At 40.9% G+C, this 144,179-nt stretch overlaps 1 protein-coding gene and 1 long non-coding RNA gene across 8 annotated transcripts; one reads left to right on the top strand and one right to left on the bottom strand.

Annotated features, from left to right (window-relative positions):
• Window positions 1-46,711: 46,711 nt before the first annotated feature.
• On the bottom strand, window positions 46,712-84,120 carry LOC124233483 (uncharacterized). 2 transcript variants are annotated; one of them, XR_006887072.1, is made up of 3 exons: window positions 83,994-84,120; window positions 82,374-82,467; window positions 46,712-46,858 (listed from the first exon to the last, which is right to left on the bottom strand). It is a non-coding gene; the product is annotated as an uncharacterized LOC124233483 (long non-coding RNA). The 2 variants fall into 2 exon arrangements; XR_006887071.1 differs by lacking the exon at window positions 46,712-46,858 and adding an exon at window positions 78,417-79,025.
• Window positions 84,121-84,428: 308 nt separating this feature from the next.
• On the top strand, window positions 84,429-101,816 carry LOC124233482 (SOSS complex subunit B2). 6 transcript variants are annotated; one of them, XR_006887070.1, is made up of 10 exons: window positions 84,429-84,974; window positions 85,262-85,400; window positions 88,098-88,169; window positions 89,899-89,974; window positions 90,425-90,491; window positions 91,574-94,100; window positions 95,662-96,706; window positions 97,700-97,733; window positions 98,664-98,718; window positions 101,653-101,816. XR_006887070.1 is itself a non-coding variant. In XM_046650602.1 (6 exons), the coding sequence occupies exons 1-6, from the start codon at window positions 84,884-84,886 to the stop codon at window positions 91,741-91,743; spliced, it is 615 nt and encodes a 204-aa protein (XP_046506558.1). In that variant the 5' UTR covers window positions 84,429-84,883; the 3' UTR covers window positions 91,744-96,957. The 6 variants fall into 6 exon arrangements, 1 of the variants encoding a protein (XP_046506558.1); XR_006887069.1 differs by having other exon boundaries at window positions 94,772-96,706; XR_006887067.1 differs by having other exon boundaries at window positions 91,574-95,830; window positions 96,566-96,706.
• Window positions 101,817-144,179: the final 42,363 nt, after the last annotated feature.

Raw genomic sequence — 144,179 nt, 5'->3', positions numbered from 1 at the left:
AAGTAAATCTTATCATTCACCTTCGTTTAATGTGTCCTGTGGGCTGATTTTAACTAATAAGTAGTACCATAAGTAAAACCTGGTCTGTGTTCTGGAGGAGATTCAACTCTGCGATACAGCATACAGGGTCAGAGGATCTTTTGACGAAATGAGCTAAAATAGTCAGATGTGGCTCTCTTTCTGGCGTTAGCCCTTACAATCATCTAAGGAAAGCTGAAAAGAATGTTTAGAGGCTAGATTCCCACCAGGAAGTAAAAGCAGAAACAATTTGTAAATTTCTTTTATATAAGAAAGTAAATATTGAAGGAATTTTTACATCAAATAGCCAGGTAGAAATAAATGACTTTAATCGCTCTTTCTTACAGTCTGTTACGAACACATTTGCTCAAGGGATTTAAGATATTTGTTGACAGACGCGAAAATCCAAAGTAAAGTATCTTTCTGTACATATATCAATCAAATCTGGGATAAAAATGAGTAAATATATCAGATCACATGTCAGAGTTTTCTGGATAGATTAGAGCTGCAACTGGGGGCATATGACGGAAAAAAATCATCCCCTTAGAGGGCAACTATTATCAGAACTCCTCTGACAATAAGCAACAGAAGATAAGCTTATGTATTAGAAAGTAGTAGTGCCTTGCAGTTTATTTCAAAAAGAAGCAAAAGGGCCAGCCTGGTGGCGCAGCGGTTAAGTGTACACATTCTGCTTCAGTGGCCTCCGGTTCACGGTTCAAATCCCGGGTGCGGACATGGCACCGCTTGGCAAAAAGCCATGCTGTGGCAGGCGTCCCATATATAAAGTAGAGGAAGATGGGCATGGATGTCAGCTCAGGGCCAGTCTTCCTCAGCAAAAACAGGAGGATTGGCAGCAGATGTTAGCTCAGGGCTAATCTTCCTCAAAAAAAAAAAAAAAATGGAAGCAAAAATAATATAGTGGTAGGTATTCAAAGTTTCAGGTCATGTAGGTATCGACAGAAAACTATGAATTTAAAACAATAAAACCTGAATTGAGAGGTGACTGAGAAATGTGTGATTAGACATCATTTGGAATCAATAAATATTCATAACAATAAAAATACCATGTGTATGTGAGGAAGAGAGAAATACTTGGATATGAAGCACAGGACATTAACTGCATGAAAAATAGAAAATTCTGGGGCTATTTGAGAAATAAAGCACTGAACTTTTATTTAACATAAGAAACTATCATTTCTTTGAGTCTTTCTGTAAATGAGAAGATTAAGGACTTGTCTTGCAACTTCATACAAAACTACGATAAATTTTTAAACAGACAGACAGTATTTAGAACTGTATTATCCTTTTCAACAGGTTCCCATTTTCCCCTAGCTCCAATATGGAAAAGAAATGTCCTGTCTTTTGACTGGGTGATATGTGGTGGCATCTTATTCTTATTCCTTTAGATGAGACACAGGAGAAGCGTTTGCTGGAGAGGGGATCCTCGGGCCCAGGGGTAGCCAGAGGGCCGGGCATCTCACGGTCAGTGTTACTGCCCCTTTGCCCTAGCTGGCTAATTTACTGGCTCCCTTTCTCCACTGTTATTTTGGCCTCCTGGGCACGGGTTTGCAGCTTTGGCTGCACACTGGAATCACTTGTGGAGTTTGAAAAATCGAGATGCCTGGCCTGGCCTGGCCATCTGGAAGTCAGATTTAATTGGCCCGGGGTGTGGCTTGGCCATCAGAATTTGAACGAGTCCCCAGGTGATGCTAAAGTGCAGGCAATACTGAGAGCCATCGCTCTAGTGAGCAATTTTCAGAGGGTCATCCCCCGACAGGCAGCAGAGCAGCGCCAGGGAACGTGTTAGAAATGCAAACTCTTAGGCTCCACCCTAGACCTGCTGAGTCAGAAACCCTGGGAGCAGGGCCCAACCATTTGTGTTTTGCCAAGCCCTCCAGGTGATCAGATGCATGCTGCAGTTTGAGAACCACTGCTTAAAGAAGTGAGCCTCCCACTGGCAAGAGTGAAGCAAGTAAAGAGTGAGTGACAGGCTGATAATTGAAGAGGATTTTGAAGGCTTTTTCCCAGTGTTGAGTTCCTTCACAGGTTTTACTATGTAACTGCTGACATCATGTGAAGTACGCCCATTATGAATGCTTTTCCCGATTCTTCCTCTGAATTGAGGATTTTCAGACTTATTGGCCACCTGGGAGTAGACTCCAGCGAAAATGATGTCACTAGCTGTGCACAGGGGATGGCCTTCTGTATCTTCTGATAAGACTGAGTCTGAAAAGGAAATCATACTGCTGTCAAGCAACTGAGGTTTTTTTTAAGGTTCTGGCATCATTTGCTATGATCACTGTAGTTATAGGTCTAATTAAAGCCTCCAGTCAGAGAAGTTGTTTAATAAGTATAAATTCCAAGAGAACACTAAATATGCCATCTCCTATGTGGTAAAATCTCCAAAGGAGGTAAGTTTCTTTGGTAATAGCACTGTTTGTCTCTAAATTATTTTCCTTTCTGTATCCTTTCCATATTCTATGAGCTTCCTATTGCTGTTATAACAAATGACCACAAATCTGGGTTAGAGACTCGAGATGGGTTTAAGCTGGGCTGAAATCGAAGTGTCGGTTGGTGGGGCTGCATTCCTTCACTAGCCTCTGGAGGAGAATCTGTCTCCTTGCCTTTTTTTAGCTTCTAGAGACTGCCTGCATGCTTTGGCTCGTGGTCCCTTCCTTCATCTTCAAAGCCAGTAGTGTAGTATCTTTTAAAGCTCTCTCTGACTGATCCTGTCTTTCCATTGTCACATCTTTTTTTCTGATCCATGAGCCTCCCTCTTCTAAGGATCTTTATGATTATACTGAGCTCACCCAGATAACCCAGGATAATCACTCATCTCAAGATCCTTGACTTAGGGGCTGGCCCTGAGGCTGAGTGGTTAAGTTTGCACACTCTGCTTTGGTGGCCCGGGGTTCACTGGTTGGGGTCCTGGTCAGGCACCTATACACCACTTACCGAGCCATGCTGTGGTGGCATCCCACAGAGAAGAGCTAGAATGACTTACAACTAGGATATACAACTATGTACTGGGGCTTTGGGGAAATAAAAAATAAAAAAAGAGGCAGATTGGCAACAGATGTTAGCTCAGGGCCGATCTTCCTCACCAAAAAAAAAAAAGAAAAGAAAAGAAAAAAAAGAAAAAAGGATCCTTAACTTAATCGTATTTGTAAAGTCCTTTTTGCCAGGTAAGATTTGCAGATTCTGGGGATTAGGATGTGAACATCTTTGGGGGGCTGTTACTTATCCAACCACACATATCAAGACAGGAAAGGAGACAGGGAACATTTTCTACGGGAGACCCTTGGAGACTAGACTATAGTAGAAAGCTGAAAAGTAGCTGCTTGAGGAAATCGATAAGGCAGTACATTTCAAATCATTGTGAGCTTAAATATTACCCAGGGTTTTGTAAAAAATGCATATTGCTGAGCTCTGTCCCCAAAGATTCTGATTCAGTGGGACTGTAGTTCAGCCTGGGATCTGCATTTTACACGCCAGCACACATTCTCCCCTGCCTGGCAGTGTTCCTGGAGATGATTCAGTGCAGGTCACCCACGGACCACACCTGGAGAAGCTGGCGAGGGGGAGGTGGTGAACAGCACAGAACCTGAGAGCACCGTGCAGCAGCATCATTGTTAACTGCAGGTAAACAGCGGAATTACTGGAGGAACTTTTAAAAATACAGTTTTCCTGAGCCCCACTCGAGGAGATTGGGATTCCAGAGGTCTGTGGAGGGCCAAGGCCTGTGGTTTTGAAAATCCTTCCAGGTGATTCTGACAGAGGACCATTGCTTCAACCTCCATGGAACTTCTCAGTGTCCTGGCGGTCCTACCTGACCTCGCTGTGGCCAGGGGAGTCTCCTATTTCCTGTCTTTAAAAAACGATTCTACCAACTAATATTTTTTTCTTCGTGATTAAGCTATGGATCATGATAATTTTTTATTTTTGTGTCCCCATTGCCTTTCTCAGAGCCTGGCACACAGCAAGCACCCAATAAATGTTTCTGGAATAAATCAGTGGTTCTCAGACTTTACTCTGCGACAGAATACCTGGAGGACTTGTTCAAACAGATGACCGGGCCCCGCCCCCAGAGTTTCCAGCTCAGCAGGCCTGGCGGGGCCCAAGGATGTGCATTTCGAACACGTTCCCAGGTGCTGCTGGTGCTGCTGATCTGGGGACCAGATTTTGAGATCACCAGAACAAACACAGTTTGAATTGTTAAAGCTCTAATTCTTTTATTACGAAATGAAAATTTTTATATGTGGTTGAAGGATTTAAACTTTTCCCAGTTTTTGAATTGTCCTTACTTTTTCATCATTTTTATTTTTTCCCTTTAAAAATCTTATCCTCTAGAAATTGAAAAAGAAAATCGTATTTCTCCAGTGATAGCTGTCCTAAAATGTTTTATTCTTTATTTCTTCTCTATTGGTGAATTCTGTAGAGACAAAACAATGGAAAATATTTGGGGAGCTCCTGTCGATAACGGATGCTTTCAAGTGCATATCTTCAACATTGTGGATGCATAATCTCACAGGAAATTATCTTTTAATCTGAAGATTTGATTTGCATTTTTGCTTGTTTGCTTAGTTGGGGTTTTTTGGTCATACTCCTCAAAGTGGGTGGAAATGTAAAGGAAGAGAGTCACACACATATCACGAGGCCAGTTACCGCTAGAAACAGAGCACAATTAAGAAAGATAAGTACTAAGGAGGGATTTGTCCCGTTTGCCTGGGATGCGGTAGTATATCCTTTTCATTATAGAAATAAATATAAAAATCATCCTGTATATATTTTCAGGAAACTATTTCTTTGAAAAAAATAGTTGACTTTTTTCCCTGTATTTATCCAGCTAGAGCTCATACAGAGGGGACTGAGACCCCTGATTTGTGCTTTTTCAACCTGCAAAGTCCTTCTTAGGATTTAAGGATAGCCTTCCTTCTTCACACCAAATTATAACAGTGCACTTTCCTCATAAAATACTCCCTGAAGGAGGGATCAGCTTGCAGACAGCCTTACATCTTTGAATTTGGCTATATTAACAGTTTCTGGTGGTGAAGTAATAAAAGGTATTGATTTTATTTATTGTACTCCCATGAAAAGGCTGAATAACTGGATTGATGGGATGGAGGATTGCTAAAAATATTTTTATAGGGTTTGGAAATTTTAATCTCCTACACAGTGCTGAATTTGACTATGTTGCTGGGCTGCCAGGAGGCATCTTATAAACAGACTGTTGCAATGAACTACTCTTGCGTGACCGTCAGTCGTGAATACATTTTTATTGAGTGCGCACCATGTTTGCAATACTTTGTTAGATCACTTTCTATCTCAACAGGTTTTGTTTTGCCTTTTGCATGCTTTTAAAGGATACAAATTGATAAAAAAAATTGGTAAAAATAATTTTATCATTACCCAAAATGGGTATAGTCAAGTTAAAACATTTAAGATAGTTTGTATACAATGAAAAGCACAGATCGTAAACGTACAGTTGGATAGATTTTGACAAAGGCATATACTCCTGTAATGCACACCCTTGTCAATCAAGACACAGACATTTGTATCACCAGAGTTGCCTCAAATCCCCTCCCAGTCAATCCCCCTCGCTCCCACAAATAACCGCTGATCCCGTTTCTATCGTCTGCACTCTTATGTGTGACTTCTTTCACTCGGTCGAGTTCTTCTGAGATTCATCCCTGTTCTGGGTATCAGCAGTCAGTCCCTTTTTATTGCTGAGTAGTATTCCATCCATTGTACAAGGCATGGGCAAACTTCCTACATTCCACTGAGGCTTCCCCAACAGAGCAAGAGAGCAGGCAGGATTGAGGGCTATCCTTTATCACCTCCACCCCTCATACATGTAAGCCATTTTTCCCTGAAGTGCAACCCCTGGACTTCCTTCATCAGTATCACTAGCACTCTACTATTCGATCTGATCTTATTAGATCAGAATCTAAAGACAGAGAAGAGGGCCTGGTATTTCTAGCAAGCTCACTGTGGAATACTTAGGAACATTAATGATTGACACTATTGCTTTAAGCAAATATTTTGCGAATAGAAAGTGTTAAGGAAAGGGCTGGAAAAATAAGAAACAAAGTGGCCAAATTGCTCCCAGAAATTCACGTCAATGGACTGAACTAAGCGGGTTTCCAGGATCACAACAGGCAGCTGACTGTGTGACGTGACAGGAGCAGGAGTCCTGGGGGCCGCCTAAGTAGAGGAGAGAGAGAGAGACTGGGATGAGCAAGTCACCGCACCTGTCTGCGCTGGAAAAGAGGGGTCTGGGCAAAACAGCGGAGGAACAGGTGAGAAGGGAAGAAAGTCAGACTGTGAGTGTGTGGTGTCTCACAGGGAGAGAAACAGATTTCGGTTTACCTAAAGAACCAAAGCCGTTCCTTGTTTTGTTTTCCCCCTTCCCTCTCCGGCCCCTGCTGCCTCCCTGGGGGCTGCCAACCTCACCTGTTTTTCTTTGTCGTTGCCTCCCAGCAGAAATGTGAGTACAGCTCGAAATTAAAAGAGCAAAGCCTATCAGTGCTGCTGAATCACTGGTTGAAAAAAGCAGCTCAAAGAAACGGGATCTTTTCTCACATATATGGTGATAAGGTGCTTAAATGCCAACATGATAAGAACAAGATAAATAAGAGCCAAAAGCCCTGTGATGCACCCAAAAATGTCAGGCTGGTGCCACATGCTGTCCAATGCAATGTTTGGGATGATCTAGGGGCTGGAAGAAGAGTATGTGCTTTTCATTTACACAATTTATTCTTTTAAAGCATCAAACTGCTATGAAACACTTCCCCCAATGCAGCGGTGAAGTGTCTGGCCACGCCATCCCTGCAGTGGTGCACGGACCCCGTGCACAGATACACACATGGCTCGTATTTCATCTCTTTGTTTGGGGCTGCTGGAGGCATAGCTCCTCGAGGGGCTGTCACCTTCGCCCAACAGCCCTGGAGGCGTGGCTCGGAGCAGCTCAGGCCACTCTGTATCACCAGGCTGATGCATCTCCACCCTCCAGGCACCTGGGGCCCTGCCCTCCTCTCTTCTAAGGGCTCAGTGGGGACAAGGGAATTGAAGCCATTCTGACCATTATCCCAGCCAGCCCTTTCCCCTTTTCAAGGGAAAAGCTTTTACCCATACTTAGGTCCATTGGGTACTTTAGAACACAGGATGTATCACACATCGTTAGTGGAATATAGTCTAACAAAACTACGAAGAAATCTTCACCTGCAGTGGTCTCATCGTTAGAAGTAATATTCATATATTCCATTATTCTATGTTATTTTGAAATTATTACATACATTATACTTTAAATAAGTAATTATGTTACTCTTATGTTAGTGATAACGTTGTTAAGAACCATAATTTTCATTGGAAGATAGAGGAGATTAAGCGTAAAGTTAAAAATAAACTTAGATCACTTTTGATTAAACTTGAATTTGAACTATTTGGATATTTGAAATTTGAACTTGGTATCTCAAAGATTCAAATATATTTGAATTTGAGATGTGAATATAAATTCATGTTTTTAAACGTTTAAAAATTTTAAACGTTTAAAAAATTCAAAATGTTAAAATACCCTAGCTCTGTCCACTGAAAAGACCCCGTAGCAATGACAACCCAGTAACAATGAGCATGTTAGCTCCCAAACTGTGGTCTCTAAACATGATTCCCTGCTAAAAGGAACTGGCGATTCTCGGAGAGGTCACTGGTTCCAGATGCGGAGTGGCAAATGACACACTGAGACTAGATCATCTTGTTATGCTAGAAAGCAAGGAGGCTGTCCACAGGCCGAAGGTGGACAACTTTACCATCAAAAAGAAAAATGGGGGCTGGCCCCCTGGCCGAGTGGTTAAGTTCGCGCGCTCCTTTTTGGTGGCCTGTGGTTTCTCCAGTTCGGATCCGGGGCGTGGACATGGCACGTCCAGAAGGACCTACAACTAGAATATACAACTACGTACCGGAGGGCTTTGGGAGAAGAAGGAAGAACAAAAAAAAGAAGACTGGCAACGGATGTTGCCAATCTTTAAAAAAAAGAAAAATGACAATTGATTGAAACACACTAATTAAATAAATATCCCTGAATTTATAATGATACTCAAAAGAGAAAGCCAAAGCAACTAACACAACTCATGTGCCGCTACTGGAGGTAGTCTAGCGACTCTGTACTCTGAAAATTAGCAACTACAGGTAAAGAATTAAGTCTTGATCTGCCTTTCCTGCCAAAACTCTATTTGCAAGTCACAGAATAGCTCTAGCTGATGAAGGAAGACTCTTCTTACAGAAGTATTCTAGATAGTAAATGTAGAAAGAATAATGGAATTAGAAAAATCACCTTTTTACAACACCTAATAAAATAATTCATTCAAGCAATAAACATCTACGAATGCTAAAACTAAGAAACAAAATATTATTGAGGAAACTGGATATTCCGAGGGAGCCAAAAGGTCACACTACAACTCCACAACTAGGAATCAACCAGTCATGGCCTAGATCTACTCATCAATCAGCGTTGTTAAAAGCAGGGCAAATTGATATTTTGCATTTCCTGGTGTGAGGTAATATGAGGTACATAGGGCCACCTGGGAAGCGTCTGTGCCAAAAGTGTTAGTCCTGAATCTAATCAACACTTTATATCTAATTCTGGGTTACAGAGACATAGGAGATGGAAACAGGTCAAAAAAATCAGCAAAATCTAGAATGTCGTGGGACAACTGATGCAGGCTCTTTGAGAAGTTACTGTCTGAGAAACAGGTGACTGGGGAGATGAACATGCCAGACAAAAAAGAGACTTGAGACATCTCAACCTCAAAACGGCAGCAACAGAATCGTGTTCGTTAAATCTGTATCTTGAATTTGCATATGTATTTTAGCAAAGGATTGTGGTTGGCTTGTTGACTAATGTAGTTGCTTCTACCAACCTCTTGTGAAGGAAGGAGCTGGCTGTCGATTCCTGCACCCCTTCCCAAGTTCTCTGCCCTCCCCTTCCCGCCTCCACTGAGGTCCAGAGGGGACAAACTGATGAAACTGATAACAAGCAGAGGGGCATAAACTGAGAAACAGTTCTTACTCAAAATGGAGCTTGTGTGAGGCAGTCACAGATTCTGGTGGGTCACAGAGTCAAGTGCTGTAATAAAAACCAGATAATTTTGCGACCAATAATAACAGTTATAGTCACATTTCCTGAGATGAAAGTAATCAAATCTCCTGCTCTGTCTGTGATGGCGATCATTGCGCACTGTGCAGGACTGTGCTGCAGGGGTCTAAAAAGAAATTTCCCCCGAACTGTGTGTAGACTATTAATAGTCGATTAGCGCTCTCTCTCGAAGTATCAGATAGAGGTGGCTCTAATGGGAACAGTGGTCCAAAACACAAACCCCATTTAGTCAAGCCTCTTGTTTAAAATTCAGAACATTTTTATATACATGTACATATGTGTGTGTATATGTGTGTATCCAGTTTCATTTGACTTATACTCACACTGTCAGAATTATTCTGATTTCTTTTTAAAAATTTTAACTGGATGAGTTTCTTATTGAATCATAGTTAGAAGCTGAAAAATTCCAAGTTAGTAGCAGAGATTAAGTATCCCTAAAAGGACTATCAGAGTATAAAATAAATTTAATTATGTAATAGGCCATAATCTACCTAGATCAATGATCATTTCTACTTTTTTTTTTTGGTCACAGATTCCTTTGAGGATCTTATGAATATTCAGGTTTCTCTTCAGAGAAAGATGTAAATATGTGAAAAATTAGTCACAGTTTCAGAGGGTACCTGCCAACTCCCCACTGTGGCAGATTGCATCCTCCAAAGACAGCCACAATAATAGCTTCCGTCCCACAGATTCTTCTGCAGTGTGACTTGCTGCTTTCCCATCAAGAGGTGGAGTCTAATTCTCCCCTTGCTTCTGGGAAATGATTTGCTGAAACAAAAGAAAATGCAGTAGAAGAAATATTCTGGGACTTCCAAGCTTAGATCACAAGAAGCATTGGGACTTTTGGAAGACTCACTCTTGGGACACGAGCTCTCATGACACTCTATCTCTGAGCATCGTCACATGTGGCCTCTCAGGTTGGCACGTTCAGCTGAGCTCATAGCCAACAACTAGCACCAATTGCTGGCCCTGTGAGGGAGCCATTAGATGATTCACCCCAGCCAAGAGCTGACTGAGGCAAGTGCACACCTGAGCCCAGCTGGCCCACAGAGCCATGAGTGATAACAACAAACTGTGGTTTTCAGCCCCTGAGTTTTGGGGTGATTTGTTACACAGCAGTAGATAACCATAACACCCACTTACCCCTGTTGAGAACCACTGCTCTTAATGATTTATGGAGTAAAGGAAATAGAGTTATTGGATTGCAGTTAAAATTCTTAGCTCCAACAATTTACTAGTTGCATATTTGTATATCTTATAAAAATTACTACCTAAGTTTTTACAACATTTAGATATGTTCTGATTTGAGTATTTTGGCTTTTTATTTCATTTGCGAATCAATGAGTACACCTGGCTATTTAGAAATCAAGACCACCTTGATTTCAATACCAGAAAACAGAAGAAAAACCTTTCGAAAAAAATTGTTTCTTAAGCTTTGACCCAGAACTTCCACTTTTAGATATTTTTCCCTTAAAAATTAATGGTTAATTTAGATAAAGATTTAGTTACAAACACATTTATCACAGCATTACATTTAATAGGGGGAAACTGGAAACAACCTAAATGCAGATCAAAAAGAGATTTAATCAATGATGGTATTCCCATGCTATAGAATACTATGCAACTGTTAAAAAGAGATAAAACTATTCTTATTGGCATGGAAAGATGTTCAAGGTATACAACTAAGTGGAAAAAAAGCAAGCTGCTAAACACTAGGTATAATGAAACACTTTAAGAAACAACAGTAAAACACATAAGTGTATGTATAGAAAAGAACTCTAGACTTAGATACCATGCTGTCAACAGGGGACATCTCTGGGTGGTGGGACCATAGCCTAACTTTCAATTTCTGTTTTCAACATTTTTGTATTATATGAATTACAGAATTTTAAGAATAGTAAGTTTTATTTAAATGTTATATGAAAGGAAAAATTGACAAAATAAAATAGACTGTAGACTGGAAGCCCTTACTAAAAGTTTTCTTTTTCTCTCTGTATGAAGAAAGGATGGACAGTGAATCCATGTTCTCATCTATAAAACTTACCTTTTCAAGGAATTCTGTCCTACTTACTATACCTGAATAACTTCTCCTTGGCACCATGCCTCCTATCATTCGTGGTTTTGGTCTTGTGCTATGTATATATATTACGTATATTATTTTTCAGAGCTTCCTGAATAGTTTTTACATGTATGTGTTCTACATCTTGAGCTATCTTCTGAACTCCCTGGTTACTGCCTCTTCTTTGTGCTGTATAGTCTTCTAAGATCAATGAATGAATAATACAGAGGTCATCAAACTATAGCCTGGGGGTCAAATTTGACCTACTCCCTGTTTTTGTGCAGCCCTTGAGCTAAGAATGGATACTAAATTTTTAAATGATTGAAAAGAATCAAAAGAAGAATAAGATTTTGTGACACGTGAAAATTATGTGAAATTAGAATTTCAGTGTCCATAGACAAAGTTTTATTGGAATACAGATACCCTCATTTGTTTACCTACTGTCTGTAGCTGCTTTCATGCGACATCAGAGTTGTCACAAAGACTGTATGGCCCACAAAACCCAAAACATTTACTAGCTTGTTCTTTACAGAAGAAGCTTGCCAGTTTGCCCTGAGTTAATATAATGTGTGTAAGTAGCATCAGAAAGTTTCTTCCAAAACATCTGCTATTGTAGATTGCAGTTAGTAGTATGGTAGATTGCATTATTGTTCTCAATTCTTCTCTGCTGCTTGTGTAATATGATTATACACCCAATAACCTTATAATAATGTGGGTGTGACATTGCAGTGTTTCCCAGGAAAGCAGACACAGTATGCACCCCTGCCCCAGTGTCTTCAGGCTCGGTCATATGTTTTGGCCAATGGAATATTAGCAGGTGTGACATGAGTGAGGCTTTAAATGTTCTTGCAGAGTTTGACCCGGGTTCTTGAGTGTCTGTGATGTGCCATGAGGTAGCAGCCATCTGTCTGAGTAACCACCGGATGCAGAGTGAGAGACATGCAGACCGGACCTGAACTTGAAGCGGAGTCAGCTCAGCCAGGGCACAGATCCATGAGTGAGAAATGAATGTTTGCAGCTGAGAGTCACGGAGGCATGCAAATTACTCGTTACGTGAAAAATCCAACTAACGCCATGGGATTCTTCACTCATTAGTCATGGTCATGTTTGTGTAGCTCTCCTATGCTAAAAATATAGAAACCGGAATTTAGATTTAAGAAGAAGTGCTATGGATGATCCCAGGTAACCAGTAAATGTAATATATTCATACTGCTCTGAGTATAGTCATAAGTTTGAGAAAGTCTTTTCACCAAGCTGTCCTAATGCCTTGAAATCACATTTTCAGCAGACGATTGGTCCAATATCATGAAAGCCACTTGGCTGATTTAAAATGAATGAGCTGAAGAACTTCCATGCATCTCCATCCCTCCACTAGTCCTGTCTGATGTATGGAGTGACGTGATTGTATGCATTTCTGTATGTGATTTCCAAGTCTTTAAATGCAAATATATTTTTACCTGTAAAATGGGAATCTTTGATAATTTTCCTCTAGTGAGTATTCTAAACCTATCCAAATTTGGTGCTATTTCTCATAAGGATTTAGAATCTGGTTATGTTAGTTAAGGTGTATAACTCCCTTAAAGCAAGGTTTTCTTTTTTTTTTTTTTTTTGAGGAAGGTCAGCCCTGAGCTCATCTGCTGCCAATCCTCCCCTTTTTGCTGAGGAAGACTGGCCCTGAGCTAACACCCGTGCCCATCTTCCTCTCCTTTATATGTGGGATGCCTACCACAGCATGGCTTGCCAAGTGGTGCCATGTCCGCACCCGGGATCTGAATGGCGAACCCCAGGCCACCAAAGCAGAACGTGTGCACTTAACCGCTGCGCCACCGGATCACCCTCCAAAAAAGCAAGGTTTCCTAACAGTGGCACTATTGACATTTTGGGCTAGAAAATTACCTGTTGTGGGTGGCTTTGCCGTGCATATTACCGTTTTAGCAGCATCCCTGGCCTCTATACACACTAGATGCCAGTAGCACGTCTCCAGACCCCCCATCCCCCGCAGTCATTGACAATCAAAAATGTCTTCAGACATTTCTATATGTTTTCTTGGGGCAAAATCACCCAAGTGAGAATTGCTGCCTTATCAAGTGAGTTTTATTGCAGTGGTTTTCATCCTGGGTTACAAATTATAGTAATCTAGTAAGCTTTTATTTTTAACATCTTACTTTGAAATAATTTCATGTACATTTGATAATACTTGCCAGATGTACTTTTTCCATCTTTTTCTCCATATATGCATAGATACTTTTTCTGGATCATTTGGGAATATGTTGCAGACAGGATATTCCCTCACCCCCTAATATTCAGTGTGCATTTCCTAGGAACACGGATATTCTCTTACATATTCACAGTATGAGTAACAAAAACAGGGACTTTCAGAGGAATACAATATTACTATTCAATCCAGGGTCCCTATTCAAGTTTTGCCAATTATCCCCAGAAATGACAGTTTTTTCACAGTCCAGCCTCCAGTGAAGGACACACACTGTATTTTGTCCCATATTCCTTTCGTCTATAGAGCAGTTCCTCAGCCTTTCATTGGGTTTTATAACCTCAATATTTTTCAAGAGTACAGCCTCCTTTTTCGGTAGAATGGCTCTCAGTTTGGATGTGTGCGATATCTCCTCATGATTAGATTCAGCGTGTGCAATTTGGGCAGGAACATTGAGTAAAAACGCTGTGAGCTTCTCCTCAGGAACCACAGGACATAATCCCTTTATTGGTGATATCGACACTTATCATTTGGTTAAGGTGGTTATTAGTTGCCTAGGGCTGCCATAACAAATTACCACAAACTGGGCGGCTTGAAACAACAGAAAAGCCTTCTCTCACAGTGTGGAGGCCAGAGTCCAAAATCAAGGCGCTGTCAGGGCCGTACACCCTCTGGAGGGTCTGGGCTATGATCCTTCCTTGCATCTTCCTGCTTCTGGGGGCTGTCGGCGTTTCTCGTGGCTGCCTCACACCAGTCTCTGCTTCTATCTTCGCATGCATGGCCTTCTCTTCCTGCTTTTTGTCCATGCCTTCTCCTCTTCTGTCTCTTATAAGGACACTTGTCATTGGATTTAGGGCCTCAGTAATCCAGGATGATTTCATCTTGAGATCTTTAAACTAATTATATCTTCAAAGACTCTTGTTCCAAATAAGGTCACATTCACAGATCCTGGGGTTAGGACGTGGATGTATCTTTTGGGGGCTACCATTCAAGCTAGTACAGTGGGGCCTGCCAGCCTTTTTCACTGTAAAGTTACTATTTTCCCTTTGTCATTAAGAAGTAATTTATGGGGAGATACTTGAGACGATGTAAATATTGTATTCCTCACAAACTCTCACCCATTGGTTTTAACATCTATTCATGATTCTTGCTCAACTGGTGATTTTTAAATTCCATTATTCCTTCTACATTTATTAGTTGGCATTCTATTGTAAGAGCTTTTCTCTCCTTCCTTCCTCCCTCTCTCCCTCCCTTCCTTCCTCCTTTCTTTATATCAATATAGACTTATTTTATTCAATGGGTTATAATTTACTATTGTTATTTTATTTTCACATTCAAGTTTTCCCAGATGTGGCCAGCAAGAGCCCCATCAATCAGGCTTCTGTGTTCTTTGACATGATTCAGATCATTCTTTGAGCAATTTTCTACTTTCTGGCACCAGAAAATGTTCTAAGTTCATCTTACAAGTTTTCCCCATCCCAACTCTAGAATGAGCCATTCGGCAAGGATCCTTTCTTTCTTTTAGTGGAGAATGATATTTAGAAACCAAGATCTGGGTGTCTAAGAAGCTTTTTAAATAAAAAATTTTAAGCCTCACTTTCAGAAATTGTAATTCACAAGTCCTGGGGTGGGGCCCAGAAGTGTGTGTGTGTGTAACATTTCAGGTAGTTCTGTTGCACAGCAGTGTGTGGGAACTACTGCTCCATTGCATTTAAACCAGGATTTAGTTTACATTTTTCAGAGCACATTTTTTATCTAAAAGGACAAATAATTGCCTCATATCTTAATTACTAGATACCAGAAAACTAAGCAAGATAAAACCTACAATATCTGAAAAAACGTACTAGATATCAGATGTCAGTGATGAATATCTAAGGTAGAAGATGTCTTCCAGAATGTAAAATAATTATTGATTACAAAATCAACTTAGATTCAAGTCTAGATACAATTATAATCTCAATCGAAAAAGAAAGTAGAAATTTTACTTCTAAATTGCATTCCTCTGACTATAATCTCTCTCTCTCTCATACGCACACACAAAAGAATACATCACTTTTTAGGAAGGGGTGCAGGGAACACAAGAGTTTCCACAACGGAATAGAAAAGTCATCTATTTCAATATCCGTTGCTTGACTATCTTCAATAATAGATAACTCAGAGGAGGAACAAAATTACTTCAGTGAAGCCAACTGTGCTGTTGAATAGCTATATTACATTTTGGTATTGAATGTGAAAAAGCATTTTTTCCCCATATGAAATTTGGGTTAATCTTTTTTTATTTCTTAAAAAAATAAGAGCATTCCAGGGAACTAACAGTTATATCTTGAGGACGAATTTCTCGTTCTGTCTACAGATGATCAGGATGTATACCGAAACTTTGGGTCTGTAACTTCCCCTTAGTAAAAAGGAATACAGTATAGCTCCTCTTTCAGATAGCAGCACTTTTTCCCCCCTGATAATCACTGAGATAAATTAGAAGAAAATGCCCCATGGGAGTAAGAATTGTAATTCTTATTATTAACAAATAATAGTTGTCATTTTTAAGTACGTACCAGGAATTTTACGTATCATCTCTGTTTTACAAATAAAGAAAATAAGTGCAGAGCAATGAAATAATTTGTCCAAGGTCACATAGCTAGGAAGAGGCCAAGCCAGGACTCAAGCCTAGTCAGGATGGGCGAGCATATGCTCGGTAACAAACAACCGTCAAATCTCAGCAGTTTATAATAACAAAGGCACAGCTCGTGCTAGAGGTGCACGGTTGGTTGGCTGTGGCTCTACTCAGTTTCATCTTCAACCTTGAACCCAGGCTGACAGTGACGCCTGTTTGGAACCTTGCTTGCAGTTGTATGGGAAAAGAGAGCATGGCGAACCACATACTGGCTTTGAACACTTCTACCTGACAGGAGGAACAAAATGGCTTCAGTGCAGCTAACCATAGTGTTAAACAACTATGTCCCATTTTGGTACTGAACATTGTTTGGTATTTTGCATTTCAAAAGCCAAAGCAAGTTATGGCCAAACCTGAAGTCAGTGAGGTGGGGAAGAAAAATCCTCGCCCGAGGAGGGGCAACAAACACTTATGAACAGTAACCAGCCTACCACAGACTGGTGTTCGCACGGCGTGATTTAACCCTTAGCCAGGGCAGCAATCTGCTGGGCTCAGTGATTGGTCCATGTTGGTCCAATCAGAGTGAAGCAAAGACGGTTGTTTGATGGTTGGGGGAGGAGTTGACCTTGCTCTTTCTCTCCTAGGGAGCTGCTGAAGCCATTTTTCTGCCACAAGGTAAGAAGTGTGACCAGAAGGTTGATACGTGCAGCAAGGCAAAGTCGAGAGAAATGGAGCCCCAGCACTCAGGACCCCATGAATCTCTGGAATAGCTCGCCCTGAAGGTGGTCCAGCCTCTGAACTTTCCAATGATAGATCTCAATCAATTCGCTTAGGTTAAACTAGTTTAAGTAAGAGCTTTTATTACTTCTAATTCGAACTGATAATCTTAAAATTCAAGGCCCAGCAAAGTCCTAAACTGCCTTAGAAGAGGCACGTATGTATGTATGTATAATATGCTTAATTTTCTGTAAAAATAATGTAGCAACATTATGAAAATTTTGAAAAATAAGGAAATGATCCATAATCATACTATCCTGAAATAGCAACTATTAATCAGGTCTGCATATGTCCTTCTAGTCCCCCTGCCGTGTGCATTTATTTTTACATAGGTTGTATCAAAGCACACAAATAATTTTGTGTCCTGACCTTTTCACTTACATGTACATTTGAATTCTTTCCCCACATTGCTACATAATATTCTAAGGATCACTGGCATACCAGCAAAATATTCTAGCAATCAGCTATAATACAGTGTAGGTGAAAATTTTCCCTAATTTTGGACAATTAGTTTGCTTCCAGTTTTTACTTTATAGGTAACAGTGCCATCTATGTATAAATAGATGTGCATGGAGAAAACTGGAAGGGCATACACAAAACGTGATACCAGTGGATGCTTTTGTTCAGGCCTCTCTGCCCTGTGGACCATAAGGTGATGAAATTCACAGAATTAGGCAGGGGTTGGGCTCTACCTACTGTAAGTCATTGTTCGAGATACCCATGTATGCAAATCTGGCAGTATTTATTGTGCTAGGTTAAAAAAATGGCACAAACCCCTTGAAATTTTTGTTGGAATAAAGAATTCTGATGTGGAATGATATTTGGAATAATTGGTTAAAATTCCGAAGACAATAACTTCTAGGTGGAAGCTAGTAGGCTAGGGAGACTTGCCAACACATTGGGAATAACAAGTCAGAAGGAAATGCTGCTGAGATGTATCAATAAAGATTATAGGGAAAAATCATCTTTTCGTACTGAGGTCCTCCACTGGCATGAACTGCTCATGCAACTCTGTTTGGCCACTGTCCTCTGAGGAGGTTATGCCGAAGGGAGGCAGCTCTTTACTGTCCCCTGAGAGTCTGTTTACTGCCCTGCATGAGTCAGATGGCTCTGCTGGCCTGACCTGCTCACTGGCCTCTGATGGCTGTCTATCGCTGGTCCAGCATCTCCCAGGAGCTCCACAGCTTGAGCACTTTCCAGTGAACTTGAGATAATATTTCCCTTGCTAGCTTGAGATTCATTTAGATTTATATCTTTTTGTTATAAATAATTAAAAGGGCTGCTGTGGTTACTCAAGAGTAGTGTCCAGGCAGTTCTCCAAATCTATTTATCTTTCTCAGACTCATTTAGAACCTGGAAGACCTGCAGACCCTCGACTGGATGTTGAACTTTTTCGCCCTGCTAATCTTGGTCTGGAGGTACAGGGCTACAGCTATAGATCTTGACACCTGTTTCTCAGTCCAGGTCCCCAACACAATTTCTTGACAACTATATTAGCAAAAGCATTTAACCTGTGCCCATAGGAGCACTAAAAGCAGAGCCAGGTAATTTGTTGAGTGGATCTGATTTCCTAAATTAGGAAATCCTTCTTTGGCAGAGTGTGGGCTGGCTTGGGACAAAGCGGTTTTATGTAGTGGAGCCAAAGAAGTGCATATTATAACTTCTGAACAGAGAGCAAAAAATGGGCCTAGATCTTCAAAGGAAACCTAGTAAGAAAGTATCTGCTAATAGCAAAGTTGGTCAAGCAGGGGCTCACACGGAGAGGCTGCGGCATCTTCTCAGAGATGATGTGAATGTGGTTGACCCAGAAGTGAGAGGATCTGTAGCTCCCAGGAACTGGGGGAAAGGATGAGGACTACCAACAACAATCAGGCTGGGAGACTGTCAGACAAATGCCATCCCTACTTGCAACCTGTACATAATCACTGCACAAATGAGCAACTGGTGCAATTTCTTTGACTGAAATGACTAATAACATATATCTTTGGCTAAACTCCATTCAAAGAATACAGAGAAATAGCAACTATCTTTTATTATGAATTTTAAAATGTTTTAATTTTCAACTAGTGGTTTTTAGTATTACACAATGCCTTAGAGTCTCCTTTTATAGTACTTTTTCCGCCCAAAAACTCCAGTATAATGCCAAGATCATTTATCTCCCATAATTCAAATTCGGGTTATGCCAAAGCCTAATATGGGATTTTGTTTTGATACTTGATCCTGAATAACGAATGTAGACCAACATATCCTTATTCTTTTCCAGCAAATGCTAAACCTTCGAAGCAGCACCACACAGTTCCTGGGTTATAAAGGCTTTGTTCCTCAGATGCTCAGGTCCCCAGAAGGTCAGCTCTCTGGGGCAGGCCAAGCCTGTAGCATTCACTGGCTTCTCCACAAGCTTAGTAAGTATCCTGCTGGCTCAATGGATAATAAGGGCTAATGGATTTCCTGTATCCTTAGAGCAATATTTACTGAAAAAAAAGAGAGAAAAAGGTTAAGTGGAAGCAGAATAATAAATAAACATTATAGGATGAAAGACCTCGAATGAAGTTCCCATTTAGTGAAATAGGTGCTTAGCACAGAAACAAGGTGGGTAGCTGTTTAAAAAGAGAGAGAAGAAGTAGAAAAGTCTGCAGCAAGTTTTCTCTTTTCAGAATTCCCCAACTACAGTATAATTATTTCAGATTTTCTTAAGGGTTTTTCTCTGGACTCTCCAATTCCCCTTTGAGGACCATCACTAAAGGGTGGATCTGGCACTTCTGCTTTCTGAAGCAGCCCTGGTACCTCACCTCATGGAGATGAAATTCTCTGGCTTTAAGTTCCCATTTGGTCATAGCCCCACGCACATCAAGTCTGACAGGCCATTTATTGCTTTTGGCAGCAGAGTGAGGTCTGTGCACAAGAATGGCTGATGAGGGAAACTCTGCAGAAGGATTCAGGAGTGAGAGCAGCCTGGACTGGTTGGGAAAGGGCAGCTCAGGGAGCTGGTGCCCTGGATGCCTGCTAACAGGGATAGCAACTCAGAGAGCTACTGCTAACCCACGAGGGGCCCCAATGGCACGTCCTCCTCCCCCACTTTCTGAGGGAGCCATTACTCTCCTCATGCATTCTTTAGGTCCTTAACCCCACCCATTGCTTACCCAAGAAATACTCTGTAAAGACGAAGGGCAGACCTTGAGAATCATCAAGAATAACTTGGTACACAGAGAAAAGCAGTCACATTACACTGCAATTACTCAGGGAGCACAGAGTCTGAGGTCTTTGGTTTCATTTCTGGATGAAAAATTTACTTTAAGGTAGAAATATACTTGACATCTTTAATCGATCCCGTGTAAAATGGGCATACTTGCATTCATTTATGCCACACAGATGTTATAAGGATTAGTTAATGCTTTTAAAGTGTGGCCTTCAAATCAAAATTATTCCAACTTGAACCGAATGGAGGCTTTTTAAAATAACAGGCACATATTCCTGTATATGTTAAATACTAAGGAATTTCCTGTTTTTCTCTGCTAAAAGTTAAAAACACTAAGCAGTAGGTTTTCAACCCTACTGTGTAACTGTAGTTATTTATTGCTGAAACAGCATATCATGTAAATACTGTAAGACTTAGTAATTCCTTGCAGAATCTGATTCATTAGGGAAAAGTACTCTTGGGCTATTTTAAGCACCTAGGTACGTGTTCTCTGCGCCAGTCGACTGTCATAGCAACTGATCTACCACAGAGAAGCAGGGAAGTGCCTTAAGTCAGAAGTGCTTTTCCTTCCCTTTCGTTTGGGAATCTTTCCTCGGCTCTTAGAATGGAATTTCATGACTCAGAGACCGATCATGGAAAATTTCACTTAATGAACGATAATTCTGTGGCAGCTTTAAATTTCTGAAGTGCTAGATTTAATGGATGCTCACATGCTACGGTTTAGCTCCTTAGTTTGGGAGAACGTGCAGAACACTAGAAAACCATGACAGATGAATGGGAACAATGAACCCTGTGAGTTTGTGTAAATGTACCCAGAAAATTCAGATTGAAAGAACCCAGTTCAATCAGAAATTTAAGGCTCATCTAGATCACCTTAATTTTCATCATTATAGTTAATCTGTTCCACATGGGATTATAACAGCTTTACATATTCCAAAACAGTCCAGCAGACAACCAACCAGTGGCCTGAGAGCAGTGTCCCACGTTTAGACACCATCGGAGGGGGAAACAAAAGTTAATTCTTTGGGGGAAAGTTAATTCTTTCAGTGGCTTACCATCAATGAACAATGAAATAATCTGCCAGGTGGAGACTGTGTAATGACTTTTGATTAAGAAAAGTTTAAAAAGAGCTCCACTTCAACACTTGAATTTTCTAAAGTCACAAAGTATTTGTATAACTTGGCCATAGATGTTCACCAAATCAAAGCACTAGACTTGGGAAAATATTCAACACTTCACTTTAACTCCTTTAAAAAACGTGGGGAGGGGGTAAAAGAAAGAAAATAACACATCTGATATCACTTATCTGAAACCCTTGAGGTCCAGATGTGATCTGTAAGTTGGGACTTTTTCCATCTTGGATGGATAACAAGGTAAATACACCATATCATACACAAAACTCTGAGTGAGGTCTGGGCAGCACCCCGTAATCAAACAAACTGATTTTTCAGCAGTGCAATGTGTGAACGTTCACACTGATTCTGACCAATGAAGATTAAAAATAGCCTCAAGTCAGTTCAGGGCAGGTGTTGTTGCCAGATGACTTCAGGTCTGGTCAGGCTTTGATGCCAAATGAGTTATGAAAAGTCTTTCATTTATCAGACCTCTTTGGATTTCAAAATTAGTGGATAAGGGATTGTGAGCCTATACTGCTTGATGCAATGACTAACATACTTCTCTCCCTCTATAGTGAATAAAGCGGAAACTGTGAACTGTTCAAAAAAGAAAATAGGTGATTTGAGAAGTAGGGGAGCTACAACAAGTTAGTAAAGGAAAACAGTAATATTCGGGAACATCTGCCTTCCAGCAGAATATTCTTTGTGTTTCTAATAAAACCAGGAAGCCAAGTGGATGGAAGAATTGATTTGAGATGTGTGATGCTGATCCTTGTGTTATGTTGGCACAAATATGGGCAATTAGGACACACCTTCACACAACAGTGGGGCAAGAAAGTGAAATAAGGAATAGAGGGATATCTAGCGATAATAGGGTTGATTATGTGACAGCCACATTTATGGAGAAGCAAAGAGGAAGGGATTTGGCATCAATTAACAGACTTCCTGAGTTCAAACCTGACTCCCTTACTTGCTTAACTTATCTAAGCGTCAGTTTCCCCATCTGTGAAATGAAGAGAGTAATATCATAGGGTCTTTTTGGAGGCACCAATAAAATAAAACCTGTAAGACAGCACAGTCCTTGGTGCATGGTTAGGAGTTAAAGTAAAATTAAAAATAAAAAAGTTAACAGTTGTAACTGATGGCAGAGATACAAATATCCCATTCATCTAGCGTGTTTAGTTTGCGTCAGTGGTGTCATGGGATTGTGTATAAATGCCCAATTTCCTCTACCTGCCATACATCTCTGACAGGGCTACTCTTATGAGGAAAAACACCTTTGAGAGATGTCTCTTGAATAGGAATTTGCTTTAGTTATATCTTAACATAAGCAAGAGGCTTTTTTGTTAAAATAACTTACTTCACTGCTCTGGCCCACTGCCCCGAACCTTCCACTTTGTTTTGTGTGACAGTGGGTTTTAAATCAGCCAGTGTACAAGGCCCCAGAATTCTGTTACATCTGGGTTCAGAAAACTATTTACTTTCTTCTATAGTTTTCTGAACTAATCTTATTTCTTGGTTGTCATATCTCATAACTCACAACTGCTATGTATTGAATTTTGGCCTTTCTCTTTCCCCTTCACCATAAAGCTACATCCTTGAAAGACAGGCAGCCCTTTCTTTCTTTTTTTTTTCCCCTTAATTTTTCACTGCAAAACTAATTCGCATACTTTGTTGATTTTTTTTTCATCCAAAGGCAAATAACACAGGTGTGTGTGTGTATATGTGTGTGTATATAGTTCCCCAACTAAAAAGGGGAAATCCGCCATTAACTTCCATAATTTCCTCACCTCCATGCCACTTTACAGAGATAATTGATGTTAACCATAGGCCTGTGTTCTTCCAAACAGCTTTCCATGTATCTACAAGCATTCCTATCCTATATGTTAGGGAGAAATTTGTTGTTGATTTGACAAAAATAAAATCATTGTATACACACTGTTCTGCAGCTTGCTTTTTTTCCTGTTTAACCACGTACCATGGACATCTTCTCATAGTGTTATTGTTCCCATTCTTTTGTAATGAGTTGTGTTCTGTAAGCATAACTGTGTATAGTTATTAACTTATCCCTTCATTCACTGAGTTAATATTTATTGATCATCAAAATGAGGAAAATATGCTAGTTGCTGTGGAAAATGCAAGGATGTAAGAGAGAGAGTTTTTGCCCTCTGGATTCTTATTATAATCTGGAAAGAGAAATAATACAGGGACGCATATAAGTCCCATATTAAGTAGTACAGAATATGTCAACTTAGATTTTAGTACCACTGTAGGTCAGAGAAAAGTAAACTGACTTTTGGAAGGGCTGACCAGGAAGGTTTTTTTTAGGGGATTTTGGATATAAATTGGGTCTGGAAAGATTGGCTGTATTTCAACTGATGTAAAAAAGGAAGAAAAAATACTTTTAGCCAAATCTCTGAAAGAAGAAATAATGAGGCATGTTTAAAGGAGCGCCACAATCCAAATGCTTTGATGGTAAAACACTTCTTGATTTCAGAAATATTAAAAGCTGGGGGGAAATGTACAAATTAAATCAAGAAAATACAGTATTTGGTCAATTTGACTGGAATGGCAGATTTCCAGAACGTAGAACTGATAGAGAAATCTGGAAAAGTAAGTAGAAACCAAATCATGGAGAATCTCGAATGGCAGGGGAAATCTGAAATTTGTCTGTTTTGATTCTTGCATATAATTCTCTTCCAGATCTTTCTTTTCTTCTTATCACAAGCTGTTAGAATTTAGGAAGAGACCTGATAAGCTAGTCTTGAAATATAAAAGTTTATATTCTGGAGTCCTTATTAAAGTGATGTCTTTAAAGCTATTGGTCCATTTTGTCAGGCCCTCCCATTACAGACTGTTTTTTTCCATAAAGAGATAAACATTTCATATTAATTTACTCAGGTGCCCAGCACTGTGCCAGACACCAAGATGTCAGTGGTGAACAAGACAGTCTCAGCCTCCCATGCTCATGGCCTGATTGATAGAATTTCTAGTGCCTTCGCCCCACTTCCCAGACACCATCAGTGTCAAATTCTGCTGGCCTGTCACCCATTAAAAATACACATCACCTTGACGTCACCTTCTGCTGCTTTGCCCTTGTTTTTCATCTGTGGTTATGATTTCCTGCTTGCCCTGCTGAATTCTGATTTCTTGAAAACCCCGTGCCCTTTCTTAACACCTAGGTGACTTTTCCCCACTGTGCTTTTATGTAAAGCAGAACTATTTACAAGGGAAATTTTAGTTGTTACAGCATCTCCGTAATTATTTGCTAAAATAAAAAAAAATTGGTTTTTGGATTTCCTTTATGTTGATGAGGACAACTACAATGAAGATGATGATGAAGCATGGGTGGACTTAGAAATATGCTAAATATCTCCTACAGAAAAGGTCCTATTATAAACACAATGGAGAAAACTTCTATTTGGGTCTTAGCCTTAGGCATGAAGCTCAGTATACACATTTAGGATTTTTCGTTTTCTTGAGGAGTTAACCCCTTTACTGTTATGAAATGTCCTTCTTCATCCCTGATAATATTCCTTCTGGAAGCTACCTTGTCTGACATTAATATAGCTATTCTAGTAGCCTCCAAGATGGTCCCCAATGATCCCCATCTGGTGTACACTCTTGTGTAGTCCTCTCTCACATTGTACCAAAATTGGTCTGTGTAACCAATGAAATACGGCAAAAGTGAAGTTATTTCACATCTCAGATTAGGTTATAAAAGACTGTGGCTTCTGTCATAGGCCTTCTTTCTCTTTCTCTCTTTCTCCGATCACTTCCTCTGGGGGAAACCATGTCATGAGCAGCCTATAAAGAATTCATATGGTGAGCCATCCCTGATGGCCTAGTAGTTAAAGTTTGGTGTACTCACTTCGGCAGCCCAGGTTCAGGTCCTGGGTGCAGAACCACACCACTCGTCTGTCAGTAGCCATGCTGTGGCGGCAGCTCACAGAGAAGAACAAGAAGAATTTACAACTAGAATATACAACTACGTACTGGGGCTTTGGGGAGGGGAAAAACAAAGAGGAAGATTGGCAGCACATATTAGCTCAGGGCAAATCCTAAAAACAAAATCCACATGTTGAGGATCTTCTGAAGCCCCTTGCCACCCACCACATAAGTGGGCCTGGATGCAGACCCTTCAGACCTATCCAAGCCGCTTACTTAGACTGTGAGAGACTCTGAACAAGAACTCCCAGCTAAGCCACCCCAGATTCCTGGCTCACAGAAACTATGAACGATAAATGTTTGCTGTTTTTAACTGCTAAATTCAGAGTAATTTGTTATACAACAGTGAATAATTTATACATCTAGCTTTCTTTTGATTAGTATTTTCATGGTGTTTTGAGGGTCCCAAAACCACTCCAAGCTCAGTGATTGGCCAGAAGGACTCACAAGAGTCAAGAGAAGATTATATTCACAGCTAAAGTTTATTATCATGAAAGATACAGAGTAAAGCAACAGGAAAGATATTTTCATTGGGCAGAGTCCAGAGAGGTCCAGTACAGGCTTCAGAGTCCTCCTTCATCAGAGGCCACACGGGATGTGCTTTTTCTCTGATAGCAAACTACAGGAATGTGTCTGAAATGTCTCTACCCAGGGAAACCTGTTGGAGTCTCATGTTCAAGGCTTTTTTGGTGTGCTGGTCACATAAGCATATCTTGCTATGCAACCAGCCATGGCAATTAAAACTCAGGACTCCAACAATGGAACCAGGTGCACATCATTAATCTTGATTTTTGTGCAAATCAACCTGATAAGCTGGTATAGCACAGCCCACTGCTCCACATCTCCACGTCAAAATCATCAGTCCCTGACATCGGAGGGCATATTCTCAGTGGTTAGCCAAAGGCCAGTCACGGTTCCAGGTTCTCTTAGAGATATTCAAGGAATAAGCAACCAGACCTGCTCTGTTAACTCTTTCCTCATAAAAGGTGGCCAACAGTTAGCATCAGTTGCCAAATATGTGGACAAGCCGTCAGAAAATTCCAGCCTCCAAACTTCAAGTCTTCCAGCTTGGGCCCCAAACATTATGAGGCAGAAATAAGCATTTCCCTGTCATTACTCTGTAAATAAGCATTACTCTGTCAGAACTCCTGACTCACAGAAACCATAAGAAATAAGAAATGATTATTTTTTTAAGTCACCAAGTTTTTGGCGTAGTTTGTTATACAGCAATAGAAGAATAATATAGGGTAATATTTTCTTGTTTCTTTGCAAGTCTGGCAGTTTTTTATTGGATGCCTGACACGAGTTTTATGTTTAGGGGCACTAGATTTTGTTGTATTTCATTAAATAGTGTTAGATTTTGTTCACTGCGAGCTAAATCACCAGGAATTAGGATCCTTTGTAGGATTCTTTTCAGGATTGCTTTTAAGTTTGTTAGGGTAAGTCCAGAGCAACCTTTAGCTTAGGGCTAATTTATCTCCACTATTAAGCTGATAACTATCTCAACGCTATTTCAGGGATTGGCAAACATTTTTGGTAAGAGTCCGTATAGTAAATAGTTTAGGCTTTGCAGGCCACATATAGTCTCTGTTGCATATTTTTCTTTATTTTTACAATTCTTTAAAAATATAAAAATGATTCTCAGTTTGCAAACCCAAATTCAAACCCAAATCTGTGGGCTGAATTTGGCCTGTGGGCTGTAGTTGGCCAACCCCTGCCCTATCCGGTATCTTTTGCATGAAGAGGTGTTTCCACTCTGGCTGACATGAACATGAACTATTCCCACCCCTGCATGAATTCCAAACACTTTTCTGCCTATTCATTCTCATGCTTCTGTCCCAGCCCTGGCTGGTTTCCTCTTAGGCGTGTCATATTAGCACTCAATCAAAGACGTGAAATTCTCTTTAAATTTCCAGGACCCCATCTCTCTCTGTGCAGCTCCCTCCTCTCTGGCACTCGGTTCTACAAATCCTGGCCACTGTACCCTCTCTGAACTCTGATCTCTCTCTTTTCCACTCAGCAAGACTGTAGGTTCTGTGTGGTTTCCCCATTCCTGTGTTGCAGCCTGGAAATGGCCTCTAGGAAATAAACTGGTTCAAGCCCATGAGTCATCTCCTCTCAGGGGTCACAGTCCTATGCTGCTTGTTTTTCAATTTTTGGAAAACCATTGTTTCATACGCTTTGTTTTGTTTTCTACTTGTTTCAGGCAGGAGGTTAAATTCAGTCCCTTTTACTCCATCTTGGAAAGAATCTCTGTTCATTCTTTTCTTTTTTTTTCCCCTGCTTTATCTTCCCAAATCCCCCCCAGTACATAGTTGTATATCTTAGTTGCAGGTCCTTCTAGTTGTGGCATGTGGGACGCCACCTCAATGTGGCCTGACGAGCGGCGCCATGTCCGTGCCCAGGGTCCGAACCCAGTGAAACCCTGGGCTGCCAGAGCGGAGCACGTGATCTTAACAACTCGCCCACGGGGCCGGCCCCTCTATTCATTCCTGAATTTAGTTATTATCAGTGGTCATGCTTTTATTTGCTTATATATACTTACTCCTATGTGTTGGTTTCTATTTATATTGAACATACATTTCTAATAGAAACTATTTAGTTCTATTTAATGTTTTCCTTGTGAAACATCGCACCATTTCCACACTCATGCAGATCATCATAAATACCACTAATAAAAGCTGTATGTCAGTGACCATAGACTTATAAGATTTCTAGTTGAGATAAACCTTACATGATCTAGTTGATCTCAGTCCAACTCTACCTTTACAGAATTCCCTTTATGGAATTTTCCTCTTCAACGTCTTTAGTAGTAAACATGTAATTTTGAGGAACATACTCTACTTTTTAAGATAGCTTGTTTCATTGTTGGACAGCAAATAATTGTCAGAAAATATACATTATAATGAGCTAAAATGTAATGCCTTATAACGTTGACTTTTTAGTTCTTATTGAATTTATGTTTAACCTAAATCCAGAGAACCTTTCTTACCCAAACCTTTTAACCTGGTCGTGCATTATTGATTCAGTCTACAAATACATATCGTGCTAGGCTCTGTGCTGAGCTTGGGGTTTTGGACATGATAAAAAGAAGGCAGTGTCCAGGCCTCATGCGTCTTCCAGTTGGGTGGGGGAGTTAGAGAGTAATCAAAGAAATTAACATGCAAATGTGAGTAAAATTATGTGTGACATGTGCCATGAAGAAGCATGGTATGATGCCACTATATAAGGCAGGATTTGACCTGATCAAGGAAATTAGGGAGGACATTCTTGGGGACGTATGAGTTGAGATCCGCAAAGCAGGAGATAATCAGACAAGAAAGACAAGAGCTTCCAGAAAGAGGGAACAGCCCAGGTAAAGTTACTGGGGCAAGAAAAGAGCAATTGATTTTAAATTGAAATGTAGGACTTTCAGAAAACCCTCTCTCTCTCTCTTTTTTTTTTTTGGTGAGGAAGATTGGCCCTGAGCTAACATCTGTTGCCAGTCTGCCTCTTTTTTTTTTTTGCTCTCCAAAGCCCCAGTACATAGTTGTATATCCTAGTTGTAGGTCATTCTAAGAGTCTTCTATGTGGGATGCTGCCACAGCATGGCTTGATGAGCAGTGTGTAGGTCTGTGCCCAGAATCTGAACAGGCGAACCCTGGGCTGTTGAAGCAGAACGCATGAACTTAACCACTCAGCCATGGGACCAACCCCTAGAAAATCCTCTCGTATACTCTACTCACTCATTAAATACACCAATCTCAGAAATATCACTATATTACCAAAAATACATTTCTGACATTTTGGGCATACTTGTAGGGAGGCAGATTTTATTTCAGTGTAGGGTAGTACTGTGGATGGCCCTTGGAGTATTATTGTCCCCATGTGTGTCTTTTTGGGGCCTGAAGCTTATATATTTTGGAGGCCCTCTTTAAGACAAGAAATACAAATGATGGATACAAAGTTAAGCAGAGGGCTTGGGAGAGGCCCTTGCAAGTGAGAGGCCCTCACTCTGATGCTTTGTTAGTTTCAGGGTCAATCTCAGTCCTCCTTTGGGGTATTCAGACAAAGAGTGCATGACCATTTATTGGTAATGTTATCACAGGAGTTCAGATGTGGTGTAGAAATCTGGACTTGATAGACATCGAAGTTTCCTCCAAATGCAAAGATGTTCTGTTTACCAGGCTTAAGTTTGAGAATTGAATAGGTCAAAGTTTGACTCTTTAATCTTCACTCCCAAGCTGGTATATAGAATGAGTTGTCTGATGGTTTAACAATGGTGTGGTGTTTGGGACTCAGTGGGCGGGGGTGGGTGTGGGTGTGTATCTTTTTCTTTTTTTTTTTGAGGAAGATTAGCCCTGAGCTAACATCTGTGCACATCTTCCTCCCTTTATATGTGGGACGCCTGCCACAGTATGGCTTGACGAGCAGTGAGTAGGTCTGTACCTGGGATCTGAACTGAGAGACCCTAGGCTGCCAAAGCGGAACGTGTGAACCCAACCTGCTGCATGCGCCACCAGGCCAGCTCTGGGTGTGTATCTTTCAGGTTCTGAATTGAATGATTCTGAAAGTTAAATGTCTAGCTTCAACCCCTAGCCAGTTGTTTTGTTCTAGCCCTCCAATCTCAAGCCATAGAATCTGAGCTAAAAAGTCTTCTGAATCAAAGCCTGGGTTTGATTCATGTGCTAACCAATGCTTGTCCATGGACAATATGTCAGGAACGGCTCCGAGCCAGATCTCCACCCTCCACCCCCACTGTTCACCTCATACCCGATTCTGCCGGCCAGAGGAGTCTTGAGGAGAGGGGAGGGATGCTTCAGTGCATGTCCGTCATCCCTGCTGCACGCACTTCCTGCACCATTGTCAGAAGGGAAGGAGGGCACATTACAAACAAAGACTGCCACCCACTCTCGTACAAACAGAGGCAAGAACAGAACCCTCAGAGTCAATTATGCTCTGAATCATTATTGTAGAACAGGAATAAAACTAACAACAACAAAATAATAACAGCAGCGCTGTGACTGAGTGCTTTTGCATCCCCAGGTAGTTGTCTGGGCAGATCATAAAGCTCCTAGCAAACTTTAATTAGAGCTCAGAGGCGGGTGAGTTACATGGCTAAAGTTCCTGCCATTCTGGTCGCCAGAGAAATAAAATCATGTGGGGTTAAGTGGTCAATTTATGGACACCTGGTCATGCTCATCTACAATTGCTCATCCAGTCTGTCAGGTTTTCTGGAATCTGACTTGCTAGCAGCTCTGCCAGGCCCTGTGTCCTTGCTTGCACGTGCTCAGGTTTGGAGCTAATATGTTAATAATGTCAGCTTGTTGCCCCAGGGCTTGGCCAGCAAAGTCTGGACCTGTTGCTTTTTTTGGAGTAAGTCTGCAAAGGACATCTCTGAGCCCAGGAATAAGAGTCCTGGAGCCAGGTAGAATCTGTCTGAGCACCTGCCAGGCATGAAGTGGAAACAAGGACAGTGTTTTTCAATAGAAGATAATTGACTGGGAATGGATATATGTTGGTTTAAGTTTTTCTACTTTAATGACTAGGAACAGTTATAAAACATATTTTTGTTGTTTATGTATTCTTAGAAACTGCCACCACTTCTAAGAAGACAGGAACATTTTAGGGTTAGTAGGGAAATAAAAAATACAGTCCCCTTGAAGATATTCCAAGACTTGGAAGTTTCTGTTCTGTATGTCCGATACCCCACAAGACTTCTGGGGTGTCTTTGTTTTGTGCCCTATGAGGATAGAGCAGTTCTATCTCAGCAGGGGCTCTGGGACCAATGGTGGGGGAGTGGGTTTGCTCACCCTGGATTCAGTCTCGGCTGATAAGGAATTTCTCAAACATCCACAGTTTCCATTAATATTATCCAATCACCCCACGTTGATACAAATCTGCTTCAAATCTGTGTCCTTTTTCCTTGTGTATGTACCAACAACTGGGAGAAGGGAGAATATCGTCTTTTATTTATTAGGCTAAGAGTGATTGCCTTTTATTTATCCTAAAACCATACTTTTCAAACTTTAGCACCTTTCATTAGGTCTGGCTCTCTGGGGTTTGAAGAGGCAGCCCTTGTGCACCCAGACTTCATGGTCATAATTTCAAAATCCCGGATTCTATTCCTTCTTGCTCCCTTTTTCCTGGTCCCATCTGTCCTTATTTTTAAGACCCTGCTTTCCCTTTGAATTGTCAATGTCTTTCTCTGGGCCTTTTCTGTTTCTTTGATGTCTTCCTTAAGTCACTGAAATCAGAATCTCACACACTCATCATCTTTCACTGTGGTTTTTGTCCAAGGATACCCTAATGATTTACTTTTATGTTTTTTTCTTAATGTTTTGTGTATAAAAATTGCCAGCTTATGACTTTTTTTGGTCTCAGTACTAATTGGACTAATGTATTTATTTAGGAAAGAGTTGACAATGACTCCTGGCAATTTTCTTAGATTTTAACTGATAGCTCAGAATCCATCTTCCTGCAGGTGAAACATTTTTCTCCCTTAAATTCTTCATTATTCTTGCACACATGGAAGGTCATTTCTCTTTCTGCCTGCAGGGTCCCGTCATCTCTTCCATTCTCCTCAATGAGTTGACACTGCACTACCTGGAAAATCTTAATATTAGCAATAATTTACCAACAGCTTAAATAAAAGAGTCAGCCTGAGACGTGGGCTGTGTGAGGGAAGCCTTCAGGAGAGCGTGTGCTGTTCTCTGTTGCAGGTGTCATATTAGGACATGGCACCACAGGGGCAAAAGCTGCTGGGTTAGTGTCTTAGTCTGCTAAGGCTGCCAAACAAAGGACCACTGACTGGGTGGCTTACACAACAGAAATTTGTTTTCCAACAATTCTGGAGGCTAGAAGTCTGAGATCAAGGTGTCAGCAGGGCTGGTTTCCTTTGAGGCCTCTTTCCTTAGCTTGTAGATGGCCCATCTCTCCCTGTCTCTTCACAGTCTCCTCTCTGTGTGTCTGTGTCCTAATTTCTTTTTGTAAAGATATCAGTCACTGCATTAGGGCCCCCTCTAATGACTCATTTTAAATTAACTATCTCTTTAACGACCCTATCTCCAAATACAATCACGTTCTGAGGTACTTGGGATTAGGATTTCAATATGTAAATTGGGGAGAGGGGAACACAATTCGGCCCATAATAGTAAATCAACAACTCCTCATAGGATGCCAGATTGCCAGCAACCACAGTTAGCTTCAGGACACAGCCCAAACCCTTGAAGTCTGTGCAAAAGCCGGATGACGGAGCCCCATTAGGGTCAGATGTCGCAGACCCCCTCTCACTGTACAACAAACGTAAACAAGCTGCTTATCCTATTGCCCAACTGCAGCAGCCCATGTGTGGAGTAAGTGCCAACCAGAAAACAGCCACACTGCCAGGACAGCTGTGCAGACCACAGCAGGAAGGGAGTCCAGCGCCGAGACGGCAGCAGCAGAACCTTAAAAGGGCAAAGCCGTTTTGTCACTTGCCATGTGGTGTCACCAGAGCAGACAATAACAATACTCCTGACTCAAGAGTAGGGGATGTTACTTTCAACAACCCATAGTAGAAGCTGTGGACATTTTCCCATTAAATATAGTGAAAGTTGCTTGGGCATTTGAAGGAGATAAACTTCAGTTATTAGAGTAATTCACCTCTGCAAAATTAAAATTTCCCAGTTCTGCTGGATAAATGCTTCATTCTGTAGATGACAGACAAGGTCCTGCTTGGAATTCATGAAGATTTGCCATAATCTTGAACATGAGCATATGAAAAAGGGCTCTGGGAGCCAGGCTTTTCTGTCCCCACAGTCCTCAGGTTTAGACTTAACGTCCCAGTGAGGCTTACCAAGCAGTCACTGAGATTTGACAACAGTTCGCAAAGATGTTTATCAGACAACTTTTAATTTAAGCCATACCCCCTGTAGTGTGCAGTGAATTACTATTTTAATAACTTCTATAATGCTTTTGTTAATAGTGCACTTGTATGGCCTTGTATTTTGTGTGTTCATGTGTTAAGCATAGTAATATGTTTAGTGGAAACATTTAAAATAGACCATAATTTTTATAACCTTGTTCTGGCGTTTCTTCATGTTTTAGTACACCAGGAACTTCAAAAAGGGAGCGACCCAGGCATTTCTCACTCGGAGATGCCCTGCACTGGAATGTGCTGTGTGCTCAGCCTCACCCTCCTCTGAATCATCGCCTCCAGTTGGCACTTTACACCTCTGGCCACCTTCTGTCTCCTAGCATCGTTCTTTATGCAGCTGTCTTATCTGTCTCACAGGACTGTGAGCTTAATTCCCAATGGTCATCCCCGCCATCGCCATCGTAAAGTACCTAGTCTGTTTTCTACGTGTGAAACCATTTGAGTCTTTTGTACTATTTGTTGCAGATGCCTTCCAAGGTAACCCTCAGAACCCTTCCTTATGCTCAAAGGAAGATCACCCTGAATGCTTTGCTACAGAGTTTGTATAGCTCGCTGCAGTAGGGTGCTGGTAAATGTTTAACGACCAGTCCTGGGGTGGGTGGTGAGAGGCAAGGCCTGATTCATCATGTTTGCTGGTTCTAGAGCTCACTGAATGTGGAGCTGGGATACACACAATGGCTCTTGCTGGCCAATCAGACTTAAGAAGTTTCCGGTAGATCTTGGCTCAGGGCTCCAGGAAGATCAGAAGTGCTATTCTGTAAGGAATGGGGAAGCCCATTGAATCCCTTCTCCACCTGCGCAGGCAAGACTGTAGGACATATTCATAGGACTGTCTCACTTTCCTGGTGTGCTCCTCTCAGCCCTCCCCAACTAACTGCACAAGATCTTGACAAACCCTGAAATAGCTTTAAAGTCATGAGCAATGAGTCATAAGATGGATCAGAAGTTTCTTACGGGTCACTAATATGAAGGCAATTCGAAACTCTCAGAATTAGTAATGTATACATACAGGCTGACTTTGGGGCTATAGTTCTTAACACTCCAAATTATTTTTTTTCAAGCATTTGCTCAACTCCCTACCCCTATGCATACACACATACTCACTTTCTTAGACACATGCTAAGGTGTCTGTGACTCTGCAATTTTTATCAGTGAGGGGCAATGGGACCACCCCCTCCCCACCCTACCTCCTCTCCCCCACCTCCATATATCAGAGTGAGCAGATTTTAAAATTCTTTCATCAGGGACTTTGGTTTACTCTTCTGTCTCCCAATGTGATGTGTTTTTCTCCACAGATAGTCAAAAATATTTAAGTTAAATTAACTCTCATTTCATGTAACATATGAGAATTACTTTTTTTTTCTCTCACTACAGGTGCTCGTAAATGTTCACTAATTCTTGCATGAATAAGTTGAGATCATTTTCAATCTAAAGGAAACTTTTTGTCCTTAGAAGAACTAGTTTCCCTGCTTTAGACAATAAAGGTTGGACAACGGAGGTGTCTGGCTTGCTCTCCTCCTTCTTTGTTGTAATAACAAGCATGTAGTTGTCTGTCTCCCATAAAAAAACTCTTCCCTGAATTGCCACAGTCTCAAAAGTCTTAGCGAGTTATGACCCAGCTTATGCTTACCCCATGCTGGTTTCTGGGACTTGAGGGGTGAGAAAAATCTGAGTCTTAAAAACATATAAACCCACTAAGAAGACTATAGTCAAAAAGACAGTAACAATTATTACTGAGGAAGCTGGATGCCTGATAAATTGCTGCTGGGGATGTGAAATGGTACAGCCATTTTGGAAAACAGTTTGGCAGTTTCTAAAAAGTTAAACATACACATGCTATGTGACTCAGCAATCCTACTCCTAGATATCTACCCAAGAGAAATGGAAACTATATCCATACGAAGACATGTATGGGAATGATCATAGCACGTTTATTCATAATAGCCCCAACAGAAAAAAATCCAAAGGTCTATCAACTGATGAATGAAAAAACAAAATGTGGCACATCTGTATAACAAAATATTCTGCAGCAATAAAGAGTAAAGAAGTACTAATACATGCTGCAACATGAAGAAGCTCAATAACACTATGCTAAGTGAAGAAAGCCAGACATAACAAACTACACGTTGCCTGATTCCATTTAAGTGAAATTTCCAGGAAAGGCCAATCCGTAAGAGAGAGAAAGCAGAATAGTGGTTGGTTGGGGACAGGGAATAAGAACAAGGACTGACTACAAATGGACACAAGAGGTCTTTTTGGGGTGATAGAAAGTTTGCACATTTTGCACTACTGTAAATTTACTAAAAATCATTAAATTCTATGCTTAACAATGGGTGAATTTTGTGGTATGTAAGTTACACCTCATTAAAGATTTTTAAAAACAACACAACAAATTAAGGCCTTTGTTAATTCTATTTAGCTGTTGGTTTTCCTTGTCTGTTTACAAATCCAATGTGGCTACGTGTCACCCAGACCATCTTTTCTTTTATTAGTAGATGAGGAGAGTGGCTAAATATGTTGCTGGAGGAGGCAGGGGCTAGATCAGGCCCAGCAAATCCGTAGTTGCATTGACAGATTTTTCTTCAGCTCTGGGCATACTAGTCACATAGTGTGCGAAGGACATGGCCTATTCATTGGGTTAGCACCCTTCCTTTCACGTGGTTGGCCCTGGGAGGGAATAATCTTCCTATGGAGGAGTGTGTGCTCTGTGGTCACCTGCATGCTGCGGGAACTGTATTGGATACAAGGTATTGCACCATCTTGATCCCAGGGAACAAAGACTCTCCTTGTTAAACTGGAGCTAGTCTTAACTTAGCCAGCCCTGGTGGTCTAGTGGTTAAGATTTTACGCTCTCCCTGCTGGGCCTGGGTTCATTTCTGCTCAGGGAACCACACCGCCTGTGTGTGCAGGTTGTCACACTGTGGTGGCTGCGTGTTGCCGTGATGCTGAAAGTTACGCCACTCGTATTTCAAATACCAGCAGAGTCACCCATGGTGGACAGGGTTCAGTGGAGCTTCCAGATTAGACAGACTAAGGAGGAGGACGTGGCCACCCACTTTCAAAAAAACTGGCCATGGAAACCCTAAGAAGAGCAGCGGAGCACTGTCTGAGACAGCGTCGGAAGGTGAGAGGATGGTGCAAAAAGACGGGGCAGGGTTCCACTCTGCTGAACGCAGTGTCAGTAGGACATAGAATCAACTCCAAGGCACTAACAAGAAGTCATACCTTAATGCATGAGATCATCTCTTTCTTACCAAATGTCCTCTCTTCGGGCCACAGCAGAATAGGAAGCCCATAGGGAATCTTCTAGTATTAACTTGGTCTTTTGACGTTGCCTTCTTTTTGCTGTTGTTTCTCCACAACAGCCAAATATAAGATGGCACTTCCCATAAACGGACCAGCCAGGAGTTGGGAGAGCAGGAACTTTGCTAAGGAGTCTGTGATATTGTTCCAGCCCCAGGGGGAAAACAATACGCTATTTTTTGCCTATCAAACTGGCAAACCGGAAAATTAAAAAGTACATACTGTTCTAATTTGGAGTACTTAGAAAATAGTGGGCCTAAGAGTATAGCCTGGGTGGCTTAATCTGCTTGCAGAAATATCTCTAAGGAATGCTTCACCCTGCTGGTCTGGTTCCTCTGCCCTGTGGTCTCATCTACCTTTTGGTTTTTGTGTCCTCTGATTCTCTAGCGTGCACCTGATTTTTTAAAGGTGTATTCACCTTTAAAAAAAATTTTTTTTTTTATTATGGTAAGAACACTTAACATGAGATTAACCCTCTTGACAAGTTTTTAAGTACACAATACAGTATTGTGAACTATAGGCATGATGTTGTAGGGCAGATCTCTAGAACTTTTTCATCTTGCATAACTGAAATTCTACACCTGTTGAACAGCAACTTCCCATTTCCCCCCTCCCCCAAGACCCTGGCAACCACCATTCTAGTCTCTGTTTCTACGAATTTGATTATTTTAGAGACCTCATACAAATGCAATCATGCAGTCTCTGTCCGTCTGTGTCTGGCTTATTTCACTTAGCATAATGTCCTCCAAGTTCATCCATGTTGTCACATGTAGCAGGATTTCCTTCTTTTTTAAGGCAGAATAATATTCCAGGGTATGTATATACCACATTTTCTTTATCCATTCATCTGTCATGGACACTTAATTTGTTTCCATTGTGAAACAATTAGCTTCCATTGTGAAGCCAATTCCACTTTGGTTATTGTGAATAATGCTGCAATGAACATGGGAGGATGGATATCTCTTTGAGATCCTGATTTGTATTAGTTTGGACAAATACCCAGAAGTGGGATTGCTGGATCATGTGGTAATTCTATTTTTAATTTTTTGAGAAACCTCCCTATTGTTTTCTATAGTAGCTGCATCATTTTATGTTACCACCAAAAGCGCACAAGGGTTCCCTTTTCTCCACATCCTCACCAACAGTTGTTATCTTTTGTTTTCTTGACCATCCTAACAGGTGTGAGGTGATCTCTCACTGTGGTTTTGATTTGCATTTCCCTATAATTTGCATTTACCCTTCTATTACTAGCGCCTGGCAATGCCTGGAACACAGCAGATGTTCAATAAATATTTGTCGAATGAGTGAATTAAGTTATAAGCAATGCCATCCTCAGTGCAAGCACAAATGAAGACTCAATATGAGCTATGGGAATGGGGAGGAGGGAGGAAGTAGCATCTATAACACAAAAGCAAAAGGTCCCCAGGCTGGTAGGACGCCTCTGGTCTCACACAAGAAGGCTGCCCAAAATGGCTGGGATCGGGGGACCTGGATAAGTTCACCACAGTGGAAAGAGGTAAGTGTTTTTAGAAGGAGCAAATTAAAATATTTCACACAATCTTTTAAAAATCATCTTAAATATTTGCATTTTCTGCATGTTTGTGCTCTGGAGCAAAGCCCAGGGATGTTTTTTTTCAATCCCTCCCATCCTTCAAGGCACGTCTCAAGCATCTACCTCCACAGCTGCTTCTCCTGAATCTCTCATTTATTCCAGTACAAAGTTCTTTTCAACAAATATTTGTGTTCCCTCCTTCCTTTGAATCCCCATAGCTCTTTGCACCCTTCTTGCTCACTCACCCCACCTGAAGTTCACCTCATATGACAGCTGTCTGTCCTTATCTAATCCTCCCCTCTGATGGCAAGCTCTGTGACAGCAGCATCTCTTTGTGTCCCATACCGAAAACCATCACTTAGGTACTAAATATCTGTTTAATTGGACTGAATACTCCAATCATTTGATTAGCATCAGATTACTTTCTTAGGCAAGGGAGGCAATGCTGAATAAACGGTTTATAGACCCTCGTGGCCATTTTAAAATAGCTCCTCTTCCAGAAACCGTCGTCTCTACATAGAAGTTGTGATTCAATTCTAAAATAGAAAAACAATATTTGTTTCCTAAAAAACTTTTACCAACTCGACAGATACAGAGAGATTATTTTTAGTTGACCAAGTTTATCAAAACCATTCCTAATTTCAGGAAGGAAGGCAGAACTAATTTTGAAATTCCATCTCTTTGATTATTGCTATGAAAATATATGTAATCGATATTTCACACTAGTGAATATTTATAAAAGATATTTTGCCCTGTGTGGATATGCCCCAAATTAATATTATTTTATATGGACAACGCAAGCTTTTTTTAAAAAAATCAATTTAGACTTTTCTTTGTTAGTTTCATAGTACCTGTTTCAATAGTTTCAGTGTAAAGCTTTCCAGTATTTTTCTCAATCTCCTATTAGTATGGGTATTTCAGGAAAGATCATGGTTTTCCTTCTGTTTCTACGTGGCATGGCAGAAGCAGCCATGTCAATTGTATGGTATCTGTGTGAGCTGGATTCTAATTTTGACTTTGGCAATAAATAAATGAGTGATCTGGAACAAGTCACATTCGGTCTCAACTTCCTTATCTGAATCTGCATTATGGGGGAATTAGGCATCAGGATTTGCCATCAGCAGTTCAGGATTTCCTGTCCCCTCCTCACTTGCCAAGGCCCATGGCTGAGGCTCCTTGGTTCACTTCCTTTCTCCCCCTGTGCAGCTGCACCCAACCACTCTAAAAGAACCAGGCCCAGGTGTCTGGAGGCTGAGTGATGATCCATCCAGGACAGGAAGCCTGTGTTGCCATGCTTGGGGTGAGCATGTGGGGAGAGGGTGTGAGGTGAAGAGACTTAAGCATGGGCAGAGGCAAAGCCTGGAGAAGAAGTTGCAGGAAGAATGGATCCTGCCTGCCCAGCATCCTGGGGCAGAGGGGAAGAGAAGACAAGGGAGTAAGGACAGAAGGAACTCCCTGGCCTAGGAGACCAGTGCTCAGGTTGGCAGGGTTCCAAGTCCTGGGGTTGTCACTAGGAAGTTTGGGTCTGTAGACAATGCTCCCTCCCTCGCAATCCCCACAAACTCCAGGATAGACTTCTAGCAGCCTCATTAAGGGCCTCCTTCACACTATAGGGTTAGTCAATTTCATGAGAGGATTAGATCTCCGGCGATGAAAAAGCATGACACCTTGTGAGTCTAAAGTGGGAACAGGCCCCCTCTCCACCCTTTGCCCACCAGGGGAAGGTCCTGTGAATAAAGGAAACCCTTGGGATCTTCCTTCTCTTTCCCAGTTGGAATTCATGTAAGCCCACCTGTATTCCATTGGATTCTGTCCCTTGAGGGTTTACCTCTGCTTCTGGGCTCCACGCTTCCCAGTACCCTCTCTCTTCTTCAAGATTGCATCCTAAGAATCCTTCCTCTAATCAAGACTGGACCTCAGGAATGCAGAGCTAAATGCTTCCACTCCTTTCTTTCAGCCTTGTTGCAACATTCTTTTAAGTTGAAGGAGGAGAGAGTTATAGGGAGGAAGCCAATAGTAGATACAGCTTATGCTTCTTTCTGATTTTGCTTGGGACAGGCTGTGCCTCCCAACAGACAGACTTTTTTTAACAGACTGAAATAAAGAAGCCAACAAATAAACAGTGCAGGTGGCACTTGGCAGCATGGAATTTGTCACGTATTTTAAGGGAACACTGTGCTGCTCCATTTCTTCTTAAAACTCAGCTGCCTCAAGTCTTGCTTTTCAGCTTTGGCCAATAGCTATGTGATCTGGACCTGTATATCACGTCTGCTTGTCTTGTCTAGTATTTATTTTTAAACCTTCCTGACAAGGCAGCTTTGCTAATATTTCCTGAAATATTCTTACCCCACTGCTGCCCATAATTAGGCTTTTTTTTCTTTTAAAGAGAAAATTGTTTAAAGTATATTTCTAGTATCTCAAATGACTATTAAAGAAATCTAACTGCTTTGCCCTCTCTGCCTATCAATGCAGATCCTACTCCTGCTTCTACAGGACATTATTTTATTTAGAGCTGGGGTGTTGTTGAGGATGTTAACCCCTATATCACTTTATCCTCACTTTGCAAAAACCTGCAGAAAAATGTCTCAGACCTAAGTGCAGGAAATCTTTTGCTTCTCCTCTTTAAGCAGTGCGTTTTCACAGATAAGAATGTGATTCTTGTAATGACAATGTTTGGCCCAGCTCAACTACAGATATTGTGTAAACCCCCCACAGCATGCCTCCTGGGTACCAATTTTCATACTGGTCTCATCTGATCACTCTGTGTGTGTGTGCGTGTGTACGGGGGTGGGAGGTCGATTTCTCCTAATTTTCAGGAAAGATTTTTCTCCAATTTGTTTATATTTCAGGCTATTTTTTTAACTCTTTATTTTGAATGAATTTTAGGTTTGCAGAAAAGTTGCCAACATAGAACAGAGAGTTTCTGTGCACCCTTCATCCAATCTCCCTTAACTTTTACTTCTATTCTCTTGAATATATTTGTGAAGGTCACCCGAAATTCTTGTTGGCACAAGGCCCACAGGTGTGTCACTAATTTGGCCACCCAGAGGTTGTGTGCCACAGAGCAGATGGGTTGGAAATGACTGATGCAGACATCTCTGGCAGCTTTGACATGGAAGGATGCCGAGCTTAAAAATGAACTGCACCTCCTAATAACTTGCTCAAAACTGATCTGGCCACAAGCAACTAGGAACTGAAAAAGATGATCCAAAGAAAACTGGCCGATAGAACAATCTGGTGAAAATTCTGAATTTGTAGAAACTGCTGTTAAAATATTAATAATTAGTATTAATCACAGGGTAGTTTCATAACCCTTTATGTGGCTTTAAGCATTTGTGTCCACATATCACTTTTTTCCCACTATCTGGATGTAAAATAATTCTTAATTTGTTTTTGGCCAATAGAATACTAGTTAAAACAGCGTCGAGGTCCAACAGTTTGTGGCCTTCTTATACAGAGGTTACATCAGAGGTTATAAAACATTGTTATAGCACGATCCTATTTTCAGGGGTTAGATGTGTGTGTGTGTATCCTGGAAGGAAATAACTCAAGGTTTCAAGGTGTCAACTGGATAGGTAAATTTATGAGTGTTCATAATATCCCATTTTTGCATGGCTATATTTTCTAATTTTTTTCTATTGAGTAACATTGCTTTTACACTAAGAGAAAATTAACAAAAGAAGTTAAATAATAAAATAAAGCATAAAAGAAAATATATGAAAATTCTGTTTTAATGAATCCCTTTATTAATGGATATTTATGCTGTTTTAACCAATCTACTTTTCTTGGTCTTTTAGGTTGTTCCATTTGAAGCAAAGAGTATAAGTAATCAGAAAAAAAAAAAAAAAGGAACCAATTTTAACAAGCAGACAAAAATGCTTAAGATACATAGCTACAAAGCCACCTCATGGTATATATACCAAAATTACCAACACTAAAAGAAGCAGTGATTGTGGTTACTCATTTTCATGTAGGTATTATTTTACCAATTTTCCTATTGACCAAATTACTTTTAAACTAAATACCTATAAACACTTCATATTTGGTCAAATTATATTTGGCAAAATTTCATTTTGCCAAATTGTTTTCAGTCAAATTACCTGCTGTAGTTCGTGAAATTTGAAAGATCTTGCATTTCTAGTTAGGGCTTGATGTGCTGATAATTCACAAGAGTCCCGAAATGTGAAGCAAAAAGGATGCTTTCACCAGTTCTGGAGCCAGTTCAGTCCACCTTCTGGAATGGGTTCACCATTCAATATAACGGGTCACTCAAGTTTTTCAGGGATGAGCAAGAGTTACATTCCATAGTGAGGAATAAACGCTCGCAGATAGGTGACTCTGGTAGGATTTTGGTCAAATGGCAACTGGAACGAGAATAAGCTGTTCCCCCTTTCATTACTTTAGGTGACCAGTTAGGCCATAATGAGCCTGGGGACTGTGCTGGCTGTAAGTGAGTGAGACTTTCTGCCTGGTTCTAGTGCAAGAAAAGAGTGTTCTATGATCTCACTAAAGTGACACTGAAACTTTGCAGTAAAAAAATTTCATCCTAAGGGGCCGAGTGGTTAAGTTTGTACGCTCCTCTTCGGTGGCCCAGGGTTTCGCCGGTTCGGATCCTGGGCGCAGACATGGCACTGCTCATCAGGCCACGTTGAGGTGATGTCCCACATGCCACAACTAGAAGGACCCACAACTAAAATATACAACTATATACTGAGGGGATTCGGGGAGAAAAAAGCAGGAAACAAAAAAGATTGGCAACAGTTGTTAGCTCAGGTGCCAATCTTTAAAAAAAAACAAACAAAAACCAACTTCACCCCTCAAGATGTTGAGTTTCCAGGGAAGTTGTCACAAAGCCAAAATGAATGATAGAGGCTTCTAGTGGATATTATCCTCATGTTCACAGCATCTTGTCTTTTATACACAGTGGGGTGGGCGGAGTGGGGGGAAAGGCTTAGGGCTCAGTCTCCTAAATGGTTGGTAACCAAAGGTGCCTTGAAGAAGAGAATTGGGAGTCTTTTTGTTTCTCATAAGAAGTCTTTTTGAGCCACACTGCCATTCCTAAAACCCCGCACATCCTGATGCCAGGATTTCAGGATCCTTTCACTTCTGGTGTCATCACATTCTACTTGCCCTAGCATAGTCTTAAGAGAATTTACTTAAAAACAAAATCCCCAACAAAAACTCACCTGCATAGACGTAGCAGATTTGTGAATTGGAAAACAGCCCTGGAAACTAGGTTTCTACCCTGACTGAGCAGCCCTCTTCCGGAGTGGGCTGGAACAAATCACTGATTGCTTTGCTCCTTAGTTTCTCCATCGATCTATTCATCCATCCTTCTGACAGATAATCATTAAGCACTAGGACCCTGTGGACACAAAAATAAGTAGAACCTGGTTTCTTTGTCAAGATACTTGGAATTTAGGGGAAAAGACAAACAAAAATCAAAGACTATAATCCAGTGTGGTAAATATTATGTTGGAAGTATGCAGAGATGCTAAGGGAGCAAAGAGAAGGAACATGAAATCACAATTTGAGATGGGGAGGAGAGTCAGGGACCACTTCAAAGAAGAGCTGATGTCTTCTTGGAAGCTTGAACTCTACGAAATAAGAGGGGTGCATTAATTGATCTAAAAGAACAGTCCTATATCTATATTCTTGTGTTAATTGAAGAAATGCTCACTTGAGCTCCCCATATAGGGAGATTTCCAGAGCTGCAAGAAAGAAGCAAAAGATATGGGCAAATCTGCCCAATTTATCCATGATTGCTTATACCCTAAAGAGTAGTCTAGGTCTTAAGACCTCCTACCTAATGTGCTCCAAGAACTGAATCTTGGTTGCTGGGATCTTCCTGTCACTTAATGCATTTACCGCTAGTCATTTGAAGGGTATCTGGCCTTCATGAAAAGGCTCACCCCTCTACAGCTCTTCCCTCTCAACAGCTCCTTCCTCTGAACATTTCCTTGTAATAAACTGTGTAGTCTTTTTACTTTAGGTTGAATCATTCAAGTGTTATAATATTCACAGAGAAGCAACCACCAAACTTTGTCTCCATTTATGGTACATGTAACCCAAAGTTAGTTTTTCATTAAATATCTCTAGTTACCATTTGATTGTATTTTAAAACAATATCTCATTTTTCTAAAAGCGACTTGCTCCAAATCTGAAATAACTATAGACACAGTTGCAAATCTATAAAAATTGTTTAAAAAATCATAAGCAGACAATTTCAATTTCTAGCATATATTGTTGGTTCCCTTCCAAATGTCTACTTTTTACTCTTCTTATTCTTAAGAGGATTCCAGTTTGGTCCAGGATGCTAATTAGTCCAAGTCAATCATGAGAATTCTATCCCCAGTCAGTGGTTGGTTTAGGAAATGGCAATTCTGGGCCCTGAGGACAAGTCAGCTGGGGAACCCCTGGGAAAGGTTTCTTTCTCCTTATCTGATAAGGGGTTAACATCCAAAATATGTAAAGAACTCATACATCTCAACAACAACAAAACTAACAACCCAACTAAAAAATGGGCAAAAGATCTGAAAAGACTTTCTCCAAAGAAGATATACAGATGGCTAACAGGCACATGAAAAGATGTTCAACATCACTAATTATTAGGGAAATGCAATCAAACTACAATGAGATATCACCTCACTCCCGTCAGAATGGCTATAATTAACAAGACAGGAAACAATAAATGTTGGAGCAGATGTGGAGAAAAGGGAACCCTCATACACTGCTGGTGGGAGTGCAAACTGGTACAGCGCTATGGAAAACAGTATGGAGATTCTTCAAAAAATTAAGAATAGATCTACCATATGATCCAGCTATTCCACCGCTGGGTATTTATCCAAAGAACATGAAAACACAAATGCATAAAGATATATGCACCCCTATGTTCACTGCATTATTCACAATAGCCAAGACTTGGAAGCTACCTACGTGCCCATCAAGGGACAAATGGATAAAGAAGATGTGGTATATATACACAATGGAATACTACTCAGCTATAAAAAAGGATGAAATTTGGCCATTTGTGACAACATGGATGGACCTTGAGGGCATTATGCTAAGTGAAATAAGCCAAAGGGAGAAAGTCAAATACCAAATCATCTCACTCATAAATAGAAGATAAAAACAGCAACAAACACACACACGGAGACAGAAATTGGATTGGTGGTTACCAGAGGGAAAGGGAGAAGGGAGGACAGTAAAAGGGGTGATTAGGCACTTGTGTATGGTGATGGGTTGTAATTAGTCTTTGGGTGGTGAATGTGCTGTAATTTACACAGAAATCGGAATATAACAATGTACACCTGAAATTTGTATAATGTTACTACAATAAAAAAATAAAATAAAATAAAAGGTTTCTGTCTCCTAAAAGAGACACAGAAGGAGATGTTCTCCCTCCTTCCTTGGAACATTGCTGTGTCAGCATGTGCTTCTGGAACCACTGCAGCCATATTGTCACCAGTTGGAGGATGAAGCCAAGCATGAAAGGCAGAGGTGGTAGAATTACCAGGAGTAAAATGGGGCCTGAAGTATGGTACCTGGACTCCATCCTCCTTGGAGCCTCTTTGTTCCATGAGACAATAAATTGCCTTGTTGTTTAAGCCATGATGAGTCAGGATTTTCAATTATTTGCAGCCAAAAGCATCCTAACTAACAGCCAAGTACACACTGAAGTTTATGCACTCCATTCATAGAACATGACGTCAGGAATTTAGTTCTAGGAAACAGGGTTATCTGATTTCCCCAGTTCTAGGAACAAGCTCAGCTGATTTCCCAGTTCATGGCAGATTAGAAACAGCACATTAGAAGTGGAGAAAGGGACTGTTAGAGATAGACAGCCAGACAGGGAAGGAAGAGACCTCAAGGCAGAAACAAGAATTCGGACATATCAGTGTGGGATTATTTAACGTTGAGACAAACAAGTCCTCCCACTTCCGTCGCCCTTGTGGGTATCAGAGTACATCTCAATGACTAATCCACAGTGACGGCCACGTGGCATCAAGGGAAGTTTGCTTTCTGTTTAGTGTATTCTGTTTTAGAAGGGGAATGAGTCCGACTGATATTTAAAAATATTTCTTGGTAAATAAGGAAAAGGTTAAATGATTAAAGGGATAAGCTATTTCAAAAGGCACATAGAGAACAAACTCACTCCCTTGCAATGCTCAATAAATGAGAGCTGTACATATATGCAAATAGAATCTGGTAGAAGGTTGCTTCATCCAGAGAAAAGGAAGCCGGAAACAATGAGGCAGTATTTTGATTGCTACGTAGAGCAGCTTATTTCAGTTTTGGTTCCCCGAGAAGCCCCAGCAGAGGAGAAGCAGAGCTGGCGGATAAGGACCGGGTGCAAGTTACTTTAGTTTGGTTCAACGGCTCAGCAAGCCTGGCTAAGCTGTCTCCTCAGAAGCCGGCCTGTAGGAAGTAAATAAGCTGCTTGCCTCGCTTCCTAAAGGGGGTTGAGCACTTGTAATTAAAATGTAAATAATTCTCAGGGCCAACAGCTTGTAGACAAAAATGACTGGAAAGATCGCAGACACTAAAATTGCACCACGGAAAACAGGTTCTAAGTCTTTGTCCACACAAATGCTAAACCCACCAGTTGATTTAGTCACCTGGGTGAGAAATCACTCAAACGAAGTTATTTGCAACCATGCACAGGAAATCAGCTGGTTACAATACTCTGCTGACGACAGGGACTAACACTGAGGGTGGTTTGTTTACCAGGTTCCCGGGGCTTGGACAACTCAGAACACAGGTGTTGAGATGAAGACAGGTGTTGAGATGAACTCAGGGTTTTTCTGCAGTCAGCTGGTGAAATCTGTGGTCTCACAGACCTCCCACTCTTGGATTGGGAGAGCTGCTCCAGGCTGCACAGCTGCAGGCTCAGCTCAGTACTCCAGAAGCCCAGCTAAGTCCTGCTGAGGCTCAGAAGTGAAGATGAGCTGTCTGTACAGGCATCCATCCATCAGGCTGTTACTTTGGTTTTAAAATAACTCTTCATTTGAAGAGTACCCTGAAAAATAAATAAATAAATAGCTAAATAAAATGAGAGAAAACCAAATACCTTTACTGTCTAATTACCATCAAATGTGAATGTGCCTTATACATAGTAGGTACTTGTAATATTTTAAATAATAATAAGTAATTTATTAACCTGAATACTATATGAAGGAAATATATAAAGAATAAAAGAATTTTATTAAGAATGAAACTTAAGACTATTTAGATTACTGGTTTTCAACGGCACTTTTTCCCCTTCACACTAGTGTATTGTCATCCATACAGAGATTGTTACTGGTTAAGTTTATAATTATTATTAATAGCCAACATTTTGGCATTGTGCTAAATATTCTACATTCATTATTTCATTTTATTATCACAACAGCCTGTGTAGAATTATTAAGCCCATTTTACAGATGGAGAAAATGAAACTTTGAGATGTAAAGTACTTTGCCTGAGAACGTAGATTGGGGAAATGGTCAGATTACCAGCCAAACGTGGGTTCATGCCAACGCCAAAGCCCTCACCACCTCATCGTTACTGACAAGAGTTGTCCTGAAGTTTTCCAAGGTTTCCTCTAGTTCTTTAAATAAAGGGGACTCAAGAATCTCTCACTTGCATTCTAACATGTTTCTAGGGAGAGAGGATCAGCTAACATGTGGGAAATGGTGAGCATTATGTACGCAAGAAGTCTCTCGTGTGTGTTACAGTAGAGAAGAGATTGAGACCTGATTTTAGACTTACTTCTTCAGCTGACTCTATTTATTGAAACTGAGTTTAGCCCAACACTGCAGTATTCTCCAATTCAAAGTTCTAAATAATCTTTACTCTAGTTTTTTCATTCTCCTGAAATGCTTACTTGATTTTTAAGGTTCATTAAAAAAAAAAAACAAAACTGATTTAAAGTTTTCTCATACTCTACATTCATTCATATTTTAGACTCATGCATTCGGCTAGTTACCATTCATTGCCCTCATAATGTCTAAACAATAGCAAGTCTACAGCAGAAGGCGGTGGCACCAGTAGCTTGTTAGCACAGTCTGTCTTGGAAGGCCCCACTTTCCTTCTTGATTACTCGGTTTGGATTAATTTAGCTGATCTCAGGGTGGGTCCTATCTTTGTGGGTACTGCCTTTCGGATATATCAGCTAGTTCAGGCACCTATATTTTAGAGTACTATCTTTCAATATTAATTTAAATATGTATTATAATTTAAATATATATGGCTTTTGTAAAATATGCATGTTACAAAATACATGCTCACTATTTCAGCTATACAAGCTCACTGGAAAAAAAGTATTAAATGACAAGAAATATATGAAAATTTTAAGAAATTTTACTGCCTAAGATAATTATTTTTTAAAATTTAGTGTGTTACCTTTCACATTTTGGAGTTGACTCTCTTTTGTGAAAGTTCCCGACTCTGTTCCACTCCCTGACTTTGGAGGGGTCCCCTCTTTCCTTCACTTTTTATTGGCCCTGTTGTGCTCAATTTGATTCCACTTCTAGGAGTTTCTCCTCTGGGTGGGGCCTTGTCTTGGAAGGCAGCTGCTGTCCCCTGTTCTGTGGATCTCCTGGTCTCGCACCCTTAAGACACCCAGCTGCCTCTCCTCTGCATCCATTAACAGAAACTGTGGTTTGCCATCACCTGCTGTCACTTCACGGTCTGTGGGCATATCCTGTACCCAGTTTGGCTGCATACGTTGTTCACGGGTTTTGGTTTTTCTATTTAGTTTTTCTGTCTGTTTTTACATAGAAATATAGAAAGATTCAAAAGCCATGTGACTATTACTTCTGTCTTCCCAGAATCTCCCTCTAGGCTCAGGCTTCCTATTTTGAATGAGTTAAAGCTAGCTAGAGAACAAGATCAATGTCAACCTTAATTGGCCCCAGATAAGAAATAATGTTTTTGGGGGGCTGGCCCAGTGGCACAGCGGTTAAGTTCGCACATTCCACTTTGGCAGCCCTGGGGGTTTGGTGGCCCTGGGGGTTAGCTGGTCCAGATCCCTGGTGCGGACATGGCACCGCTTGGCAAGCCCTGCTGTGGTAGGCGTCCCACATATAAAGTAGAGGAAGATGGGCACAGCTGTTAGCTCAGGGCCAGTCTTCCTCAGCAAAAAGAAGAGGAGGCTTGGCGGCAGATGTTAGCTCAGGGCTAATCTTCCTCAAAAAAAAAAGAAAAGAAAAGAAATAATGTTCTACATACACTGTTTTTCAATCCTGGCTTCACATCAGCAGCACCTCAGGAGCTGTAAAAATGCTGATGCCAGGGTCCCATCCCCAGGAGACTCTGAGTTAATTAGTCTGGGCTGGTGTGCTCCCTAGGTGGTTCCAATGTATAGCCAAGGTGACAACCAGTAACAAGAAGAAAAAAAGTGATAAAGCATTCTGAAGTCCTTAGCAATCTGCTGAGACTAAACTAGTTACTCTCTGCTCAGTTTCCTCATGAGTGTAGTCCCCTCCTCATTCATTATCTTGTACGGCTCAGGTGAGGCTGACCCAGTCCCAGAGACTGGAGTGGTCAAGTGACACAGGTGTGGCCAATCAAGGTGCTCCATTCCTGTCCAGGGATAAAGACAAGACCCAGGCCAAACCAATGACAAATTTCCCCATGATATTTGCTAGAGTTATCATGAAAGTCACTCTCTTCTCACAGAAATTGTAAGCTGCAAGATCAAGGTAAACTTTGAACTTTCTTTTGCCGTCTTTACTCCAAAATGAGAAAAATCTGCCTGAGAATGAAGCACAGAAAGAAAAGCATTGTTGAGAGATGGAAAGGGTAGAAAGTATCCTGATAACACTATTGATGGAGTTTTTCGGGGTCTGAAATATAATACCCTCTTTGTCTAAATTCAGAATAAATTGAGAGGTAGATGCAGAGGTTGGGTAAATGGAGATGAAATAGTTTTATTACTGATAAGCTGACTGAGCTCATGGCTTTGGATTGCTGCCCGAAAGAACTTTCTAACCTTCTACTCCTTAGTTAATTTGATTTACAACCAGCCACTGGCATGGCTGGAATCTTTAGACTTTGCCCTCCTTTGCAGAGTGCTTAGCACAAGGTAGGAGGGCGGACTGGAAGACAGATGATCTGAACAGACAAAACGAAGGGCCCTGGAGGAGCTGAACCATGCCCACATGCCCAATCGTTTTCCCAGTTCACCAGCTGGATAACTGTCTCCCAGGCCATGGCTCATGGTTTGGTGACCTGAGTTTCTGCTAGAGTTTAGCCCCCACTCTCCTCCTCTGCACCCATGTACCTACAGACCCAGATCACGCCTCCTACCCTTGGGAGGAATGAATGAGGCAGGGACGGTGCTAGAGTTCTTCTCATGCTTGTTCACCCCGAGAGATTTACAATTAGCTGAGCCCCTGGGTCTAGCTACATATGAAGCCACTTGCACTCCTGAATTTCCCAATTGTGACCAAATAAATTCTCTTTCTTTGTTTTGGCCAGTTGACTTAGGTTTTTGTCATTTACAAACCCAAAGTTTTGATTATCACATTAGCTGATTTTCTTATGCTTAATAAAATTAATTTCAAGAAACACGTGTTGAGTGGCTTTAGGGAAATACCACCTTTTCTAGTGCTATAACTGGGCCTCCTTTGAGTGCACATTATGCTTATTATTGCATCTGGATATGATCGTCCTTTTGGGATCTTCAGAATGTGGCCTTACCTTCAGGCTCTCCGAGTTCCCGTCACCGCTCCTTCACTCTCTCCCTTTTGGTCCGAGGTGGTAACAGTTTCACTATTACTGGCCCTCGCATACTGAACCATTCCTTGTTGTTCCTCTGTCCGCCCACACCTTTTGTAAACAGTCCTTTCATTAATCCTCCTTGAGTTATTCTCCTTGTTCTTTGACTAGCATCTTTTCCCATTGGCCTCTTGACTGGCAGCAGATCTGTCATTGTTACATTGACACAGGCATAGCTTCACAGGCGCTAAAATGTTCTCAGGACAGCTGACACAGTCACTTTTAAATGTATCTACTATACAAAGGTCAAAACCTCTTAATCTTTTGCCCAAGAGGAACGTTCTTCTCCCCCTGTCCCCAACAAGTATGTTTGGCTATCTATTTAAGAGAAATCAATTTCTCCAAAAAAACGTTACCCCTCCTTTTTTTTCCCCCGATCAGATGAACAAGAACAATAAAATATACAAACATGCAGTAGGAAGAAGTGTTTGCTCATCTCAGAATCCTCCAAGCGGTGGGAAGACATTAGAAAATTTACTTAGTCAATTGAAACTGTAAACATTGCTTTAAAGTATAACATTAAAAAGGAGCTTGAGAATAAAGTGTTATTTTGGGGGAGAGGTAACATGCTCTGGTTTTTCATGCACTAGTCTCAGATGAGTGTACTGTTTCTTCCTACTCTTTCCCCTCTTTTTTCCCTTTAACCAAGGGAGAAAGAATCTAAAATGCTATTTCTTATTTCCATTTTTTCCTCATTACTATCTACTAACTTCATCTGATATTAAAAGAGCACTAGACATAATTAAAGTTGCTTTTTGGAGGGGTGTTTTAAATGGTACTGATGTGCTGCTGAGGGTCTTTTAGCTCCATGGTATAAACAATGAGTCAATAGCTTTCACTATGCTCCAAAATAAACAATGAGAAAACAGTGGGAAAAAAAGACATCTTGTGCACAATATTTATGAGGAGCCTTAACAAGAAATGTACATGACCTATATAAGGACAATTATGTAACTTTATTCAGTATATAAAGAAGACAAATGATAACGATGAAAGTTAGTTTTTCTGGGGCCGGTACAGTGGCGTAGTGGTTAAGTTTGTGCACTCTGCTTTGGCAGCGTGGGGTTCACAGCTTTGGATGCTGGGCATGGACCTATACAACACTCGTCAGGCCATGCTGTGGCAGTGTCTTTCATATAAAATGGAGGAAGACTGGCACACATGTTAGCTCAGGGCCAATCTTCCTCAGCCAAAAAAAAAAAAAAAATAGCATTTCTGTGTCCTTCGTGCTAGGCACTGTACTCCAGGCTTTCCCTTTGTCATCTCCTTATCTATGAAGTGGAGAAGTGCTGCAGTGGCCAGCACACAGCTCTTGAGCCTGACTCAGTTGACTTAAATTCTCTGTGCTTCAGTTTATCCATCTATAAAACTGGGAGAGGGACAATACGTACCTCACAGGACTGTTGTAATGTTTAAATAAGTTACTACTGGGGGCCAGCCCGGTGACGCAGCAGTTAAGTGCATGAGTTCTGCCTTGGCAGCCCAGGGTTCGCCGGTTTGGATCCCAGGTGCGGACATGGCACCACTTGGCACGCCATGCTGTGGTAGGCATCCCACATATAAAGTAGAGGAAGATGGGCACGGATGTTAGCTCAGGGCCAGTCTTCCTCAGCAAAAAGAGGAGGATTGGTGGCAGATGTTAGCTCAGGGCTAATCTTCCTCAAAAAAAAAAATTTAAATAAGTTACTACCTATAAAGTGCTTAGAACAGTGCCTGGTAAATAGCATGCTCTTGCTATATGTTCATTATTTTCACCACTTCTTACAACAAACTCATGGCAAAGGCACTGTTACTATAATCACATTACAGAAGAAGAAACTGATATCAGAGAGGCTAGGAGCTTGCCTAATGTCATCCAGCAAGTAAGTGACTGGGATTCCTATGCTGACCTGTCCAGCTCAAGAGCCAGGACTCTGTATTTATTACATGTTTGTGTTTCCAGATAAGAAGGCAATGAAATTTGTTTTGACACTTTGTAGAGTAATTCTAGACTTCAACTGGAGGAATTAACAGGTAAAGAATTTTTAAAATAGAGAAATAATAGGCAATAAATCATACAAGATGGCATCAAAAATTTAAATATTTCTATGTTCAAATAGAAGATAATTAGGGTGATGGAAATGTTCTCTGTCTTGATTGTGGTAGTGGTTATACTACTGTAATCCTAGCCAAATTCTTAAAACTTTACACTTAAAAAAGGTGAGTTTTATGTGTGAAAATTATACTGCAATAAAACTTGGGAAAAAAAGAAGACAAGTAAAATTTAAAAGGCAAGCAATCAACTAGGGGGAAATTTACCCAAACAGGACAAAGAGTTAAAATTTTTGCTATAGCACCAACCAAAGCTAGTCAGTCACATAACATATGACCCAGCAATTCCAGTCCTGGGTATACACCCAGAAATGATTGCTCATATCTGCCAAAAGACATGTGAAGAATGTTCATAGCAGCCTTATTCACAATAGCTCCAAACTGCAAACAACCCAAATTTCCATCAACAATAGAATAAATAAATAAATTGTGGTATAGCTACACAATGGAAAACAACACAGCAATGAAAAAGAATGAATGATACAGGCAACATGGATAAATTTCCCAAGTGTAATGTTGAATGAAAGAAGCCTGACACAAAAGAGTACATACAGGATGTTTCCATTTATAAGAAGTACAAAACCAATTAAACTTATCCATGATGATAGAAATTAGAAGAGTGGTGATTTGGGAGTGGTAACTGCAGATGGGAAGAGATATGGGGGAGCCGCTGGATGCTGGAAATGTTCTATATCTTGACTCGGGTGGTGGTTACACGGGTGTGTACATGTGCAAAAATTTGTTGAGCTGTACACTTAAGATTTGTTTACTTTCCTGTATGTAAATTATGCCTCAAAAAAAAAAAAGACCTAATCTGAATTAATAAGACGGGCAAAGACGAGATCACAAAAGAAGAAACCAACTGACTTAACTATTATGGACACATGGATGCACGCTCCATCTTTGTAATCAGACAAATGCAAATGGAAAGCTATTTTTAGGTTATAATATCTAAGCTGAGCAACATGAGGAAGTTATGAGGAAGATCTTGAGATGAAGCCTTGTGCGCAAATGACTATTAAGGACTCTTAAATAAAAAACCAGTAAGGGAGTGGGTGAAATGGAGTAGTGGAGAGGAAGAAGCCATGCAAACGTGTCATTTCTGGTGAGGTCTCATTCTCAGCCTAGACCCACGGGAGCTCTGGAGTGTAAATGACACTGCATAGCTTATTCTGCCCCAAGGCAAGTCACTTGGGCTTTCCTACACCTCTGCTGGTCAGGAGCTGGCTACTGAGGGAGGGAGTCTGACATTCCCACCCCCAACCCCCCCCCCCCCCCCCACTTTCTGCCTGTCAGTGCACCCTGCCTAAAGGGCTCCTGTAGCCCAAGGGTAGTTCTGAAGAAGGCTGCCAGTGAGTTATGTTAGAACTAAGTGTGCAGAAGCTGGGGGATGTGCACACAGAAACAATAACTGGGATCCGGGGACTCTAGGGGAGCACTGATGGCGTCTGCAACAGTGGTGTTGACACTAGGGTGGGGGATTAGTAGCCTGAAGACATCACCTTGCATGAGATTCAAATGACGAATTATGACCAGTTGAACAAGTGGAGAATTAAAGCCAGGAATGAGTGAATGAATGAATGGTCTCCCCCTAATCTACTCTGTCTAATAACCTTCATTATTTTTTATATAAAACAGGTGCTTTGTCTCTAAGTTTAGCAGAAGGGAAATGTAGGAGATCTATAGACAAAGAGGTGAGGAGTTGATTTGTTTAGAAAACATGCAGATCCTGTTCAAATCTTAGAATTTGATGAGTCACGTATGTGCCACAGAGAACACCTGGGTTGTGAAATTGTGTGTTTGTTCTCCCTGGCAGGTCTATTGGGTTGCCCTCCATTCTTGTCCTACCGTACACAGGCATGCACAGTCCCTTCTGTGCTAGAGTACTTTGCAGTTTATCGCTTTTGATTTTAATGACATTCTGTGACGCAGCAGGACCAGTTGTTTTCCAGATGAGGAAAGTGAGGCCAGATAGATTAAATCCTAGCTTCTCAAACCCAGATGAGGAAAGTGAGGCCAGATAGATTAAATCCTAGCTTCTCAAACCTATGAGCTCATCATAGCCACTTGTGGGAGTTTTGCAAACTACTATTTGGAGCCTAGAGATGAGGAACAATCCCTGCTTTTAAAAAGCTCCCAGGGTAATCCTGAAGTACAGCCAGGTTTGGGAACACGGGATTAAGTGATCTTCCCAGGGTCCTGAGGACAGTAAGAAAATACACCCAAGCCATTAATTTACTTTTTCATTCATCCACCCACTTACTTATTGAGCATTTACTTTGTGACAAGGATTCTGCTAAATACTAGAAATGCAACAGAGAAAAGACAGTCATAAAAGATGACGGTGTGGGAAGGGATTAGGGTATAAAGTAGGAGCAGCAAGGTATTGCATCACACAGTTTCTTAGGGCACCATCCAGCACTACTGGGCAGACAAAGCCTGCAGTGAACTTGAAGATGAGACAGACATTGAACTAATAGTTCCAAATGTGATAAACCTTATAAAACTAGAGATTTAGAGCATTTGGGGAATGATAATGTCAATCATCTTCACATACATAAGAGTTGCTGGTCATTGTGGGCCACTGGCACTGTCCTATGAAGACAATCAAAACTGCTAAGAGGTTTTAGTGCTCTTTCATTAAAACATTACAGCATTACAGAAGCCCACGGGTAGGCTGATGCACAGACGTGCCCCTGACTTTTTGATCTCTAATTCCACAAACCAGATTAAACTCCCTACTGTGCGATTTTTTTTTAAAAAAAATAGTTATCTAAGTCAAATAGAACAGTGCAGAGAACTTGCCTAGAGTCCAAACAGATATACAATTCATCCTTTATTTCCCATTTTCTTCTAATGATTCAACAGAGCAGTGGGGGAAGTGTTTTTTTAGATATGACAGGCAGACATATGGCATTTGGTGAAGTTGAGCATATAGATTTTAAGGTTTTAAGGCCTTTAGACAAGTATTCCCCCAAAGCAGGCGTGAACCATTTGTCTGAGTCTTGCAGCCCAATACACAGTGAGGGCAATGGGACTTCCCTTGCATGGGGATTGGACAGTAGCAGCTTCCCTGGAACAGGGCAGATCCATGAAGAGTTCCAGGAAGAGATGTGGAGACCGCAATTCGACTGTGCTTTCCTCTACACAGCAGCTGCCACCACGTACAACATTTGCCCCAGAAAGCTGGGTTCTCTCTGTGTTTAAAAATATATCTCTTTTTCCAGAGTATCCTCAGCATATTTTTAGCAAGCCTCAAGATAATTCTAAAGAAGGATTTAGTCTTCCTAACACTACTTTTTTGTTTTTTTGAGGAAGATTAGCCCTGAGCTAACATCTGCTGCCAATCCTCCTCTTTTTGCTGAGGAAGACTGGCCCGGAGCTAACGTCCATGTGCATCTTCCTCTATTTTATATGTGGGATGCCTGCCACAGCATGGCTTGACAAGTGGTGCATAGGTCCACGCCCGGGATCCAAAGTGGTGAACTCCAGGCCACCGAACAGGAATGTGTGAACCTAACCACTGTGCCACCAGGCTGGCCTCCTAACACTATTCTTATAAACCCTGCCATTCTGATTTATTGTCACACTGTCTTCTTTCATCTTTTTTTCATGTTCTTTGAGTTCATCAAAATCGTCCTGTCAGTCATGTCAATTTCTTTAAATTCTTCTCCTTTTTCTTCCTCTTTAGTATAATTTATGATCTCATACTTTTTTTGGGGGGGTGGGGGAGACCGTGGTACTACAAGAGTTGGTTAAGTTTTGGGTTTCAAAGTGTTTCCCTGAAGACAGTATAATGTCAACAAAGCAAGTAATTAAACTGAGTTGGTGCTGACTGTGGATGAAGTGTATGCCAAGCTGTTAACACAGCAAGTCATTAAGCAGAGTGACTACTAAACTCAGTAAAGCAAGATTTGTCCTGGGTAAGCTACCCTGGGATAATACAAAGTTGACTACATTAGGCAAACTTTCAACCAAGGAGAAGGCTGAGGACACAAGATAACTCAGCACTAAGCGACCTTTCAGAGTTGGAGAACCGGAGGGGACCTCAAAAGATCATCGGGTCTAAGCCCTGACCTCAAACACGTGATTAATTGACCCTTCTGGGCTACATGCCAGTCCATTCTGGTTTTCAGAGTCAATCAGAATAGACATGCAACTTACTTTTTAAAAGCAGCTAATTCCAACGTTGAGTGCTTCTAGATGGTTCTTCCTTGTGTCCAAATGAAGGTTCTCCCAAATTTAAGATCAGTTTTCCTTGGTCAAATTCCTGGCCTCTTGAAAAGAATTGCTCATCACCTTTCTCATTAAAGGAATTAAACTCACAGGCTCTAGAGCCAGATTGCCTGGGGTGAATACTGACTCAACCGCTTGGACCCATAGCTTCTTAACCTCTTCCTTAACTTGCCTGGGTTTTCTCATTGATAAAATGGAAATACTGCCAGTTAGCTACCTCAGAGGGTTGCTGTGAGAATTAAACGGGATAATGTATTTAAAGGTCTTGCCTACTACTGGTACATGATAAGTATTCAATAATGATAATAATAATTGTCATTATTTAATGCTTCCTATATTTGAATGTGGTAATTGAACCAATCTCTTAGTCTTCTGTTGAGCATTACAAAATTCAAATTCCCCCTTTTTCTTTTGAGGAAGATTAGAGCCCTGAGCTAACATCTGCCGCCAACCCTTCTCTTTTTGCTGAGGAAGATTGGTCCTGAGCTAACATCCGTGCCCATTTTCCTCTACTTTATATGTGGGATGCCTGCCACAGCACGGCTTGACAAGTGGTGTGTAGGTCCACACCTGGGATCTGAACTGGCAAACCCAGGGCCGATGACCCGGAATGTGCAAACTTAACTGCTGCGCCAGCAGGCTGGCCCCTCAAATTCCCTTTTAAACACGCCAAAATTGTCTCACCTTTTTTCTGAAAAATCAGTCCGAGCCTATTTAATATCATGGTTAATATCCTTATACACTCAAAAGACTAAGAAATCTACTATAGCACATCATGTCTTTTATTATAATGACTTTGAATCTTTAAAGGAAAGATTGCATGATACTCAGTATACTGAAATTCTTCTGAATTTGAGGAAGATGTCAGCCAAGATACATATTACCTTTTCTTTTTAAATCAACCCTTAAAGGGAAAATCAGCAATTAGCCAGGTCCTGAGAATATAGTGTTGAAAAGTAATAGACATGCTGTTTGCTTTCATGGTGCTTACAATCTGGTGGGGGAGGCAGATGTTAATAAAATAGTCATAAAAACCGAGGGCCTAATTAACAAGTGAGATAAGAGTTATACAGAAATGAAGCAGGCTTCAGTGTGAGTATATTAAAAAGGAGGCTGACGTCACCAGATTTCCCTGAAGAAGTGACTCTAGAATCTAGACTTAAGCAATGAGTGAGTGATAACCCTGGCCAAGTGAAGGTGGAAGTTGGGCTGTTGAGAGCAGCTGTGGGAGGCAGCTGTTCTGCCTGAAGGGGTCTGTGCTGGGGGAAGGAGCCTCAGAACAAAGAGGATCAGAAAGAAAGGCAGCATGGGTGGGGAGCTGACAGCAAGGGGAGGAGTACCACTAGATAAGGCCAGAGAAGGAAACAGGCCAGGCTCTGCAGATGCTTACAGGTCTTGCTAAGGATCGTCTTCTTTATCTAAAGAGTAATGGGAAGTCATTGAAGATTTTAAGCAGATTGTGTAGGACCAGATCTGACTTGCATTTTGCAAAGGGAAATGGACAAGCAAGGGGCTGGAACGGTTGCAGGCAGACCAGTTATGAAACAACTGCAGAAGGCTAAGCGAGATGCGTTGCTAACTTGAACTGAGATCTTCACAGCAGAGATGGAAAGAAAGACTCACGTCACAAATATTTATAGGCAGGACTTGGTGACGGGGAGATGTGGAGGCTGAGGAGGAAGAACGCGTTAGAATTACTCCTAAGTTTCTGACATGAGGAAATGAAAGGATGAGGTACCACTTACTAAGACGGTGAACACTGTAAAAGAACCTAGTTTAGGGATTAGATTACGAATTTTCCCTGGGACATGTTGAGTTTCACATAATTAGAAGATTTCTGGTGAGCATGGAATCACAACAAAAAAAGATGGAGTCACGATGGACATTTTGTCCAACTATGGTTATCACGTTTCTTGAGTGACTGTGTTTGTGTTTGCTAGATTTAGTGTCCATCTTTCTAGAATAGTTAGAATAAACTTTGTGGGGGCGGGGGGTGGGCAGCCCCGTGGTGGAGTGGTTAAGTTCGTGCACTCCACTTTGACGGCCCAGGGTTCAGATCCTGGGGGCGGACATGGCACTGCTCATTAGCCCATGCTGAGGCAGCGTCCCACATGCCACAACTAGAATGACCCACAACTAAAAACAATATACAACTATGTACTGGGAGGATTTGGGGAGAAAAAATCAACGGAAAAAAAAAGAAGATAGGCAACAGTCGTTAGCTCAGGTGCCAATCTTTAAAAAAAAAACGAAGAAGAAACCTTGCAGACTTCTCTATAACATATTGATACTAGTTTAAGATCTGGCAATCCAGTTAAAGATGCCAGATTGAACATAAGTGTTCAAATCCCTTCCTTCCTTCACCCAGGTAAGAGAAAATGAAATGATTTTTGTGGGTTTCTTTTTTTTTGAGGAAGATTAGCCCTGAGCTAACATCTGCTGCCAATCCTCCTCTTTTTGCTGAGGAAGACTGGCCCTGAGCTAATGTCCATGCCCATCTTCCTCTACTTTATATGTGGGATGGCTGCCACAGCATGGCTTGACAAGCGGTGCGTAGGTCCGCACCCAGGATCTGAACTGGCAAACTCCAGGCCACTGAAGTGGAACGTGCGAACTGAACCACTATACCACCAGGCCGGCCCCTAAAATGATTTTTAACAAAACATAAATGCACAAGGACAAAGGGAGTGGGATGGGAGACAAAAGAGTAATCTTTTAGAAACTAGAAAGCAGACAGACAAGTAGTAACTGAATTAGGTCAGTCAAGAAAGCTGAATGGTAAACTTGATGATAGCCAAGACAATTTACAATATAGAGCCCTAAAAAACTGGAGCAACAGGTACTTTAGGAAGAGGGAATGAGGGTGGCGATTGCACAGGAGATTTGGTGGAAGAAGGGGTGTTTGTAAGAAGCTGGTAGTTCCCTAATCCCCCGCTCCTATCCCTTGTAGGTGGGAGATGGCCTCTCCCTCATTCAGTATGAAACTGATGGTTTATTCTCATGCCAAAAACAGAGATAATCTGGATTGAGATTATGGGGAAAGGATGAGGGCTACAATACTGAAGGCTGAGGATTAAGTTCATAAATTGTGTGCCGAGACTTCCTCAATCTTCTTCCTCCACTTGGCTCCTAGAACAGTGTTAGCCAGGCTTATGTTTTCTTGGCAGAAGGCTGGAAGAATTCTCTGGGTAATCTAATCAGTGAAGACAAAAGATACTGACGCGGGTCTAGAACGTTGGCCTGTGTCACACCATCCTGTAGCAAGCTCAATGAAGAGTCCCCCTATGCACACAGAGCATCCTCTTTTCAGTGCCCCTTTCTTAAAATAAAACTGAACAGCCAGCAATTACCAGATGTTTGAGGAATGCCTATTAATGAAAGCTAGAGACCAAAACTAACAGAAGAAAGCAACTCGAAGAAGAAAAACTCTGCCAATAGAAAACTTCAAAAACAAACTGTCTTGTCCTCAGAGAGAGAAGACATGAAAAAATAACAGGGTTATCTATAAAAGGAATATTCAGCAAGCTCAAAAGAAACTTGGATATTGAAAATATGACATTAGAAATAAGAAATTCAATATAAGGGCTAAATGATAAAGCTAAGGCAATCTTCCATGAAGTACAGTAAAAAGATCAGCAAACAGACAGTAGGAGAGAAAAGATATAAAAATTAGAGGAGCAGTCCAGGAGGCCCCACATTTAATAATAGGGTTACTGAAAGCAGAGAACAGAGGATAGGAAATTATCACAGAAACAATTAATGAGAAAATCCTCCACTTTCCAGAGTGAAGGGCCCACCAACTGCCCAGAAAAATGGGTAAAACCAGATACCCACCTGAGTATATCATCATAAAACTTTCACTGACATAATCCCAGCACCTATAATAGTGCCTGGCACATAGTAGGCACTCAATAAATTTATACTGAAGAATAAACAAAAAATGCAGAACAAGAGGGACAAAGAGGTAAAACTACCAACTTCCAGGAAAAAAAAAGTTTAATATAAGAAATCAACCACCAGAATGTCATCTGTCTTCTCAATAGCAACACCTGAATCTAGAAGACAAGGAAAAAAGGCTTTCAAAATTCAGAGGAAAAACAGATTTCTATGCTGTGAAAACCATTAAGTGTAGAATGAAGATATTTTCAGATGTGCAAGGTCTCAAAAAATTTACCTCCTTTGTACTCTTTCTCAGGAAACTCCTGAGTTGTGTCTTTCATTAAACTGAGGGAACAAACCAAGAAAGAGGCAGACATAGGAATCAGGAAAAAGGATCCAAGACCGGAGAGAGGTGAAGAGAATCCCCAGAATAAGGATAAAGGGGTCTCAATCTCCCAAGTGGAGCTGATGCTAGAGGGCATCTGACCTGGGCTAGAGCTAGTGTGATTTCCTCCAGAAGATGAAATGGTTAGAGTCCCCAGTGCATTCAAATACACTGAAAGGAAATCTATACAACTGAGGGAGAGTGAGTTTGTAATAAGTACAAAGAAAACTGAGTAAACAACAGTAAAATAATCATGACAATAATTCCAGGGAAAATAGGAGATTGTGTAGGAAAGGAGAAGTGGTCACGGTGGTCTACAGGTATTGGCTGTGAATAGCATTTGCCTGCTTATAATACTGTCAGCACTGATTATTAGATATAATGAAAATCACAGTATGACTATCGTAGTCCATTCAGACTGCTATAACAAAATACCACAGAATGGATAGCTTATAAACAAGAGAAATTTATTTCTCACAGTTCTGGAGGCTGGGAAGTCCAAGATGAAGCAAGGCGCTGGCAGATTAGAGTCTGATGAGAGTCCGCTGCCCGGTTCATAGACGATGCCTTCTGGTTGTAATCTCACACCGTGGAAGGGGCAATGGATCTCTCTGGAGTCTCTTTCATAAGGGCACTAATCCGATTCATGAGGGCTCCACTCTCATGACCTAATCACCTCCTAAAGGCCCCACCTCCAAATACCACCACATTGGGGATTAGGTTTCAACATAGGAATTTCAGGGGACAAAATCATTCAGACCACAGCAGACTATACTGAGAGAATGGGCAGAGGGGACGCAAGCTCATGAAGACGGTGAGGAATGAGGGAGACAGAGGGCTAAATCCTCCCCTTCTGGAATGAGATGACAATAGAGAATGCTTAAAACAGAAAACCCGCAAAGTAATAATTCAAACACATTATTTAACAACACAGAGGTAAACACCTTACCAATCAGCCGTTGGTGGGCGGAGGGAAGGAAAATAGTTGCCTCTAGGTTGTGAGAATGGGGTAGGCAGGTAGAGGCTAGGGACTGCTGTTTTCAAATAAACCTTGAACAACTATTTGATCCTTTAAATTATGTATATGTGTAATTTTAGTAAAAATAAAATATAAATTAAAAAAATCAGCCTCTGGAAATGTACTGCTTGGGTGTAGATCCAATTCCTAACACTTACTAATTGCATGATGTTGAGTAACTTATTTAATTTCTTTGACCATCAGTTTCTTCATGTGAAAAATGAGAACAGTAGTGGAACCTATGGTGTAGGGGAGTTGAGAGGAGTAAATTACGCAAAGACTGCAACGCCTTAGCACCATATCTGGTCTCCATTCTGGGGTTTGGGGGCTTCCTTTTGCTTTGCTTCTTGCCAATCATTCTTACTTTATTCACTCAGCCTCTTCCTGTATTATCAAATTACCATCACGTTTCACATCGGATTGGCTTCCCAGATTTTGTACCCAATTCATTTTGCTTGGAATTCTGAGTGCTCTCAAATACAGTGAAAAAGTACACCAATATCTTAAGTGTCAAAAGCAGATGTGGCAAGATCCTATATACATGGATATGAGGAATTCTTCCAGAATATATTTGGAAATACTTTCACCAGGAATTAAGAATAATCCTCATTTTCTTCTTTATTGTGTGGATTTTTTTTTTCTTGCTGAGGAAGACTGTCCCTGAGCTAACATCTGTGCCAATCTTCCTCTGTTTTGCCTGTGGGTCACAACCACAGCATGGTTGATGAGTGGTGTAGGTCCATGCCCAGGACCCAAACCTGCAAACCCAGGCCACTGAAGCAGAGCACACTGAACTTAACCACTATGCTATGGGGCCAGCCCCTGGATTTTTTTTTAATACAATGGACATGTAGTACTCTACAAAATCAGGGAAAAAATAGACTTTTCTGTCATCAATTTACAATTTCATGTGACTTTCTTATCTATTATGTGTGAATTTTACTAGTATGACTCTGTAAGAGCCAAAGTATTTCTAAGCTCCTAACGGCATCTCATTGTTCCCACACAACAGAGCAACATTCATAGCCTGTTTGGGGTATAAATTACTCCGATTTGCCAATATAGAAATTGATGCTCACTGGCTCATCTGAAAACCACTATCAGAAAGGGGCAGGGTTAAGACTCAGGTTCAAGTTTTCTCATTTTAACCCTAGTGTTCTTTCTACCATATGAACTGACTGCACATCAACAAGTAACTTCATCTCTCTGGTCTCAAATTCACGATATGAAGGTATGAAGTACATGATTTTTAAATTTCTACCAGCCCTAACATTCCATAAATTATTGAGGTATGTGACAAGAGTAAGCTTGTATCGTTAACAATATTTATTTCTTCCATACAGGGACCGTGGATTTCACTAAGTTCCCAAAAGTCCTTATGATTGTGAAGTCCAGGTTACTTGCATGCAATTTTCACTTCCTGTCTTATTCATAAATACCAAAGTACAAATGGCTTTGGGTTTTATTTTCACTTTTGCAATCACTTGGAAATCCTCTTAAGACTAAGCAAGAGATCTGGAAACTCATAATGCATTTCCCAAGAAGCTGCAAAGGTTGTGAAATTCACACGGCTCTAACCTTCCTGAGAGAATGGGAGCTGACTGGACAAGACAGCTCATTTCCAGTAATGTTCCCGGGTAATTCTCTGGGAATGAAGGAGAGAGCATGGTAGTTGCAGCCTAATTGTATGCTTCCAGTTAGGGTTTATATCCAGTGGGATAGCCACAGGACTTTCTTCTCCCACTGCCCCAGACATTCACTGAGCAAGCTGCTCCCAGCCAGCCAGGAGAGGTCATAAATGATACAGCCCAGCCCAGGCCCTTGCAGAGCTCAGAAGATAACAAAAACCAAGTTGCTGCCAGCGACAGTTTCAAATTGGATACAGATCAAAGAGATAGAGTGAGATTGCCTTTTGCTTAACTCTTGGCTAAACTGTGTGTAATTAACTGTGTGACCCACTTTTTTAGGCATTTCACTCCACTTGCCCACTGTGCCCCCCCACCCCCCAGCAGTTAGGCAGAGGTCTTCTTCAGTCTGAGTGATTTTAGACCTTGATAAACTATGTCTCTGTGAGAGATAACCTTTAGTTTATGCTTAAAGACCCAGGATCACCTCTTGAGAAAATTCTTTTGAAAAACAAACTGCTATGAAACTGTTCTTAGAGCTGACTGTATTAAAAAAATGGTATAATCCCAAACACCCTTCATAGGTACCCATAAGTAATTCTGGAAGACTATCTAATGCATTGATTAGAGTTACTGATCCTAGAACATGCCGATACTTAAAGAGTCATTAAGTAAAGTTAATTATTATAACACTGCAGAGTCAAAAACTCCATCCTGACCTTTGTTCTTCCACATGTTCAGAAGGGGATTTAAAATGGGAGGGGCGATGGTGGGGATGATATTCCTGGGACAACTCTGAGGCAAACTAACCTTTTCTGTGTATCAATCTTATCTTTTAGAGCCCCCCTCTCAGTGGCACTCTGTTCCCACCCTATGACACATCTACAGAGTTCTTTCTCCTCCTCCCCATTAAAGTGTTATCCTGTACAGAATATGATAAAATCAGCCAAAACGGTGTGTAAAGACTGGTTCAGTCTACAGTGTTCCCTCTTGGAGGGCTATTTTCATTTGAGTAGCTCTTAGGACAAAGGGGAGAGTCTGGGATCAGAGTTTACTTTGGAGGAGGCAGTAGCATGGAAGCTCAGTGGTATGGATCCCATCACTGGGCTCATGAGGGCAGTGACTGAATAGTCATTGATAAGGCCCATGGGGTGGTCTAACCCACATTAAATTAACTGTTTGGAACTAGCTCAGAGCATACTGGCTTCTGCTCTGGACTGGTAAGTGGAAAACAATGCATGTAACTTTCCTGACCCTTGCTAATGGGAGCCTGTGAAATATCCTAGGGATTACAATTTTAAGAACTCTGACAGGAAATGTTTAGAGAGTTTTGGACATAGACAAGCTTCTCCAGAAGGGCCACAGACCTAGGGACTTTGCTGAGATGTCAACTTGAATTGAAAGGCTTCTGAGGCCAGTGAGTAGTTGCTATGCTCATGAGCCAGGCCAAAACACTGCCTGGTATTGTTCTCAACTTGTTTCGCAGGCAGTCAACGGTATTATTACTTTTTTTGTGGGTCTCCCAATTGTTAGTTCTGGCAATACAGGTGAAGGTCTAAGAAATGATTGTTCTTAGTGAGGCAACCGTCTTGGTGTAAATTAGTGTGTGGAACACATAATTTGGATGTAGTCTCAGTCTATGACATGAATGAGTCTTTTGTATCGAACAAAGAAAAGACTAAAGTGTTTTAGCAAGTATTCCTACCCAGTGCAAAAATTGGTCATCGAGTGAAAATGAAATTTTGGTGAAAGGTGAAAAGGCAGTAATTTATTTTATGGATACCCTCCCACATGCGTGAAATGACATATGTCTTGGCTTATATACAGTATTGTTTGTAATATCAAACAATTGGAAATAGCTCAAATGTCCATCAATAGGGGATTAACCAAATAAATTACAGTACACCCATCAATGGAATATTGCGAAGATCTATAAAAGAATGAGCAGGCTATGTATCACTATGGAAAGATCACTAGGACGTATTAAAAAGGAAAAAAGCAAGGTGCAGGATATTGTAAAAAGAGGCAGGGGAAAGAATATATATACATATTTGCTTATAAAGGCACAGACTATCTACGGAATGATGCACAATTGGTAACTTCGGTGGTCGAAGGGAATGGGGAACTGGGTGACTGGGGAACAGACATGGGAAAGAGACGTCAAACTAGAAACACTTTGTTACCTTTTGAATTATTAATCATGCAAATGTGTTATCTTCCCAAAAATAGATTAGATTAATTTTTTATTTAAAACAGGGAAATAAAGAAAGGCAGTAATTTGTAGGGTGTGTTTATGCACAGGGGTGTTGTAAGATTAAGTGAAAGTGTATGTTAAGTGCCTAACACAAAGACAATGCTCAAAAAATATTAGTTTCCTTCTGCAACCCCTCAACCATATCCTCCTCTCTGCACACACAAGAATTGGGCAACACCCCAATCTCATCCACACATGATTAGATGATTAGATGGCTAATCTTGGAAATTCAAAATTAATTCTAATTAGCTTCCATTTCAGATGATGCTATTTTTTAAAAATCTGTCCTCAGTTTCTGGGAATCTATTGTGTTTAGTTCTTGCAACCTCTTGTATGTTAACAACAGCCAACTACAGCATGTCATCAAAGCATTTAACCAAAGGCCTTGATTCTAATAACTTTCAAGGAAATAAAGGAAAGCTATAAAATATACTATCAGATTTTAAAGGGCCACTACTTAAAAGAGATCTTGTGGAAAGGGAACATATTTAGATTCTATTTGATGTTTGCTATGACCATGACTAGGCTTTTTAGAATTGGTTTTATTGTGAAATTTCTTAGGGAATTCACTTTCAGTGCCATAAGTGGTAGATTATGAAAACAATACTACTTGAAAGTATTCCCTTTTGAAAAGTTTAATTACAAATATGCATACATATATGAGGCACTAGTGACAGGAAGGACTTTCATGGCAGGAGAGCGATTCTGCGTTTACTCACTTGTATACATACTTGGATACTACAAAATGGAGTGTATTTAGCACATATTTTTTTGGTTGGGGAATATTTAAGTCCTCTCATAAGTCAAAAATAAAAAAGAATCTGATTCCTCACTAGGGAAATTATTAGAATCAACTAACATGGCTATCTAACATCTGCTAAAAAAATTTTCTTTGAAGATTCAAAGAAATAATATAATGCATAAGCAATATAATTCGTAAAATAATAAGTACCCCAATAGGTGAGAGATACTATTGTTTCAGGCATGAGAATTAAGAATTGGGTGTCTTGGTCGAAGAGCTTTGGCCTTGACTCCTGGGATCAGAACTCTTCAATAGGTGACTCATTTCCTTTGTTTCTTGGTTCATTCATTCACTCATTCATTCACTTATCAAGTACACATTTATTAAAGAATTACCATTTGTGAAGCACTATGCTAAGTACTAGGAACATAATTTATTTCATATTTGTTTATGCAAACAACATTTGAGGTATCTTCTGAGGATGAAAAGATGAGGAATTCGAGGTGGAGTGAACTACATGGTCAAAATTAAAAAAGCATAAAAGTGCACTTTGCATCTGAGTACAGTTGTGAGTAGTTTGATGTGGCTCGATCATGCTTCCTGGTGGTGGGTGGGGGCAGGTTTCAGGCCAAACTAGGAATCTTGGTCCTTGATCCAGCTGGTCAGTGATCCCTTGGCGACCACACTAATTTTCTCTATAAAGTCTATGTTTTGAATGGCTGAAAACCTGGGTGTATTGGTGAGGTGCTTTCAGCTTTCATGGAGCACAGACATGCCTCTGATCTTGCGTGATCAGAATTTTTTTTTCTTTTTTGAGAAGATTGGCCCTGAGCTAACATCTGTGCCAATCTTCCTCTTTTTTGCTTGGGGAAGATTGTCACTGAGCTAACATCCATGCCAGTCTTCTTCTATTTTATGTGAGACGCCCCCACAGCATAGCTTGAATAGCAGTGCTAGGTCCGTGCCCAGGATCCGAACCTACAAACCCTGGGCCACTGAAGTGGAGCCGACCACTGGGCCAGCCCCTTGGAATTTAGTATAAGGCTACAAGAGGAAATTAGGAGGCAAGTATGGGAAACCATTTTAATGGAAAAATCAGGCCTCAGGAAGAACCAGATCATTGTTCATTGGTCTCCAGGATCATACAGCAATTCTAATGTCCCAAAAGGGATACTGGGCTTGTTGTCACATAGAAGGGTATTCGTTCTTCCTGCACAAGATGCCCTTCCATTCACTTGATTTGGCTTCTCTCTTCTCTGTTTCTTCCTCCTGCCGTTATTACTGCCCTCTGGCTCCTCCTCAATTTATTTATTTCATGGATTCTATTTACTCATTGCTTCTACTAACTCATGGAGTTTCTTAGTTTCTGTTCAGTTTCCTGGCTCATATTGCACTTTACTTCATGCATCTCTCTCTGTTTTTGTGCAGAAAAGAGTTAACAACAGGCCCAAGACTGCTATTCTTAGAAACTCCTGCTTGGAAGGTTGGCCCTTAACTGGTATCTGAGAACTTAGGTTTCAGAAGGGTTCTGACCATTTGCTAAACAAGCATGCCTCATGCTGCCTAACGATATGATTTGGACAAACAATACGGCTTATGGTAAACACTAGCTTTCCTTTGGGGGGTTAGGAATTTGGTGCGCGCCAGGAAGAGGGGACCCATGTGATCAATACTCAATAAAAACCTTGGGCACTGAGTCTGTAATGAGCTTTCCTGGTAGACAGCATTTCATAGTGGTTGGTTGTCACATCCTGTGGCTAAAGGAATTAAGCACCTCCTGAGTGACTCCACTGGGAGGGCACTCTTGGAAGCTTGTACCTGGGTTCCTCTAGACTTTGCCCTATGCACCTTTTCCCTTTGCTGATTTTGCTCTGTATCCTGTCACTGTCATAGCCCTAAGTATGACTAAATGCTGAGTTCTGTAGTCCCCCAGCAAATCACGGAACCTGGGGATGATCTTAAGGACCCCTGACACAACTTTGCTTTCAGATTCCTGAAGAAAGAACATCTTACTCACAGTCCACTTTCTGGTCCTTATCAGGACCTGAACTCTGGCTATCTTTTCATCCTCATCTCCTATCTCTCCCCAGCCCCTGCTCTAGTTATGCCAGATTCCTTGCTGTTCCTCAAACATTCTAAGTATGCTCCTGCTTCAAGGCTTTTGTACTTACTGTTCCCTCTGCCTGTGCCTTTTCTCCCAGATATCTGGGTGGCTGTTCCTCACCTCATTCCTGTCCCTGCTCATATGACACTTATCTGAAATAACTATCCCCTCCCACCCACATGCCTTAGCTGTCTATCCCTTTATCTAGATGAATTATTCATGAAACTTATCACTATTCTGCATTATATTGTTTATTTGTTTATTGCCTATCTTTCCTAATTAGAGTATAACTGAATGAAGGCAGGAAATTTGTCTGTTTTGTTTACTGCTCTATTTTTAGTAGCTGGAACAGTGCTCAGCACATAGAAAGGACTCAGTAAATACTGTGTTTGCAGAAGGAGGAAATTAATAATAATACGCCTCTGTTGGGCATACTTCCCATACCAGGCCACATTATATGTCCATGGACAGTGCACACATGTCTACCTTTAGGTCAAGCCCTGTGGCAGAATGCTGATTGTCCATCAATATCGGCTCTCTCCTTCTTCTGTAGTAATAGAACTCCTGATTTTTGGCTGGGCATGTGGCAACCAGAAAGAAAGAGTACATTTTCCAATCCCTTGTGCTGATAGGCGTGGCTATGTGACTAAATGCAGGCCAATGGGATATAAGTGGAAGTTGAGCATGCAACATCTAGGAAGTATTAATTAAAGTGGGTTCTATTTTCCGCTCCTTTTTTTTCCTTCCTGCTGTGTGAAATTGGCTGTAATACTTGGAGCTTTGGCAGCCATCTTGGATCATGAGGCAACCTTGGGAATGGCAGGTACAGTCAATGGAGCAGTAAGACAGAAGAGGCCAGATAATGTGGAGGCCAATACCAATCCTGAAGAACCTACCTCTGGACTGTCACAAGAGCCAGAAATAAACTTCCATCTTTTTATTTTGTTGTTGTTGTTATTGGAAAGTGAATTACATTTGAAATGCACTAGAGAACTTGGATATTAAAAGAAACCTACAGTGAATCCTTTTATAAACTTCCATCTTGTTTAAGCCCAGCCAAGTGGGGTTTTCTCTTATCTGAAGGTGGCCCTAATCCTAACTAATACACACATTAATCTCCAGTCCGACTTCTCGAAGCCAGGTGGCAGAGTTACAAAGTACAAAGCATGATACCATATGAACTATTCACTTTGTTGAAAGGAAGCTGTGGGCATGGCTGGAAGGTTGGCAAGCAGAATGTTATCCTGTAGGAAATTTCAGCTGTGGAAATGCACTATACTAATGCCCTCAATGAATCACATCTTCTTGTATTCACATGCTTCTTTGTATGTGATGTTGCCACACCTCCCATCAAGAGACAGAGGCTCTCTCTCCACTCCTTGAGTCTGGTTTGGCCTTGTGACTGGCTTTGCCCAGTAGAATGTGACAAAAGTAACGTTGTGCTAGTCCCAGAGTCTAAGCCACAAGAGATCTTGCAGCTTCCACTCTTGCTCTCTTGGAACCCTGAGATCACCAAGCTCTGAAGCCCAGCATCGCTTACCAGAAGATGGGAACACATGTGGAGGGCAACAGAAGCACCCCAGTGCAGAGCCAGCACCAACTGTCAGACATATGATCTTAGATTTCTAGACTCTACAACTGTGAGAAAATAAATTTCTGTTGTTTAAGCCACCCAGTGTGCAGTACTTTGTTGGAGCAGTCCTAGCAACGTGATACAGATGTTTTCATATTGAAAAGAACAATATCTTCAGTGAGCACATGGTCCTTATTCTTGAGGTGCTCATGTTCAAGTAGGAGGAGGGAGACATTAACTTTTTTTTTTAAACTTTTTATTAAGATTATGATAGTTTACAACCTTGTGAAATTTCAGTTGTACATTATTGTCAGTCATGTTGTAGGTGCACCACTTCACCCTTTGTGCCCTCCCCCCATCCCCCTTTCCCCTGGTAACCACCAATCAGTTCTCTTTGTCTATATGTTAACTTCCACCTACTAGTGGAGTCATACAGAGTTTGTCTTTCTCTATCTGGATATTTCACTTAAGATAATACCCTCAAGGTCCATCCATGTTGTTGTGAATGGGAGACATTAACTTTTAATACAATGCAATATGTTAAATGCTATGGTGGAACCATGTGAAGAATACTATGGGAGTCCAGAGGAGAGGGACCTAACTGGCTACGGAGAGAGAGAAGATGGTGGGTCCATCGGGAGAGTTTAGGAAACCCATCCTGGGGGTGAGATGCCACCTTCAGTGTGGAGGGAGGAGTAGGGATAATAACAAAACTAATTACTGGTCTCTCTGCTGACCTTCTGTGCTTGACTGTCATATGGAGCATTGGTCCCAGATAAGGATTTCAAGAATGAGTAAAATCTCAAAAAACATACACACAAACTGGGGAGTGGGTATACTGATGCAGTGTTGCCAATATCCTATTTTAATTTAAAAAAGAAAAAAAGGACATTTAAAATGCTATCTATCGTCATCACGACATCAAAGATATCTTAACGTAAAAAGTAGGAAGCACATTATCTCATAATAAAGGATGATTCCTTAAATTGAATACATTGAGCTTTAAATTCCCTCCATTGTCCTTGGTTTTTGCACTGTACAAGCATTAGTGGTCTTTTTTTTTTTTAAGATTTTTTTTTTTCCTTTTTCTCCCCAAAGCCCCCCAGTACATAGTTGTACATTCTTCGTTGTGGGTCTTTCTAGTTGTGGCATGTGGGACGCTGCCCCAGCGTGGCCCGATGAGCGATGCCATGTCCGCACCCAGGATTCGAACCAACGAAACACTGGGCCGCCTGCAGCGGAACGCGTGAACCCAACCACTCGGCCACGGGGCCAGCCCCAAGCATTAGCAGTCTTAGACCAGCAGTGACAGCCTAAGAGTTTCAAGGCAACTTTTATCAGTCAGGTTATGAACCAATATTTGATTTCTTTATATGGCAAAACCCTCTAGTTTTTCTCCATACTTTCCTTCTTCCACAGAAACAGAGATTATACTAAGCAGATGGCTACTCAGCCAGAGACTAGATCTTCAACCTCTTTTCACAGCTAGATGCGATTATGTGGCTAAGTTTTAGCTGATGGGAGGTAAACTGAAGTAATGTGTAAGTTGAAGTTATACGTAATTTCTGGGTCACCTCTACCTTAAAAGATAAGCCACTTGCCTTGGAGTTCCTCCCTTTTCACTTTCCACAGATTGCAACACTGTGCCCACAACCTAACTTTGACCACGAGCATGAAGATATCATTTTGGGGAATAATGAAGCAACAACTGGAAGGACTCTGGATCCTTGAGCGACTTTGTGAGGTAGAGACTCCCTGCCAAGCTGGACCACTCACCTTGGGATGGTAACATGAGAAAGAAATGAACTTCCACGTTATTTAAGCCTCTGCACATAGATGTGTACTTTTTGGTGTTTCTTTTTTGGGCAGCTTAGTCTTTACCCTGGTAAGCAAGTCCCACTTTATCTTGCTTTTACAGTCACATCTGCCTTCCAGCCTCCCCTTCAGAAGTTCCATGCTACTCCTGTTATCCCACCCACGTGGGATATGTGAATTACTAGGTCACCAGAGGAAGACATTTACATCATAGGCTCCTACCTAAAGTGGAATTCCCCCATAGAGACGGCCAGTACCTTCTTACTGCTCTTGTATAGTTTCTCCCACAAGTCTCTGCCTTGTTCCCTTGGGCCTTACTTAGACTGCAGGTAAGAGAACCATTCCCATGGTGGTTTGGCTGCTCAACCAGTGGACACAGCTCATCCTCAGGACTTTCCACTCCACCTGTATGACTTCTCTTTTCTACCTTCTGAACATTATCTCTTTTACTTTCCAGACAACTAGATAACACACATTCCCTTTCAAATGAAACAGACACTTTCAACTAATAGCTATTGAACTGATACTTTGTAAGGCATAACATAAAATGATGAAATACAGAAAGGACCTGACTTTTCAGTCTACTTGGAAAAAAAAAGACAAATGGGCAATTATATATTAAAGTAAAAAGTTCTATAAGTGGAATAAGTACAGTGTGTCATGGGAATACTTAGAAGAGGCACCTAACCCAGTATTTGTACATGAAGAAGTATAAAAAGTGAAATAAAGGTGCCGATAAAGGGGAAGTAAATGTGTACCTTAGCTGCATAAAATTGTACACCTGTTAATTAGTAATATGGCATAATTTTAAAACTGTGAAAGTTCTTCCATACACATTAATCTTAATACCTATAGTGATTTGTTAATATTTCATACATGTTCTTCCTGATATATAGATACAAAAATAGATAGACCAATATATATCCATGTAGGTTTTATTTTTCAAAAATCTAATCATAGTATACATACTGTTATGCAGCCTCCTGTTTTCACATAGATTTGTTTCCTTATCATGCATGTATATTTACCTTATTAAAAAAATAGTTTATAGACTTCCCTACTAATGGTATGCTAACTTATTTAATAAATCTCTTCTTTTTTGACATTTAGGTTGTTTTCCATTTATTTCTTCTAACAGTAGTGTTTCAAGGAAAATTCTATCCATTGGACTTAGCAATAAATATTAAGAGAAAAAGATTACAATCTTAAGATCCTATACCTGCTCAAAATATCATGTGTACATGAGAAAAAAGATTAGACATTTTTGGATATGTAAAGTATCAGAAATTTACCTTCTGATTTTCTTTCTGGGGAATTCACTTGAGGAATAACTCTAGCAAAACCAAAATAAAAGCAAAACTCTATGTCTAAGGGGAATTTAAAGGGTATAAAAACATGAATGAGTAATCAATCCCATAAAATTTAAAAGACCAGAATAGAAGATCATAGCATGGTTACTGAATGGGGAACTTGAATATTACAAAGAAATTGATTTTTCCCAAATTAAGGTTTAAGCTTCTTTCAATTCCAAACAAACTTTGAGAAGGGTCTTTTTTTGAATCATGACAAAATTTTCTAGAAAAATAAGTAAGCAAGAATGATTAAAGAAAGTTTATAAAAAGGGGGCTGGAGGTTGGTATGTGCCTCAGAAGCTGAAGAATTATAAATATATAGTAGTTAAAGCATGTTAAGTACTGAGAATAGACAGATAAATCAGTGACCCAGGAATGATAACTTGGAATTAGAGCTTATAAAATATGAAAAGATAATAATATATTTTAAAGAAATTGTAAATCTAAGGGTAAGGAATTGTTTCTTTAACAATTAACGTGGGGGAAAAATAATTTTTTGATGAATATTTTATTAGAACTTTGCATAACAGCATACATGCAAATAGATTAAAGAGTTAAAAATTCAACCATAAAAAATTGGAGAAGGTATAGAAGAAAGTTTTATCATCCCTTATTGAGGAAGGACTCCCTCAAGCAAAAAAGCAATGCAAGAAACCATGGGAAAAGATAATAGATTTGACCAAGTAAAAATACAAAGTTTGTATAGTAAAAAAAAAAATACAGATAAAAGGAAAAGGCAAATTATAAACTGGGAAAGATTTGTACAACATACGTTGCAAAAATAGGGTTACTATCACTTGTCAAAACTCCAATACTGGTTAAATCCGATTCTCAGCCTTGTCTGTGCCGAAACCTTCACAGATGAGTGTGTCTGAAGATAAACACAAAACCACGTGTGCTGGTCTAAGCTTATTTACTGTAAAGGGCCTTCAAGTGAGACTTTAGTCTTGTTCTAAAATTGTAATACATTTCCCTAGTTCATTCACTCTCCCACGTTCCCTGGTTCCCTGACAACTATTTTGTACCCTCTTCACACTTCTTTTTTTTTTTTTTTTGAGGAAGATTAGCCCTGAGCTAACTACTGCCAACCCTCCTCTTTTGGCTGAGGAAGACTGGCCCTGAGCTAACATCCGTGCCCATCTTCCTGTACTTTATACATGGGACGCCTACCACAGCATGGCTTTTGCCAAGTGGTGCCATGTCCACACCCGGGATCCGAACCGGTATACCCCGGGTGGCTGAGAAGCAGAACGTGTGACCTTAACCGCTGTGCCACCAGGCTCCTCTTCACACTTCAAACTTCCATCTCCTCCCCATCCTCACTGTAAATGGATAATCTTGCTTATTTCATTCAGGAAATAGTAGCGATCAGAAGAGAATTTCCATATACTTACACCGCCATATCATCCCACTCACTAGCATCTCCCCTCCTGTTCCAGAAGAACCTTCTAGGCTCCTAAGAACCCCTTCACAGGGGACTAACTTCCACTCCCTCTCACCTGTTCAAGGACAAGGATATCTCTAGAAATTGCCATTCCCCCCTCTCTCTACTGAACCATTCCCTTCAGCCTACAGTCATGATATTAATTTTCACATCTTAAAAAGAAATCTTCTTGGGGCTGGCCCAGTGGCTCAGTGGTTAAGTGTGCATGTTCTGCTTCAGCAGCCCAGAGTTTGCTGGTTCAGATCCTGGATGCAGACATGGCACCACTTGGCAAGCCATATTGTGGTAGGCATCCCACATATACAATAGAGGAAGATGGGCACAGAGGTTAGCTCAGGGCCAGTCTTCCTCAGCAAAAAAAAGAAAGAAATCTTTTTGTCCCACTTTCCCCTCAAGTTATTGCCACATTTCTCTGCTCCCCTTTGCAGCAATCCCCCTAGAAGGAGCTATATATATTTTCTTTGTCATTTCCAATAGTTTGATGTCCATTCTCTCTTGAACTCAGTCCATTCAGGCTTTTACCCTCCCCAACTGCACTGCAGCTACACTTGTCAAGGTCACCAGTGACCTTCATTTATGCTAAACCCAACCATCAACCCTGCATTTTATCTCACCTGATCTATCAGCACGTGATCTACCAGCAGCATTTGACACAACAATCACCCCTTCTTCCCAGAAACATTCGATTCACCTGACATCCAGCCCACCACTCTCCTTACTGTGTTCTTCCTGCCTCACTGTTTTTCATGTCTAAAATCTCCCTCTGGATCTTTCCACATCCCCAAAACTGTTCCACTTGTGGTCATCCCCATTTCAGTGAATGACAACTCCATCTTTCCAGTTGCTCAAACCAAAAGTCTGAAAGTCCTGTTTGACTCATCTCATTTTCTCATACTCCACTTCCAACCAGACAGTGAACCTGTTGGCTCTACCTTCAAAACAGATCCAGATGCCGATCACATCTTACCCTCACCACGGCTACCACCCTGGTGCAAGCCACCACAATCTCAAGTGGATTAATGCAGTAACCTCCTCACTGATTGTCCTGCTTCCTCCCTGGCTCCTTTTGTTCTCCACTCAGCAGTCAGTGATCCTGTTAAGGCAGATTAGCATGTGGCGTCTTGGCTGAAAACATTCCAACAGATTCCTGTCTCAAAGTAAAAGCCAGAGTCCTCATAGATGATATGCTTCATCCCCATCCTCATCTTTGTTCTCTCCTTGCTCACTCTGCTTGAGTCACAGCAGCCTTCTTACTGTGCCTGGAAAGAGCCAGTCAGCTTGGGCCTTTTCAATGGCTCCCTCCTCTCCCGTGTCTCTTCACTCAGATATCACCTTCCCTGACTTTCTGCCACCATTCCTGCTAAATCCCTATCCCCTCCCTTGATTCATTTTTCACCTTAGAACTCATCACCCTCTAATATACTATATACTTTTACTTATTTATTTTGTCCGTTGTCTGTCTACTCACATTAGAATGTAAGCTCTATGAACTCAGAGATTTTTGTCTGTATTTTCACTGATGCATCCTGGTGCTGGTACATAGCAGTTGTTCCATAAAGATTTGTTGACTAAATTAATGGATTGTGTTTAAGAACTATACAAAGGGCAAGTGGGAATGTAAATCTCTTCAAAATTCCTAAAATGTAATTTGACAATACATATCAGAAGTCTTAACTATATACTCAGTAATTTCACGTCCAGAAATTTATCTCAATGCAGGATTTCCCAAGTTATTACAAAGGAAATACTGTTCCAGAGTATTAATAGGCATGCGGAAAACAAAGAAAATAGTCTGGAAAAAAAAAACCTCTCCTAACCTGCTGTGGTTCTCAGACTTGGCTGCATGTTGTAATTACTGGAGGGGTTTTTTAATATATTGATGCCTGAGTCCCACCTTAAAAGATTCTGATTTAATTGGTTTGGACTGGTTGTTCTTCTTGTCATGCTATTAGCAACCTATGATGATTATTACTGAGATCCATTAATTCTTTAGGGGCTGTAGGTGGTAATCTTATTCACATCTGTGGGCCTGTTTTTTTCCATATACAAGATGAAGGGGTGAGGGCACTTTTTTTTTTTGGAGGAAGATTACCCTGAGCTAACTGCTGCCAATCCTGCTCTTTTTACTGAGGAAGACTGGCCCTGAGGTAACATCCATGCCCATCTTCCTCTACTTTATATGTGGGATGCTTACCACAGCATAGCATGCCAGGTGGTGCCATGTCTGCACCCGGGATCCGAACTGGGGAACCCTGGGCCGCCAAAGCAGAACATGCACACTTAACTGCTGCGCCACAGGGCCGGCCCCTAGGGGTGAGAGCACTTTAAGTGGAAGCATGCTTCCAATTGGGACCCTCTATGTTCACATGGGAAATGCTCTCATTTAGAGGTTTGTAGGAAGAATTTGCTGTTTCTTCCTGGTGATTTATTAGTGTATGTATGTGTGTGAAAGTGATGTGGGGTTGGTGAGTCGAGAAGTTGAAAGAAAGATTTCTTAGACTCTTCAGATCTGGCAGTAGTGCTCTTTTATTTAGAGAATAGAATAGCATGGGGACAGGACCCATGGGCAGTCAGAGCTTCTGCTGCCGCCGCTTCTGCTGCCCCCGCTGGCATGGGGACAGGGCCCATGGGCAGGCAGAGCCGCTGCTGCTGCCCCCGCTGGCATGGGGACAGGACCCATGGGCAGGCAGAGCTGGTGCGTGGGGACAGGACCCATGGGCAGTCAGAGCTCCTGCTGCTGCCCCGAGTTGAGGGTTAGGGCTAATTTTATAAGGCATGGGTATGTGAGTCATTTCTTTACAAGACAAAGGAAAGAACATGAAAAAAAGTTAAAATGGTATCAGTGCAGGTGGGGTCTGGTCGTTGGGTGATCCCATGACTTTTGGACAAGAATCAAATCGGATTAAGTAAAGGTCAGAAGCCACCACCCTAAATCAGTTACATGAGATTGCCAGACAGCAACCAACTTAAGTTCTTGCCTTCCCCATTAAGAGTTTCTAGGGATAAGGTCATCTCTCTTCTTCTTCCTGGTACAGAGAGGGAGGCACCTTTTACAGATAGAGATTTACCTTATAAATGTAAATGTGTCCCAACAAGGGCAAGTTCCATTCCCCAGAGCTTCCCTCCCTGTCCCAGTTTATCAAAAGCAATCAGCCCAAAACAATCCCGATGCCAAAGAGACATATCTTGGGATGGCCAATTTCAGGTCCCTACAAGCTCATACCCCCTTCCTTCACAAACGCAAATGTCTCTCAAAAGGGCAAGCAAAATTCCAGTCCTCGGAGCCTGCTTCTCATCTGCAGTTTTAAAAGTAACCAGCCTAAAAATCCTCATCATAAACCATTTTAAAATTAAGCAGCCTAAAAATCCTCATCAAAAGAACACATTTGTGAGCTTTATAATGCTCTAAAATAAGAAAAGATATTTACTTTTATTATAGAGAAACTAAGATAAATCAAAATTCCATAAAGAGTCATCGAGCCCTCCACTCCAACATGTGTCAGATGTGATGTTAGGGGGAACTGTCACATACTTCTTGTAGGGCCAATTAGAGCAAGTTAAGGAACAGGACAGCTGATTTTTAAACTATTTGTTTGTTTACTTTTACATATGTATTAGTCAATTTGGGCTGCTATAACAGAACACCATAAACTGGGTGGCTCATAAACAGCAAAAATTGAGAAATATATATCCTTCACAGTTCTGGAGGCTGAGAAGTCCAAGATTAAGGCACTGGCAGATTCAGTGTCTGGTGAGAGCCCACTTCCTGGTTCACAGATGTCCATCTTTGTGCTGTCCTCCATGGTGGAAGGGGTGAGGGAGCTCCCTGGGGTCTCTTTCACAAGGGCATTAATCCCATTCAGGACGGCTCTGCCTTCACAGCTAATCACCTCTCAGAGGTCCCACCTCCAAATACCAACACATTGGGGATTAGATTTTAACGTATGAATTTTGGGCGGTCAGAAACATTTGTCTATAGCAACATCGGACACTGGGAAACATCAGCAAACAGTAGCGAGTAACTCTTGTTGAAGCATCCAGACCTACAGTATGAAAAAGACTTCTGATCCTACAGAAGCCTTCTCGTGCTCTCTGTACATGTGATTTGTAGCATTCTCTACAATATCCCTTTAAGTATGAGGACTATGACATATACTCCTACTAGATAAATCTTCTACTAATAAAGAAACAATTTTATTAGTTTTGAGTTAGTTCAGTTGCCAATAATATTTTGTTTTTTCAGTTGAATAAACAAATTCAGGCAGCTATTTACACATATGGTGCATTTGAAAAAAAACTTAAGAACACAGGAGCCGAGGATCTTAACAAGATAATGTAGCTGAGTTGAATCAACTCATTTAGGGGTACCTACCTTCCCAAGGGAAACCACACAGTTGTTACTCACAAGCAGACTGAGCTGTCCCCACACAATTAGACACGGGACATCAGATCAGATGTTACTGCACTTACCAGCGTGAACTACAAACCTTCAAAAAGTCCAGTTACTCACTTAGACAACCAAAGAAACGCGCTTTTTAGGACAAATAACCTGTTTTGGAGAAAGAGTTACTGCACGAAACAGACAGTTGGTTTTAAACCCCAGCTTCATAACTTACTATAAAATGAGAAAATTCACTTTGCACATATTAATTATTGAGTAATATATTAATAAGTACAAACTGTTTATAAGTGTAAAATGCCTGGCACAGAGCAAATGTTCAATGTGCGTTAGCATTCATCATTATAGGGATGATTTGTGGGCTATTGATGAGGATCACAGCCGCCCCAGGGAGAGAAGCCCAAGGTATCCTGCCCTACATGCTGATCTGTATCACCCTCTGGAAGCATAGGATGTCCTGACTTAATCCAGTCTGATTGATATCTAAAGTTATAGGACCACCCAATAACCAGACCCCAACTGCACTGATACCATTTTAACGATTTTTTTCCTGATCTTTCCTTTGTCTCGTAAAAAAATAACTCAGATACCTATGCCTTATAAATTTAGCTCTAACCCTCAACATATTGCAGCTCTTACTGCCCATGGGTCCTGTCCCTATGCCCATGCCAGAAGCTCTTCACTGCCCACGGGTCCTGTCCCCATGCTACTCCAGGCTATTCTTGGAATAAAAAAGCACTACTGCCAGATCTTGAGAGTCCAAGAAATCTTTCTTTCAACTCTCGACTCACGGAGCCTGCATCAGCTATTGTTGCAAATATTACTAAATATTACTTATGAGTCTTTTGGTTAAATCTTTTTAAGAAGATTAAGAAAAGTTTTTTTTTCTGACCTTGCCAATTATGCTACAAAGTAGATTACCTCTGTAATGTGAGAACACTGTAGTTCTTGTTAATTTTTTTTATTGTGTCACCATACAAAACATCTAGTATCAAACAGTACTTGGCCAGCAGTTTTATTGATGTTGCAAAAATTTTAAATAGATGGATAGTGCAAAGAAAGTGAAAATGACCTTTGTGATGCCAGAAACCAGGACCTGGAGTGAGCATGGATGGGTAGAGGGAGGCAGGCAAAACTGACAGGAAAACCTTTATTAGTGAGGACCCAGATAACTGGAACCTTATGAATGCCCTCTGTATTGTACTGGATCTTACTAAGCAAGATCTTCTCTTTTTTAAATTTTTTTTCCTGCTTTTTCTCCCCAAATCCCTTCACTACATAGTTGTATATTTTAGTTGTGGGTCCTTCTAGTTGTGGCATGTGAGATGCCTCCGCAGTGTGGCCTAACGAGTGGCGCCATGTCTGCACCCAGGATCCAAACCGGCGAAACCCTGGGCCACCGAAGCAGAGCAGCGAACCCAATCACTTGGCCACGGGGCCAGCCCCAGCAAGATCTTCTTTACATGGAAGTAGTGGTGTTGAGGTTCTGAGCATAAACCTCTCATCATCTCAAAAAAGGTTTATGTTTGGGCTATGAAAATGAGGAAGGCCTGAAGAGCAACAGTCTTAGAAGGAAGAAGACCATGAAGCAATCTTGTGAATATAGTAAAGAATCAGATATATAATCATTAGGACCTAACTGGCTGGGCAGAGTGATGGAGCTCTGCTTATTTCACTGAATGGTCATATCAGAAAAGATTATCTGGGTGGCAACAGTCATCCTAGGCATCCCTTTTCTCTTTGTATTAACCACCACCCTTGAGGAGTGATTTGGGGGTAGTGGAAATCGACTGGCCTGGTTTGAAGATTTCTGCATTGCCCATGCCGTCTTGTTTCTCAAGGCTGTCTTTACTTTTGGTGAATGAGAAAGCACTTGGTTGCCATTTCCTTTCTGAGAACTGTTGAGTTGGTAGGGGAGGAAGTAAATGTTTGCCTGAGTTCTATCCTCTGGGGGAAGGGCAGGGCTGGGCTGTTCCTCTGAGCACCAGCTTCTGCTTTCGTGGGGCTTGGTTCCTACGTGTCTGGTTCCTCTTTATAAATGTCAATGAAATTGGTCTGAGCAGCCCTACCTAATCCCCTTTCTGGGAACAAATGACTGAGGGGGCTGGGAGTGGCTAACTTTCTTTACCCAAACTCTTGGCCACAACTTTCCTGAATATTCTTAACTGGTTTCCTGTCTATTGCTAATCTTTTAAAGATCTGGTTAAACCTTCTAAAAAAAAAAAAAAGGTCTGATTTAATACTGCTTCTGTGAGAATGTCGTTTGCCTATGTTGAAGAATATAGCTCTGAGGAAAATCCAACTGAAGCATCAAGGTCTGTTAGATAGTGAATCAGAGCTTCTGATCTGCATTTAGGAGTCTTTGGGAGCCCTGAGGTTGGATGTGGTTCTGCCCTTAACTGACATGTTTCATCATTTGTTTTATTTGATGTTGAAATAATGCTTATAATATTATTTTACACCATTTTCCAGCATTACATCACTGTCTTTGGCATTCTGGGCCTTATTTATCCATGAAATGGAAGCTTCTGCCTTCTTAAGAATGTCTTGACTCTCCTGCTAATGGTATGATTGCCTTTGAAACTCTTTTCTTTGGCTGTAATATATCTATGCTGCTTGTTTGCAGATGTTTGGGAAGCGGTGGTTGATCTCAAAATATTCATAAAGAATCCAGGAAAAATGAAGGCTTCTGCCATGCAAATTCTCTGACACTGTTCTCAACATTTCTGTTACCATCACTAATAGTTAATTGGATGATTCTTTAAAGCCCTACAGATATATCTTGCTGATAATACTTCTTTAGTCTGTTTTTGACCCTTATAATTCTACCACTGCAATTTAAGTCTAAAAATTACCTTTAGGCTGGACGGCTATGGGGTCCAGATTGCCTAGATTCAAAACACAGGCTGGCCATTCTTTAGCTATGAGGTCTCTGGTGAGTTTCGTCATCTGCAAAATGGAGATAAAAATACTAGTCACCACATAGGACTGATGAAAGGACTAAGCCATCATAGCTTAAGCTATTGTTTTTCTTTTCTTTAATAGTAGAAAATAGGAGAGAATATTTATTGAGCATCTACTATTCGCTAGGTACTGGTTGGACAACTTATTTATGAGCCCCTGTAATCCTCTGTGACGCAGGCCTCCTTTTATTTCCCAGATGATTAAATTATGAGTAGGAAGCTTAATCAATTGTCCTAAAGGTCACCCAACTAGTAAATAGTTTGAGCTCAGCTATGCTTCTAACCACATGCCCTTTTCACTACACGACATAAAGAAAACTTTATTCATCTTTTTTCCCCCCAGGTTATGTTACAGGGTTTCTCACTGCTGTGATATGATTTCTTTGGATGTATAAAAATAAGTGCATGATCTGACAGCTCTTGAAGAGACATAGAGGAAATAAATGCATGATACTAAGTGAAAGAAGTCAATCTGAAAAGGTTACATACTAACTCCAATTAAATGACATTCTGGAAAAGTCAAAACTATGGCGACAGTAAAAAGATGAGTGGTTGCCAGGGGTTAGAGGAGAAGGATGAATAGGTGGAACACAGCAGATTTTTAGGGCAGTGAAACTATTCTGTATACTATAATGGTGGATACATATCATTATATATTTGTCTAAATCCATAAAATGTATAACACCAAGAGTGAACCCTAAGGTAAACTATGGACTTTGGGTCATAATGATGTGTTAATGAAGGTTCACCAACTGTAACAATGTACCACTCTGGTGGGGGATATTGGTAATGGGGGAGGCTATGCTTGCATGGGGGTAGAGAGTATACGGGAAATCTCTGGACCCTCCTCTAAATCTTGCTGTCAACCTAAAACTACTCTAAAATATAGTCTATAGTTCACGGGCTTCACATTGGCTGCTCAAAGTTTCCCCGGTTTGGACCCTGGGCGCCCACAAGGCACCACTCATCAGGCCATGCTGAGGCAGCATCCCACACAGCACAACCAGAGGCACTCACAACTAGAATATACAACTAGGTACTGGGGGGCTTTCGTGAGAAGCAGCAAAAAAAAAAAAGACAGCCAACAGTTGTTAGCTCAGGTGCCAATCTTTAAAGTCTATATAAAAAAAACAAGTGTAGAGAAGCAAAGCAAAATGGGTAAGGGGTAAGGAAAAATAAGAAGTCTGCCAAGGACCTTCACTACTTGTGTATCTGCGTAGTATTATAGGATGAAAAGTGCAAGACCAGGTCGGACGACCAGTGTTGAAGGCCTGCTTGCTCACAAGTTGCTGGGTGACCTTCGACAAACTACCTCACCTTTCTGGACCTCAATTTAAATATGATTAAAATCCGGCGGTTGAACCGATCTCTAAGTTCCCTGCGGGGCCTAAAATTCCAGCCTTGCACCACGGACCAACCCCTGCCTGGTTTTCGCCTCCGTCCCCCTCCCCCCGCCCCCAGCCACCCTCGCCTGAGCCTTGTTCTTAGCCGGCTGCACATTTTTTAACATACCCACTGGGTCCTAAACACAGCACCTGTTCCCTGCGACCGTGGGACAAAGGGCAAGGGTGGAAGACTGAACCCTGAGAGAAAGAACGCAAGGAAACCCCGAAGCTAGACAGCCGGGAGGAAATGCCGGCAAAGGAAGCTGCACGGCAAAGAGGACGCTGCGCCGCGGCGGCGGAAGCGGGAGGCGGCGGGGCGGGGCCGAGCGCCCATTGGAAGGCTGAGGGGGCGGGGTCCGCGCTGACAGCCCCGGGGAGGAGCGATGGAGGCTGCGCGCGCGTCGCCCGCCCATTCCCGCCCATTCCCGCCCCTTCGCTTCCCCTGCCCCGGGCCTGGAGGGCGGGGCGGCGGGCGTGCCGACGCCGCGTGACGTCACAAGGGGCGGGGCGTCTCGGGGGTGCAGCCGACGCGCGGGCACGTTCGGCAGTCGCTGTTTGGGACTCTGGGCGCGCGAGTGCTCAGTCCGCGCTCTCCATTTGCTGTCACAGCCCGTCCCTTCCCGGAGCCCCGGTCACAGTGGGCGCGCGCCCGTGTGTGTGAACGGGACTCAGGGCAGAGGCGTCCCCTCGCTGCCTTTTTTTTTCTTCCTTTCTGCAAAGAAGGGGGCAGCTCGCACGCTTGTCTTCCTGTCGCCCTGTGGCGAGTGGGGTTGGTGTGCGGAGCGGTTCGTCTTTTTTCTTTTAAACTTGCGAGCGCTTTTTTCTTTTTCTTTTTTTTTTTTTCAGGCTCAGTGCCGTCTGAGCTAGTTTCCTCCGTCCCTGACTACTGCTTTCTGTCCCTTCTCCTGCTCCCCCCGCCCAAGGTCGCCCCTCCGCCCTCGCCCCTGGCCCGGGAGGGTGGGAAGCTTTGTCCCGCTCCCTGCCCATCCGCGTCTCCGCAGCCGCACCTGCCTCAATATGAATGGGGTCAACGACCCACTTCTTTTTATAAAAGATATTAAGCCCGGACTGAAAAACTTAAATGTCGTCTTTATTGTCCTGGAGATAGGTAAGTGGGGTCCGCAGCCCAGCCCGCAAGCCCCGTGCGTCCCGGGGCGGGAGGGAGGGGCGCCGCCGCCGCGAGCCGGGGGCTCCCCTCCCCCGCCCTCCCTTCCCCCATCCACGTGGCCCGGGGCCCCCGCTGGGGCTCGGATCCTACCTGCGGCGAGAAGCCGGGGCTCGACCTCTTCCCAGCTTAAAGATGCAGTGGTCCCGGAGGAGCAGTTAGAGAGCCTTTCTGGAAGTCCTCGTTATCTAATACACCCCTCCCCCCTTTTGATTTTTAAATCCTCACAGGACGCGTGACCAAAACCAAAGACGGCCATGAAGTGAGATCATGCAAAGTAGCAGATAAAACGGGCAGCATCACTATTTCCGTGTGGGATGAAATCGGAGGTCTTATACAGCCAGGGGATATTATTCGGTTGACCAGAGGGTAGGTGTGCCTAAAAGGTGGGGGGCGGAGGGAGGAGAGTGCTGCCTGCATCGGTAGCAGGGCTGCGGAATCGGAGTTGGTTGATGCCGTGATCTTGGCAAGCTCGGAAATTTCGTATTTTTTCTGTGGACCACTCCGAGGAGTTTTGAACCCCTTAGATGTTAGCTGTGGATGGTCCACAGGGTTCGGATGTAACACCGTCGCCTTCAAAGCAATCAGTTTCAGCCCGAAATCTAACCATCCCCACGCCCACCAGTTCACAGGTTAAGGATTTTTTTAAATACTGTCCTGAGATTATTGAGTCTTTTTGGTAGATTGATACGATTAACAAAGTCAATACTTTATCTTTCTCATAAGTTATTTAATGTAGTTGTCACTTAGTTTTTTTCCAACCTTCTCCCCTTTTTAATGGCTTTTGAAATCTTGCCAATATTTTACCTGTACTTTTTAAATTTAGATGGTGTGGACATAAATTAAGATCGTAGTTGGAGAATTTAGCAGACTTTGTGGCATGTCGAATTTGTACGTGGAGGTAAAAGTTAAGAGGAAAGTTTACAATATCTGGAAGGCACATTCTCAAAAATCATTTCTTGTGCCTACTGCTGTAAGGTCATTGTTGTACAAAAATCAGAATGATGTGCAGAAAATGTTTGGCAGAAAGACATCTATGATACCTCCATCCAAGAGAGTCACTTGGCACATTGGCTTTAAAAAATTATTTAGCACAATCTCTTTTTGGGTTGGTAATCAGATTGCCTTTAAAAATTTACCAAATCTTTTATCTTAGGAAGATAAAAAGCCAGAAAAAGGGTCTTGAAAATAGATTTGGGGAACTTTGGTGATCAATAGAATTGTAATAATTTATTGGTCATAAATATAGGAAGAGCAGGTGGAGATTGATGTTGGCATAGTAAATAGAATCTCAGAGAAGTGTTGGATCACTCTGTAGGAGTTTGGAGCCCTTCGATATCATCTGACAGATCTTACAACATCTTCAGGAAGTGAGGCAGAGTTTCATCAAAGAAGGAAGTGAGAGTCAGGACTTAGACATTTTATTCTCGAACACTGACTCATTAGGACACTAATTGCGTCTTAAACTTCCACAAAAGAGAATTCTTACCTGAGAGGGTGTGGTGAGGATTAGCATGATTAAAGTTTTTTGGGTCTCTCATCCAATAATTAAAAGTATTCTAACAACTAGAAGGACCCACAACTAAAAAACTATACAACTATATACTGGGGGGGTTGGGGGAGAAAAAGCAGAAAAAAAAATACTCTATACACTGTAAAAGTCATCTCCTTTCAAATGTTTTATATTCTGTAGTCACAGAAAATACCTAGATATGTCCATCAAAAAAACTGTGGAAAAACTGAGTTTATTTGCTTTATAGTATCTGTAGAACTTTAAGGAGTACAAATACCAAGAAGTACAATTTAAAGGAAAATTCAAAACTAGAGAAACTCTACTACTTCCTAACTTAAGTATGACCTTGAAGTTATTATACTTCTTCAACTTCTGTAAAATGGGAATGATTATACCTTACTTACTAAAATAACACATCCAGCTTGGAGTCTGGCGCATTTAAGGCCCTTAAATTCTAGTTGAATCTAAGAAAAGTCGCTTTTGAAGAAAGGCATACATCTAAATAATGGTAATTTGAATATTGGTATATTTATCAGAAAACCCTGCGAATATTGATCTCATTCCTGAAACAAGTGAAAGTTAAATTTTTTAATTGTAACTTCAAATTTTTTCTCAATAGGCATTAATTCTTACTTTAATAAAGTGAAACATTAATGCACTGTCTCCTGAGTCACTTTCTATATAACATAACAGAGTGGTGAATGGAGTCTTTAGTAAATAAACGTTAGTAAGTGAAGAGAAATATATAATGTGGAACTAGCACGTTTTTATTAATCTATATTAAAAAGATGAGCTGTCAACATAAACAATATTTAGTTATAATTTATCATTCTAAGTTACCACAGTAGTTGTATAAAGAATGAATGAAAACCAAACCTTGGACTGATTTTATCATATTGATTAATTTACATTTTTCTTAGATTTGTGTGTAGGATTATTTTATGATGCTGTCTGCATTCAGAATTTTTTGGGGTAAACAATTGTTCAGCTGGAGTGGTGCTAAAAATTGGAAATTGGAAAGGCAGATAGGTGATAGATTTTCGACCTTAGTTTTTTTAGCACCTTGATTAACTTTTAACACATTTTCAGTAGCTTGGGAACCCTATGTCTTTTATGGAGGCAAAGGATACACTATTATATCAATATCTGACTAGACTGAGTAAATGAGTATAAAAGTAAACACTAGGTTGTTGATTTCGTATATTCTGTGATTGAAAAATAATTTCTGCTTGAATCTGCAATTGAAAGTTCCCTTGTTAATTGACTAAAGATGTGATCTTTGGGGTATAACAATGCTTGCTTTGCAAAAAGACTTCTAGGTTAGTTATCGTTTAGATAATTATGTCAAAATTTGTCAGTAGAATTTTGTGTTATTCCTTACTAAGTAATAAGTTAATCAAAATTAGATTCATTGTATTTGATTTGCTCTGGTGGACAGAGGGTCTGATGTCCACTCGCACTCCAGTACAAAAAATATAGTAGAAAGATTTACTTGATTTAAGTAGAAGGAAATGTGCAGATTTCTACAAAACTGATATTTCTTTGCTTTCTAGGTATGCATCCATGTGGAAAGGATGTCTGACACTTTATACTGGGAGGGGTGGTGAGCTTCAAAAAATTGGGGAGTAAGTATTAAAATGCATTTCATGTAGTTGAGTAAATTGCAATATAATATCTATAGAATGACTGGTAGGTATAAAATGTCAGCCTATTCCTTGGCTTTGTTTGACTGGTAAACTGAATGACCTCAGCAGCTTAACTGTAAAAATAACTTTGCATGTATGTACTAGTTTAATAGCTATCAGTACTGTTTCCTGTAGTTGAGAATGTCAGTTTTTCCTGGCAAAGGGCATTAAGAAGATGCACTTGAGACAAACTCCAGTGGGATCATTTCTGTCAGCTTTGAAAACATGCATCTTTCAGGTGTGACGAGTGCCATTTGAAGTAGTTTCTGTCTTCTAGTGAATGGCCAAATTTAGAAGCTAAGTATGGGTTTCAGGCCATAAGTTTAAATTTTCTTTTTCTCTGTTTATGGATGAATATGTACTACTCGTGGTAAAAGGACTTGCAGCAGTGAAAATTGAAGTCCTGTATTTATCCACAGTCTAGGTACCGTACAGGCAGCCGCAATGCGAGCTTCCATATACTACTATCCTGGTAATCTCCACCCTGACTTGGAGGAGCCATCCTCTCTAGGGGTGTAAAGGTAATTCAGCCTCCATGCCGGCCTAGACGTGTGGGATGTACTCATAAAGTGTGGTATAGTGGTGCGCCAAATCATTAGACTGTTCTATTTGGTTAATGCTCAGACATCTGCTTAATACCCGTGAAATTGGAGGATATTTAAAGAGAGAAGCTACAAACAGCACCAAAAAAAAAAAAAAAAAAAAAGAAAGACAAAACTTTTTTCTCTTTTCCACACTGCAGAGATAAGATACTTTGTTTGGAAAAAATAAGCAATCTTGCTAGCTTTTAAAGATAAAGATCAGAAACTGGTAACACTTTGCCTTTGCTGGGAGGAAAATTAGGATTCACTTATGTTTGTATTTAGAATGGCATTAGAGCAATGTGTCATGAAAGGTTTTAGTGTCAATATTACAGAAAGATGTAGGATGTTGTTTCGACCTTCATGTGCAGAGAAGTATTTATAATAATGGAGATCAGTTATGTGAAGAACCACTGGAGGTCACTCAATTCTTGGTGGCTTGACTTTGTCAGAATTAGTCTGGTATTTACCTGAACTTGTTCTAATTTCTTATTTGTGGGATGAGGAGCTAAGAAAATGCTTGCATGTAGTGTTAGTATACTCCATAGTTAACGTAAAGAAGCACTGGGATAAACTGTTGTCTTGATAGCCAGTTGTTTTTATTCAGTCCTGCAGAACCTCCTCTTAACCTTGAATGATTATCTTTGCAGATTCACAGTGATTGGTCAAAAGAGAGGGACTGGATGAGAGTGTGTGAATGGATCAGTGCAAATCCATCACCACTGCGGGGGAAAAACCCTCTGGAATCCTAAACATGGTTCAGTGGCGTCAGCCTGTGTGGAAAAACAGGACAAAGATGTGTTTCTGTGTCCTCAGTCTTTGACATGGTTTAGTTTTTTGCAGTACAGAAGAATTAAAATACAAAATAGAATGCTCATACGTTGTGGGCAATCAAATATTTGTTGTTTTTATGGAACATAAGCATTTAGGAAGTTTTTGTTGTAAATGAAGAGTGATTTAGTGTGTTCCTTTTTAGTTAATTCATTTGACACCTAAATTCTTCATTCCTATATGTTATGCATGTTATATAAAGAGAGCTGATTACTTTATTTCAGAAGTCATTTAAGTTGTCCTTTATTTTCCTTTAGATTTTGTATGGTTTATTCAGAAGTGCCAAATTTCAGTGAACCCAACCCAGATTATCGAGGACAACAGAGCAAAGGGGTAATTAATCCAAATGTATAGTCTGTTTCTATGATGAGGCTTATTTTGGTTGTGTATTGTAAGTCTATGGCTAGCTTACTGACCCTCTTATACCCAGAGTATAATGAAGACAATCTTAAAAAAAACTTTTAAAGTCATTTCTATTCTATAGTTTTGTGAGTCTGTATATGTGTCTGTATTATCATAAATATATGTGCCGTTTAACACTTTGAGGAGTGGGGAGTGATAATCAGGAAATGCAACAAGAAGTAACAGAAGCTGTGAAAGCTTTGGAAAGTATTCCTGAATATTTTAACATTGAATGGAGCTGGATAAATCTTTAAAAAATTTGTTGGAAAAAACCCTTAAAAATTTAGAAAAAATGAATGAGTACAACAACGTTATTATAATAATATAAATGTGTGGTATTTTTGAATCTTCATTTGGTTACATTAAAAAAATTTTTTTTAGGCACACAGTGAACAGAAGAATAATTCCATGAATAATAATGTGGGTACAGGTACCTTTGGACCAGTAGGTAAGATATGTATTTTTTTTTTGCGTGTTTGTGATCAGGTGTAAGAATTAAGAGAAAATATAAAAGATTTAGAGGAAGAAATTGTCTTTAGGCGTAAATTAGTACTAAAAGGGAACTAACTAGTAAACAGGGAATTCCCAAGTAACTGATTCTCTAGAAAGCAGATACCCTCTTAAGCTAATTTATTGAGCACATTCTATATTTAAACATTTGGGCCAGGATACAGTGGTGAACATTGGCTAATAATTAAGAAGTTTACATTTTAGTGGTACATCGTGGTATTTTTCCACTGATTTTTTATAAAATTTCTGTCATCTATTGATTATTTATAGTAGATGCAGAATTATTGGTTATTTTCCATACACCGAAAGCCCTTTATCTTCAGATTAATAGCTCACCTTAATTTTTCATGTGCTGATAGCTGCTTCTGTAATAGATTAGCCTTTACTCCTCCAATACCCAAGTGTCATGTTAATGGTTCTCGCAGCCATGCTAAAGGTCTTTTGAAGTCTTTATTTAAGAATAAATAAGACTGAGGAAATAAAAAAGTCTCAGGAAAAGTCCTTTGTGATTGGAGTTCATTAGGGTGGCCGAAGTTTTATTTGACCTAATGGCTGCATGTTTTGGTACAGCTGGTGATCATCATGTTGTGGGGAACTTTGCTGTCTTTTTTTTTTTAAAGAGTTGGAATTACATTGTCTCTTTTGAGACATTATTAACCGTATTTGCACCAAATGCCAGTACTCATCCACCATTCTGCCCCTTCTCTTTTTCCCTTATAACATAGGCAGTGCGTTACCTATGCTTTTTTCCCCTATTCTACTGATTTCTCATTTTGCTGCCCAAATTGCTCTTTTTTCTCCTCTCTGTTAATATAACATCAAGTTAATATATTTACGGTAATTATATGTTTGGAAAAACCTAGAACTCACGTTGAGTTTTTCCAGTTGTTTGAAAATAAAGGTGTTTGTTTTCCCTACTATTAGTTGTAAGCATTAAGAGCATGTGTTAGAACTTCCAATATATGTACCTCTATAGATCAGTATCTGAACTTGATACTGAATTTTTGTGTTCTTTTTTAGGAAACGGGGTTCACACTGGCCCAGAATCAAGGGGATGCCAGTTCTCATATGCTGGTAGAAGCAATGGCCGAGGACCTGTAAATCCACAGCTACCAGGAACAGCTAATAATCAAACAGTCATGACCACAATAAGTAATGGCAGGGACCCTCGGAGAGCCTTTAAAAGATGACCTATGCCAAATAGTCACATGTAGTTTTTAAACTACGTGCCCTACTTGAACACATATTGCACTTTTATTTATTGTTAACTGTGAAAACTATGTCCTTATTGGTTTTCCTTTACGTTTTTGGTTTGTTAATCAGAGTGGGTTTTTTTAATAGCAGAACTGTTAGGCTGCTCAAGTCTCCTATTGAAGAATGGGAGCACACTGAAAAGTAGGGGCATTTGTTTTTAGAGCAAAAAGATCTTTGGATATCCTCTAAAATATCTGCACCCATTTCATGGGTGAGTTACTTTAAGACATCAGCATTATAGCCTCTATGAGTCTATCTTCTGTATACATTTTGTAATATTTAAAATAAGGCTTAGTGGGAGTTGTTCTGTTGTGTTAAATTCAGATATTGCCAACTAAAGCAATAACCACCAAAAAAATGAAAACTCACTCAAGGTTAATAGCAATTTTTGAGTGTTTGTGACTCCAGGAAAGATTGACTTTTTCATTGAGTGACTGCCATTAATATTTTCCAAGGACTGAATCATCCTCAATTCTTGTTTTATTACCAAAAAACGTGTTCTTTATCAGAATTATGAAAAGAAAGTGCTCTGTATTATAATGAGTAATTTTTTAAAAACTATATTTATTTTAGGGTAGTCCTATTAATATTTGTTGTCACTTTGTGCATTACCCTGAGGGAAAGTTTAAAAAGGAGGCCTTGAATATTTATTTTTGGAAGTACCATGTCAAATATTAAAGTATAATTAGAGGGAATTTTAAAGTCATAATAAACATTGATTTAATTATTTTTAAAAATTGTAGATAAACATTATAGTGAAGGCAATTCAAATTGAATTCATGTAGAAATATGCAGTCTTAAGTTATAGGGTCCTAGATACTTGCAGAAACTCAGCCTGGAGTGAAAATCCTAGGCACTTAAACTTTATTTGAGGTGCGTGTGTGTGCATGTAGATTGTCAGATTTCTGAACACAATTCACAAAGCCTTATCTGCAAAAGTTAAGAAATGGCTCTCTCAAAGAAGCGAATACAGCTTTATTCAGAAATGTAAACGTAGAATTTATTTATGTGTTGTAAATGGTCCCCAGTTCCACTTTTTACTGTAGGGTGGATAACTGGTGAAGTTTTCCTCTGTTAGAATTCAACTCTTCTTCATATTATCTCTTGAATAAAATTGCATTCGTGTTAACCGACCTACCTTATTTTTGCTCTTTCAGTGATTCACAGTGGAGAGCCAGGACATTTGCCTGTAGTTGTCATGACGACTTCAGCCTGGCGACTACTTAGCTGTATTTGTCGCTTTGTCTTTTTTCCTCACCTTAAATCACAAAATAATTTAAGTAGACTCTGTTTTCTGAAAACTGCATAGCATTTGAATATAAAAATTTGTGCCAGATTATTTATCTGCTTTAATTCAGTGTATCTAACAAGATTTCAGTATATGCTGCGTATTAGGCACCGTGTGCAGAGTGTTAAGGGGCAGACGAGATAATGAATAATCTTAAGGAGCGATAATGAATAATCTTTAGGAGCTTGTTTATGCCTTATAGTACTTTGGTAATGGAGTTTATGTATTCTAGAAAGAAGTTTTCTCTTTATTCATACACTGATGATTATGATTAATTTGACCTTGTGACTAATAGTTTCTTAAGATGTTCACAAAATTACAGATATTTGGAGTAAAAAGAAATGCTACAAATTAGTTTATAATTTTTTATTTTAAATTTAAGTAGAGATTGGAGCAGTAACACTAAGTTATTTGTGAGAATATAACGTTAAAAGTGATTTTGAAAGAAAGAATTTTGGAGTTTTTGAAAACCAAAATGTGGGGCATGGGTTGCTGAACTTCCAATCCTGGCCTCATTATCTCACCTGTGGTGCTGGGCAAGTCATTACATTGAAACCTCCGTAAACCTTAGGTCTCAGAACTATGAAAAACAAGTAAGTAACAGTACCCGTTTGTGGAATTATTGAAGATTTTCCATGTAAGTGATTTCTGGCACATAAGCAGTCAGATGTTTGTTGTCTAATCATAGCTCAGTAGTAGAAGAAAATGCAGGTCAGGTGTGGAGGTATTGTTACCTTTAACATCTTGTGATAAATAAGGAAAGACCTAAGCGTTTACTTTTGTAATGGACACTTGCCTCAGTAATTTAACTTCGTTGTTCTGTATTCTTTATCATTTGTTAACAGATGTCTTTTTTCTTAAGGGAAGCCTCCAAAACCAAAGCAAAGTGGGTTACAGTCCATAATGAGTATTTGCCTTCGCAGTCTCCTGGAACCGTTCTCATCAAGAAGCTGAGAGGAAGAAAGCTTCCTACCTTCCTCCTTCCTGGCTTTCAGCTGTCAACTTGTAAATAAGTTTAACCACCTCCCGAAAACCAAAACCATTTAGTGTAGAAACACACACTACTAAGATTGGGTCCCATTTCATTTCTGCACAACAGTCCTGAAGTGGATTGAAGTCTCCTCAGCCGGCTGGCCCCTCCTGTCTGCGCGGGGTCTTGGGGACCTGCCGCGGTACAGAAAGGGGGTGATGAAACCTGTAAGGCCGGGTGACGACGTGTCCCAGTGAAGGCTGCAGTGTGCGGCCCCGTTGAGACGGCTTTTCCTGTAGTAGTCCGACTTTTTTGCTTTGTTACTGTAGTTTTAGTAATTCTCTTTTAAATTTGAGGACAAGTTAACATGAGGAGACCCTGAATATTTGTAGTTCTGGGTATTTGTCACTTGTATTTTTATCACTCAACATTTTAAAAGAATGTTTAACTTGCTGGGTTGAGTAATAATGCCAAGGGAGTGATGCCAGAAACAAATAGATATGAGGCTACTAAAAAGTTATAATTTATGATAGGAGAACATTTAAAGTATAGGAGGCTGGTTAACTGGCCCTAAAACAGTTTTCTCAGAAGGTACAAATTGAAAAAGTTTTACGTCAGTTTGAAGACACTGGGGCAGTTGTTACTTTATGTAGATCTGACATTCCAGTTTGCTCACTGAAATGACTTCCCTTCTCTGTTACTCAAGGTAATGACTGTTTGCTGCCTTAAGATCCTTTTCTCTGATGTATTTGGAAAGATTCTAGAGACAGCAAGCTGGAAAACCATGAGAAAGCAGAGTCAACATGGAACACTTTCCCAAACTTAAGTCTCTTATCTCTAGTCTTGGAATTATTTACCCTATGGTGGCTTTTATTTTTATTAATCTCTGTTTCCTTCACTTGTTTCTTCCCCTATCTGATGAAACCCTGAATGTTTCTAGTAAAAAAAGAGGGTCACAGTCAATTGTTTAGTATGGGTTATATGACAAGGGTAAAGGCAGATATACTTGGCCATGGGGAAAACCTGTGTATTGAGGTTCCAGCCAATGATTAAATATTGGGGTAATTAAACAGTCTCACATTTCATAAAGTAGCTGTAATGATTAACAGCTAAGGTATGCTTCTGAGGAAATCTAATTGTGACCTTTGGAAAATAGCACTATTGTGAATGGTATGTTGTTAGGCCCTGAGGGAGGGGCTAGAAAAACATTTTACTTCCTAGGTATATTCAACTTTTCTCCAAATTTCTTGAAGTTTGCTTTGTTAGGGATGCACCAGAGTTTGTGTTCAAATACTGTAACCAAATTGCTCCAGGTTTCCAAGCTAAAAGGGTCTAATGAGGTTTCTCAAAGCACAGATCACAGACGAAGGAACAGACTAGAGATAAGTCTGGACTATATGATAAGCCATTTGTTTAGCATTTTTCCTCATTAAAAACATGAGACCCAAAGATGTTACTTAGGACTGTTTACCACTATAAGGTAACCAGTGTGATGTAAAGAAAGTGAACGTTTTAACGCGTTTGACATGGACTTTTTATTTAAGCCTTTTGAAAAGCCTTGATAGGTAACCCACAATTTTATTGTGGCTCCTCAAGTTTTAGGAACTTGTCGACCCAAGGCGTGGTGACTCAGCTGTTGAACAACAGTAGAGCCCAGATCTCTGAAGACTCTGTTGACACCCCACAGTCCTCACCGTCACATCGTGCTTACGTCTAACTTAACCTCAACTCAAGAACTATTGACGTGTCTTTAAAAACCAGTTCTGTATGTAACCATTTCCAACCAGAAACTCAAGTAAATTTTTCTATTTTACTCAAAATTTATGCTTCTAGATATAGAATAGACAGTCCAGTTTCCTAGTCCATGTATTGAATAAAACTCTCAAAGAATACTTTATAAACCACCTATATGAGATTCTCCACAGGAACTTGTTAGAACAAGTACAGGTTGCATCTGCTCTACCAAATGGAGAATTTATAAGTGTAGGTCTGGGAGAGCTGCTCTTGAAACAAAGACTGAAGATTTTTTGTCTCCTGTGCTTGACATCTCCCCCTGACACAGGAATAACTTTCCTTTGAAACCAAGTTTCAAGATATATATATCTTCATGTATCTTCAGTTCCTTTTATCTTTGTGAGGCTCGAATAGACCAAAGTTCTGGACTGTAACACATGGAGAAATTGTACTTAGAAGCATATGGCTCCAAATGGCAGAACTGATGGGTAAAGCAGGGTAGTTCAAGCAGAAGAGGTTGCTTATGGCCTCTGGATGTGAGCACTGAGTTCTGAATTAGTTTTAAATAGAATTACTCAAATTATATCGATGTTAAGATCAGATTGTGTATAGTGGAGTCACCGAGCTCCATCTGGGCCTAGGTAGATCAAAGAAAAGATAAGCTTTTTCACCCTAGGTTTCTGTTAAAACTTTTTAAAATAGATTTTATTGTTTATCTGAGCAAATGTATGTTTGCAGCATCTTCTGTCTTCCTCCTATTCCCCAGGTGTTCCTCCATTCTCTATTATGTGGAGATAAGCTGGCCAAATTGAAAAGTAGTGCGGTTGGAAGCCTGGTAAACATTCCTAAGAATGCCTGAGGAACCTGCCACTTACAGATCTCAGTCTCATTCTGCACAGAGGGGCAGGTACAATATTTTCCAGCGACAAGTAATATGCAAGGCATGATCTGACGGCCATGTGGGGCTAGTCTTTTGTTGCAAATATTTATAACCCTAGTGACTGAGTAAGACCTCTGACCTAACGTTGCTGGACTAAAGATAGAAAAGATAAAAACAGATTGGTCAGCACTGCTAGTGCCACCTACTGGGTGATGACTATAGTCTCTGTCATTTAGGAATCTGGGTTAACAAGTGAGAAGGTTCCATTTTTTCCAGTGGATGAGAATTTTTGTGTGGTGGTTTAAGCATGATAGGGAAGATGATTAAGGGGTAGTTGGGCCATCTGTTTAATTTATGAACAAGCAACATTGTGACATGAAAACCCCTCAGTTAAGCAAGTGTATAAAGCCCTGAACTGCCCTACGGTTACAGATAATATAGGAAAGATTGCCATATTTTGTATTGTTGCTACATTTGTCAATAATACTGGTGGGACGTGTAAACTGTTAAAAATACCTTTGGTTGGGTGGTGGTTTGGCAAAAACAGTTGGAGTAGAACATGAAACTGCCCTTCCAAATTTTACTCCTTAACCAGTGGTATTTTGTAAAATCCTGGCCAAATGACTTGTAGTTGTGTTAGCTTTGCAGACCATAACCTACTTTAAATGTCAGTGACAGTGTGCTTTGGTGAAAACTTGGTTTTAAGCTGAGAAGATCTTGTTCTGAGTCCTGGATGTACTGTTTACTGGCTCCATGACCATGAGCCTCCTGATAAAATGATAATGGGGCTGCAGACTCCCAGGGCTCTGAGAACTATATGAGCCAGTGTAGGCAAAATGGCTGTTCCAGATCGAGGGCTCAACAGATGTTAAGCTCTTCCCCCTTGAGTATTGGAAATAGGCAAATACTGGTCATTTCTCCATGCCATTATTAGGAGACAATGTTTTCTGTAATTTTAAATCGGAAATATTCAGCAGTTTATATAAATTATTGCAATTAAGTTTTTTTTTCTTAAAACAGGCAGGCTTTTACAGTCTTCTCTGGGCACAGAAGAGTAAGTATGCTGATGACTGACCATGACAGCTTGTAGGGTTGAGTCCTCATCAAGACCTGTCAGCAGCTGAGTACGCTGTGCTGTTTTTCCGTTCACCTTTGCCCAGAGGGCCAGGGCGTGGTTCTGAAAGTGCAGAGGAAGGAGGACTCGTGGGCCAGGATTTGTGCCAGGAGGAGGTCCACGGCCGAGGGGAAGGCGTCCTGTAGTCCCGGGGACAGCCGTCATGATCGCTGTGCACCCAGAGTGCAGAGGAGTTTGTTTGCTTCTGATAAAGCATTGGGCAACTTCCCAACATTTTATTATGAAAAATTTTGAACATACGGCCATGTCGACCAAATTTTAGTGTAAACACCTGTGTGCTAGATTTTACCATTAACGTCTGACTCTCTGTCACATCCATCTATCTGTTCCATTCAGTCATCTTTTTAATACATGTAATGTAAACTGGAAACAGTGCAGGAAATATGTCTCTATTTCAGCATGCTTATTCAATATTTTACAGTTTTTAGTGTAAAATTTACAAAGAAATGCCCAAATCTTAGGTGTACATTTGCGAGTTTTAATGAATGCCTATGCCTATGTAACTCAAAAAAAAAAAAACCTCTGTCAAGGTTGCCATCAGTCCAGAAACTTCCTCATATGCCTTCCCAAGTCAGTCCCTGTCCCCTGGACTCAGTGGCAGTGACTCTTCAGATATGTTAAAAGCATTCTTAGCTTAACTAAAGGGAAAAGTTTCATATGTGCCAAGGGCAGCTCTAGATTGCCTCACGGAGTTACGTGACTCCAACTCCAACCGTGCCCGAGTACCGCCAAACCCAGTCCCCCCACACGTCTCAGAAACACAACCCCAAGACCGTGGTATTTTTTTTCTGTCTCCTTGTTTCAATTTAGCCTCAGCTCTGTCCTTAAAATCTATTTTTTCCCCTCAAGATTTACACCTGACCTGCAAGACTCTTGGGGCAGAAACTGCTGGGATGAAGACCAGGTGAGCAGGACGTGCAGTCCAAGGACTGGCTGGAAGGAGTTGGCTGCTTGGGGCCTTCTGCTCCACCCGAGGAGCAGCTCTGGTTGAGGGGGAGCCTCGGCAGGATGTGTTGTGAAGTCCTCTGGGATGGAGTGCCGGGAGTAGAAGGGGTGCACTGGCTACCCTGAGTGCCCGGAGTAGGAGTGCACTGGCTACCCTGAGCGCCCGGAGTACAAGGGGTTCACCGGAACTTCAGTGTTCTCAGGTCAAGTGCTCAGCTATTCAGATTTTGATTCTAAAACTGATTTTCTTAAGGTGTGAGCTGAGCAGAAGGGCCTTCTACTCTTTGGGGGTTTTGCCTTTTCTTCTCATATGTAGGGATTCAGAGTTGGCATACTTAAGAGTGTGTAAGTTCCTTGTCAAGGAAAGACCCTCCCACTCTCGGTTTACAGGGAAGCATCCCTGAAAGACACATTACAGAAAACGCAATTGTGTTTTTGTTCCCAGTTTGTGCACACACGTACAAGCACACGACACACAGTTGCTGCCAGTGAAGTTGTCTCTGCATTAAGCTCTGCCTTCCCACTCTTAGATACTTCCTTTTTTCCATCACTGGGTGCTTAAGGCTCCTCTCTCTGTCTTCAGTGGGCTCCTCATAATTTATCCAGCACTTACTGTGTGCCAGTTCTATGCTAGTGAGTTACTGGCATCATCTCACTTATTCTATCGAATGACCTTGTGAGAGAGGTTTTGTTACCCTTACGTTACAGATAAAGAGACAGAGATTTAGAAGGACTGAGTACTTGGCCTGAGATCACGCATCCAGGAATTGACAGAGTCCTGTACTCCTGACTCACTGTCCTCTGCTGACTCACCGGACAGTGCTGGACAGGAGCCGGGGTTTGAGTTGGCTTTAGAAGGGAGTGTAGATTCAGTTATAGGCAGAGGGGAAGATGGAGGACAGAAGTACACAATTTGACTCATATTTTTGCTTAGGATTAGTTATACTCTGCATCAACTGAGTACAGACTCAAAGTCTACAATAAAGGTAGTGTCTCAATAGGGGAAATGAGATAACTGGATACCCCTCCCATATAAACACTAGAAAAACATGGGTGAATTCCGCCATTATTTGTGAATGGAGAAAACTTTTCTAACAATACCTCAAACTCCAGAAACATTAAGGAAAGATTGAAAAATTTGACTACATTTGCATGTTTAAAAGAAAGAGATGATAAACTGGGAACAAGATTTGTAATTTATATCACCGACACAGGGCTCAGTACCTAACACATAGAAAGCTTGTAAAAGTAGAGAAGACCAATCACTGTGGGAAAACGGTGGAGAAATAGAGGCAGATCACAGAAAAAAACTTCACATGGCTCCTGAACCTATGAAAAGAATGCTCAACCTCATAATGAGAGATGCAAATTAAAATGCCGTTGAGATACACTTGCTTTTAGATTGGCAAAAATTTTAAAGTTTGAAAACGCACTCGAGTGACATTATGAGAAATAGGCATTTTCGTTTATAGTTGGAGGGAATGGGAACTTCCTAATCCTAGGGCTGAGGGGGCATTGGCTACTTTTACTTCTGAATATGCCCTGTGACCCAACAATCCTGCCTCTGGGGCTCTGTCCTTGGGGCAGATTGTTCTCAAATGGCTGCTGGAATACCCCTTCCTATAGGCATGTCTTTGGGTAAGCCCCTCTTCCCAGTGACAGTGGGCTTGTGAGTGCCCTAGGACAGTAGCAAATTTAACTCAAGCGGGAGATTGAAAAGTACTTGTACTTGGGCCTCGTTCTCTCCCTCCATGTGCTTGGAGCCCTGAGAGGCCATGAGAGCATATAAAAGAGTGCTAGCTAGTCTACTGGAGGATGAGAGGCCACTTGAGGCCCCTTGGCTGATAGCCTGCCAACCCCTTGACGTGTGACTGAGTCTGTCTTGGACTGTCCAGCTCCTACTGAGCTGACAGCTGACTTGGGTCACATGAATGAGAACAGCAGAAGGAAGGACAGGGCTGAGCCCTGCCAAAATTGCCGACCTACAGAATCTTTATGTTGCTTTATGCCACTAAGTTTTGAAGTAGCATGCTATATATAGCAAAAGCTAACTGATACAGTACTAAAGGTACACTGGCAAAAATATGAAAAGACATGTTCAGTGAAGCATTGCTGATAATAGCAAAAGATTGGAAAAACTCCGATGTCCACCAATTCAAGAATGATTAAATACACTGTAGGGCGTTCGCTCAGTGGAAACTAAGCAACTGCTATGGAAATCTCTCCACATACTTTTATGAAGATATTTTAAGGATATATTGTTATATAGTGGAAAACAGCAAGGTATAGAATGTACATATAATGTGCTACCTTTTACTTAAGGAGGGGGGAATATTTTTGCTTTTATTTTTAAATATAGAAGAAATGACATCAATAAAAAATGATTTCCTATAGGAAAAGGGAGGGGATACAGATGGAAGCTAGACTTCAGTAAATATTCCTTGTTTTGTAGATATGACTTTAGAGTCATGGAAATATTTTACATATGGATGTACACACACACATGCACATATACATAGATAAAATCAAGATAAAAATACATATCTAAAGCTAAAGCAAAATGAAATAAATGAAAATTCTGTTGGTGGCTTAACCACACAGAGAAGAATTATTTCAACTATTTTAAAAATATAGTCATTTGTCTATGCATTCTTAGTGATATTTCCCAAGATAAAAGTGAATTAGGAAGAAATGTTAATATCGTTAATGATAATATTATTAATCTGAATCTATTATATATATTCTAGGATAAATAATTTTTAATAGTATTAAGAATCAAGAAAAGATATACAAATATAAAATTAAAAATGCTAAATAAAATTATAAATTTTAAATATAATTACAAATTTGAGTTGGAAATATCACTAAGTCATAATCTATTTCCTTAAAAAAGGCAAAGTCTTCTAAAATCTTTTGGAAGAATCGATGAAAAACTTTTTTGAAGAAGAAGAAGATTTGCCCTCCGCTGACATCTGCTGCCAGTCCTCCTCTTTTTGCTGAGGAAGACTGGCCCTGAGCTAACATCTGTGCCCATCTTCCTCTACTTTATATGTGGGATGCCTACCACAGCATGGCTTGACAGTAGTGCCACATCCGCACCTCAGATCCGAACAGGCAAACCCTGGGTCACCGAAGCGGAACATGCGAACTTAACCGCTGCACCACCAGGCTGGCCTCTATGAGAAACTTCTTGATAGATCTAACTGACAATTCAGGACCCCCTCCCCCCCGATCAATCACAAAAAAAATAGACAACCAGATGTTATGTACCTCCTGATAAGAAGCAATAGGAAGTACTAACACCAGCATTCTTTCAAAAAGTTGAACCTGAATCTGTTCAAGCTTCTATATCTAACGACTAGTTTACAGGATGGACAGTACAGAGGAGCAAGTTTAGCAATACCATGGAAAATTACAAGACCAACAGCTCTGATTCTTCAACAAATCAATTATAAGGAAAACAAGGAGGGAAGGCAAGAGGCTGTGGAAAAGATAAGAGAAACATCAATCAAATGCAGTGTATGGACTATTTGAATTTTGGTTGGGAAAGTTTCAACTGGATAAATGTGTTTATTAGACATTTGGGGAAATCTGAACAGTGACTAGATATTGATATTAAGGAATTAGAATTTTTGTAGTTGTGATATGGTTTTGTGGCTATGTTAAAGGAGTCTTTATTTTTTGGAGTTACATTCTGTATCAGTTGGTGCAGTCAGGACAGAAACCACACAGTGCTCCGAACAGAGGAAGTTTAAAGAATTATTAATTAGTATCAGGAAATTAACTACAAAGGAGTAAAGCAAACATTAAAGAATAGAGCAAGAGGAGGTATAAGGAGCGGCCACTACTACCAGGGCTGAGACTGAACACCCAAGGAAGGAGCAAACTCCCCTCTCACATCCCCACTCCAGTGGTAAGATCCACATCTCCTTGGAGAGGTTGAGTTCTTGGCCCACTGGATGGCAGAGAAGTTCACTGGGATGGTGCAGACCAGGAGTGGGCACCCAGCTCTATGGGAAGGCACCAGCAGGGCATCTATGAGGCTCACTGGGAAGCTGGCTGAGATGCCAGCAGCACTCGCCGGGAAGCCCCCCATTTGGGTGCTGCTGAAACTCCCTGGGAGGTGAGCACCGCTGTGTGGCTCATGAGCTGCAGCTGCTCTCAACTACAAGTACAAGCAGGGGAGAGCGCAATGAAACCTGCAAGAGTTACCCCTTCCTCTTCCAGTGTCCCTCTGGTGTTCTCTACTGACAAAGTTTAACATCTTGCCAGCTCACAAAAGAGAAAAGTTTATAGGGTCCAGCTCCAGTTCCACACATTGGAACAAAAAAGGGTGGGTTTGGAGCTGAGGAGTATTAAATTGATAACTGGTACCTGTAGTAAAGTATTTTTTTAATTTTTTTTTTAAAAAGCTGATTATTTTTGTTGTTATTTATTTTTTTGAGGAAGATTAGCCCTGAGCTAACATCTGCTGCCAATCTTCCCCTTTTTGCTGAGGAAGACTGGCCCTGAGCTCACATCTGTGCCCATCTTCCTGTACTTTATATGTAGGATGCCTATCACAGCATGGCTTGCCAAACGGTGCCATGTCCGCACCAGGGATCCGAACTGGTGAACCCCGGGCCGCCGAAGTGGACCGTGCAAACTCAACCGCTGCGCCAGTGGACCAGCCCCCATAGTAAAGTATTGATAGATGAAGTGTTAGGATGTCTGTGATTTGCTTCAAAATAATCCTGTGGGTGGGGATATGGGTGAAACAAGATTATTCACGTGTTGATAATTGTTGAAGATGGGACTGGTATATACCCATACATTATACTCTTCCACTTTTTATATATGTTTATATGGATGAGATATACATGAGAGAGGTATGTTTATCTCAAATATATGAGACGTTTTCTCATATATATCTGTCATGTATCATATATATATGAGATAAACACATAAAGGCATACGTGTGTATGTATATATAAACGTTCCCTACTCATTTTCATTATAAAAAAAATTTGTAAAGGTGAATTGACACATTATCTGTCCCTAAGAAGCCTAAGCTTTATATTATAATCTAGCAATCTAAGATTGCTCAAAATTTGGGAGAAGCCGGGTATCAACCTTACACACTGACTGAGAAGACAGGACTGTCATCCTGGCTGATTATGATTAAGTGATTTTCCTCCTATTGGAAATTTTGGGGCTAGGGCTACGAGGCCAGTATAGGTACAAATGGCCAAATTGAAAGCGGCCAAAATAATTTTGTCAAGCACTTAGAACAGTGCCTAGAATATTCTAAGTGCTGTGTAAGTGTTTGTTGTTGTTTCATTTTGTGTTACTGATTTCCTATCATCAGTCAACCTGAAGCATGCCCTACTGCTGATGAGGCCCCCTGCTGCTCTCCCAAGGTACCATTATCAAGAGTTCAGGAATTCAGACCTTGGACTCCTGAGGGAGTACTAGCTGACTAGTACCTAAGAGTGGCCTGTTTTGCTGTTTCTTGTCTTCCTAGGGGAGAGGCAGCAGTAGCAGTTGCCGTGTCAGCAAATGCAGCAACAGTAGAGGTTCTGCCGGCAGTGCTGGGGCAGAAAGGTGGCGACTGGGAAAGTGCTGGTGACAGCCTGGGTGGCAGAGTGTGTAGTGCACAGCGGGGCCCTGAATAGGGGCAGCGTGCTGACGGGCCCTAGAGCAGCTCAGTGCCAACAGGGGCATTGTGGTCACCATGCAGGGATCTACAGGGGCACAGGGAAGTAGGTGAGATGTCTTGGCACATGGTGAGGGTGAAGTGGGGGTTGTAGGTGCCAAGGACTTTAACAACTAGTGGGAGGAAGTGGACTGAATCTCGACTGGAGATTTCAGAGGAAAGTGTTTCATTTACTGCCCCTTCGGTGGTGGTGGTGTGTTTGTGTGTGTGCACATGTATTTGACACAAGCATACATATGTGCATGTGTGTGGACATCTATTTGCATGCAGCAATGGCAACAGGAGGATTCACTCTCCCAGACAAGAGGAGTCAAACTTCATATTTAGATTAAAAAGATGAATAAGTGAACATTGCTGGGTAATCAACCTGCTATATTTTTTTCCCTCTACAGTGGAGTTGCATTTCAGACACATTTAATTTATGGGAATTCAGCTAAAAGTGCTTGGCTTAGCAAAGAAACAGCCTACAAAACAATAAAAACAAGATAGAAGTGAGAGAAAGACGAGAATATTCCTTTTAACAGTGCATCCACCATGACACCAACAACTGGCGCTCCTCTGGGTTGTCTCAGTTCTCATGTGATGCTCATAGTGGAGCATCTTGCTGCTCTGTGGGATTCTAGCCCTTAAAGACATGCTTTTGTTTATTATTTTTTGTTTTTTTAAATAGAACATGCACTCTAAATGCAAACCAGTTACCTCATCCAGAATTCAATGAGGAATACCAACTTCTCACACTCTTATGGAATTAAAAAATTTCAAAAATTATATTTTCATGTCTCTTTTATATGAAGTGGAATAATTTGAAAATGGTATACTGTGTAGGGCTGTATACACAAAATTATGCATTCCAAATTAGTTTAAGAGAATTTTCAATAAATTTAGGTGCTACATGGTTTTATTTTATATGCTGAATTTAGACCCTCTGCCTGCATAAAGCATGACTCCTTTGTATGGTTTCTATTACACATATTGAATCAACACAAATGTCTCATTTGAATGTGTTGAATCAGTGTTGCACAGACAGTGTGTCAAAATCCAAAGTTTATCATTTTGTTTCAGGCAAAACAATAATAGCTCCTTAAGAGCAGGGAAGATTGAGCATTGAAAAGTGAAGATGATGTTTAAATGTAGCATCTGAAGAAGGAAGGGTCAAGGGATGCTGGAAAACAACTTTTCTTATCTCAAAGGGACTGGACAGTCCACGGGTGGAAATGTGATAAAGCTGCCACAAGAACGTGAACTTGGCTATGTAAATTGCGAAGTGTAAGTCTGGTCTTGCCTGGTCTTTTGTGACAATGTGAGTATTACAAATTGCTTATCGCGTTAGGTGCCCACCCCCACGCCCACGTTTTAGCCGTGCTATGGGATAGCTTGGAGCACCCATTGATACAAAGCAATCTGTGGGCGCTGCTCAGTGGGACTGAAAGTGCTCTCGATTCTGCCCATTACCTTCTCTGTTCTTTTTCTGGACTCTTTGTTGGCATTATCAGTACTTCTGGAGTTTCAGCTTGCCTAGATTTCTTGTCGATTGGAGGCAGCAGAGCCTCCTGGGAAGTGAACTCGAGCTGGCCCATTGCTGGGGTTCGGCCTTGTGGGCACGCTGGTCAGACTGCCTGATGCTTGTGTTTGAGGAAGAGAGGAAGATGGTGGGAAAGAGGGGAAGCATCCTGGGAGGAAGGATCTGAGCACGTGGAACTTAACCCAGAACAAAGTCTTAGTCGTCAGCGTGGGAGGAAGCTCTGAATACAATGCAGTGACTATTCTCAGAATGCGTCCTTGGTCCTGCAGTGCTGGCTGGATCCTGTCGAAAGAGGGAGCTGCAGAGATAAAGGGAAAGCCCTGATGCACTAGACTGCGTACCATGCTAGAACACCAGCATGTTGCTCTGAGATTCCTCTAGGTAGGGTCAAATGGCGCTGGGCCAAAGGACAGGGAGCTGCACTTTACCCATCTGCATCTCAGGACTCCCCTGAGGAGTCACGGGGCTGCCAACTGGCAGAGAGTTAACTGCCAGGCTCAGGGGTTAGTGGGGGAGCAGGTGCAGATGCAGAGAAGTGGAGGCCCCTGGGTTGTGGGGGCTCCAGAACTCCGATGGAGGAGCACTTTCCAGGGGGCCACAGTGCCTGCATCAGCCCTCCAGTGTGGGTTACACTCAATATTAACTCTTTTGGTTTTAAGTTTTTCCAGGATTTCAAATTATCTCCTTTCAAATTACATTTAGCATGGAATTTGCAACTTTATAAAAAGTAGTTTCAAATGTATTAATGTGAAGTAAATTGATTATGCTCTAAAACTCTAAGTTGTCCTATCTATGGTTGATTAAGCTGCTTGTTTGGTGTAAGCCTGAGTTTCTTAGCTTTCCTGCAATATTTTCTTTAGACTTAAGAATGTTAATAATGCAACTGATTTTTTAAAATAATAAAATACATTGGAAGATTCTCCAACACTATTCAAGAACAGTTTAGGAAGAAAATTAGTCTTCTCAGTTTGTTTTATGTTATTTCCACATGAACTTCCTAAAGCAAAATCAAAGTGCAATAAAATTCTGGGTGCTGGAGTTCTTGCTGTCAGTTTCTCACTAATAAGTATACTAGATCGAATTCCCTGTCCTACTCATGTACTTTCCTTACATTTTGTGTCCAGGTACACTTTGAGAAAACTAAATCCAAAAATGTTTTGTTGCGTGATAATCTCCATCTTGCACCCATCTTACCTCCTGCACTTTTTTCCCTCTGTTTCCAGTAGAAGTTTTGCAAAACTGCATGGTATTTTTTTAACTTTACAGGAAAGAAGGAGAGAAAGTCAATTTCCAGGAATAATTGGCTGCTTTTACCGATTATAGAGAAGGACAAGAAAAAGAAGTCAGCAAGCGGGGCTCTCTTGCCCTTTGTTTAATCCTTAGCTCCCTCCTCCCTCTTTCAGACTGGGGGCAGGGCTCATGTCAGTTCCAGAGGAGGTTGAGCTGACCATCAGGTGGGCTGCTTAGAGGTCTGGCCCTTCTTGGCACTGAGTGGGCCTGGGCCCAGTTCTGAATCCTGCTATGCAAACACTGCTTGTAAATCACTGACTTCTCTGTTTCTTTCTTCCACAATAACACACAGAACCTTGCTGCAAGCTTCCAGGAATTAATAAGGGAAGAGACAAACATTAGACTACCAAAATTCTAATTAACTTTGATATGGATTTATGTGTAAATTTGGATGAGTCACTGATTTTTAATAAATGGGAGAGAAAAATCTTAAAGATTAATGTAATAGCTGAGAACTCAGGAGCTAGAACTTTGATGCTTGCTTAATTCTTTCTCCCAACCCATGTCATTTGGAGAAAAAAATATCAAAGACCTTCACAAAGCGGGGAATGGAAGGGAGATTATGCAAATTAAAAGTTCACAGGACTAAATCATTACTCTTGTGCAAATGAGCTTCTCCTGCTTGGGCTTTTCAGGAATGTTTTCGGGTGATATTTGCTGAGGATAATGAGAAATGGAGGCATGATTAAAAAGAGACTGATTATAAACTAATTGATCTTTATGTGTATCACAAGAGGTTAAAAAAAAAGAAAAAAAGAAAAGCTGAGGTCCAGTAAAAACTTGACCTTGTTTACATTAATATTCATCTTTTAAAAAAAGTAACAATAATGAGTTAGTGACATACACAGCTTCAGCTTTCTCCCTCCTCCCCCCAAGTCCAGGCAGATGTCAGAAGCCTGGACCAGTGTGGCTGCTTGTCCAGCTGTCCTTACTGGTGGTCTAAGCTCTTTATTAGCATCAGGGCTTTTGCTGTCCTACCCCTCTTTCATCCTGATTTAGGAACTGGGGCCGAGCGAAGTTTGCTGACTGCTAACGGAAGCTTCTCCGTCTTGAGAGCAGCGGTTAAAACCAGCAGCTCTGTGGGCTCCCAGGCCACTCACTTTCCCATCTGGTGGAATGTTCCAGTGTTGAGCATCATCACAGTTAAATAATTTAGCCTGAAGCTCCCTTTGGCCTGATAGTTGATGGCTCTAACATATAAAGATATATTTTGAGTGATTGTACAGATTAAGCATTTATTTTTTTCTGAGATGATAAACTGACATGGTGATAGATAGGAAACAATGCACTGGGCCTTATTGTGTTTGATTAACCTTGACTGTGGCTGCTTTTGCAGCTTAGGCAGCTGGTTTGAACAAACTTGTAATTTCACAGCCTCACAAAAAACGTCATTAATCTTTTATCATTTTATAAAGTAGGAACTTAGTGTATATTTACTGATAATGAGAGGACATATGTAGGTTGACATAATTTATTGATACTTTATTTCACACTTGAGTTCTGTGGACAAATACTTATAAATAACCTCCTGGATGTACATCTTTTCTCACCTGTCATATTTTTTCTTAGAAAAATTCGTAAGACTGTATGCCACAGAGACTTCTGAGGGAAGTAACTAATAGTGGTGAAGACTTTGAAGGCTGAATTCTGGCTTTGCCTCCTATTAGCTGTGCAGCCTTAAATCACTTAACCTCTCTGAGCTCAATTTCTTGAGCTCAAAACTGGAGAGAGTGGCACTTCATACTAGAGTTCTGTATTAAATGAAAAGCATATGCAATGTGCTTAGGCCAATGTTGGGCACATAGGAAAGCACTTACTAGCAGAGCTATTTATTCTTGGAAATGGTATTGCTGGGTTAAGGGTATGTATATAAAAATATTGATATATATTGCCAAAGTTCATCTGCACTGTTGATTATAAAGTCATGGACTCATTGATGAGCATATTATGTAAGAGGTACTAAGCTTGTCCAGGAATGTGAGAATCTGCCCTAGGAGTCTCCTGTCTGTTTCATGTCTGTTCTCCTTTCTGGTAAGAGCACCTTGATTCTCCTTTGGAGAACCACATTTCCTCTATTTTCAGTTCATGTTATTCCCTGGGACTGACCCATCCTCTGGCCTCAGCAGGGAGCAGGAGTATAGGAGAGAGTCCTGGGTGATCAAGTCATGTATGCCCTGGCCACAGGGATTGGTCAGTAATGGGTGTATGACTTGAGCTCGGCCAATGAGAACCCACCCCAGGATGTTTATCGATGTTACTAGAAAAGAGACATTATCCTTTTGCTGAAATTATAACTCTGGAGCTCCTGGTGCCGTCTTTGCTCCTGTATGGAAAGAATCTACTAGGGGATGAAGCACAGGGAAATACAGAGCTGAGAGGTGGGGACATGTCCCGATGACACTTGGATGCAGCAATGTCTGAACTTTTGAGTCGATATATTCCCTTTGTTGCTCAAATCACTTTGTGTTGGGTTCTTATTGAAAGGTGACCAAACTTGAGAGATCATATTACATTCCTCAGGGTCATGTCCTGCATGAGGAATAAGCAGAGTTTCTATCACATTAAATGTCAGAGACATTTATGTTCCAGGATATTTCTGAATGATGGTAGGTCGCAAGTCTGTACAAGTTATGTGATGCCTCTTTGATGTTGTCCTTGGATTAAGACCTACATTGAACAGGTTTAGGTTTCCTTCGAAAGCATGACTGCAACCACGGATAACTGCTGATTCCCTGGTAGCCAGCCATGGTTCTATGAATGTATGTATGAGACTGTGAAGGTAAATACAGGGACTTTTTTTTAAAAAGGTGAATGAGCTGTTAAAATGAAAATCTGCATTTGTTGGTGTTAATTTCTAAGACTTCTTCCCTATAGTTTGCGTTACAAAACATAAAGCATCGTTTGTATTTGACTTTTCATCTGTCCACAGTGAGTATACAAAGGCTGAAATGGAGGGTTCTTGTTGAGGGGTCACAGGAAGTGAAGACAGAACATAAAGGTCAGATTTGGGAGAACTTTGAGCACAGGTCCAAGCATTTGCATTTAATTCTTTGTAAAGAGCCCTTAAATATTTTGAATGAGAAAGTTCTTAGAAGATTAACAGGGCAGTAATATGCAGACAAGGGAAGAAGTTCTTGGACTATTGCGGTATTCAGGTTGAGATAAGAAAGACTAGGGCAGTGGGAGTGGCAAGAAACAATGGAAGGAGGAGGGATGGATAAGGAGTAAACAAGACTTGGCCTCCCTAAGAATAAGGGGCAACAGAAGAGATGGGTCAAAGATGAGCATACCATTAATTTTTTAAAAAGGTAAGTTGGTTTGGAGAACTGATTTGGCTTGGTGGAGGAGCTGTGTGGAAGGTAATGAGTTTGTTTATATACTTATTTGCACCCTTTTCTTTTTGGATTTCAGCTCTCCTAGAAATCAGATGCAGTATGTAGAGTGGGGGGTAACTGTGAGTGGGCCCTGAAACTTGAAACTTCTCCCCTAGAGAGCTATACTTACAAAGAGAAGTAAGATACGTAACTTTGAGAGCAATGATGGTTATCCACAGGCTGTGGTTGTGTGAACTTATCTAAAGAAAGAATGGCTTATTAGAAAGAGGGGTGTTTGGTAATGAAGTAAATAAAATGGTGAGTCATGGAGATAAAGTTTGGCAGTGTCCCAGAAGCACTGTTTGGAGGGACCTGAGGCCTTAGGCAGTCTGGTGTGATTGGCAGATATGAGCCAGTGTGTTGATGGGTGGATGTACCAGGCTATTTTAACCTTATGCCACTTCATAGTTTGTTCTAATTTTAGGTTCACCAAACCAACCTTCTAATTATAATTTGGCTCCCCAAATGGTTTCCATGCTGGAAGAAAAATTCCTTGTGAGTAACAGGTCCCTTTTCATTGTCTGTCATTAAACTGGTATTCTGGGTAAGGAGCACATGTGTGAGTTCTGAGTTTCCATGGTGCTGAGTCATCATCCTCATGAGCTGACCAACTCGGGGGCACAGGCAAAACTGGGTTTCCCCATCTGTAAGGCTGAGGGCCAGTCTCCACTGGGAGGTGACCTACCGGGTCAAGTCTCGTGGTAGGTAGGCAGCTGACCTTCCCCCTGGTACATTCTGACTTTTCCATGATCTCTTCTCAAGTGTGTACACTGCCTGACTCAGAACATACCAGGCAACAGTAAATCAACAACAAGGCCTCCGATCTGCTGGAAGTGCTGTCACAGACTGCAAGAATTAATAGCTGGGACATTTTTCCACTTGTGAAACTCTAAGGCACCGCTCAAATCCTATTGACTTTGTTTAATTTTGTGTTTATGTGTATGATGTGTGTGTGTGTTGCGTGATCATAAAAGTTACTCTTAATCATTATAGAAAACAATAGTGAGGAAACAAAAAGTAAGTAAACAAAAACAAGTTAATGTCCCTACCCAAAGGCAACCACAGTTTACATTTTGGCATATTTCCTCCTAGGCAATTTTGTTTTTACAAAATTTAAATTATACACAATTTAAAAACCTTCATTATCTAGTTCCATATTCCACTGTAGATTCAAAGTAGCAATTTAGAGAAAAAGAAGAGGGAGAAAAGTCATAAAAAGTAGATAGAATTTGTTAAAGTGCAAAGCACTCTGAAAGTCATTTAATGGGCCACAGCCATGCACAGTTCGGTAACTCCTGGGGTCAGTCATTTGTACTGTAATTGATACAATAATGAATTTACATCACGATGACCTCAAATCATCATTAAAAGGTTAAATCATGTTCGGTATCCTTCTGTTAAAATTTGGAGATATGAAGAATATACTTTTTTCTTTCTTTTCTTCTTCTTCTTCTTTCTCCCCAGTACATAGTTGTATATTCTAGTTGCAGGTGCTTCTGGTTGTGCTGTGTGGGACGCCACCTCAGCATAGCCTGATGAGCAGTGCCATGTCTGCGCCCAGAATCAGAGCTGGTGAAACGCTGGGCCGCTGAAGTGGAGCGTGCGAACTTAACCACTCAGCCATGAGACCAATCCCTGAAGAATATACTTTTGAACTATATCATTCAAACTGGTTAATATACATAAGGAGTGAAGTGAATGCTTAGCTGTCTGGAAACTTGACTATATAGAATTCCTCCTTTTCTCCAAGTCCCAAGTAGACAAGATGTAGCTAAAATTATTGGTTGCGTCCCTGGCATCCATTCCATCCTTCTCTCACAATGTAGCAGCCATGCTTTTGGTGGGACTGACCACACCTCTTGCTCCAGAGAAATTCTCTGCTTGGCCTAAGCTCATCATGATAATCACATCCCCTTGCCCCAGTAACTGATTCAAGAATGAGCCTGGAGCTATGGCCTAAGCCAATAGCTCAAAGCATTGCTTTGGCCACAGTGACCATTCGGAGGTAGATGCTGATCCCAATTCATCAGTCAGAATAAAACCCTTAATTTCTGTGCAATGGCTGTGAAAGAAAGGCTCTCTTCTGTAATCTGAGATGTACATTTGAGTCCTGGAACTGCAGCAAGCATTTTGTTACCATGAGAAAGCCCACCTGAAGATTTTTTTAAGGCAGCAGAAGAGAAGATTTATAGTATGTGTTTCATGCTCAGAAGCAGCTGAGAACACAACTAGTTCAGAATGTCACAGGTCCAGGGTAAAGGACCAAAAGGGACTGTTTTGGTATGAGCAAGGTGATCTCTCAGAGGTGGTTGTGGTGGTCAGAGGGTGATGGATATTTTAGATCCATTGGAACAAGTTCTAGACAGTAGCACGCAGTCCACCAACTTGTACCAGCATCCCTGTCCTCTGGCCTTCCATGTTTTTGCCCCCATGGCCTCTCTGGGTGCACAAGCTAGCGATTTACTTCGACCTCTGCCTCATCTTTCTTCTTTTGCACCTCAGCCTTCGCATTTTCTTCTTCCTCCACTTGGCTCTCACGGCATGGAGGTTTCTAAGAAGACAGTGCTAAGGCCAAGAGCCGACCTGACTATTAATGCAACCCTAGGAAAAGGGCAGAGGTGAGAGAAGGAGAAAAGAAGCCAGAATCCTGAAGTTTACTCCATACCTGGGCTTGAGCCAATAATTTTCACTTATGGTTAGGCTATTTTGATTTGCTTATCCTATTACTTGCGATAGAAAGTACAATTGTTTTACTGTGCTTTGTTGGAGGTGAAGGTAGGCCATTAACACGTAAATGTCCAGAAGTTTTGTTATGAGCATGGGTCTAAAGTTCCAGATACTTGAGTCACAAGTAGGGAGGAGGTAGCATATCACACAGGAGCTGCTCCATAAATGAATATTGGTCAAGTGTGATTGGAGTAGTCAGAATGTGTCAGAGCTTGCCAGGAGAGAAGACACAGAGTAGGGTCTGAAGCCTGAACTCCAGGTAGCATGAGGAGGAGGAGTCAGAATTAGTGAAGGAGCCGCTGGAGAGACACAGCATGTCTTTGCACCATTGTCCCTAATGAGAAAAGAGTTTCCGTGAAGAGCTGGTGATCTATGATGTCAAATGTTTCAGAGGCTCCAAGATAATCAGTGAACAAGATGAACTTGGTAATTTGGAGGTAATTGGTGACTTGGTGAGATGCACAGGAACAAATGGTAACTGACTTTGAATTTTATTAGATTTGGGGTGAATATGGTGTAAACAAAGTTTCCCAGAGACATTGGGCCAATAAAGCATAGAGTTGTAGTGACAGACACAAAATGGATTTTCTTGGGTTCTGTTTCTATTTTCTCTTAGAAAAATCCAGAGATTTTAAAAGTCTTTGCACATTTCTGGGGGATTCCAGGGTGTTTCTTGTATTTATTATAAGCCACTGGCTGCCAAGTGGTGTCCGCCATTTTCCTCCTCTCCCCCTCTGGCTCTTTGGGGAGACAGATGATGTTGGCGAAGTCACAGGGCAAGGCAGAGAAGTCACTTCTGGAAGACTAGCCAGCCACCAACCACTTTCCACAGCTTGTGACATTCACCCTGGGAGTTCTACTACCATCAGGGCATAACTAGTCCTCAGCCCTGGGGCTCTGAAATCTCATTTTGCCAGGACACTGATGCAGTGCCATCTCTTCAGGTGGCCTGGCATTTCCCAGGCTCTCAGAGGCTTGTCTCCTATGGATGGATTTGTCAAATTTTAGAGAGCATTGTAACAGTCAAGATTGGCAGAAGATTGGTGAGCAAGGAATCTAAATATTAGGAGTGATTTGATTCAAAAAGTGTCCCCCAGCTGGGACAGACTGAGTTACTGTAAGAATGATGCTGCCAAGAAATTCAAAATGGTCATATTCAGTCACAATTCCTTTTCCTCTAGATAACACTTGCATAATTATTTGTAAACATTTTCTTGCTCTGGGATCCTGTTTTTTCCCCTGCTTACGTGGCTGATCATCTTCTATTCATGTGGTTTTTCTTCCAAACATGAGTCTGATATACTTGATTAGGATTCTACTTACAATCAAATGCCAGCTCTGCCTCCTTGAGACGGCTCTCAGTCAGCTTGATTGGGCTTGTAAGTGTTCACAAACATACCCTTCATACATTTTTAAAGACAACCTTTGGAGTTTATTCCCACAGTTGAAAATGTATATCCTGGGAATTAGATATTTTCTAGTTCATTCATTTATTCATCCACCCATCCATCCATCCATTTGTTCACCAATTCATTCCATAAATATTCACCGTGTGCCTACTCTGTGTCAAGTATTGTGTTAAGTGCTGGGATAATAATCACTAGTAATACAGGCACAGTTGGGCCCTTCTTAGCTTCTGATGATGAGTGCTGGGAGATAACTCCCTCCAGACCCTGAGTATGGTGATAGTTTCTGTTGCTACTGGAGCCCAAAATGTCAATGCCTCCAGGAGTCCAGTGATGTCCATCAAGGACGGTCAGATTTCCTTGCTGATGGCCCCACTGCCTTAGTACCTAGCACTGCCTAAAACTAGAGACTGCCAGAGGTGGTAGTGAGACAGCTGGGTCTGTCCCTAAGTCTGGGCTCAGGGCAGCCAGGGCTGTAAGAGCCTGCATAATATGTCCTGAGGTGCCATATTCTGATGCTGTGGAGGCTGGTGGCTTCAGTGCCAACCACTCTGCTCATCATCCCATTCTCTCCTGACCTGTAAGTTTTCTGCTGAGAAATAGCTTGATGGGGGTTCCCTTGTAAGTGGCAAGCTTCTTTTCTCTTGTCGCTTTAAAGGTTCTCTCTTTGTCTTTGATTTCGGTTTAATTCAATGCATCTTGGAGAAGATCATTTGGGTTTAAATTTGGGGAGAACCTATGAGCTTCATGAACTTGATTGTCCAAATCTCTCTCCAGTTTTGGGAAGTTCTCAGCCATTATTTCTTTTAATAAATAAGCTTTCTGCCCCTTTCCCCCTTTCTTCTCCTTTAGGGATTCCAATAATGTACAGATTTTTCTCTTTATTGTGACCTATAGGTCTCAGAGACGTTCCTCATTCCTTTTTATTCTTTTTGCTTCTCTGATTGGATAATTTCAAATGATCTGTCTTTGAGTTCAATGATTCTTCTGCTTGGTCTGGTTAGTTGTTTAATGTGTATATTGAATTCTTCGGTTCGGTCATTGTATTCTTCAGCTCCAAAATTTCTGTTTGGTTCTTTTTTGTGTTCTATCTTATCGTTGAACTTCTCATTTTGTTCTTGTATTGTTTTCCTGATAGTGTTAAATTGTTTATCTCTGTTCTCTTGTAGCTCTCTGAGTATCTTTAGAACAATTACTTTGAATTCTTTGTCAGACAATTCATATATCTCTGTTTCTTGAGATCAGTTGCTGGAAGTTTGCTGTGTTCCTTTCGTGGTGTTGTGTTTCCTTAACTATTCATGATTCTTGTAGCCTTGTGTAGATGTCTGAACATTTGAAGAAGCAGTCACCTCTTCCAGAGTTTATGGACTGACTTCCAGAGTTTATGGTGGTTGCACGCTGTAATGTACTGCAACCCAGGGTCTAGTGGTACAGGATGCCAAGTGTAGGGGCTTGTGGTGGCTGCTGGGGTCTATGACATCAACAACTGTGTGGTCCTTGGCAAACACTTCAGAGGTTTCACAGTGGCTGAAAGAATGATGGGGTGCTTAGCAGTGCCTCCAGGTACCAGAGCAGAGCATCAGTGGTGCCCAGCATTGGTGGTGTGCATACATTGGCTGTGGGGGCTGGCTACAGGTGCCTGCATAGTGGCAGGGGCTGGATGCAAACACACATGTTATGGGGAGCGGGGAGCCCAGTGGCAAGTGCTGGGGCATTCTAGCAGCTGTGGGGGCCCTGGCAGACAGTGTGTACTCCTATGGCTGCAGGGTCTCTCCTTGGGCATGTGTATGGCACTGAAGGCTTGTGGTGGGAGTTGGGCAAGGGTCTTGCAGATGCACAGCTGGAGGAGCTAACCCTGAAAGCACATACAGTGGTGAGGGTCAGCCGCTAGGGTCTGGGCTGGTTTCTTGCACTCAGTAGCACAGGCCAGGGCTGGCTGCCAGATTCCAGCTCTGCTGGGTGTTGGGGGAAGGCAGGGTTGGGGAGGCAGCAAGGGGAGAGCTGGTGTCTGCAGATGGGAAACTTGTCGGGGGAAAACCTCGCTGGTGAGATTTGCAGGGGGCCCATGGCAGCTGTGCTGGCCATTGGTTTCTTCAGCAGTGAACACCGCTGGGGCCCTCTGCAGAGTAGGTCACTGGGAACCACTGTCGCTCCCACTGCATGGCTGATGCTGGTAGCCTCTGCCCTGCTTCCTTGTTCCTAGCCATCTTTAGATGTCTTAGTTTTGATGGTCTCTGGATAGGGTTAGATCAAAGTGGGTCCTTGGTGAACTGCCCTGAAAGGCTGAGGAAGCCGGTCACTCACTCTCTCTTTCCTGGTGAGGGGGACTTTTCTGAGCCAAGGAGCTCCCTCTTGGTACTGTGCAATGTCAGCCTGGAGGACGGGATATGCAGGGAAAATGAAGCTCTTCTTCCCTTTTTTGTGTGGTTAGTTTCAGAAGACTTTTTGTTCCACTGTGTAGCTAAAGTTTCTTAAGTGGACTCCTAAGCTGTCCCAGAGCGTTTTTTGTGGATAGATAATTGTTGATCTTTGTTCGAGGACGCAGGCTGGGGTCTTCTACTCAACTGTGATGGTGAAATCACCTGGCTTTCTCACTCTTTTATTGTAGCCCTTTTGTCTAGCCCTCATCCCTACAACTAAAATGGACATCTTGACTCTCTCTTCCCTTAGAATGAGTTCTTTCTCATGATTTTTTTTTCCCCTGCTGTAAATAGAGTCCTGGCTTTCCTGCTCCATCATTCCTCTAGCTATATGGAGACATTCTAAATCTCTCAGTAAGCAAAACTTAAGGTCAAGTTGATGTACCTGTAACAGTTTAATTTAACTCTATCACCAACATACGTATATACACACATACAGAACATTAATCCAGGGCCTAGCAAAGGACCTTCCACAATAAGAAGGAAGGACAAGAGGGAGAGAATGAAAAAAGGAGGAAAATGAAGGGTGAAATGGAATAAAGAATGATTCTAGTGCAGAATTCAAGAAATTGAGCACATAATAAATCCTTAATAGTTTAAGATAGGAGGAATGGATGGAAGCAAGTAGTGATTTACAGTTTTCTAGAGATTCTGAAACATTTTTTGGAGGGTATATGTTATCTCACCTAGACTGGATAAAGAGAAACAAGGTGGTGATTGCCAATAGATACAATGTAACTAGAATATGTAACGCAAGGTTTAAAACAAAAATCCTCAAATACATTTACAAATTTACTTTATATTTCCAGGGATAGAAATGTCATTTCTTTGAAAATTTCAGATGACCGCGTTGTGCCAAACTCATACGAACCATTTCTGAAATCCATGTGAAAAGATAACAGTAGCGAAATTGCTTATCCAGAATGTAAGAAGATTGCAGCATCAGCTGAAAAGTCCGTCTGTGACAGGCTTTTCACATCACCGAGAGGCAGAGCCCCATGCTGGGAGAGGCGGAGGCCCCCGCTGGGAAATGCTGTCTGCACATTTGCTGGGTTTCTTGTATTGCTGGGCTCTTTGTGTTTTGTGGTACAAGCCTGAAGCAGCAGAATATGTGAAATGAGGACAGGTATAGTAAAGATATCTTGTAGCTTTTGGTTGCGCATATTTAAACTGCTTAGAAACAGTAGCTCCAGGTTCATGCCTTCTGTCCTTTTATGTGTTTAATCAGTTACAAAGCATATCTCCGCTTTGTAAAGCTATAACTATGAGGCTGATCTTTACGTTGAGAAAAAGGGACATATCAGACTCACTGTTATCTCGAGTCTTATGCATATGAAACAGTGTCTAGTGACTGGAAAAGATCAGTTCCAGAAAGACTGTTTCTCCCTAAGCTGAAATCCTCACTGTAAGTTTAATTACATGGCGCTAAGCAAAGACCCTCCTGTCCAGCTATAGAGGCAAAAGAATTTTCAGAGAAAGTGATGTGTGAGGACTGCTCATCTGAGCTCTCTCTAGGGAGAAAGGGGCTTGGACATCTCCCGCTATGTCCTTCCCCCATCTCAAGACTTTGATCCAGAGGAAATGAGATGACCAAGGTAGAAGACAGAAATAATTTTATAACAGTGGAATCATGCTCTACATGTAATTCCAAAAAAAGAAAAGAGTATTAGTTATGTTTCCTCTTTTAGTTGCAAGTAATAAAAATTCAGCTTGAACTGGCTTAAAACAATAAATGTATTGATGCCAGGGTACATGATCAAGCAAGGCCAGGTCCTAGTATGCAAGGACTGTCATCAAGCACCTGGCATACTCCATCACTGGACTTGTCTTTTTCTTGGTGTTGGCTTTGTTCTTAGGCTCTTCCCAAACAGCCAAAGGCTTATGTTCTACCACCTTAGCAACACTGGCAGCCTGTCTCTTTTTCCCGATAGATTCAGCAACAGTTCTCAAGTCGATGCTCATTGGTCCAGATAGGGTCATATACCCACCCATTCCTGAACCCAACATTTACTCTGATTGGCAGAACCTGGGTCATGTGCCCACTCTTTTCCTTCAATCAAATTAGGCTCAACCCCAACTACACCAATGATCTAATAGTATGAGAGGGATGGCACTGTTAGTTATATAAAGAGCAAAAAACCCAGAAAACTTAAACAAGTGGAAAGACATTTCTTTTCTTGGATAGAATAGCTTAACCTCATAGAAATGTCAATTCTCTCAAGTTACTATATGAATTTAAGGCAAGCCCAATAAAAATACTAATAAACTTTTTCCCTAGAGTTAGACAAATTGAACCTAAAGATAATTTGAAAAATAAATGAGCAAGACCAACTAGACAAACCCTAAAATGAAAAGAAATGAAAGAAACCATACCTTATTCTCCCATTAGAGATTTCAATATTACCTATTATAAACAATACAGCAAAGGGGATTCTCTATGTGTATTCTTGTGTATATATGCAAGACTTTTCTTTAAGGTATCTCTTTAGGAGGGGAATTAGGGGGTTTAGGGTATGTTAAATAATTAAAATTTCTTAGTTCTAAAAGTTTAAAAACTTAAGCGCAGTGTGACAAAGATATTTTTGTATAAATGGTTTCCAAGTACAATTTATATGGTTATCAAAAATACTGAGAATAATAGAACCCACCCCACAGAACGAGAGTTGAGAGTTGTGTTTACTCAACAATTAACATAGTAATTATATTAGAGAAAATCTGACGCAAATGGGTATTGTGATGGTGTTAACTGAACTTCCGATTTCTCTTTAGCAGGGAAGTCATACAACTCTTGGCTGACCCTTGTCTCCTTCTTCAATCACCTTAGTTCTTTGTGGCCCATGATTTTCATTCTGGTCTTCCTCCCATTCTTTTTGAATTGATTAGTCCCTGAATCAATGCCTTTAATACTTAAAAGAGTTCTCAGACTCTTTGAGTTCTATAAAATTCACACTTGACTGAGTTTTCTGTTTCTAGCATCTAACACAGTGCTTGGCAAATAGGAGCCCTTCTGTTCAACTGAAGTCTTCATCAATTATAGTCTATAGCTCTAACTATCCCTGACCTTATTTGCATATCTCCCTGCAAAGCTCTGTACTAGAACTTTCAATGCATGTTTGGAAATAGTATTGCCAGATGGTTCCAACAGAAACACTAAGATCACTTGAGAAAAAAATAATTGACCACAAACCAAAATTACACACGCCAGGAGGAGCAGTTTGTTGCTGATAATCTGTATTACATCTTATGCTTTATATTAGGTAGTTTTAGTCAAATATTTGTTTTTCAAAAACATACTCTGCTTTCAAACAAGTGGATAATATATTCTAAGAAAGCAAAATTTATTTTTTTGAGCCAACACTTAATCTGCTGTGTTAATTGGTCCATGTATTAACCATGACCAGCACTGGTTTTGTAGAGAAACCTCTCTGAAGTTCATTCCAGGACGTTTTTCTGAGAATTATGTAAACCAGAATGGCATTTTACAGATGAACTTATATTTACCAGGGAATTTTAATGTTTGCATGTCTTTATATGTCTATTAGTTATCCTTTACTGTGTAACAAATTACTCCAAACTTTAGGGGCTTTAAGTAACATTTATTATCACTCAAGACATTTATTATTTTTATGGGTCAGGAATTAAGGAGTATATTGGCTGGATGGTTCTAGCTCAGGGTTTCTAAGGAGGTTGACTCAATTGTCATCTAGAGTAGCAGCCATGTGAAGACCTAACTGGGATAATTTCAAGGTGGCTCACTTATGTAATGGGCCAGTTGGTGCTGGCTGTTTACTTCTTGCCGTGCTTCTTGGCATCTCTGAGAAACTCCTAGAGTAATGGTCTGTAGGAGCATAATCCCCTGTGGCAGCATACCACAGTCCCCATGTGGAATTTTCAAAACATCACCTCTTGCGCTAGGATTCTGAGAATCTACTTACTTGTTCTGAAAAAGATAGTATGGGAAAAATTTAGAACTAATACTGTATGTAATAGGAAACATTACATCTATGTCATGATTTTCTGAAATGAAAATCAATGGCGTTCTGTCTAACAATTTTTGGGTGTTATCTCAATATCATCTGGAGATAACCACCTAGGAGGGGGGTATGATTATTGTCTCCAATTTACAGATCAGAAAACTGAGAGCATGCCTGCTTAGGGAATTGCCCCATGAAGCTAAAATTTGAACATAGGTGGTTGACTCTGAAGACCGTGGTCTTAAAAATCAAGCTATACTGTTTCCTCTTTGGGTAGTATTTATTTACAAAATTAAAAACTCCATTTTATTATGAGAATTTTGAATGTATAATAAACAGAATAATTCTATGAGCCTACATGTACTCAACACCCAACTCCACCGTCAACTAATGGTCTTTTCTATCTCATCTACACCTCTCTCTCCCTTGTTTATTTTGAAGGAAATCTCAGACATCATATAATTTCATCCATAAGTATTTCAGTATGGCTTTCTAAAAGATAAGGACTTTTAAAAACTTAAACATTACTAGACAAAAATTAATGATCACTAAGTCCTTATTATCATCAAATTCGGTCACTGTTCAAATTTCCAAGTATCATTCCTTTTTTTAAAAAGTTTTCATTTTGGGGGCTGGCCCCGTGGCCGAGTGGTTAAGTTCGTGCGCTCCGCTGCAGGCGGCCCAGTGTTTCGTTGGTTCGAATCCTGGGCGCGGACATGGCACTGCTCATCAAACCACGCTGAGGCAGCGTCCCACATGCCACAACTAGAAGAACCCACAACGAAGAATACACAACTATGTACCGGGGGGCTTTGGGGAGAAAAAGGAAAAAATAAAATCTTTAAAAAAAAAAAAAAAAAAAAAAAGTTTTCATTTTGAATCATGATTCAAACAATGTCCACACGTGATTGGTTGATATCTCTTTTAATTTTATTTTAACCTACATATTCCTCTCTTTTTATTTTTTATTTTTGTGATCAATGACCATGTATTTCCAAGACTTGACTATTATAAGCAAAGCTGAAATAGTTTCCTTGTGTTTATTTTTCTGGGACCTGATGCTTCATGTCTTCATCTATTTTTTATTGAAGTTTATTTTTTTCAAACTGATTTTAACAGTGCTGTACATATTAAAGAAATTACATTGTTTTCTGATATATATGTTATAAATATTTTTTTTCCCCAGTTTGTTGGTTATAGTTTGACATCTTTTGTGGTGTTCTTCTCTAGAAAGTTTAAAATTTATGTGTGGTCAAATTTATCAATATTTTCCATTGTATATTTTGTTTGGCATCTTGCCTAGAAAAGCCCTTTCTATGCCAATATCATGAAAAACAAATCACATATGTATATTTCTAGTACATTCATTTTAAAAATATTTAAATCTTTCATTTTCTTGAGTTTATTTCAGTATAAGTGATCTAGCTTTACTTTTTTCAAATGCCTGCCAGTAATTCTAATGCCATATGTTAAATGATCCATCTTTTCCCTAAAGACTTGATATGCTGCCTTTGACACACTCTAGATCACCATGATATTTCTTTTTCCCCTCTTTTTTACTTGCAATTTATTTGTTAAAGAAGCTAGGTTTTAGAGTTGCCAAAAATATAGATTTGTTGATTGCATATCTAGAGTGTCCTTTAGCATGTTCTGCTGTCCTCTGTCTTTCCTGCAAATTGATGATTGGGTCTTGAAAGTTGATTGGATTTATTATTTGGTTTTGATTTTTTTCAGCAAGACTACTTCATAGGTGGTGGTGTAGTCTTCTGGCAGCAGGAAGATAGCATCTGGATCTTTCTCTTGTGATGCAGCTGTCATTGATAATTGATGTTTAGATTTTATAATTCATTACATGTTGCCAAATGATAATATTCTAGTACTGTGTCATTCCTTCTTTATTTACTAGCTAGCTGAGATACGTGCGGAAAGAGAAACATCCTTTGTCTACTATTTTGTTACCCAGTGGTCCAGTTCATATAAGAAAGGGAAGACACATGCTAGATAATTTTTTAGTTATCAGTTTTCAAAATAATGACTTAACATATCTACAGGATGACTCATTAGATTTTTTAAGCATCATTTTTAACACACGGATTGAAACATATTGATGTTTCAATCCGTTAAAGCTATTGATCTTATTGTGCTCAAATTATCCCATCTTCGGCCAATGAAAACCTCTTTAAATTGGTTCCAGAATCCTTATGATATGACTCTAGTTGTTTTTAAGAATTTTGGGGGGACCGGCCCAGTGGTGCAGTGGTTAAGTTTGCATGTTCCACGTTGGTGGTCTGGGGTTCGCCGGTTCAGATCCCAGGTGCCGAACTACATACACCGCTTGTCAAGCCATGCTGTGGCAGGCCTCTCACATATAATGTAGAGGAAGATGGGCATGGGTGTTAGCTCAGGGCCAGTCTTCCTCAGCAAAAAAGACGGTAGATGTTAGCTCAGGGCTAATATTCCTACAAAAAAATATTTTTTTTCCCCTCCATGAATATGAGAAAATGTTCTAAGCTTGTCTTGTGTATCTTGTGCCCCAGACTTGGACTCGGGCATTTTCCCAAGAGTGTTGCACAGAGATGCAGCAGGATGTTTCAAATTTTTGAGTGAAACACAGCAAAACTCAGCATCTACTGGTCAGGACATGAACTACCAGTACCAGGTAGTTTCTATTTTCAACATTGGATAATGCTATAATGTTTTCAATAATGGCATATATTTGCAGTGCTAGGTTTTTGGTGGTTGCTGGGATAAGAAGTAAGTGCCTCTGGAAACCAATGTGGAACAGGAAATGAAGGTGGTGTGTCCAATCTGATTCCAAGGTTGAGAGGCTGTACAGACCCCGACAGGGGCAGATACCCTATTAGTAAGTAGTTGTCACTGCTAGGGACTGGAATTTTTTTCAATTTATGTGTACTATTTTTTTTTCAAATGGCTGCTAAGTTGTTAGGAACTAAATACTTAAATTCTTTGGACCTAACTACTTAATAAACGAAAGATTGCATATTTAACAATTTTTTATCTAAGGTACCGAGAAAAAGCTACTGAGACATCAAGACACTGTGAACTAAGGAAGTTTGGGAGCTTCTGGAGTAAACTCTTTTGGTGTTTATCTGTATGTGGCTAAGAGTTCTCTTACAAGAAGTGCCAGCACTACCATTTTAAAATTTATTTCTACTTGTCTTATTAGTAGCATCTTTCGTCTGTGTTTGCTTTGTAGCAACTCTTCTAAGTCACCTGCCCAACATTTGAGGGTTAATTTAGCTAAAATGAGATAATATGATACAGTTGAAAGCAGTCCCAGTGCGAGCCCAATGAAACATTAGAGTTTATTCATTTGTTGGGACTTTTAAGTTGCTTTCTCTAAGAATTAGTATGTGGTGCTGCATTACTCCAGGGGCTGATTTCCTTCTTGAAGAGCCACATCAGCAAATTTAATTTCAGATGCATCTGGCTGCTCTACCAGGCACAAATTAACAACAGTATATTACAATATACCGAAGGCAGATGAACAAGTGCGGGCGCCACTGTTGATTTCATGAAACTCCCACTCTTTCCTCAAGACATTCTAGGAATTTGATGTGCACATGACCACTCAACGTACAGAACAAGGCAGGTGCCAGGGTCAACTGGTATATGACATAATAGCAAGGCTTAACTACTTTACTATTTTTCTTTAGATAAAATAGAAATAATATTTCTAATTTGTTTTTGGTGAGGAAGATTGGCCCTGAGCTAACATCGGTGCCAATCTTCCTCTATTTTGTATGTGGGACACTACCACAGTGTGGCTTGATGAGCCATGTGTAGGTCCACGCCTGGGATCCAAACTTGTGAACCATGGGCTGCTGAAGTGGAGCACAGGAACCTAACCGTTACTACGCCGTGGGGCCGGCCCCAGTAGTTCTAACTTTTCTAGAACTTCTGGACTGTACTCCCTCTCTTTTGAGACCACTATTCTAGAGCACTTAGTTACTGCAGGGTGACATTTTTGTTGCTACATTTCTCCCTGAGCTAAACCGCTGAAGCCATTTATTTGCTGGCAGCTGTGGCCAGGTTTGACCATTTCCTGACACTCACCTGACAAGAAACCTTGTCTGGCTGTTTTGTTCAGAAGCAAGTTAGATGGCCTGCATTTTTGAGTTTTCATAAAAATTGCAGCAAAATATGGCCCCGTGGCTGAGTGGTTAAATTTGCATGCTCCGCTTCTGCTGCCCAGGGTTTTCCTGGTTTGGATCCTGGCTGCGGACATGGCACCACTCGTCAGGCCACACTGAGGCAGCGTCCCACATGCCACAACTAGAAGGACCCACAACTAAAATATACAACCATGTTTTGGGGGGGATTTGGGGAAAAACAGAAAAAAAAAAGAAGATTGGCAACAGTTGTTAGCTCAGGTGGCAATCTTTAAAAAGAATAAATAGTGTTGAGTAGGAAGGTGGCGGACAGTGATGGGGAGGGGAGATTGAAATCTTAAATAGGGTTTTTGGGGAAGTTCTCACTCACAGTATAACATCTGGGTAAAGACCTGAAGAAGGTGAAGGAATGAGGCAAGTGGGTGAGTGGGGAAAAGGCATTTCGGGCAGAAGGAACAGTAAGCGCAAATGCCGTAAGGCAGGGGCATGGCTGGTGGGCTGAGAAATAGCATGGAAGCCAGTGCAGCTGGTACAGAGTGACTGAGGGGGAGACTGTTAGAAGAAAGACTCAGAGAGTAACACTGGGAGTGTGTGTGTGTGTGTGTTTGTGTATGTGTACATGGGCGATGTAGATGGCAGGGAGGGGGGAGTGCAGTAGATATATAGAGAACTGTTGGCCACTATAAGAACTTAGGCTAAGAAATTTACCCATTACTGCACATGAGATGGGACACCAACAAAGAGTTTGGAGGGGAAGAGCAGCATGATCCAACTTATGTTTAACAAGATCACTCTGGCAGCAGTGTGAGAAAGGGCTGCAGAATGGCTTGAGTGGAAGAAGTGAGACCAGTGCAGAGGTTTTTGCAATAACCCAGGAGAGAGATGATGGTGAATTGGACCAGGATGATAGCAGGGGAGGTGACAAGAGGTGGTGAGATTCTAGGTAGATGGATGGATAGATGGGTGAATGTAAGGTATGACCTGACAACAAAAATGTATGGAATTATCGCAGGTTGAGATGAGAAGACTGAGTGGGGCAGGAGAGGAAGATCAGAAATTCTAATCTGGACTTGCTGAGATGGGATGCCTATTAGACACCCAGTGGAGATGAGGAGAAGGCAGAAGTGCATGAAAGTCTAGAGTTCAGCGGAGAAATCTGAGCTATAAATTTAGGCATCATCAACATACTGATGTTATTTAAAGTCAAGGGACTAGATAAGGTACCCAAGGGAATAAATTATATAGTGTAAAGAAAAGAGCTCCAAAGATGTGGGAGAGAAAAACAAGACATTAGCATCATACCAAAGTAACACAGGAGACAACTTGAAAGAGCTGGAATCTTTGAACAACAAAATAAATAACATAGTATTGGATTATAACCCAAGGCATAAAATAAGCATACATGAGTCCGTACTGATAGAAATAAATGATTGAATGAGTGAATAAATAAGTAAATAAATGGAGAAGAGACGAATTTTCTTTACAAGAGAATTCCATTATATATAGATAGATAGATAGATAGATAGATACTCTCCCCTTCAGGAGGTGGAAGCCTCCCTGTTTTGAGCATGGGCCAGACTTAGTGACTTAATTTTAAATCATATTCTATAGGAAGAGAGAAATAATAACTTTACAGTAGAGAAATCTGGCAAATGCTGTAAAATTGTCCCAGGAAACACTGGGAAACTGACAGATCAGAGGAGACTAGGGAGACATGACAAACAAATAAAATATGGTACCCTGAATTGGATCCTGGAACAGAAAGAGGATATTATTAGAAAGACTTGTGAAATCCAAATAAATCTGGAGATTAGTTAATAGTAATGTACCAAGGTTGGTTTTTTTTAGCTTTGACTAATGTGCTATGGTAGTGTAAGACATTAATGATGGAAGAGGGGCATGCTGAAACTCTCCGTATATTCTTTTCGACTTTACTATAAATTTACAATTATTCCAAAATAAAAAGTTTATTTAATTTTTTTAAAAACTGGGAGAAAGCGAGTATCTCTTCTCATTTAGAAAAAGCTCTCCCAAGCTTGTCTATATTGGCTGGAGCTCTGAAGTTTCCAAAGATGTTTGTTATGGCTCTGAAAATAACCTTGGACAGCACACCAATATGGACTAGATAACCAGAGCCAATGTGAGTTGCCTTGGTTTACAGGAGACTTGTTGCTTACGAAGAGAATAAGTCAGGTAGACTCGAGCTTGACCTTGCTACATGTGAACTATAAAAAGGAAAACACCAGCCCATCCCAGGGAATAATACGCATAGACCTACTGAGCCTGAGGAGCTGGGAAGAGAAAAAGGAGCTCCATATGGCTGGCTAACGCTACTTACCACATTCCTCATGCTCCCACTCAATTGTGTATTTCCCTTGATGTGGGCCCACTTTTTCAAAGCTAGAATTTGAGTAATTTAAACATGTTTTAAGTGATTTATTTTATATCTTGAGCATATGTCACCAATATTGTTCTAGTAATTTATACTGATTAATTTATCCTTTCTTTTACACATAAAATATTTCCTTTCATTAAAACAACAATTAAAAACAACAACAAAAAGATTGAACATGGTATGAAAACCTAGGGACTTCTGAAACTTAGTACTAATAGGGCATAGAATATGTTAGTAAATTCAATTTCTAGTTTCACCACTGACCCTCCACATGATTGTGAATTTGTTTTTCCTATTTCTTCAAAGTCTTTATTCTCAGATTATTTTTGTTCTTGTTATAAATGATAACTTCAGGGCATGTCATGTTCCCATGTGTTTGCTCAATTTTATCATTAAGCACAACATTTTTTACCATGCTTAGCTGTATAAGACACGTATCATGTTCTAATTTAAAATCCCTAAGGGCATGTCCACCCTGGAAATTGTATTATCTCTTGAGAGAGTGCCATTTCATTCTTTTAGGATTACAAAAACATATTTTTATAAACTTCTATTTTAAATTATACAGTGTCTGTTGACAGTAGGGTGAAAGGCAGTGATGTCACCACTGGCTTTAGGATGACTCCCTTGGCTTAGATATTATCCTTGACATTTCTAGTTTGTGGCTTTTTTTCTTTAACAAAAACTTTTTTTTTTGCCCTTTCTAGCCCATCACCTGTGAAGCTGGTGGATAAACTGAACCTTCTAAGGTAGCATTTAGCTAGCATTTTTCACATCCTGGGCAGAAAAATCATTGCTAATTTCTACCCCTTTCACATCTCAATCTGTGCGAATACCCACCTGATACAGGAGATTCATGAGTTCAAGAGAGGAGCAGCACACTGGAGTCATCCCCATCGATCAATTCACGGGAGTAGGTCAAAGCGTGACCTCAGGGACTTTGTATCTGAGTTCCAGTAAGGGATATTATTTTAAAAATGATACATATCTCTCAAAATATAAATTTCTAGTGACTTTAAGGAGGTCTAAAGGAAAAAGAAAAAGGTCAGCTGGAATACAGACTTGATTCAATGGCCAAAGGACATTTTTGAACCTGTGACTTTCACTTAACAAAAAGTTTCTGGATTTTAGGATCCTGCAGAATTTCAGCTCCCTCTTTCCCTCTAGGCATACTCCTATACATCCATTTAATTCAGATGCTGAAAAAAAAATGGACAGAATCATTGTCCTTTCGTCATATTTTTAAGAACAATTAGAAACTGTGTTTTTTCTCAGGGAATGAAGAAGCTGAAGTTTCCCCGGCCCTCAGGGGCCGGTTTCTCATTCATAAAGGATCTCTGCCCTTTGAAGGTTCCCATTTATCATGTCCTAGCAGGGGTTTGGCGCCACGAAGACTCCCACTCTGGTCACTCACTTGTGTAGAACCAGTAATACTTCTCCTTTTTGGTTTACTTTTAGCCAGAGTAGGAGAATATGACATCATTTGAATGTGCCAAGAAAACTATTAGGAAATGCTGTTTTGGGTAGCTTAAGTCGTCCAAATTTTATCGAAACATCTGTTCTGTGTTTGGATATACTCATTTATTTTAAAAGGTGAATGTTTATTAACAACCTTGAGAGAGCTGAATAAGAATCATTGGCTTCCATTTAAAAAGATTTCCATTCAGTCACTTTGAGTCCTGTATTTAGAGGATTTTAATAAAAAACATATTTTGAGGGGACAACCCTTTGCCCTCGTGGTTAAGTTTGGTGCACTCTGCTTTCGAGGCCTGGGTTTGGTTCCCTGGTGTGGACCTATACCACTCATTGGTGGCCATGCTGTGGCAGCAACCCACAAACAAAATAGAGGAAGATTGTCACGGATGTTAGCTCAGGGCCAATCTTCCTTAAGCAAAAAGAGGAGGATTGGCAACAGATGTTAGCTTAGGGTGAATCTTCCTAAGGAAAAAAGAAAAAAAAAAAAATATATATATATAGAGTTCAGGTTGACTAGTAAGTATTAAAACTCCCCTTAAGATTTCAGATAATTTTGGGGTAATAGTTAAAACTCGAAATGTAACTGAAAAGATACATTTTTGATATTACAGCTATCCCTAAACTTTTCAGAACTTTGACATTCCAGTTTGGCTATCCTGTTTTTCTGACAGATTTCTTTGTCTCCACCAAGGTGAAAGTGCCATGTGGCATGCACATTTATTTTAAATTAATGTAGATTTGAGTTAATTTAAAATTGTGTGAAGCCTATTGTTCAGAGAAACTTCAGGGATTGCAGAATCAGGGTGGCAATTAGCAACCAATTTTGAACCCTCATTGAGCTTCATCTTCTCATGCCAAATCCCTGGGTTTAAATGAGTAATTTTGACAGAGGAAGAATCAGTATTCCACAAATACATGAGGAAAGACTACTATTGCTCAAGTGTAATTATCAGGACTGACATAAATACTTTAAGTAACAAAACTTTCTCTCAACACTATCAGCCCATCTTGTATTTGAAATTCAATTTGTAGATAAGGAAAATTAAAACGAAGATGAGAAATGGCATGCATTCTAATCTGCCATCAAGGTTATGCAGTAGTCAAATCCCCTTGTTTTTTGGTTTCATAATATACTCTATCTTTTCTAAAACTGGATTATTCCAGCAATACAACTTTATTTTCTAAAATGAAAGTGTTTATCAAGGAGGCGGATTTCTCTTTGGAAAAAAAACTTGGAAGAAAATATTCGAAAAGAAGAAAATCAAGTTATAAAAGATGAAATAATTTGATTATCCAATTTAAATGTTTTGGAGTCTGAGCTTAATCTTTTTCTTTTTCTTTTTTTTTGCAGTTAAATTAACCTATTTCTTTTGCTGCACATCTTATTGGAGAAAATTACTGGGGCTGGCCCCGTGGCCCAGTGGTTAAGTTTGTGTGCTCCACTGCAGGCGGCCCAGTGTTTCGTTGGTTTGAATCCTGGGCGCGGACATGGCACTGCTCACTAAACCACGCTGAGGCAGCGTCCCACGTGCCACAACTAGAAGGACCCACAACCAAGAATATACAACTATGTACTGGGGGACTTTGGGGAGAAAAAGAAAAAAAATAAAATCTTAAAGAAAAAAATAAAAAAAGAAAATTACTAACAGTCAAAAAGTCCTGGGGTGGGCCCAGTGGCACAGCGGTTAAGTGCCCACGTTCCACTTCACCGGCCTGGGGTTTGTGGGTTCGGATCCTGGGTGTGGTCGTGGCACAGCTTGGCAAGCCATGTTGTGGTAGGCGTCCTACATATAAAGTAGAGGAAGATGGGCACGGATCATAGCTCAGGGCCAGTCTTCCTCAGCAAAAAAAGGAGGATGGGCAGCAGATGTTAGCTCAGGGCTTATCTTCCTAAAAAAAAAAAGTCCTCATGGTCCTTAACCATGAGCTCCTTGCTGTAAAGCCTGTTTTCAGGTACAGCAGCGTGACTTGAGGGTTAGAGATCATTGTTATCAACAGACCAACCACAGGAAGTTAGAATTTCTTTCTTTCTTTTTGTTTTTTAAGGAAGATTAGCCCTGAGCTAACATCTGCTGCCAAACCTCCTCTTTTTGCTGAGGAAGACTGGCCCTGAGTTAACATCCATGCCCATCTTCCTCCACTTTATACGTGGGACGCCTACCACAGCATGGCATGCCAAGCGGTGCCATGTCCTCACCCAGGATCCGAACCGACAAACTCTGGGCTGCCAAAGTGGAATGTACAAACTTACCTGCTGCGCCACTGGGCTGGCACCGGAAGCTGGAATTTCTACAGCTGTTAGAGCTCCATATGTTTTTTTGCTTTAAGTCCCTGTGAGCTCAGAGTCACAGTGTGACCTTGGGCAAATAGCTTAATCTTTCTGGACATCATTTTACTCCAAGACTCCTCACTAAGGTGCTTTCCATTTCTAAAATGGAGTTGATGAATTCTTTGAATACAGAAAATTGACAGGTCCAACTGAATTATGGGATTCATTCAATCATTAATTAATTAATTAGGTTTTTGTTTATTAAAGAAATGCATTATTCAAACAAAATACTCTATTACCCAAAATAGACTATGGTCTGAAGGGATCTTTTTAGAGTTTGGAACAGAGAGCGGTTTCTCTCTCGAAACAGTCCAGACATGTTTCTAATGTAGTGGAATAGAGTGCTCGTCCAAAGGCAGCCCTCTAAGATAAGGTCCTCCTACTTCAGTTCTTTAAGAAAAATTATCAAAAAATTGTAAATAAGGCAAAGGGATGGCTATGCGTCTTTCAGTGTCATATTGCAACATTGTCTAACAGGTCCACCCAAGAATTGCTTAATTCTTTTGGGGGAATATCCTTTTGTTTCGTATATTGTTTGCTATTTATCAGGGCCCATGTTCAGTGAAGTTTCATGTTAATGTGCAGAGTTTTGCCTGGTAGAGATGCAAGTGGCTTCTGTCTAGTAGAAAATATGACCCCTAAGGGTAGGGCTTTATTGCTTTGTAGAATATCAACCAGTACTCCAACATTCTTCCTTCAGTTTCTATATCTACTCAGTTCTCTAAATGCTCTTTGAACCAGCTTCATCATCCTGCTGGTTCCCTCATTAATGAGTTATGTAAATTTTGACACACTTTATAAGGGTCATAGTTGTAACATTAAGAAATTTTTACTTTGACAGTTTCCTTCCTACTGCCACACCTGGAAGAGAAGAGGATTTCCTAAAGCAGAAACATTTCTAACTCTAAATACTGAGCTCCTAGCTTTTTGGATTTCCATTCTTTTTTCTTCTTCATCTGTGTCCTACCTCCCTACTTCAGGGTGTCTGTTGTAATGATTGAGTCCAATTACAGTACATTATTGGATTTTGAGGCTTAAACATTTGTGCTTTTGACTATTTTCAAGTAACTTAACATGGCACAATTTGCAGTTTTGCTGAGGAGTGAATTTGGGTTGCAGGCTTTGCAATACTGATGTGCTGGAATGACTCACAGAAGGAGAGAGGTGTCCAGCACAGCCTCTGAATTTCAACTTGGCTCTGTTGTTCTATACTCATTAGCATGCACACGGACTCTCCTAAAATGATAAAAACTTAGTTTCTTAGTGTAAAATGAGCTATAAAAGAAAATCATCTGCTAGTGTTGGTAATGGTAGTAAAGAGAGAGTAAAGAGATCTAAGAAAGCAATCATTTTTAGCCATAAGCAGAAGTTTTGGAGGTGCAAAATATACTGTCAATTCAGTTAATTCAGCAAAGAAGCATGAAAATGTTTATCTGTCTTAATAATCAACCACTGAATTAAAATAATATATTTTATTCTTATTAAGTTGTCAAAATTTAACAAATAATGTTGGTATTTCAACAGTATGAGAAAGGGTTGTTCTCACTGGAAAGAATAGCAACACAGTGGAGGGTTGCTGAGCTTGTATTCATAATGTCTGAGTTCAAGTTTCCGCTCCTCTACCAATTAGCTATAAACCTATACCTAAAATCTCTGTGTTGTGAATCCCGGAGGACATTGTTTATTGAATAGGTCACATGAAGTTCTAGGTTTTGGTTAGATCAGTGAACATTACAAAGATCTCTGCTCTCAAAGAGCTTTCGTTTTGAATGGTAGGAGGGAAAGGTAGGGAGAAGGGAAAGAGAGTGAATAGACAATAAAGGAATAAATAAATGGTCAAAACTTTAATATGACAAATGACATAGAAAATAGAAAGAACTAGAATAGGGTAAATAGGGATTGGCAGGACGTGTGTGTGTGTTTGTGTGTGTGCATGCAGTTGTGTTGTAGTGTGTCGTTGCAGTAATAAATAAGGTGGCGAAGGTAGGCCTCCATGATATGGTGGCATTTGAGTAAAGACATGAAAAAGGTGAAGGAGTTAACCAAGCTGGAAATAACATCCACATAGAAGGAACAGCAAAAGTGTAGGTGCGCAGGTGGGAGCTTGTCTGGCCCATGTTCTAAAAAGAAGAGGGGACCAGTGTGCCTGGAGTGGAGTGATCAAGGAGGAGAGTAGTTGGAGATGAGGTCGGAGAGGTGAGCAGATGGTGTTGTCAGTCCTCTAAGGTCTTGTGAGCCATTGTCTTTTGCTCTCAGCCACTGGGGAGACAACCAGGGACTTTGAGTAGAAGAGTGATTAAGAGTGTTTTAAAAGAGTTCACTGTGGCTGCCATGTTGCGAGTAACTTGTAAAGGGACAAGGTTGGAAGTGGAGAATTGCTAAGAGGCTATTGCAGTAGCCAGGTGGGAGATGATGGCTTCAATCAGGTGGCAGCAGAGAATGTGGTGCAAAGCATTCAGATTCTGAATGTATTTTGAAAGCGCAGCCAGCAGGATTTGTGGTTGGATTGGATGTGGGCTGTGAAAGAAAGAGATGAGTCAATTAGGACTTCAGAGTTTTCAACTGCTGAATGGGAAGGTGGAGTTGCCATCAACTGAGATAAGACAACTGAGGGTGAAGCAGGTTTTGGCAGTAAGATCAGGAATTCAGATTTGGGCATGTTTTATTTAAGATGTTTACTTTATATCCAAGGACGTACAAATCTGGAGCTTGTGAGTGTGGTCTGAGTTGGAGATACATATTTGGAGGTCAGCAGGATATTGCTGCTGCGATCACCAAAGGAATCAGTGTAGTTAGAGAAGAGAACAGGACCAAGGACTGAGCCCTGGGACACTGCAACATTAAAGAATCTAGGAGAAGAGGAAGGACCATAAAGGAGGTTAAGAAGGAGCAGCCAGTGCATTAGGAGGGAAACAGGAGAACGTGGTGTCCTGGAAGCCCAGTGAAGAAAGTGTATCAAGAAGGAGGGAGTGATCACCTATGCCAAATGCTGTTGGTAGGGCAAGCAAAGGAAGGCCTGGGCTGCTGGTTTGGGCAACATGGTGGATGTTGTTCACATTGTTAAGGGTGGTCTGCATGGAACATTGAGGCAAAAATCTGACTAAATTGGTTTTAATGGAGAATGGTAGGAAAGGAAATACAGATAGCAGCTGTGGATAACTTTCTGGAGGAGTTTTTGTTCAAAAGGGAGGGAAAAAATGAGATAATAGCCCATGATGTAAGTGGAATCCAGAGAAATTATTCTTTTTTCTAAATGTTTTTTAAAGATGGGAGTAACAGCAGTGTGTTATTTATATTTGAATGGAAGTGGTCCGGTAGAGCTTGCTGGAATGGTGTCTTTGACTAGGCTATAGGGGATGGGATTTAGTGCCTAAGAGGAAGGTTTGGCTTTGGGTAGGATCATAGATAGTAACAGGTGTGGAGACAGAGTCTGTGGACACAGACCTGGTAGGTGGTAAATATGGTGGTGGGAGTTCTCTTCTTATTGCTTTAATTTTCTCAATGATGTAGGATAGTGAAGATAGGAAGGAAGTTTGAGACATGTGAGAAGAGTGAAAGTGTGAATGGTTGTCCAGGAGGACAGAAAACTAATGGTCTTTGGAAATTAAGTTGTGACATCCTGGTAGCATTAAGAGCATGTTTGAGGATCTGTTTGTACATTTAAAGTGAGACCGTTCAGCATGACTATGTTTTCCTCCAGTCACATTCAGTTATGCGGTGGAGGTTTGGCATAGGCTGAGAGTTGGATTTTAACCAAGATTTAGTCTTCCAAGTAAGTATCGTAAATCTGAACAGAGGCAAAAGGGTCAAAGCAATTATAAAGATTGGTCATGGGATTGAAGCTCCATAAGGAGGGGGATGATAACAGTAAGGGGAGATGGACAGTGGAATGGATTGGAGGTCCTAGTGAGTTTGAAAAATGATTGGGGATAGGATAGTAGATGAAGAGAGCTGGAAAGATTGGAGATGATGGTCAGAGGGTGGAATGCACGAAACTAACATTAAGAAGGGATGCATTTATTGCAAATGGCACAGTCTAGGGCCGTGACTATGGAATTAGAGGCTGTGATCGCATGGTTGGCATGATCAATGGAGAAGCAAAGAGAAGTTCAAGGATTTGTGAGGCTAGAGTATGGGCATGATGATCTACTTGTGTCCATAGCTCCAGGAATTAGGACAGTAGTAGCATTCGGAGAGTACAATTATGAGCCAGGAACTAGAATCTAGAGACATGAGGGTGGGGTGGGGTGGATGGCAGAGGCATCACTACTGTGTGATATATGATGATGTGAGATTCAAGCTGGCATTTCTAGGGAAGAGGGAAGGAGAAGTGTCTGAAAGCATTGAGGAGCAAGGATGACATCTCCACACTCAAAGATCTGAGGGCTATAGCAATTTCCTGTTGGGAGGCTGATGGAGTGTTCTGAGGGGAAAGTCAGGTTTTTTTTTTTTTTCCCAAGGAAGATTAGCCATGAGCTAACATCTGCCAATCCTCCTCTTTTTTCTGAGGAAGAATGGCCCTGAGCTAACATCCATGCCCATCTTTCACTACTTTATATGTGGCATGCCTACCACAGCATGGCCTGCCACGTGGTGCCATGTCTGCACCTGGGATCTGAACTGGTGAACCCCAGGCCACCAAAGTGGAACATGTGCACTTAACTGCTGCACCACCAGGCTGGCCCCGAACGTCAGGTTTTGATGAGAGCAAAAAGAAGGAATATTCAGAGAATGGTCTGTGAAAATAGGGATGTGACAGTCAGCTAGCAAGATGGCACCCAGTGATCCTCATCTCCTGGTTTTTAAGCCTTTTCTTAGTCCTCTCCCTTACTGAATCAGGTTGACCTTTGTGACCAAGAAAATACTGCAGAAGTGATGACATGTAATTTCTGAGGCAGAGTCAGAAAAGGCACTGAGCTTCTGCCTTCCTCTCTCAGGTCCAGGCCATGAGGACACTCAAGCAGCTCTATGGAGAGATCCTCATGGAGAGGAAGAGAGGCCTCGCTGCTAAAACTAGCACCAACTTGCCAGCATGTGAGTGAACTACCGAGGAAGATCTTTCCTCCCCAATCAAACCTTCAGATGACTGGAGCCCCGGCCAACATCTGACTGCAGCCTCATGAGAGACTCCAAGCTAAAACTGTCTAGCCAAGCCATGACCTAATGTCCTCTCTGCCAAAACTACAATATGTAATAAATGATTGTTTTTTTTAATAGGCCACTAAGTTTTGAGTTATTTGCTATGAAGCAAATCTATTGATAACTAATACAAGGGGTTTTGCAAATAATCGTCATGAATTTCAGAAGGCACAGTGGGTGGGTTTCAGAACTGGCAGAAGAGAGGGAGGAGTTGGCAGAATAGGATGTGTAGAGAGCTCGGAGGGGAGTAAAGTGTGAGAAATGAGAGGGGATCTGGAAGGTTTTGTGGTGGCTGATATAAGTGGGGGTAAATGAAAAAGATTAGATAGATATCAATATCAAGACAGTGGTGGTGAGAGTGTGTGTTTGATGGTGGAGGAGGGGGTTTCTGGAGATCTGCCTTCACCTTTGATGACAGAGGTGGAAGGGCTAGGGGAGGGCAGTCTTAGTCCAAGGGCTAGTTCACTCTTGGCCACTGGCCTGACAGGAGTGCTCTGTGCAGATCCTTATTGATTGTATATTTCTCATTTAAAACTTTGATTTTTGTATTATTATCCTCACCACACAAATGAAAACATTGAGACCAAAGGAGGTTAAGTAACTGGTCTAAGGTCACACAGCTAGTAAAGCTGAGACAGAATTTGAATTTGGGTCTCCCGACTTAAGATCCTGCTCTCATTCCACGTTTAACCGGAGACAGAAACATTTTGAAACCAAAGTATTTTAATTTTCTAAGAGTGGAATGGCAGTTAGTTATCTCAGACATAGATTTGTGGAGTATGATTATAAATATTCCTTTAAAAAATTTCACAGGATACATGTGCATAATGGCAGAGAAAAGAATGCAATATGAGAGCTGTTGACATCTGATCAGAGTAGTACTAAGACCTGGAAGATGCCAGCAAAGAAGAAAAGAGATGAGAACCAGAGGTACGGAATGGATGCTAAATTAATTGTTTTACTGTCATTTCCCCCAGTTAGAATGTAAATTCTATGAGAGCAGAACTTTGCCTAGTGCCTGATATTCAGTAAGTGCTCAGTAAACCTTAGGGTGTGTTGACACAATGAGGAAATGGGGCTCAGCCAAAGGAAAAGTGTGTGGGATGAAAACGTCCTAAGCACCATGTTTGGTATAAGGGAAGGGTCGGGACAAGTTGAGGGCAGTTGCAAGGATGAAGATATTTGCCTTCAGGATTTCTTCCTGGTCCACCCTGCTCTACTGCTCCAGAGTCCAGTGCGTGTTCACATTGGGAGGCATTTCCTTATGTAATTCTTGTTGCTCTTCTTCTCCTTTAGGTCCTTTAGAAACACTGAGAAGTCAGTAGTTCTTACCTAGCAACGTATTAGATCATCTGGAGACTTAAAAACAAAATAAAAAAAAATAAAACAAAAAACAGTGTCTGGGGTCCCCTCTCCCACACAGTCTAATTTAATTGGCTTGGAGTGGGACCCAGACGTTGGTGGTTTTTAAAAAGTCCCCTAGGAGACTTTATTGTGTAACTAGGATTGAGAAGCAATGAACAACGTTAAAGTATTGTCTTTCTTGGGGAAGTTTGAACGTTCAGATCTGAGCTTTCTAGGAAGGCAGGTGGTTCTGACTGGCGCAGTCTCAGACATCAGCGGGTGGGGATGTCCCCAGAAATCACAGCAACCTGCACCTAGCATGGCTCTCGGAGAGGAGGTGCTCAAGAGGTGTTTGTTGAAGGGATGGATGAATCCATACCCTGAAGATGCCGCTTGCTCTGGGTGCATAGAGGCCAACCAATCACTATACCTGGAGAAACTGAGCTATGGAGGCTGCTCAGTCAGTGGAACAGTCTGAGAAGCAAAAGTTCCAGGTCAGTTGTGGGAGGATGTGTGGGCGGGAGGACAATTGTGAACCTGCGGGTAGACAAAACATAAACATGCCTTGCATACATATGCTACTTTTTTCCAAAAGTGTCTTCATAATATCATGGTGAATAAAACACAAAGTTATCTTTTTAAACATATTGAATTCACGGAAGCCTTTTTTATTCTGTATTTTCTTTTTCAATAGATACCAAAAATACAATTATTGTCATGTCGGAGTCGGGACTTTTTTTTTTAATATTGAAAAGAAGTCTTTATATTTAAAAAGAATGCCACCCTCTCATCTAGCCTGGAGGAAAGATGTTTTGGAGGCATGAAAGACACACATGAAAGTGAGAGGGATTAGTGGGGGACTGTTCAGTGTATACCTGAAATAGTCCATTTTATTTTGCACTGGAAGAAGCTGGGGTTAATACGAGCTCTGAGTGTACAAGTTTAATGTAAAATAAAGCATCCTCATCCTGCCCTTCTCAAGAGTGGCCCAACATCATTCTTAACTTAAGTAAACTCAAAGGGAGACGGTCCCAGGGACCTGTTTGGAGCTTCCGGGATAGGTAGTTTATCCACTGTCCCTCCAACATAACGGTAGCTCTGATTCCTGTAAAAGCGACAATATCGCCCTCTGTCATGATAATTAGCAGTCAAAAGAGTCATCCATTTCTTTATCAGCTCCAAAGAAGAAAGGGTAAATGATAAAGTAACATCCTTGCCTAAAATGGATGAAAATAATGGCCAACTGCTTATCTTTGTAGTGACTCATTGCATCAAGCTGACCTCTGAATAGAGTATGCATAGGCCGTTTGTACATTCTCCATCAAATGATTAAGAAGTGAAATGACAATGACCAACCACTGTCCCTGACATTTATTATATATGAACAGCATTTAGGAGATGAAAGACCAGGTAGCAGTGAAACAACTGTGAAGACGCAAGACTGAAAGCACCAACAGTGACATTCAGCTGCTCAGTTATGCCAGAATATGATTAGTGCCCTCTCGTTTGAGACTTTAATTTTAATGTAGGCTCAAGACGGGAAAAGGCCACCATCATATCATGGTGAGATGGATATTCAACTTGGAGTCATATGTCCTGATTCTGAGTCGTTGCTCTGACAGTTAAAACTCGTTGATCTTGAGCAAGTCATGTAATCTCCCAGAGTCTCAATTTTCCCATCTGTAAATAGGAAATAACAAGAATTTCTCCTTCACTACTTTAGTTAGTTGTGTGGTTCAATTGACATAATGAGTATTGTAAAAGTATTTCATAAAATGTAAAACATCATGCAGATGTTTGCTACTATCATTGCATTAATCATCAATGACCTTACTTAGTCCAAAATAGTGCTGCCCGGATCATGTCTTCACAACCTCTAAGTTCTGGCTTTGGAACATCCCAAGTCCCCATCGCCAGTATATATTTACTGTAGAGCCCAATAGTAGTCATATGACTTTAGCTTAAAGGTAATTGCACATACATCTTTGCAGATATCTATAAACAAAGAGTGGAGAGGAAAATTGCCAAAAAGCTGGGGAGAGTCAAGTCTGCTATTAATGCAAAAATCATGACTTTTTGGTAAGGTCGATAATAAAGGGTTTTTAAAAGTTTTGGAAAAATGGAGATATTGGAACCCTCAGGAAGCTTGTCACTAGGAGGGAAAAGTGCCCAAACAGTAGGTGAAAAAGGACGGCAGGGCACAATGTGAGAGCCATGAGAAGCTGCCAAGTGCTGCAAGTTGCCAACAGTGTGCATGGAAGTTGTCAACAGTGTGCGTGGAAGTTCCCCTTGCTTTCTGGTAGAGCGTGGCGTAGATGATCAAAAATCCCATGTAAGGTAGGGGAATGTTACTAAGTGTCTCAGAACTGAGGCCTTACCACCTTAGCATCTTTAATGGCTCCCAGAATGCTCACTCTAGAGGTAACCAGCACCATGTATAATTCTCGAGAACTCCCATCTCTTCCACCTGCTTTGTCCTGCTCCATACGTGAGGTCTTTTTGGTTCTATATTTGTTAATATTTGCATTTTGGTTTCTGGTGCTCAGACTGCAACCCAGACAATGCTGCCTTTGTGCTATGGCTTTCTGGATTGCAACCATGAGCATAAAGTTTCATATCCCAGTGCTCAGTTCAGGCCTGCCAGACCCACAGCAGTTTCCACAAATGGCCACCACCACACACCCTCCACACCTGGGAAGAGAGATCCTGCAGAGATGTTTATGGTGAGTCAACAATAAATATATAGTTCTCAGCTTCTGGACAATCAAAACAAGAAGGAGACAATGGTTTATATTCTACTCATCTGGCTTTGGAGAATTGTAGGGTCTCTGTGTACCTAAAACCTGTTTAGGTTTGACCTTTTCATCTCTAACCACCTTCTCTAGCCCCCTAATATACCTTGTCTGTGACTGTCACTCGGCTAGGCTCTAGTTTTGCCTTTTCTTATTTCCAGCACTAACTCCAATCTTTTACCCAATAAAGTTGTTTTCTCAATGGAGAATCCTGGAAAGTAAGTGGCTGAATAGGTAAAACTTGGAGGAAGCTCAATTTTGTCTTTGTTTTTCAAGGCTAACCAGGGCACACAAAAAGAAAAGAAATAATACGATTATGATTCTTTTCCGTCTGTGCTAAGTAGAATGAAAATAGACAGGCCTACCTCATCAATTTTTTTTTCCAGTAAAGAAACATATGGCCTGAACATATTTCTCATCCCATTTCCTAGGATTAGTAGAGGATTCTAAATTATAGCAAAAGATTGAAGGAGATGATTGTTGAAAGAATTAAAGCCAGTTGGATAGAAAGAATTTAGGGAGGTGGGGCAATTATGACTGTAATAATATGGAAACCTCAGGAAACTCAATGTGTTTCTATGTACTCCCTTGGCTCATCTGTTTGGAAATGGGCCATCAGGAAGCTTTTTTAGAAGTTCTTAAAGGAGAGGTCGTTCAGCAGACATCTTCATAATAATTCAGAAGACCTTCAACTTCCAGAGGAATAAAGCTTTACAGAGAACAGAGGGTATTATGCACACTTACCCTGCAGAGGAACTGCTGGACAGATTGGGGTCCATATGAATTCCTTTGGCAAGAGATACTGAAAGTTCTGGATTTGTGAAGTTAAAATCTGGTAACAAATGAGCTTAATGAATCAGAGAAAGGCAAAGTTCAGCTACATGTGTATGGGACGTGTCCTATTAACGTTGATGATTTCTGTTGGTTTATGATGCGGCAAAAGTTCATCTGAGTCAGACCACCCCCCTAGAGCCTCTGAGCAGGGCAAAATTAGGGTTAAGTAGAGCAAAATTCTGTGGCAACTAAGATGAACCAAAAGATTCATGGTACCCATTTTTAAAATTATTTCTCTCTTAGTCTGTCTCTTGGGTTTATTTGCATTTCCATAATTCCTTAATCCCAGAATGAATTTATTTTTTTACAGCACTGCTATAACATTTTTCACATACAACATTAATTTTTAAAATTTAGACTTGTGGCCTACTAACAGATTTTTTTTTTTCTCAAACAGATGATACAGGGTGGTATCATAAACTTGATTATGTAGGAGTTTACTCAGGACAGAATGAATCATTTCCATCAGTGAAACAGAGTTCCTGCTGTCCGGTTAGTCTCTAACTCCACTGAAATAAAAAAAGGAATCTGTGTTAATATATATTCAATCACTTAATATTTTATAATGAACATTGACAGCTTTTAAAGGACGTAGATACAGCAGCACATATATTTCTATTTGTTTCGTCATGGGTTTGGGATTTTTATGCAGTGTTTTCATGGTTATCTTGTTCTCTGATTTTTAAATAGATGCATGTTACACTGTAGAACATCTTTTGTTAGTGGGGGAAAATTGGCAGCAACAACTGTCTAGCAAAAATAGTGGTGTATCTCAAAGAAAGAGTATTCTTAAAGCTTTGGAAACAATGGGGCCATATTCTGTTTGGCCTTCCTGACACCAGGTAACTTTCCCTTTTGCCTACTCTCACTCCTTGCACCCCTCACTAACCCTGAGATCCCACGTGTACCAAAACCTGAACACATCTAGGTCTTTCTGCTTCTGTCAAATTTAAAAGAAACCCAAATAAATTATAAGATGCCTTTAAAATTCCTGTGTGCTTTTACTGAAGTGTTTTGAAGGACAGTAAACGGGAATCCCGTTGCATGGCACATGGCAAACAGTCCCATTATCCCCAAGGCTACAATACTCCACCTCCCCCACTCTCCCAACTCTCTTTTCTCTCTCCTAGGTAACCAACCAGAACCCTACCCCCTCCTAGGTTTGCCAGCTTCTCTTCCCATCCCTTGTTCCCTTCTTCAGTCTTTCAGATCTATTCCATTCCTCGGTCTGCAGCTGTCTGCCCTCTCGCTTCTTCCTCTTCACCAAATTCCCTGTGGCAGCATAAAGAAGGCCCTGGAAGTGAGCAGCAAGCAGGGCATCTCCTGAAATTGTCAGAGAAAGAGAGGTGGTGAATATATTAATGTTTTTACCTCTGGCAAATAGACTCAGACACATTCAGATTTAGAACTCAGACCCTGCATAAGAAATATTGGTTGCTACCAACCTCTGCTCCAATCTTAATGCTTTTTCTTCAACATCTCCTGTTTTGTGTGCTTTGCTATTTGTAATTTCCTTGAAGAAAATACTGAGACATGCCCGAGGCTGTTCAGGAGCTGGGGTCTGGATAGACTCTTTGGAGGGAGAAGGCTTAGCCTGACTCTGGGAGGGCGCATGGGCGCAGGGAAACTGTTGACTGCGGCTCTGTGTAGACCTCTACACTTGGGAGGGAAGTTCCAAGTGATGTTGGAAAGGAATAAGGCAATGTGGCAGTGAATATGCATGCTTGTTTCAAGAGAGGAAAGTCAGAAATTTGTTGATGTGAAAGAGAGGAAAAAACGGAACAAAATTAGAGAGGGCGTCACAGTTGAGGTAAGGAGCCACCAGAGACTGAAGGTGCAAAAGAAGAGACAATGATGGTATCCAAGGGGGAAAGCGTGGGAGATGGAATCAAGCACAAAGGAACAAGGGGTTAAAATTTCCTAGCACCATGATTTTATTCCCTTTAAGGAACTTATCCTGTATTGTTTTTATGGTTGTTTGTGAACATGGCTTCTCTTTTCCTCTAAACTCCATGAGGATGGGATCCAGGTTTGGTTTGCCCATGTTGTGGGAAACATAGTAAACTTTGGGCACTCCTAGACATCCAGCATGCCCAGGAGGGCACTGGGAAGTCTCAAATGTTTGTGAGGTGATGAGGAGCCCAGGTGTTGAGTGAGTGGAGGGTGAAAGAATTAATCAAGGTCTTGGAAATTCTGTTTTTGTTTTGTTTTGTTTTTTTGAGGAAGATTAGCCCTGAGCTAACTGCTGCCTATCCTCCTCTTTTTGCTGAGGAAGACTGGCCCTGAGCTAACATCTGTGCCCATCTTCCTCCACTTTCTATGTGGGCTGCCTACCACAGCATGGCTTGGCAAGTGGTGCCATGTCCGCACACGGGATCCAAACTGGCGAACCCCAGGCCGCTGAGAAGCGGAGCGTGTGAACTTAACCGCTGCGCCACCGGGCCGGCCCCAGGTCTTAGAAATTCTGATGACAAGTCTGACTCCAGTTTTGTGATGTTGATACTTTCTGTTTACTCAAGAATTTATTAAGGGGCTGGCCCCGTGGCCGAGTGGTTAAGTTTGCGCGCTCC

This window comes from Equus quagga, unplaced genomic scaffold (assembly GCF_021613505.1).
Source record: "Equus quagga isolate Etosha38 unplaced genomic scaffold, UCLA_HA_Equagga_1.0 203_RagTag, whole genome shotgun sequence".
In the NCBI taxonomy this organism is placed as follows: Eukaryota; Metazoa; Chordata; class Mammalia; order Perissodactyla; family Equidae; genus Equus; species Equus quagga.
This window is presented reverse-complemented; position numbering and strand designations above follow the sequence as displayed.

Bases quoted from the DNA above. Each gene is read 5' to 3' on its own strand.
- LOC124233482 (XM_046650602.1), top strand. From the start codon at position 84,884: ATGAATGGGGTCAACGACCCACTTCTTTTTATAAAAGATATTAAGCCC. The intron at 88,170-89,898 runs GTAAGTATTAAA...ATTTTCCTTTAG, and splicing joins GAGCTTCAAAAAATTGGGGA to ATTTTGTATGGTTTATTCAG. The intron at 89,975-90,424 runs GTAATTAATCCA...AATTTTTTTTAG, and splicing joins GAGGACAACAGAGCAAAGGG to GCACACAGTGAACAGAAGAA.